At 34.1% G+C, this 144,179-nt stretch overlaps 5 protein-coding genes and 4 pseudogenes across 6 annotated transcripts; 4 read left to right on the forward strand and 5 right to left on the reverse strand.

Annotated features, from left to right (window-relative positions):
- The first annotated feature begins 25,809 nt into the window (after positions 1-25,809).
- Positions 25,810-36,462, forward strand: LOC120196450 (protein-tyrosine-phosphatase IBR5-like). Its single transcript, XM_039198254.1, has 5 exons — positions 25,810-26,231; positions 34,291-34,390; positions 34,954-35,011; positions 35,365-35,471; positions 35,979-36,462. The coding sequence occupies exons 1-5, from the start codon at positions 25,995-25,997 to the stop codon at positions 36,263-36,265; spliced, it is 789 nt and encodes a 262-aa protein (XP_039054185.1). The 5' UTR covers positions 25,810-25,994; the 3' UTR covers positions 36,266-36,462.
- A 12,299-nt stretch (positions 36,463-48,761) lies between these two features.
- On the forward strand, positions 48,762-52,009 carry LOC120196851 (annotated as a pseudogene).
- A 1,383-nt stretch (positions 52,010-53,392) lies between these two features.
- LOC120196599 (protein disulfide-isomerase like 2-2-like) lies at positions 53,393-57,195 on the reverse strand. Its single transcript, XM_039198368.1, has 9 exons — positions 56,990-57,195; positions 56,284-56,442; positions 55,914-56,027; positions 55,479-55,636; positions 54,798-54,897; positions 54,298-54,474; positions 54,066-54,211; positions 53,843-53,989; positions 53,393-53,747 (listed from the first exon to the last, which is right to left on the reverse strand). Exons 1-9 carry the CDS (start codon positions 57,116-57,118, stop codon positions 53,573-53,575), a joined length of 1,305 nt encoding a protein of 434 aa, XP_039054299.1. The 5' UTR covers positions 57,119-57,195; the 3' UTR covers positions 53,393-53,572.
- A 935-nt stretch (positions 57,196-58,130) lies between these two features.
- Positions 58,131-58,912, reverse strand: LOC120196852 (triacylglycerol lipase 2-like; the record flags this gene model as incomplete). Its single annotated transcript, XM_039198554.1, has 3 exons — positions 58,131-58,492; positions 58,576-58,751; positions 58,845-58,912. Coding segments are annotated over 3 exons (564 nt in total), but the record flags the coding sequence as incomplete, so codon positions are not given.
- Positions 58,913-60,906: 1,994 nt separating this feature from the next.
- On the forward strand, positions 60,907-98,536 carry LOC120196735 (E3 ubiquitin-protein ligase COP1-like). 2 transcript variants are annotated; one of them, XM_039198467.1, is made up of 14 exons: positions 60,907-61,316; positions 62,019-62,096; positions 62,886-63,044; positions 63,324-63,677; positions 64,307-64,464; positions 64,600-64,665; positions 72,931-73,009; positions 73,412-73,567; positions 73,703-73,801; positions 75,254-75,358; positions 75,744-75,923; positions 76,355-76,465; positions 76,618-76,792; positions 98,517-98,536. In XM_039198467.1, exons 1-13 carry the CDS (start codon positions 60,999-61,001, stop codon positions 76,789-76,791), a joined length of 2,037 nt encoding a protein of 678 aa, XP_039054398.1. In that variant the 5' UTR covers positions 60,907-60,998; the 3' UTR covers position 76,792; positions 98,517-98,536. The 2 variants fall into 2 exon arrangements, with proteins under 2 accessions (XP_039054398.1, XP_039054399.1); XM_039198468.1 differs by having other exon boundaries at positions 60,909-61,316; positions 62,889-63,044.
- LOC120196853 (1-aminocyclopropane-1-carboxylate oxidase-like) lies at positions 78,115-79,237 on the reverse strand. Its single transcript, XM_039198555.1, has 4 exons — positions 79,147-79,237; positions 78,870-78,989; positions 78,467-78,717; positions 78,115-78,375 (listed from the first exon to the last, which is right to left on the reverse strand). Exons 1-4 carry the CDS (start codon positions 79,235-79,237, stop codon positions 78,115-78,117), a joined length of 723 nt encoding a protein of 240 aa, XP_039054486.1.
- Positions 98,537-100,502: 1,966 nt separating the features above from the next.
- LOC120196854 lies at positions 100,503-102,781 on the reverse strand (annotated as a pseudogene).
- A 2,455-nt stretch (positions 102,782-105,236) lies between these two features.
- LOC120196855 lies at positions 105,237-109,388 on the reverse strand (annotated as a pseudogene).
- Positions 109,389-132,794: 23,406 nt separating this feature from the next.
- On the forward strand, positions 132,795-135,973 carry LOC120196718 (annotated as a pseudogene).
- The last annotated feature ends 8,206 nt before the right edge of the window (positions 135,974-144,179 follow it).

Below are 144,179 nucleotides of genomic sequence, written 5' to 3' on the forward strand. Positions count from 1 at the left end.
TGCCATTTCCCCGGCAATGACGCCAAAAACTTGTCTGCTATTTGGAGTACTATAAATGAGTACGGATATATGTGCAAGAATACACGAACAAGTAATAAAGTGATAAGTAGTATCATCTCCACAGGGAATTGGAGGAAATCAAATAGGTTTGTCAAGGCACTTTACTTTGTCACCTAAGTAAAGTTAGTGATGGTATATACAAATGAGAATGCTATGGCAATATGAAATGACTGGTGTGGAAATGGATGATGGCAGTGAGTACCAATTGATTATGTTGCGACAAATTAAATTGTGATACATGCAAACAAATGGAAATGTCAGGCAAAATGAAATGCAATTACTAGATTTAATATATATATATATAGGACTTTAGCTTTCTCACACGACAAGCAGCTATGGGAATGAGTGGTAGGAGTCACTAAGAAAATCTAAGTCTATTTATCTGAATGGTATTTCATATATACCTAACCTGCTCAACAGAGTCTACAAAGGTGCCCTATGCTATCTCTAGTAAGGGACTCGACAGATTAAAGATGCCCTGGCAAAACCGATTGGCGTAAATTGTAACACCCCCAACCCATACCACACCCGGATATGAGTCAGAGATACTACATTGACTTTAAAACACAACTCTTAATAAATAATAGTAAATATTTGATCTTATATTAAGAAAATACCATAATATACATACTGTAATATAGTTTACCAAATATTCAGAGCATACACACTTACCCTTTATTACATGCCAACTGCCATTTACATAACAAAATGACCTACTGATTAAGTTGCTTCTGATCTGATGGTTGCAGGAGTAATACTGTCAAGCTGCTTCACCTATCTCGTCTATTTCCTCGGATCCTACGTGTGAAACACTCACACACTAAGTCATCGACTTAGTGAGGCAATAATAATAACAAGGCAATGTAATGTAATGAAAATGTCAGGATCATATGAGATGAGATGCAAACATGTACTTAATCAATGTAGTATACTTCATCAATATCCATACCTGTAAGCGTATGACTGTAACATTCATGAATCTGTATTAATAAGTTTATTGGCCCATGATAGCATATTGAGAACCTAAGGTATTTGAGTACTGTGAGGTTGTGCACTATGCTGTCACCACAGCTCGTATAAATGCACCGAAGTGCCCTGTAGAATTGCACCGAGTGCCTGTAGAATTGCACCGTAGCCATATAATGATGTCCATAAGGACCACATAGAATTCCTTAAGAATCATATACATATACTATGGATCAAGTATGTGTCTTTCAAGACTTCACACAGGTTCCAAAGGATATACATATGTCCTAAAGAACCGAGTATACCCTCTACCCTTGGCATGCCAACTATACCTATAGTTCTCATCTACATAACATGGGCTTATACATTTCCCGTAGTTCATATCACGTAGTCATATTATTTCCATACCTTTATCACATAGTCATATCATTTACATACCTTTATCACATAGCTCATATAACTTTTTCTGCATATTCATGTCATGCAATACATATCATATGAATTCATGTCATGTATACATTTAATATAATTCATGTCATGTATCATAATATGGAATTGATCATATGTCAAAATATGGAATCTAGACTTATCACAGTCTAGAACTGAATATAATACTATATTCATGCTATGCATATGCACTCACCTATACTTCTTTGTTTTTTCCTCGATCGATCCTACTTGTAGATTGTTCCCGAACTCGAGTAGGCTCGTATCTACATAAACATAATTTTTAAGATGATCATCAGATGTCTATGTCTGAATTAAGCTTTAATAGCTTACTAATTTAAGAAATTTATAGCTTAGTCTTTCTTTCTTTTCTTTCTTTTTTTTTCATGGGGGAATCGGTTCCCCCCCCTGGGGGTATCGATTCCCCTCAAGCAATCTGGAATTTCATATACGATGAGGGGGTATCGGTTCCCCCCTGGGGGTATCGATTCCCCTCTAGCATTCTGGAAATTCATTTCGTTGAGGGGGTATCGGTTCCCCTCGAATGGGTACCGATTCCCCTAACCCAGAAATTCTATTTTGAGCCCGGAAATCATCTCATTTCAACTCAAACATGCATATTCAATCCCTTTATACTCTTAGCTCTCATACACTTACTTAAACTAATTATTATCCATTAAATACCTCTAAAACCTAGAAATATAATTCTCCATGTAGAATTTAAGAATCCAACCCAAATTCCAATATGTTTCTAATTTGAATTCTACACCTCATACTTCTTAGTTAGCTTCTTGACAAGTCAAAAATCTTATTCAAACTTCAAAAACTCATTCCTATCAAATTTCATCTAAAAATTCATTTTCCAAATCATTCTCTAAAACACTTATCTTGTTGTTTTAATGTCAATAAGCTTTCCTTTAGCTTATATAACATCTAAACTTTCATTCCAATCTTAAAAATCAAAGAAACTACCAAGGTTCAGATTCTTACCTTTACTTGCAAGCTTCACGTTGAGAGAAGGAAGAGAAGAAAAGGAAGAAGGAAGAAAATGGGAGGGTTCTGGAAACCTAATGTCACACGTGGGTTCTCATATAACCCCATAAAATTTTTATTTTAATTAAAATTTCCTTACAAATGACCATTGGTCCTTACCTACATCTCATATTTACTAACCATACTTTTTAAACTATATAATTATTCTACTTTAATCACCAAATGTTGAAACTTTGCAAATTAATCACTCACCCGACATGGAGGATGTTACAAATCTCCCCCTTAAGAAATTCGTCCTCGAATTTTCATTGCACGAACAAATGAGGGTATTGATGTCGCATATCTTCTTCACGCTCCCTGTTGCTTCTTTTACTTTGTGATTTCTCCATAACTTTGACCAAAGAATAATCTTGTTCCTCAATTGCTTAACTTCATGTGCTAAAATTTGAATCGGTTCTTCCTCATAAGTCAAGTCAGGACGAACCTCAATCTCTTCTGGTGTCACGATATGAAGGGTCAGATCTATATCTTCGAAGCATTGAAACGTGAAAAACTCATGTATCTTTTCCATCTCAGGTGGTAAAGTCAGCTGATATGCTACAGGTCCTACTCTCTTTACAATCTCATATGGTCCAATAACCGAGGACTCATTTTCCTTTCCGACCAAATCTCAACACCTTCTTCCATGGAGACACTTTTAAAAACACTTTATCTCCAACTTGAAATTCAATTCTTTCCTTTTAAGATCAGAATAGGACTTTTGCCGATCAGAGGCCACTTTGAGGTTATACTGAATTTCTCAAACTTTCTGTTCTACATCTTGAATTAAATCCGGACCAAGAACACTTCGGTCTTTGAGTTCATACCAATTTAATGGAGTACGACATTTCTTTCCATATAATGCTTCATAGGGGGCCATCTTTATACTAGACTGATACTATTGTTGTAAGCGAACTCTGCCAGCGGTAAATACTTTTCCCATGATCCTTTAAATTCCATTACGCATGCTCTCAGCATACTTCCAATATCTGAATAGTTTCTCTGATTGCCCATCAGTCTGAGGATGAAAAGCCGTACTAAAGTTTAAACGAGTCCCCAACGCTCCATGCAAAGATTTCCAGAATCTAGAAGTGAATCGAGGGTCCCGATCATAGACTATAGAAACAGGTACTCCATGCAATCTAATAACTTCTCTAATATACAGCTCTGCTACTTTTCCATAGAGAAATCTGTTCTAACCGGGAGGAAATACGCTGATTTAGTTAATCGATCAACAATTACCCAGATTGATTCTCTTTTGTTCGGAGTCAAGGGTAACCCCGAAACAAAATCCATCGTAACATTTCCCATTTCCATTGAGGAATGAAAAGCGGTTGTATAATCCTGATGGAACTTGATGCTCGGCTTTGACTTGTTGACATATCAAACACTTAGACACAAATTCGGTGACGCTTCACTTCATCCCTGACCCACCAAAATCGTTCTTCAAATCCATATACATCTGGTTCCACCCGGGTGCATCGTTAACGGACTGCAATGAGCCTCTGTTAATATTTCTTTCTTCAAGTCGTCATTGTCAGGTATTACAATTCTTCCTTTACATATAGATTTCCATCTGACTTAATCTCAAAGTCTTAATCTCTTTGTTCTTTACTTGTTCAATTCTTTTCAAACACATTTCATCTTTACCTTGCAATTCTCCTATTCGTTCCAACCATGCTGGTTTAAGGGTTAATTCTGCACAAAGACCACCGTTTCCCTTAAAGATAATCTTGCATCCATAGCTCGTAAAGCTGCAAACGTCTTTCTACTCAGAGCATCTGCTACCACATTAGCCTTTCCAGGATGATAGTCAATTATCACATCATAATCCTTTAAGAACTCTACCCATCTACGTTGCCTCAAATTCAATTCTTTTTGAGTCATCATGTACTCAGGCTCTTATGATCAGTATATAAGTAACAACGCTCCCCATAAAGATAATGACACCAAATCCGAGAGCGAATACTACAGCAGCCATTTCTAGATCATGAGTGGGGTAATTCCTTTCATGTGGTTTCAACTGTCTCGATGCGTACGCTACCACTTTTCCTTCTTGCATTAGTACACACCCCAACCCGTTATGGGATGCGTCACTGTATACTACAAAATTCTTGCCAGATTCCGGTTGAACCAATATCGGAGTTTCCGTCAGAATTCTCTTTAAAGCTTCGAAGCTTTCTTTATTCAGAAGTCCAAACAAATGGTACATTCTTTCTCATTAGCTTTTTGTTAGAGGCAGCACAATCATCGAAAATTCTTAACGAATCTTCGATAGTAACCGGAAAATCCCAGAAAACTCCGAACTTCAGACACATTCTTAGGAACTTCCCAATCTATTATAGCTTTAACCTTTTGAGGGTCTACTCTAATCCCAACTGCCGAGATCACATGCCCCAAGAAAATTACTTCCTTTAACCAGAACTCACATTTGGACAATTTGGCATACAACTTCTTATCTCTTAAAATTTGCAAGACGATCCTCAGATGTGTGCTATGCTCTTCATGGGATTTCGAGTACACCAGTATGTCATCAATAAAGACAACAACAAACTGGTCCAGATAGGGCTGAAAAATCCTGTTCATGAGATCCATGAAAGCAGCAGGTGCATTCGTTACTCCGAATGGCATTACGATGAATTCATAATGACCATATCTCGTTCTGAAAGCTGTCTTCGGAATATCTTTCTCCTGGATCTTCAATTGATGATAACCCGAACGTAGATCAATCTTCGAAAATACCGAAGCTCCTTTTAGTTGATCAAACAAGTCATCAATGCGCGAAGGGGATACTTGTTCTTGATGGTCACCTTATTGAGCTGCCGATAGTCAATGCAAAGACGCATTGATCCATCCTTCTTTTTAACAAATAACACCGGAGCTCCCCAAGGTGATACACTTGGTCGGATAAATCCCTTCTCTAGCAACTCTTGTAATTGATTCTTTAATTCTTGCAATTCTTTCGGAGCCATTCGATAAGGTGCCATTGCAATCGGAGCTGTTCCCGGCATTATTTCAATTTGGAATTCTACCTCTCTATCCTGAGTAATCCTGGCAATTCAGCAGGAAAACATCAGGGAACTCTCGAACTATTGGAATTTCCTCTAACCTTTTCTTTTGAGCTCTTGAATCAATCACATTTGCAAGAAAACCCTGACATCCTTGTAGCAATAATTTCTTGGCAACATCACTGATATTACATTTGCTAAAGGATTAAACCTTTCACTGCTCACACTTATCTCTATTCCTTCTGGACTTTTCAGAGTTACCTTTTTCAATCTGCAACTAACATCTCCATAATACGGAACAACCAATCCATTCCCAGAATCACTTCAAACTCGTCAAAGGGTAATTCCATCAGATTAGCAGGGAATTCAATTCCCTGAACCTTTATGGGACACCCCTTACAGACTTTATTCACACCGGGCACTATGGCCTAACGGAGTTGTTACTATAATCTCATTACTCGTAGCTTCTAAGGGAATCCCCAACTCCTTTACTAACTTACTTGTATATAAAATAATTAGAACCCGGATCAATCAGTACCAATACTAATTTATCATACAGCTGAAAAGTACCTGCTATAATATCAGGGTCATCACGGTCTTCACTTGTCTTTAGGTTGTATACTCGAGCAGTGGATCGAACTTCAGGTTGAGCAGAGAATTCAGACGGGTTCCTTCCTCTGCCTCTTCCTCGTCCTCTTTGTGAGGAAGAACCAGCTCTTCCAGATGGTGCCGGCTCACCAACAATCAATGGACAATCCCGACAAAATGTCCGGCCTCTCCACATCGAAAACAAGTCCCACTGCCATACGACAAGTTCCATAATGGTTTTTCCACAATGCGACACTGTCTCCCTTGACCCGGAGTAGATCTCCCAGCACCAGATTCCACTGACTGCGTCTGTCTAGGTCTGCCTGACTTGCTCCCCTAGCAGACGATGCAACTGATTCTGATCTATTGTGACGAAATCCCGAGTCTCTTCCCCTTTTTGTTGGTGCTGAGCTAGAAGAAGTAGTCATCCTCTTTGATGTCTGAACTCTTGAGTCCCCAAATCGTTCATTCGAAGCCCTTTCAAGAACTTTTGCACGATTGATCACCTCCTGAAACGAGGACAAGTTTAATACTATCAACATTTCTTTAAGCTAGGGCGCAAGCCCTCCACGAACCATTCGTAAGCGTCTTTCTCAGTAGCACAAGCTCAGCTGCAAACCTGCTCAGCTTATTAAACTCACATTCGTACTCATATACAGAGCGGCTCATCTGCTTCAAATTCATAACTCCTGCTTCATTTGTCGGATAAATGATCTCCAATATACTTGTTTTTAAATTCTTCTAAAAACAAAGACCAAGTCAACTGGTCGGTTGACTTCTCATGGTGACGTTCGTCCACCATATCCTCGCCTGACCCCTCAATAAGACACAGCTCATCTAATTTCTCCACTTTAGAACAGTGGAGACCCTCTAACATGATTTTCAAATCTTCAACCAAGATCCGCTGACACTGGACCTTCCTCAGCTTCTCCCTTAAATCGGGAGCTCCTAAACTTCTTAACTCTTTTGCTACATTCATTCTGGAGTTAGTGGAGCAGGAGGTTGAAGACGCGTCAGAATAGCGCCTAACGTTCTGAAGAACGTATCTTGATCTTGCACATGCACTCCTTGAGATGCATGTTCTTCACCTGCCTGGCCAGGGCAGGTGAATTATGCTTTCAGCATGCCTATCTTCTCCCACTTCACTTCGGGAGCTATTATGTCCGGACATCTAATAAGAATAAACATTGTTCTATTAGCAAAACATACTCATACTATACCAGATCAGAAGTTCTCACTATTTGTTGGCATGTATTCTATTTAAAGACTCCATAGACTCTGGTTTATGCCTAGAATCGGCTAAACCATAGCTCTGATACCATTAAATGTAATACCCCCCAACCCATACCCGACCCGGATATGATCAGAGATACTACATTGACTTTAAAACCAAACTCTTATAAATAATAGTAAAATATTTGATCTTATATTAAGAAAATACCATAATATACATACTGTAATATAAGTTTACCAAAATATTCAGAGCATACACAACTTAACCCTTTAATACATGCCAACTGCCATTTACATACAAAAGACCTACTGATTAAGTTGCTTCTGATCTGATGGTTGCAGGAGTAATACTGTCCAAGCTGCTTCACCTATCTCGTCTATTTCCTCGGATCCTACGTGTGAAACACTCACACGCTAAGTCATCGACTTAGTGAGGCAATAATATAACAAGGCAATGTAATGAAAATGTCAGGACATATGAGATTAGATGCAAACATGTACTTAATCAATGTAGTATACTTCATCAATATCCATACCTGTAAGCGTATGACTGTAACATTCATGAATCTGTATTAAAAGTTTATTGGCCCATGATAGCATATTGAGAACCTAAGGTATTTGAGTAATGTGAGGTTGTGCACTATGCTGTCACCACAGCTCGTATAATGCACCGAAGTGCCCCGTAGAATTGCACCGAATGCCCGTAGAATTGCACCGTAGGCCATAAATGATGTCCATAAGGACCACATAGAATTCCTTAAGAATCATATACATATACTATGGATCAAGTATGTGTCTTTCAAGACTTCACACAGGTTCCAAAGGATATACATATGTCCTAAAGAACGAGTATACCCTCTACCCTTGGCATGCCAACTATACCTATAGTTCTCATCTACATAACATGGGCTTATACATTTCCCGTAGTTCATATCACGTAGTCATATTATTTCCATACCTTTATCACATAGTCATATCATTTACATACCTTATCACATAGCTCATATAACTTTTCTGCATATTCATGTCATGCAATCATCATATGAATTCATGTCATGTAATACATTTAATATAAATTCATGTCAGTATCATAATGGGTGATCATATGTCAAAATATGGAATCTAGACTTATCACAAGTCTAGAACTGAATATATACTATATCATGCTATGCATATGCCTCACCTATACTTCTTTGTTTTTCCTCGATCGATCCTACTTGTAGATTGTTCCCGAACTCGAGTAGGCTCGTATCTACATAACATAATTTTTAAGATGATCATCAGATGTCTATGTCTTGAAATTAAGCTTTAATAGCTTACTAATTTAAGAAATTTATAACTTAGTCTTTCTTTCTTTTCTTCTTTTTTTTTCATGGGGGAATCGGTTCCCCCCCTGGGTATCGATTCCCCTCAAGCAATCTGGAATTTCATATACGATGAGGGGGTATCGGTTCCCCCCTGGGGTATCGATTCCCCTCTAGCATTCTGGAATTCATTTCGTTGAGGGGTATCAGTTCCCCTTGATGGGTACCGATTCCCCTAACCCAAAATTCTATTTGAGCCCGGAAATCATCTCATTTCAACTCAACATGCATATTTCAATCCCTTTAATACTCTTAGCTCTCATACACTTACTTAAACTAATTATTATCCATTAAATACCTCTAAAACAGAATAAATTCTCCATGTAGAATTTAAGAATCCAACCCAAATTCCAATATGTTCTAATTTGATTCTAACACTCATACTTCTTAGTTAGCTTCTTGACAAGTCAAAAATCTTATTCAAACTTCAAAAACTCATTCCTATCAAATTTCATCTAAAAATTCATTTTCCAAATCATTCTCTAAAACACTTATCTTGTTGTTTTAATGTCATATAAGCTTTCCTTTAGCTTATATAACATCCAAACTTTCATTTCCAATCTTAAAAATCAAAGAAACTACCAAGGTTCAGATTCTTACCTTTACTTGCAAGCTTCACGTTGAGAGAAGGAAGAGAAGAAAATAAGGAAGTAGGAAGAAGAAATGGGAGGGTTCTGGAAACCTAATGTCACACGTGGGTTCTCATATAACCCCATAAAATTTTTATTTTAATTAAAATTTCCTTACAAATGACCATTTGGTCCTTACCTCCATCTCATATTTACTAACCATACTTTTTAAACTATATAATTATTCTACTTTAGTCACCAAATGTTGAAACTTTGCAAATTAATCACTCACCCGACATGGAGGATGTTACATAAATCCCTGCAGTGATCCTATTGGTCCAGATAACAGGATATGTCTCGGCAATACCTTTTTGTGGCAGCATTAACATCTAACCTACCATTTTTGTACAGCTCTTTTTAGTCGAATGAAATCCTAGCCTTATCTCTAAGGTGGATTAGGCCTAGTTACTATCTAGAACCCCTTGTTTATGTAGTTCCTCCCTAGTTTCTCTCGAAGACTAAAGATATTTTGCCGAGGCATTCTCTCGAACCCTAAGCATCTTCTAAGGAAAGGCTACTCTCGTAGCTCCTACAACCTTAAAGCATTAAGTTTCATAAACAAAACAGATTAAATATAAAACAACCATTCATTAAAATAAAACGTAAACATCCAAGCGAACTCCCACAAATAAGATTAGTTCATGGTGGGGTTTGAAATAAACAAGCACAAAGAAGGTTTCATTCGTTCCGTACAACCCCATAACAAAATATGAAAGTAAAGAACTAAGGGAAGGAGAGAAAGCCTTCGACGTGCATTGCCCAGTGCTTCCCCCGGCCATCAAGAACTACTCCCAGAAGACTGGCTCCTCTCGAACGCTTAGACGCCACTCCCTCAGGCTTGTCAAGGAGAAATGCCACGGCAAGTGAGATTGACGGAGAAAGATGAGACCTTCTCTCTCTAACTTTTTAAGCTCAAATCTAGGTGGAACTAAAGTCTCTAACATTGTGGCTTCATTCTCTATTTATAGGGGAAAATTAATCCTTGAACTAAGAGTTGACTTTCCCAAACTATGGTTAACTTACTTGGGAGTCGGGCAAGACAGGTGATGATAGCCTGGGTAGCTGACATGAGTGACCGGCATAATCCCGTTGCAGGCGCCCAAGGACAGACAGATCTGTAGGGTCAGGCAGCGTCTCAGTAGAATCGGCGGTTGCAGTGTCGGTCCCTCCAGGCAGATCTTCGAGGTGGATTTCTCAGGCAAAGCTCTTGGACATTGGATACAGCTGATTTCAAAAATATCTTCTCGCACTTTAAGCATTATCAAAATATCATTTGAACTTGGCAAATTCATTTTGCTCAGCAATCTCCTTATGTCACGACATTTCTTTCCTCTTTCCTTGCTCTCAATACTGTACATAATCAGACAAGTACCTTTTCATAAAGCAGCGCCGCTGTAAAAATAAAATGCATGGCAAACCGAAATTCACCACATACAACTAAATCTTCTAAATGCATCTATATGTCCTAAATGAGCCTTAAAATTCATAACTTAAGTTAAAAGGTCCCAAAATGTGACCTTTTACGGAGTTATCAGAACCCATTTATGTTTACCATTTTGAGGGTTGCAGATGGTTATTACGATTGGTTCAACAGTAACGAGAAATAATTCCTGCTTTTCGAGGATATACGAGGAGGAGCATTCATCGACGTCGACAGAGACATGCATGTCACAACCTCGTCATCCCCGACTCGTAGATAGAGAGTAGGTGCTCATATTCTTCGTCAGCTGCACCAACGAAACCTTCACAACAACCACCGTCTGCAAGGACGTACACCCCGCAGCCATATCATATGCCGCCACCTCCGTTCACATACTAGATGCCGCCATCGCCACAGAGTTATATGACCCATCCTGGAGGATATTATGGTTCTTTATTTGCAAATCCAACTTAGGGTCATATACTGGTTATTTGCGGGTGCGCCTCACTACCGATGGCCGCCGCACAGGCACCTCCTGTACAGTTTCTCACTTATCGATGTATGTGTTTTCTAAGTTTTCCTGTTTTCTATGAGCGGTGGAATAGTCAGTCATACACCTCCAGGGTCCTTATTCTATGGAGGTGGTACATCGTCATCAGTTCCTCATCAACAAAATGTATCTCCTCCTGACGACGATGACGACGACGACAATGAGAAGTCAGAACCAGTTATACGAAGAAATCCTCCTCGAGACAGACAACCACCGCCCTGTGGAACACATTTGCACCGTTAGACATCGATAGTTTTTTATATTTTATTATTTGTATTTATTGTTTGTTGGACTTTCTTTATTGTAACTTTTTTTACATTTAATACTTAATTTATTTTGTTAATTTTGTTATTACTTAATTCAAGCAAATGGTGGTGATCATGTAGTGTTTTTTAATTTTATTTATAATAATGATAATAATTTATGTATAAAAAATAATTGTCTATTAAAGTTTATTGTATTTAAAATTATATTCAAATAGCAAATTGCTATTAGTTTGATAAAATTTAATAATTGTGTTCGTAATTTTCTTAAGTTTGTCATTATTCTCTTTAATTTTAATCACATATAACACAAACCTCTAATCCCGTTGTACCAATAAAATGTGTCATATCTTTGAATTGTTCTTCTTATCAATATTGATGGATAATTTGCGCTTTGAATGGTTCTTCTTTATCATTTTCTTGTATTATTTTTTAATTAATCAGTGGTTATCAATGCATTAATTAAGTAAAAGTGAATTAAATTACAAGAACTATTATTTGATAAACAACACTACATCAGTTCCTCATCAATGGTTACTTGATGACAAAACAAGTGGACATATTTTTCTAGTGTGTCCTGGTTTTACAATGCCCATCTTCTGTTTTGTCTAGATGCTTCTCGAATATCCATATCACAATGAATTCGAGTAGATTTTGGACGACCACGGTCCCTCAATAAAGTCGAATCTGGTATAATCGAAACCCAATTTTGAACCTCATTAGGGTCTTTGTCATTACCTATGGGGGAACTCAAATTCGTATACCTTAAACACTTTTGATAATAGGTATACGAGATCACAAAACGGTTATAGTCTTCACGGGTATGCGGCCAAGGTGCTATCACATAAGAGCATGGATACTTCAGAGCTTGAAAAAACTCACAGTCGCACCATCTGTCCCGTATATTTACTCTTAATGAGTTAACTTCAATCCCTTGAAAAGGTCGCGGCATCTCTATGACATGAAACAATTCATGAGTTCTAGAGAAGCTTGTTACATATATTCTATTTGATACAACAATTTTTTTTGTAGATCTGTAACTAATCTAGGGTTATAGACATGACCACCTTACATCTATGTTTGAGCTGTCCCCCGAGCTTCGCAAAAGCTCCCCAAACGAAATATGCCATTTTTACCAAAGCCACTACATGAGTGACATGCCCCCTTTAATATCGATTGATTGCCTTAACCAAGTTGATCTTCATATGTCCATATCGATATCCACCATCATATGCATTTGTCCATATTTCTTTATTGATGAGGGTGATGTAATCGTATCCATCCTCGTTCTTCACCCGTAATCTTCAAGCATGGATTCAATGTTTGAGGGTAGTAGTTCGCAACCTGAGCATAAAATGAACTTACTAACTTTGTTTCTTTAAAAAATGAAATGATTGAAAGGAAAAACTATATCAGTTTCACTTACCCATGCGCACAAGTAATTTACGCTCATCATTCTTCTTGAACCGTCCATGGTAGTTCGCAACAATGTGTCGGATACAGTACCTATGTTGGACAAAGGGTGGTTGCCACATTGGACCCAAAGACTCCATTGCTGCTTTAATCCCAGCTCTGTGAACTGAAATGACACATATTTTTCTCTCGTGATAACATGTGAACGTAAGTTTCGGAGGAAAAAAGCCCAAGAATATGTATCTTCTCCTTCAACAAGGGCAAAAGCAACTGGAAAAATGTTGCGATTACCATCTTAGACAACTGCCAATAGTAAAACTTGCTTGTATTTTCCATACAAGAAAGCCCTGTCAATCGGACCACATGATTACAGTATTTCACAGCATTAATGCACTGTGGGTAAGTCCAAAAAACCCGGTAGAATTAGCATCGATCGCGAAGAACTCGATCATTATGGTATGCATGACAAGTTTCTAAGTCCACAATTATCCCAGGATTCAACCTCCACACCACCCTAAACCAACTTGGAAGTTCGTTGTAAGATGTATACCATTCGCCGTAAAGTTTTTTAATCACAATTTGCTTTGTCAACCATGTTTTTTTGTATGAGACAGAATACCCATAATGCGATTGTATAGCTGAAATCAACACAACAATAACTATATGGGAGCTTGCTTTTTCCATGGGCATGATGGCTTGGTATATCACTTCAGAGTCCAAGGATGATCCTGGTTGATCCCTCCAGCACAATATGTGTGAGGACCGTTGTATACCATTAGTTCCCATATATTGTTTTTTCTCTTTCTCTTCGACACGTGAACCATCCAATTGCATCCGTTTTATCATCGGACATAGTAATAGACATACTTTTCTAGCGTAGAGCGGTTGACTCTACACGGAACAGAATTACGGATATTGTAATTTTTTATAGCCGTTATCCCTTCTTCTTTACTTGAAAACTCCATGCCTAAATATAACTCACCATTAATTATTGATGAGTTAAATCCATAGTCACCGAGATTAGACATGTCCGTAAATTCTGGACCATACATTGCACCATTGTCAGCTTCATACATGTGTGGTGGAGGTTCAGTTTGTGCCACATTTGTGGGAACCTCATCTACATCATCATCATCATCGGAGTTGAACTGCAATGATTATGGGTGAATGAATAGTCCAGTCTCAGCATTATCAGCACCTGGATCACGAAGCGGTTCTTCTGGTGGAGATGAGGGTTCCTCCATGCTCTTCACATTTAAGACGAAGAACATACTACTTGCATGCCTTCTCCTTGAACTAGAAGACATCTCGACATTGAGATTGAAAAAGCTCGCAGTAGAATGCCTCCCCCTGGAGCTTGAAGCCATTGTGTCAAATGGAAACTGCACAGATTGTTGCGTCGATGACATCTCCATTGAAGTTCATGAGATGGCACCATGATGCGCATTTCCCATTATGACATTAAAATCATTACACATTACTGTAGTTGGGCTGTCAACTTGATCATCTTGTTCAGCCAGCCCATAATGAGAGCTTAATAACAGACCCCGAATAACACGTACTTCAACAAACTTTGCATACATCTCTGTATCGATGTCTGAATAATGATTTTGAGAATCAAATATCTTTCAACATCATCATTTTTTTATAGTTCGAAGTGTATAAGTTAACGAAAACAATGATGTTGGAAATATGTACTGAAGCGACGACATTCTTCTAGTACTTCCAACATGAACCTTCCTTGAAATCTTCATTATCAACTCCTCAAGATTTATGTTTCTCTTGAAGGATATTTTAACATAATGATTTGATATGGAAACAATGTCGGTTTCATCTTCCCAAATTTCTCAATCAAAATAAACAATAGCTGAACTTCGCGTCATTCTTAGAGTTTGAAAGGGAGATAGTCTTATATCTGAAAAAAATGAAACAATCCTAATTAAATAAAATATATAAATTAAAATATAACGCAATAAATTTTTTACACATAAACATAAAAATTTAAATATATAATTTTATATTATTAACGTATTGGCAAAAATATTTCGATGTATGCTCCCGATTTCCAATTTTACAACCACAAAAATTAATTGAAAATAATTAGTATAATATTTTTTTTTTCAAATAATCATATATAATTATAAAAATATTATATATTAAAAAAATTATCTTACAACGAAAGATCGAACAAACTTTTGAATCAAAGATAAGAGGATTGTCGGGTGATATTTACGGGTTGAAAGGTTTGTTGTGTGATTTTTCTGGTTGAGAGGATTGTTGTGAATGTTTAGGGGTTAAGAGCGTATTTATAGCCGAGAGAAAAGTTTAAAAAAGCCGATAAATACTGATATAATTATACAAGGCGCGACCCATGTATCGTGCCTATCTGGCGCGTGTGTCAGACGATAGTAAGGCGCGACCCATGCACCGCGCCTTACCCTACGTGGTATAAGGCGCGACCTATGTACCGCACCTTACCCTGCGTGGCACCACATCAACGTAAGGCGCGGTGCATGGGTCGTGCCTTACCCCACGTGGCGCCACATCAGCGTAAGGTGCAGTGTCTGGGCCGCGCCTTTCTGCTAAGGGTGTTAGATCGGGAAATATATCTCAAAGGGTGTCTGACACGTAAATATATAACGAAAAGGAGATTTTTTGGGAAAATCACCTACTTTTTGACAAACATTTAAAAATAAAATAAAATAGATAACTCTCGACAATTTACATTATAAAATCAGTGTAAATTTTTAGATAATGTGTTGGAATTTTTTATTGCCTCGAATAATGATCAGATGAAATTATTTTCTAAAATAGAGTATTTGCTACAGTACAATTTAAGACACATAGAATACAGTGCGACTCTAATATAAAATTGAGGAAGACACATGGAGTGCAACTCTAATATAAATTTAGGTAAGACACATGGAGTGTAATGATTCTCCCATTTTTTATTATTTATTTTTTATTTAAGGTTTAGTGTTTAGATAAAATATTAGGAAGGCTAAAATTGGGAAGATTAAAATTGGGGGAGACGCACTGTAATTACTACATGCATTTTTTATTTAAGGTTTAGTGTTTAGATAAAAAAATTAGGAAAACTAAAATAGGGGGAGAAGAACTGTAATTGTTATATGTAGAGGGAGAGTCGTATAGTGATCCGATGAGGAGGAGTCGTATGGTGTTCCATATGACTTTGGGGAGATGTGGGGAGTCCAATGCAACTCCGTTGTATGCCGTAATATTCATCATATTCGAACAAATAATTTTTTAGATATACTATTTTAACAATTTTTAGATAGAGAAAATAACCTTAGTGACCGAAAATTCCTTATAATATACGATTTTAACCAACTTTTTTACGATTTGCCAAAATGACCAACAAAATCGCAATGCGATCTCTAAATCGCAACGCGATCTCCATTATCGCAATTCAGTTTTCAGATTCGCAACGCGATTTTGACCATCGCATTGCGATTTTTGAAATCCGCATTGCGATTTTAGATAATCGCAATGAGAATATGTAAATCGTAATGCGAATATGTAAATCGCAACGCGATAACACTTGATCGCAACGCGATTCTGACTATCGCAACGCAATTTGGACTATCGCAACACGATAATACGTGATCGCAACACGATTCTGACTATCGCAACGCGATTCTGACTAACGCATCACTGAATTTCAAATTCGCAACAGGTTTTAGTTTCGCAACACAAATGGGTATATCACTACTACGCAGCAGCATCAACTCATAACCTAAATTCCTAAATCGCAACTCATTCCATCTCCATCTATCACTCTCTCCGGTGACTTCCGTTTCTATATCCAACGACATCCTTCCCTATCCTGCAACAGGTTTTAGTTTCGCAGCTCGTTTGTTTAGTAAATTAATTTACAATAATGAAATCATCTAATGTTGATCATGTTTGGATATATTTGTGTTTTGGAGGGTAATGGGAGAATGTTCATGGTGTTTTACAATATATGTCTTTACCCATGAATCTTCAACTAAAACTATCATTAAAAAAGTTAACTTATGAAACTCTAATGTTACGTGTTATAAATAAAATGAATTTAGAGCCCTTAAGTGGATTTAGGCTATCTTATCAGAGAAAAGGAAAAGTTTATTTGTTAACCGACAATGAAGATGTTGAACGATTCATTGCTTACATTAGTGTTTCGCAAGATGATGTTACAATGTATGTTGTTAAACCTAGAAGTAGTGAAGTTGGGTCAGTAGCGGGTAGTAATCAACTAAGTTTTTCAACCCCACTTTATGGTGCTCAAAATTTATTGGTTCCACAACAATTTCATCACCAAGCAAATTTTGTTTCACCGCATTTCCAATACCAAACACAATCTCAAAACCCGCAACCTTTCCCTAATCCAAATTCCAATCAACTTTCAACACGAAATTATGGTTTTTGTATTAACCAGTTAGACGATGATGAGCCAACAGAAAAAATTGTGAGTACTAGTCGGTATTCGAAATTTGATCTTCGTCAATACCCGGACTTTGATCTTGGTCAATACTCGGATTTTGATGATGTTTCAGAAGAAGAAACAAACCCTGCGTGTAATGATTTTGATATTGGTCAATACCCGAATTTTGATGATGAAACAGCTGCTGTCGAGGAAGATGTTGTTGATGATAATGAGGAGGAAGTTACGACTGTGAATGAACATGTTGAACATCCATTCTGTAATTCATATAACCCTGAAGAAGAAAAAGAAGAAGAAGAAATCCCCGAAGAAAAGTCCCCGAAGAAAATACCACGGGAGTATAACTGGAATATGCCAGAATTACTTCAGATACCGGAAGAAAAGTTGGTAAAAATAGCAGTTGATTGTTACACAAAAATTATTCGTATCAAGAAAGATGATTGTTTTGATACAAAGGAAGACTTGAAGATAGCTTTGTATACGAAATGTGTGGAAGATGGCTATCAACTAAAAGTTAACAAATCAAGCAAAGATCGTTTCGAAACAAGGTGTATGATTGACAAAAACTGTACGTGGCGTATGATTCCAAAAAGGATAAAGATTGCGAAATGTTTCAAGTTAGGACTTTTATTGATAAACATACATGTTCAAGAACCCAAGTTTTTCCTCACCATAGACAGACAAACAAAAAGGTGTTGGGTGGTTTTCTGGCTGAGTTAATGTTTTTGAATGGCATGGTATATCGGGGACATGAAATTATGACTGACATGAATGCTCAGTTCAAGATTAGTATCTCATATTCTCAAGCTTGGAGAGCCAAATGTTATGCCTTGGAATTGTTGAGGGGGTCGCCAGAAGCATCGTTTGCCCAACTGCCGGCTTATTGACACAATTTAAAGCTGAAAAATCCTGGGTCGGTAACTCATATCAAAACAGATAGAGATGGACCCTTTGAGTTGCTGTTTATCGCCATTGGTGCTGCGGTTAGTAAATCAATATAATTTTGTTGACTCATTTTTGTTAGTTACATGCATTTCACATTTAAATGATTATATTTCTTGTGTATATGATTTTGTAGATTCGTTCGTTTATTACTTGTATGCGCCCAGTTATTATAGTTGACGGAGCACATTTAAAAGGTCGATACCTTGGAGTAAACTTATTAGCAGTAGCCATGGATGCTAATAATGGGATACTGCATAGGTCCTATTAGCAATCTTAGGGATTGCATAGGTCCTATTAGCAATCTGACATCATATCCGATAGGGCAAACTCAATTGACAATGTTGTTAGAAGGTGTTTCCCAGATGCTTTTCATGGACTTTGTGGTGTTCATTTATATAGAAATCTAAAATCAAGGTTTGTTGGTATAAGAAATCACAAATGGACATACTGGAATGCTGTAAAAGCTTATCGGGAAGTGGATTTTAATATGCATATAAATTGATTAAGACGTGTTTTGCCTTAGTGTGCTCAAACACTAGAAGATGTCGGGTTTGAAAGATGGTCAAGAGTACATCAACTTGTAGCAAGATATGGTTTCATGACATCTAATAGTGCAGAATCAATCAACGCTCTAAGTCGTCATTCCCGGAAATTACCCATTACTATGTTAATGGAGTTTTTTCGAGCCTCTATTCAACAGTGGTACTACAAGAAAAGAAACCATGCAGATATTATTTCTTTAAATTCGTAATTTATCATATAATTTACTAAGTATTATTTATTTAAATTTACAGGAACATTGGAACATCGTGTTACACCATGGACTGAAAAAAAGATAACGAAACGTGTTGTGAAGTCAACGTCATGGAGAGTTGAACCATGTTCAAACACTTTGTTTGAAGTACTGGATAATAACTTAAATGGGCTTGTCGATCTAAATGCAAAGACGTGTAATTGTATGAAATGGAAAACATCTGGTTATCCTTGTGGCCATGTTATAAAAGTTGCTCTTCATCTAAACCAAGATGATTCAAGCGCATATGCTATGGATTGCTACACTACAGAAGTATATCGACAGACTTATGCCGAGATTATCTACCCTATTCCACATCCTTCTGAGTGGGACATACCAGATAACTTACAAACAGTTTTGCCACCAGCCATGGACAGAAGGCTACCTGGCCGACCAAAAATTCACGACCGTATACCGTCTAAGGGTGAAGAGAAGAAGAGATCGACATGTAGTCGGTGCAAGGAAAGTGTCATACAAGGTTGGCATGTGGATCACCAGTGCCATCACAATCATCTTTTCCTCTACCAAAATATAGATCATCATCAAAATCCAAAGCTCATATGGTGTCAAGCAAAAGGCAATCAAAATCGCAATCAAAATCAAAATCCCAATCACAACCGGCTTCACCTTTTAGGACTATTAACTTAGGTGATTTTTAAATGCAAACGTTGTATTATGTGTATTTTATGTGTAAACTTTTAACATTTTCAGTTAGGCCCATGTATATTAGTAACTTGAGTTTGAACATTGCTATGATTTGTTCAGTTGTTATCACTTATTACACATTCATTTAACTATCGCAACGCGAATATGACTATCGCAACATGAATTTGAATATCGCAACGGGATAATCGCAATGCGAAAATGACTATCGTAACGCGAATTTGACTATCGCAACGGGATAATCGCAATGCGAAAATGAACATTGCAACGCGAAAATGACTATCGCAACGCGAATTTGACTATCGCAATGCGAATTTGACTATCGCAACGCGAAATGACTATCGCAACGCGAATTTGATTATCGCAACGGGAATTTGACTATCGCAACGAGAAAATCGCAAAGTGTATTAGACTATCGCAACACGAATATGATGCAGATTGAAATCAACAAATCAATTTTTATATTTCAATCAATTAAACAAGCACAAATAAGAATTATTTATACATCAATAATCAACTTTTAATCAATTAAACAAGCACAAATAAGAATTATTTACACATCAATTAAATAAATAAGAATTATTTACACATCAATTAAACAAATCAACTCTTATTATATTAATTTTCTCATCAATTAAACAAGTCAGACTTTTAAGAATCAATTACAATAAAAAAAGTGTACCCCAAACAGTTGTTTATGCACATCAATTTCACGCAGCTCACTTCAAGATTAACCTGCAGAAACCAAACATTTGCTCAAACAACACTTTCTACACATCTAAAACCAACAAACAGCAAATTATATTGAATTCTAGGTACTTAACAACACTTGCATTTGACTTACCAATTGTTTATGGACACTTTCATAACGCGGATGCAGGTAGGCAACGTCTCGTATATATCGTTCTAGCCATAAAATACCGAAACCACAAGCCTACTGCACCTCTATCTCTATCGGTGGGAGGTAGAAACTCTGTACTTCCTGTCGTCAAACACTCCAAGCACATGCATACGAGAGGACCACAATCCCCTCTGGCTTCTTGCATTTGTTGTGGCGCGGTCTCGTCTCTGATAACTGTAATATTGAACTTCTTTGGCTTCTTGTTTCCAGAATAAGTCCAATAATTAATCGCATCCAAGAATTTAGCCAAATGAGAGCTCCATCCCTTAATAATATCTCTCAAATAAGACAATGATATGTAATTTATCATGCTGTCATATACTATTATCTTCAGGGATGGAAGCTGAAGCTCAACGAGAAGCCAATGAGTACGTTCCAAAACAGGGATAAACACCTACAATCATAAGTAATAATTCAATTGCGCACTTATTTATAAACACCTTTAAAATATTTAAAAAATAAATACTAACCTTATCGATCTCCCACCATGCAGGATAAAGTTTAGCTTGTCCATTAGCCAACACATATGATTCCTGTCGTTGATTCTTCATGTGAACTACGTGAAAAGACGTCGGTATAATTGTATATAGCATATTTTTTTTTCTTGATTTTCCTTATTATTAGAAGACGTGACACCCATGCATCAATATTTTGTTTACAAAAAAAGACATATATTAGTGAATTACATAAATTTAAAAAACATTAATCAAAATGAATTATAAGAAGAAATATATAAGACTTACCCCCCCATCGAAATAGCCATTGTCTTCAACCCCTAATAACACACCCCACCAAGACCGATCAATCAACAAATGCATATCATCGTTGAGTTTGTATATGTCAGCGTAACACCCCTGGCTCTGCTCATGTAGATAAAAATCAACTGCGGTCTTAGCCCAAAGGGTATTATCCAGAATTGTTTCCGGTAGTTTTTTCCTCTCCACTTCATCTGCCGGAATGGTACTGGCCGGTAACTTATACGAAATCCAACAATCATCCATTATGTCTAGCACAGGAGGGGGTTTCTCAATAATTTGATATAATATGTCGTGTGAATCGGGCTCTAGAATGTTGGGAGGGACCTCTTCAACGATGATAGGGGCCTCTTGAATGGTGGGAGGGGACTCTTGAGGGATGATAGGGGCCTCTTGAATGATAGGAGAGGCCTCTTGAACGATGACAGGTGAGTCGGGCTTCTTCTTACGGAGTCTTAGCAGTATTGGGGTTAACGGAGACTTAATGGCACGTGCACGCCGCCTGATGCGTGAACCCCGTCGTGCAAGAAAAACCCAACGTAAAGCATCCACCTTATCAGGCCGCTAAAAATAAATTAATACATAAAATCAGTAAATAAACAGACATGATATTAAACAGTGAAAACAAAGACAAATATGTTTCAAACTTGCACGGTATTCACCCAAGTCATTATTCTATCATAGTTCACAAAATGCATCAGATAACATTCCGGAAGTAAGCACTTATATAAACATTTAAAAGGACAACATATAGGTTTAGTGCATGTTCAAGGACAACATAAAGGGTAGTAGTTTATTCTTCAAACTTAAATTTGCAACACTGTGAAGTTAGTATTTGTCTTTGTCTTTTGGTTGAAGTAATGCAATTCATTCAAGTTTCAATTTGCAGAAGAAGAATAGTTTCTGAAACTTAAAATCGCAACATGAAACTTAAAATCGCAACACGAAAATGATTATCGCAACGCGAATTTGACTATCGCAACGCGAATTTGACTATCGCAACGTGAAATGACTATCGCAACGAGAAAATCGCAACGCGAAACCAAAATCGCAACGCGAAACTAAATTCACGTTGCGATAGTCATTTTCACATTGCGATTATCCCATTGCGATAGTCAAATTCGCGTTGCGATGCGATAGTCATTTCCGCGTTGCAATAGTCGTTTTCGCATTCCGATTATCCCGTTGCGATAATCAAATTCGCGTTGCGGTAATCATTTTCGTGTTGCGACTATTCTTCTTCTGCAAATTGAAACTTGAATGGATTGCACTACTTCAACCAAAAGACAAAGACAAATACTAACTTCACAGTGTTGCAAATTTAAGTTTGAAGAATAAACTACTACCGAATGAATTTACTAAGCAATCCAAAAGACAAATATGAATTTACTAACTTCAACCAAAAGATAAAACAAAGACAAATACTAAGTTATTTTAGAATTGTTTAGCAGTATTGGCAGCAACCGAATGAATTTACTAAGCAATCCAAGTGAAATGGTTAATCTAAGTGAAATTACGAGTAAATCAAGTTAAATGAAAAATCTTAAACTTACCTCGTTGTGTAGAGTATGAACCTCATTCTACAACGATACTACCATCTCACGTAGAGCCGCTACCTCACCACGTAAAGTAGATACCTCCTCACGCCATTCACCATTGTCATCACGTAAAGTACTGACTTCCTCACGCAAGGCATTGACCTCATCACGTAACTCCCCTAACTCATCCCGTGGAGGTGGAGAACAGGGAGATAAATGTTGTGGCATCTTTGCCGGTCGCCTATCATGAGGTGATGGTGGAGAAGAGGCTCGATGATGTGACAGAATAGGTGATGGCTCTCGTTGTAGAGGTGTATAGTGTGGTCGATCAGGTGATGTCTCTGGGTGAGGTGATGGCTCTCGAAGTGGAGGCTGCTCATCATTCGTGCCATCAAAAAAACGCTTACTAGCTTGCCACCAATGTGTCAGCCTCTGTAATGGAGTGTTGGCCTCCTAACAATATAAAAGCTCAAATAAAGTTAAACGTGTACTAGTAATAACTTGTTTATATATGGTAATATTTGTGTTAACTTACATCATTTATTGTCGTATACCGTAGTAACTCTTCCCAAATCAACAGCCGATGTTTCCTCTTCTAGGAAATATCCCTAGGAATATCATTTGAATGCATATGTCTGCATGTCGGGAAAACCTCAAATATCCAAATCTACAAACAATATAATACACAAACATTAGTAATTGTTAAAATAATTAATTATAATTTTGGAAACATTATATAGAAATTCTTACCTTAAAGGCCCAAATAAAACTTGACAAAGTGTATTTGGAACCATTGCCACGCAAATTTTTGCGGTCATCAAAGGCAGACGACAACTTATTCCAGGTAGCTTTCCATAGATACGAACCCCACAGAAATAGGTTTCATGCATTTAGGTCCTCTACCAATAATATTAGGTCCTTAGGAATAGGTTGTCTGCCCTCTCTACCTAAAAAGCCGGCATGCAAAAGTACTAAAAGGCATACTCGGACAACATCGACGTCATCCATCCGAGTAAAACCATCTTTCTTATTAAATAATCTCGTCAAGTCGTCGATGTGTAAATTCGGCTTCTCCATTGACAGCTCAGGAAAAACCCGGGATAACCATGATGGGCGGGTAATATGACTAGTGTATCGACCTACATCATCGTGTTCGAAGCGTAGACCAGTGATTAAGCAAAACTCCTCCCACCCAAAACACGTATACGCCGGTGGAAAATGAAACCGTATCTCTTCATTACCACGTTCTATACTTTCGGGTAGATCACGTGTCATGGTCTGAAGCCACAAATGGGTTAACATAGCATCTCCACCCGGATGTTGTACTTTCAGCCATGGCCCGAAGCAAGTATCCTCAAACAATTGTCTTTGTACAGGTGAAAGCTTCGACGCAATTGTAGTGACTAGGCTTATTTTATTCCTTAAGGTCAATTGAGCCGAAAAAAAGTTCTACAAAAATAATAAACATACCAAGTTAGATATACCAAAAACTACACTGTGAAGATATACCAAAAACAATAATAAACATAAAGCGTAGTAGTTTATTCTTCAAACTTAATTTTGCAACACTGTGAATTTCGTATTTGTCTTTGTTTTTTGGTTGAAGTAATGCAATTCATTCAAGTTTCAATTTGCATAAGAAGAATAGTTTCTGAAACTTAAAATCGCAACACGAAAATGAAAAATCGCAACACGAAAATGAAAATCGCAACGCGAAAATGATTATCGCAACGCGAATTTGACTATCGCATCGAGATAATCGCAACGCGAAATGGCTATCGCAACGCGAATTTTGTCGTTGCGATTTTCAGTTCGCGTTGCGATTCTCGGTTTCAAATGGTCATTGTCTAAAATTGAAACTTGAATGAATTGCATTACTTCAACCAAAAGACAAAACAAAGATAAATACTAACTTCACATGGTTAAAGATTAAACAGTAGTAGTATTGGCATCAATCTATTATTGAAATTACCAGTAAACTTATCATTAATTTCAATATGAAAAACCTAATAATAATGCAAAAATTTCAAAATAAAAATAATTAAAAAAATTAACCCTCGGTGGTTGATTTTTCATTTCTGATCGTGAATGATTGTGAGGGTGGCTCTGAGAGATGGAGATAGACGGATTTCGCCGAAGATGGGGATAGATTTCGCCGGAAATTGGGACAGATTTCGTCGGAGATGGAGACGGATGTCGCCGTAGAGAGTAAGAGATGGAGATGAGATTGAATTGTGATTTAGGGTTTTAGGTTAAGAGTTGCGATTACGGGTAAATATTCGTGTTTGGAATTTGAAAATAAAATACGCGTTGCGATACTAATGGCGCTTTGAAAATCGTATTGCGATTTTATATTATCGCAACGCGATAGTCAGAATCTCGTTGCGATAGTCAGAATCGCGTTGCGATCACGTATTATCGCGTTGCGATAGTCCGAATCGCGTTGCGATAGTCAGAATCGTTTCGAGATCAAGTGTTATCGCGTTGCGATTTACATATTCGCATTGCGATTTACATATTCACATTACGATTATCTAAAATCGCAACGCGGATTTCGAAAATCGCAATACGATGGTCAAAATCGCGTTGCGAATATGAAAACTGAATTACGATAATGGAGATCGCGTTACGATTTAGAGATCGCATTGCGATTTTGTTGGTCATTTTGACAAATCGTAAAAAAATTAATTAAAATCATATATTATAAGGAATTTTCGGTCACTAAATCCTCTAGATAATGTGTTAGAATTTTTTATTGCAAAAAATCAGCCTTCTAAAATCAGTAACTTAAGACAAAGCATTGAACAAGTATCTTTTTGAATCAACTCTCTCTCGATCAAGCAATATCTCGATGCAACAAGGACTTTCCTGCAACTAAAAAACCCTTTGATTCAAAAACAAAACTCTGGGCCTTTCGATTTCTGCTTCCTCCATCAGTATTTAATAAAAAACCGAAGCTTTTTTTTTTGTTGTTTGTGGAGGATGAGGAAGAGGGAGAGGGAAAATCCATGTGGGGTATGCGGGCACTATCACAAGTACGAGGAAGGGGAAGTTTGTGGGATTTGTGGGCACCGACCTCCCGTTTCTTCCAATAGAACATCGCTTCAACTCGGTGCTTTTCCATCGGTGATCTTGCCTGACTTTCTCTATTTGGGTAGCTACGATAACGCCTCTCGCTCTGAGCTTCTCAAGACTCAAGGGATCACTCGCGTCCTTAATGTCAGTCCCTTTCTTCTTCTTATTCCTCTTCTTTTCTTTTCATTGCTATTTGTGTTTCTTTATAGTATTAATACCAACTTATTATTATTTCTTTTGATGTTAGGCTTATGGATTTGGTGAATACAAATAATTTAGACAAAAGTTTATTTATGATTGTTTACTGATTGGAATAAGATAGAGATGGTTTTTGTGTTTTTTTATGTTAAGGTTTCTATTATGCTTTTTTTACTTTGATGGGAATTATTCTTTTTAATCATTTGGAATGTAGTATTGGGGATTGTGTTAAACTAATTCTTTGTATGGGGAACATCTTGTAACTTTATTGATCTATAAAATCCCTATGTCAGTTTTCCTGTAGAAGTCTTACTGTTATATGGGGGATTAGGGATGTGAAGGAAAGATCGTTGCAACTTTCAGAATTAGAGTGGATTTATACTGAGACTCTAGGTGAAGCCTTGACCTTTTGGCTAAACTCGTGGATGAGTTAAACTGGTTTTTTTCTATCTCGAGTTAGAAACATAGGGAAGTTTAGAATCAAATGTATGATTTTGGCGAAAGGCAAAACCAGAACAGGATGTGCAGGTGCGATTGAGTAAAGTTAGAACTAGAATAATAGTAAGGTTGATGGTCATACAGTCCAAAGAGCAATTGTTTTCTTTTTCAGTCTTGAGTGTTAAAAGGAGAATCTGATGGCGGTATCAGATATTTAAGTGAAGTAAGATTTTTGTGGTGTTTACTTGAGAACTTTTAGATAGGATAATTGTTGTTTCCATTTTCTTGGGTATATAGGAATAGAATGGCGAACAGCTCAAAGATAAAGTGGTGAATGATGTCCAGAATTAAACCTTTCACGGTATTGGATCTAATTTACCATAACTAGAGAGTAGTAGATGCATTGTAGCGCCATTTTACCTCAGTGACGATATTTCCATTTGACAGTAAATTAAGATTCTATAAAAGCCATCATACATTTAGAATTAACCAGCGGTGGCAAAGCAGAGCAGCCAGTAAAAAGCCTGTTTGTTAAATGTACACATTGTAGAATTTTATGGATTCTGTTTTCTTTTTCTAAGGGCACAGAACTGAATTTTATTTGAATGGGTCAAAGATTAAGAGTTATTATTATCAAAGAATGATGGCATATTTATGTTTTGAACCTAATTTAATTGATACTATAGTAGGAATGAGGAGAATCTGGGATTAACTTTGTTGGCTGGAGAGTTATTTTTTTCATGTTGTGGAATCGTACATTTAAACTTAACAAATAGATAGTACTATCATCCAATTGCTATCGGTGATGCAATTGAAAGATGCTTGATGTGGTTGGTTTAAGAAGAAAAACAGCAACAATTGAAAGAAATAAGGCTGAACAAACAATTAGGAAATAAGATGGAACTTTAGAAAATTTAGGGTTTTAAAAAACCTCTAATTTCTTTATAAAAATTCAATAAAATAATAAGAATGAGCTGTACTAAGTAGAGAGAGAATGAGTGCGACTGGTAGAGAGAGGATTAGAGAAAATTTGAAAAAGTTCATTGCTTCCGGTGAGGAATGGACAGTGTTCATTGATAATCTTAGTAAGAGGGTCTCAAGACGCGTGTTATGGGATTTTTTTAGTCCCTATGGTCAGATTTTAAGAATATTCATTCCACGGTTTTTAGAGAAATCAAATTACAAGTTCTCGACGTTTGCTTTTATCCAATTTACTGATGAGGAAAGTAGGAAGAGAGCTATCCAGTATGTGAATGGGAAGTGGTTTGATGGGAGGAAAATATCTGTAGGGGTTGCTAAGTATCAAAAGGTAAATAGGAAGGAGGTTGTTGATGGGAAGAGTTCGTTGATGATCAAGTCAAGAAAGCAGGATTTGGCTCAGAATGGGGTAATGGGACAGTCGATGAAAAGCTTTAGGGATGGTAGATCGTATAAGGAATTAGTGAAGTCTGATGTTAGCAGGAGAAGAGAACAAGAGCCAGAGATTAATGTAGAGGGTAGTAAACGAAAAGCTACTGGTGTGAGAAATGTGTGGGAGATGCATATTTCGACAAACAATTCGGAATGGGTTAAACGATCATTAACAGGTATAATGAAATCATCTTATGAGTACGAGTCGATAAAAAAAGCTTTGGAGTTGGAGGGATTGAGAGTTCAGGTGTCGAGATGGGGATATGCTTGGAGGCTTGCATCATCACTTTTGCCTCGGTTGATGAATTCTCTTATGTTTGGGAGAATAAGATGGAAGAGTTGTCCTTGTGTTTCAATTGGTTAGCTCCGGTATTAAATGAGAATGGAATACCTTTGTCTTTGTGCCAGATAGAATTGTGTGGTTTGCCTCTACTGTGCTGGAATGAGGCTTTCTTGGAGAAACTTATAGGGAAATGGGGAAGGTTCATTTGTTTCAAGGATGAATCAAAGTATAGGTATGATCTCTCGTCTGCAAAGGTTTTGCTCAGGGTGGAGAGTCCATTCGATGTTCCTGAAACAGTTACTATATGCTCTTATGGTAGATCTTTCAAAGTTAAGATTTCCATGGGGTCTGTGTTGATTCAGCCGAAGGAGTTGGGGAAGAAGATGGATGAGAAAATTTCAAATAAGTTTAACAGTGATTACGTCTTATCTGAGGCAGGGGATGATTGTGTTCTTGCTTATAATATAAAATGGATTGGAGATAAATTCATTCTTCAGCCCAATTTCAGTTCAGCTATTCCTAGGAATTCTGAAGAAGATGTTGAGCCTAGGCGAGTAACAATAATTTCAGGGGGGAAAAGGATCTGGTGCAAGGTGAACAGAGTGTGGACTTGGTTGTGGAGCAGTCGGGTGGGCAGAGGAGTATACAGGAGGATCTTGTTTTAGGTCCTTATAGGCAGAATAATTTTCAAAGGGATAGCGTATCAGGTGTCCAAGAGGTTGATTCAAAGAAGAGGAAGGAGGTTATGGAGGATTTCCAGGGCAGTTTTAAGGAGGGTAGTGTTTCTAATTTGAGTGTCAGAGAACGAATCTCGGTTTTAAGAGATAGAACCAGTTCAGGATTAATGGTGGGTGACAGAAATTTAGTTAAGGAGAGCAATTTGGATTCTTCAAGATATTCTATTCAGGACATTTTTCGGGCAAAAAATTCAATGAATTGGAGAAGGTTAAGAATTGCACCATGTCACTCGGGTAGTGTGTGCTTGGAGGTCGAAGTGGAGGTGAGCTTTTATGATAGAGTTTATAGGAGGGTGATTAATAGTATGGTCAGGGAATCCTTGGAGCAGGTCAGGGAGGTCTCTCAGCCTTCTCAAGAGTATGTTCAAGCCAGAGCCGAAGCGGCAGCTACTAGGGAAGTATGTGACATGCTGGGAATTTCTTTTAAAGGGGGGCAACAGATTTTAGAAGAAGAGATTTTCAGGATGGAGATGTTGGGGTCTGGAAAGGGATCCTGACTATAATTTGAGGATTGATTTTGGTGTTGTATGATATTAAATCAAATGTCAAAAATAAAAATTATTACATGGAATATTAGGGGGCTGGGAAAACTGAAAAAATCAGAGCAGTGTCAAGATTGGTTTATAGAGAAAAGCCGGTCATTTTGCTATTACAGGAAACAAAACTGAATGTTTGTCGAAGTGGATTAATGAGAAAGTTTGGGGGTAATCGGCTCGGAGGTAGTTGTGTTATTCCAGCTGATGGTTCTGCAAGTGGTTTGATGTGTTTGTGGAATGAGAATCTTTTTGAGGTCAGGGATCAACATAACCACAGTAGGTTTATGGCACTAACAGGGAAGTTCAAGATGAGCAATTTTGAATGTGTCATTATTAATGTGTATGGTCCATCAGTAGAGGCTGAAAAAGAGGAATTTTTCAGGGATTTTTTGTGTTTTGTGCAAAGTTTGAATATGTCAGTTTGCATGGGGGGATTTCAATGCTTATCTGGCTCCTGAGGAGAAATGTGGGTTTACACAAAATTGGCATTCTATGGATCTGTTTAGGTCTTTTATTTAGTTATATAATTTGATGGATTTACCGTTAGTAGGGGGAGATTCACATGGTGTAATAATCGAGAGTCATCCACTTGGGTAAGGCTTGATAGATTTTTGTTAAGTGGTTCATTTTTAAATCAATTCCCTAATGTGATCCAAAAAATGCTTCCCAAATCCCTATCGGATCACAATCCAGTTCTGCTTGTAGAAGAATGTAATAATTGGGGTCCTAAGCCGTTTAGGTTTTACAACTACTTGCTTGAGGAAGATGGGTTTCTGGGGTGGTGGAAAAATCAGTTTCAAATCAGAGGAAGGTCAATAGTGGTAGGCGTTTGTTTTCTCTTCTTAGAGGAACTAAGCAGGTCATTAGGAATTGGCCAAGGAGTAATCATAGGGGACTCTGACGATATTTCAGAATTAGAAGCAAGAATTAATGGACTGGAGTTGAAAATACAGGGAGGGGGGATTTCTTCTCAAGAAAGGGAACTGCTTGTTTTTTCTCGAGGAATGAGCTATGGAATTTGCATAGGAAGGAGGAGAGGATTTGGCAAAAAAGGTCCAGAGTGAAATGGAGTATTAAGGGGGAGAGAAACACAAGGTTCTTTCATCTGTGTGCACTGAATAGGAATAGAATTAACACCATTTCACCCGGAACAGCTAAGAGGCTTCGTTTTTTATTATTTCAAGGACAATTATAATTCGAAATCAACTCTAGAGGTGGATGTAATGGACTTGAATTTTGCTAAACTGACAGATGATCAAAAAAATATTCTTGAAGTTAAATTCTCAGAACAGGAAGCGTGAAAGGCGGTTTTTCACTCGGATAGTGCCAAAGCACCGGGGCCAGATGGTTACACCATTGGTTTCTTTAAGAAATTCTGGTCAACTTTGAAGCCACATATTATGAAATTTGTTGAAGATTTTTATAACGGAAGGAATTGGGAGCATGGGGTCAACCATGCATTTCTAACGTTGATTCCCAAGATTAGAAATCCTGAAGGTATCGAAGATTATAGACCAATAAGCTTAGTCGGCAGCCTGTATAAAATAATTTCTAAAATCCTATCTAGAAGGCTTGTGTCTGTTATTAAAGATTTAGTTAGTCCATCACAGTTTGCCTTCATTCCTGGAAGACAGCTGCTGGATTGTGCCTTTTTGGCTAATGAAGTTATAGATTTCTGGAGGAAAAAAGGGAGAAAAGGTGTTGTCTTCAAGGTGGATTTTCGAAGAGCTTATGATTCGGTGGAATGGCCGATTTTGTTAAGACTTCTGAGAATTATGGGTTTTGGAGATAGGTGGATTTCATGGATAGATTTGTGCATTTCCTCTGCCTCTATCTTAGTTCTAGTCAATGGTTCTTCGACTAATGAATTCAAGTTGGGGAAAGGGTTGAGACAAGGTTGCAGTTTGTCTCCTCTGTTGTTTAATAATGTTAGGGAACTACTGAATTTAATGTTGATTAAGGCTGCTGATTGTGCTCTGTTTGAAGGGTTCAGTGTTGGTAGGGAGGATAATTTGTTTCATTTGACGCACTTGCAGTTCGCAGATGACTTAATTCTATTATGCAGAGACTCACATACTCAGATTCTGAATATTAGGAGAGTATTGAGGATTTTCAGTTTAATGACAGGCCTCCATCTTAATTTGTCCAAGAGTAAGTTGTTTGGTGTTAATTTGGATGATTATGTTCTAAAGGAATGGGCTTATAGTGCAGGATGTGGTGTGGGGGCTTTTTTATGACATACCTTGGGTTACCGATTGGTACCACCAGAAATTCAGAAGTGTTGTGGGAACCAGTACTGCAAAAGTTCAGCAGCAAATTATCAGGCTGGAAAGCTACTTCATTATCGATGGCAAGGAGATTACTGTTGGTGAAGTCTGTTTTGTCGTCCTTGCCTATTTTTTACCTTTCGATTTTCAAAATTCCTTCAAATATAAATCAGAAGTTGAATTCTTTGATGGCTAAATTCCTTTTGGGGGATGGTCAGATGAAGAAACAGATTCATTGGGTAAATTGAAAAACAATGTGTCAACCGTATGAGGACGGTGGTTTGGGAGTTCTGGACTTGTCTTTGACCAATAGAGTGCTACTTGGGAAGTGGGTTTGGAAGTTTGCGAATGAGAAAGATTCACAGTGGAAGAAGATGATCTGTTGCAAGCACAATATCAATAACTTATCTCTATCAATTAATAAGGCTACTAATCCTCATGATTCATGGATATGGAGAGGAATTCTGAATAATTATGAGAAGAATGATGAAATTGGGAATTGTTTGAGGTCAAATTCAAAGATTCAAGTGGGAAATGGTAGATCAATTGAATTCTGGAATGATGTTTGGGTTAATAATTTTACTTTAAAAGAACAATTCCCTAGGATTTATGCCTTATCGATTAATAAAAGGGGATTAGTTTGGACTTTGGCTGTCATGAAAATAATTGTTGGGTTTGGAATATCCGATTAAGGAGGAATTTATGCGACTGGGAATTGGAGCAATGGATTTCTCTAATGACTTTGATTGATAATATTGTTTTGATTGATTCAGTTGATGATTTTCTATCTTGGTCAGGGAATGGAGATGGTTTGTTCTCAGTGAAGGCCTGCAGATCAGCACTTTCACGTAGTTCTGGTGGGATTTTTCAGTGGAACAAATGGGTTTGGACTGGATTGGCTCCTTCGAAAGTTGAAACATTTTTATGGTAACTTTCTCATCAAAACTTAGCTGTTAGAGTGGAGTTGCAGAAAAGAGGTGTCCTCTTTGAAGATTTATTATGTCCTTTATGCAAAAAGGAGGAAGAAACAATTCATCATTTGTTCATTTTATGTCCTGTTGCCTGGGAGTTATGGAATAGGTTCATCATGATATGGGATGTGTCTACTGTTCTGCCCAAAGATCCTATGTTTTTACTCTGTTCTTGGTCTGTTTTAAAGGATTCTTCTTCTATTTGGAATTTTATCCCGGGTGTTGTTTTGTGATCACTATGGAAGGCTAGGAATTTAGTGGTTTTCGAAAATTGGAGTTTTGAGAGCTCTACTCTGTTCTTCATATGCAGATTCAGGCTGGTCAAATGGTTTTTAGCTAAATTTCCTAAGGCTAATATCCAGGTTGATTTATTAATTGGGGATCCTCGGCTTGCAGACAAACTAACAGTTAAATCTCACAAGAGGAAGAAGGATCAATGCTGGTTTCCACCTCCAGCTGATTTTTATAAGTTCAATGTGGATGGGGAGGTTAGAGGCGATGGCTTGCAGGGTGGTATTGGAGGTTTGCTGAAAGATTCGAATGGCTCTATCTTGATTTCCTTTTCTAAGGCTGTGGGACCAGGTCCTCCTTTGCTTGCTGAGTTGAAAGCTATTAAGGAAGGCATGGATTTGTTTCTTAATTTGGGTTGGGTGTTGAAGGGTAGACTTATTCTGGAGAGTGATTGTAAAACAGCAGTGGATTGAATTTTGAGGCCTTTTGATGCCCCGTCGTTTTGTTGTTCTTTGGTTGGGGAAATAGGGGATTTAATTTCGGCTAAGGACATTTTGGTTAGGCTGGTCCCCAGGGCTTGTAATTGGGAGGCAGATAACTTAGCTAAGGAGGGGATTGGTTGAATGTTCTTTTAGTATTTTTGTGGTTATGTTTAGTCTCTTATTTCGGGTGATGTTGTATTTAGAGTCTTATGTAATTTTGGGTTATTAATATATTGAGGTACTTTTTTCCTCCTTCCGCTAATTGCCTCTTCTTAGGAGGCAACTATGAGGGAAGTTTTTAACGAGACCTCCTATTCTATATAAAAAAAATAAGAATGAGTTGTAGCTTTAATATTTTACAGCTTATTTATACTATAGTTACAAATATAACATAATCCTAGCCCTAGAGTTAAAACATAAAGTAAACTTATAATCCTAGCCATCCAAAATATCTCTAATATTTAATAAAACTGAAATAGGTAAATATTATAATAATATAAGCTCTTTTTATTTCCTATCATGTGGTTTGGTCTGTTCCTCTTTGTTGGATGTTGTGACTGCTAAAGTACATATTGAAGGCTGCCTAGCTTTAAAAATTGTAGATTGCTTGTATGGTATATATCCTTATGTTTTTTATTATCTCTCTGCAGACCGTACCTGCTTGTCAAAATCTCTATAAGAATTCATTTGTCTATCACTGCCTGCAAGATGACAAAAGTTTACAATTTGACGATGCAATACAATTTTTAGGTGAGTTAACCTTTGTCTTGCATTTTGAGTCCGTTGTCAAAAGCTTGACTTTGATACCTCCTCTCTTGTGCACGACTTTGGTATTTCCTCTTTCATGCATAGGATTATTTCTTACCTGTGCAAAGTTCATGATGCTGGTTTGAGCAAACTCAACAACATACACACTCTTTTTCGTGTTCTGAGAAGCATTTATTGAGTATTTTCTCTCTTTTTATGTTACATTATGAGGTGCTTAATTTTCTTGATTCCCATCTCAACTATGAGTGTTCTGCTGTCAAATACATGTGCTTTACTGGGCGCTTTATACACTCACAATTTGGATACATGACCGAGATAATTGAGTTTAGGTCTTGAACACTTTTCTCAACTTGGTCTATTTCTTATGGTTTGCTCCGCTTAAATCGTGAAGCCTTTGCTATCCTAGTGAAAATGGCTGTTGGATAGTTTGCTTAGTTAATTAATGTTTGTCAGTCACATTGCAGTAGCTCAGACACTGCCAATTGACATGTATATTTTATTCTCATTGGCATTTTATGACCTGTGCTTCGTTTCTGTATTTGCAGCGCAATGTGAGAGGGATAAGGCTCGAGTCCTTGTGCATTGCATGTCAGGAAAAAATAGGTTGATTTTTACTGCTGCTTCATTCTTTTTTATCCCAGAAAAATTTTGAATGCTCAAAATAGGATTTTCAATTTTGTAAGAACCTAGTTGAGGGTCAAGAATCTCTCCCTTAAGATACCCTGCAGATAAGCATCTGTCCACCTTGTGATTTTGTACACAGTAGATAAACTGCTTTGCATGTTTATGTATACACTTTTTTATTCTTTTTCTTCTTAATAATGTATTTGAGGAAGTTGGGTATTTTACTCCATGAGATGGGATATACGTGCAATGAGCCAAATGCTTGGGGTGCATGTGTATACCCATTTGAACTTTTGAAACTGTTTGCGAGGATGATTATATTCTTTCTGCAGGTCGCCAGCTATTGTAATAGCGTACTTAATGAAGTCTAAAGGATGGCGGCTTCAGCAAAGTTATCAGTGGGTGAAAGAACGGAGATCATCTGTGGAGTTAAGTCAAGGTATTTACCAGCATTGACTTAATTTACCTAATAAGTCGTTATTTTAGTTAAAATTGAATGCCATTACTCATTAGCTTAATTGAAAAGAATATAGGAGTGCCACTTGATATTATTTGTAAGAGGAGAAACGAATATCATGTGGAAGCGGGAAAAGTATGATGCTGCTGAAACTATCATCGATCGGTTTCTGATTTCTGATTGGTTTTTATTAGATTGCATGGGATAGGTGGATAATGTTTCATAGTTTTTAACTGAAGAATCGACTTTTCCTGCAACCCGAGAGAATTCATGAGTAAACTATGTATGATGTGCTTGGGTAAAGTAATTTCTTTGGCAGGATTGAAATTGTGTTCAAGTATCGTAGACTTGTAGTTGTAACTTGTGATGTTTATATTAGAATAACCTTGTAAATCTTGTTCATTTTTTATATTAGACACATACATGCTGGCGTCGACACGTATAACTGTTATTACCTTGTGATCTTCATATGCTGTCTGTGATTCGCAGCTGTCTACCAGCAATTGCAGGAATATGAGCAAAAGCTCTTTGGATCCGAAAGTATCGATCCTGCATTATTCCCACCTGCTGGAGCCCCATCCTTCAACTTTGGTACCTCAAATGATCCAGTTCCTGTTCCGGCTTTCAGTAATGTTGGTGCTACTTCTATTTTTGCCCGCCCGTCTTTAGAAGTGCCTCCTCATGGGTTCACATTTGGTGCAGTTCAGACCCAGAAAAGTATGTCTGACAGCCTTGGGAACCCTAATGCCAGTGATATTCCGATGGACAGCACTTAAACTCCGAGACCGACTTTTATGAGGTTCGGTATGTCATGTGGCTGTAAATTGCGAGTAATTCTCACGTAGTTTTCTGGTCTGTCGGATCCAATGACCATGGTTCTTTCCAAATTTCATATACAAAGATAATTCTCAATAGAATCAATGTGCATTCACTTTGCTTTTCATAATAAAAAACAGTTTATTCCTGAGCAGTAGATTCAGCTTCCTGTCCAAAGATGGTAATATTCTTCTGATCTTCCCTCGAGATGGCCGGCGAGTTTATACTGAAGATTAACTTGCTTTACATAGATCATACGAGTAATATTTGAATGGTCTAGGTGATTGATTATAAAGTAATACGTACTCTGAATCTTTCTTAACTATTAATTACGTATACACATCTTGTGGACGTAGTTAAAAAAAATAGTTGAGATTAAAGTAATTTATTTCCTTTTTCATATATAAAGCCCGAAGATCTTTCGAACCTTGATTTCATTTAATAATCATATAATGTTTATAGTTGTAGGATATCTACAATACAAAATGTTGAGATTTTTTTTAATCATTAATAACACGTTTATAAATATAATTATTCGAATCAGAATTTCTAAAAGAATAAGATTTCCTTCACTCGATTCATTTTAAATTTATATTTGATTATGAACAACAGCAAAATTAATATAAAAACTAGAGCTGACTGCTAAGAATTCAGAAATGCAACAATGAAACAAACACTAAACTCTTCCAAATCCAAACACAAAAACATAAAAGAAAGAAACTAAAACAACTGATAAAAATCAAAAGATTCTAATAGTCTTAGAAATCACGAGAGATCATAGAGCTTCCCGTGATTTTATTCCAATCAAACTAAATTCATCACTAGATTGTTATCTTGACGTTGTCGACGATTTCGAAAGTGTTGTCAAAATCCTCTTCATCTTCGGGTGTATCTTCGCATCGTTCGCTGCCGTGAGCTTGATCATGGCCATGGTTTTGGCACTCCCCGCCCTTGTTATGGTCGGTATTGCTGGGTTTAATTAACAAAAAACACACAATGATTGTGATGAAGCAGAAGACGATCATTCCCCTCGATATGGCCATCGCTTGTTGCTGGTTGATATTTACAGCTAAAAAAGCAGCGACTAAGGTTGTTTTTAATGCGTTGATTGGGGATTTTGGGTTTAATGGAATATTGTTATCTTCTTTTTTTCGCATTTTTGAGGATTTAAATAGTGATTTTGATTTACTATTTGTGGAGTAATTTGATAGTTTATCGTTGAGCTGATCTTCAGGTGGACCATGTAATTTTCAAGTTTTTCAGCGATTAAGAGTCCGATCCGTACATGCCTGTGCCAGGCCTTATATCCTTCCAGCCCAACAACAATCCCTACTAAAACTCTATACCAAAATATTATTTAAAGTAAACTATATATTTAGTTATCAACGATTTCGTTTTAATCATTCAACAATTTTTTTCAAAGTCATATAAAATATTATGTTTTGATTCTATTTTGGTTACTCAACATTAAAAATTTAACAATAATATTGATGTGTCACAATAGGATAATGTTATGTCATCATTGAAAAAATAAAAAAATTATCATGTCAATAGTTTTTGTTTTTGTTTTTAATGGTGGGTAATCAAAATAGAATAAAAATATAACATTATGTATGATTTTGAAAAATAAATAATTAGATAACTAAAACAAAATCACAAGTAAGTAGATAACTAAATACGTAATTTATCTATTATATTATTGTTCAAGTCAAGCTTTAATATATATATGTATGTATGTATATTGTGATTGATTTAGTCTTTAATATTGATACTTTTATTAATTTAATTTTAAATTTTTAAAGTAAATTTGATTATCAACTTTCTAAAAGTAATTTTTTAAAAATGTTGACGAGGACATCATTAAATTACTTTTTGAAGTAAATTGATATTAGATCTTAATATTTAAGATAAAGTGATGGGCATCATTAAATTACTTTTTAATATATATTTTTATGAAGTTCAATTTGTGGAAAGAAAAGTCAGAAACTAAACTTTGACTTTAAATGGATAGAGGGGATGGATAGGTAGTCATTCCCTAAAAATTTAAAATGATTATATATTTAAAATTTTATGTATTTTTTTATTAAAAATATGTTTTCACATTCTCTAGAATTTTATAAATTCATTCTCTCTTAAAATTTTAGAAATTCGTCCCTTTGAAATAAAATTTTGTATCTTTAAACCTAAAGAATCAAGTTGGAAATAAGTAAAGGAATCAATGGGGTTCAATGTTCCTACCACATAGAAGCAACCATAATTATTATTGTCCTTACATATCATGAGAATTGAGAACGTTTGTAGAGCAGTACTAGAATGAGATCGGATCTTGAATAAGAGAATACAATTATAGTTATGTATAGGCTTTCGTGCCTTGTCATCGTTTCCCTTAATAACATGCCGCTGATATTTTGAGATATTTGTTTGTCTTCTTAATTGTGGTTTAGTGTGTTCACCGTTTAACTAAAATTAGGGAGCGTGAGCAATAACTAATTGATTTAGTAGAATGAAACAATCAATTTCTCACGTAAAGTTAGTTATTCAAATTTTGGTGTTTATAAATAGAGCAAATTAGATTGAGAGAGTTGTTTCCATAATGAGTCTCTGTAAAATTTTATCCGAATTAATCGAACAATAACTCTAATATAGATAGTTAAGCTAAAAAATTTAGAGAACGGCGATTTTTTTTACATTTCCACCTTTATACCAGTGCCAATTCGTTGCATAGAACAGAACACTACATCTGAGACATTGAACTTTTGGTGGCACAAATAGTTTTCAAACATAGCCTGTCTCCACATTCTTCTTAGAGCGTTACTAAATGTTTAATAAAAACTAACCTTCGGTATTAAATTTCTTAATTAACATATCATGTAATGACGGAACAAAGCGAATGTATTCCACCAAAGCTTGAATTTCCCGTAACTCAATTCATGATCACACAATGAACGCCCCAAAAATGAGTCCCATTCACTATGGTCCATCGACCCCTTCATATATATAATATATGCAGACTCCTTTTTCTCATCTCATCTCATTCTTTCTTTCTTCTTCTTTTTCTCTTCATCCAAACAAGAGCTAAAATCAAAGACTTTTCATTTCTTCATCTTCTTCACCCCATCCGAAAATATAAGGTAAGAGTCATGAGTCATGAGTCATAACCCTTAGATCATAAACTCTAAGATGAACTCACCATCTTCTTCAATGGTGACCATGAACTAATTTTGGATTTTGGGAGAGTTTAAACTCCAAGAGCTTCCTCTCACATTTTCTATTCGATTTTCATGTAATTTAATTGTTGTTTAACAACTGACAATCATCCTTTTCATGTTGGAATTGTTGATGACTTTTAATTGGTGGACGGGGGTGCAATGAACCCTCAAAGGAGAAAGGTCAAGGAAAGTTTGATTCTATGGTAAGCAAGAGAGGTTTTTGGGTTACTAGGAGTTGAGATAACACACTATAACCCTTCCTTACTACTTATAGTACATAGCATTTAGCATGAATTGCTTGTATGCGATGAAAAAGCACGTGGGAGCTTGCGTGCTTGATTAGTTGTTATGGACGTTTCAAACATTACATTGGTGTTAAAAATGATGTATGATGACCCCTAATGACTTTCTCAAGTTTTAATAATCAATATAGACCTTAAAAAAGTGTTTGAGGTGAGTTTAGGGATGTTTCCCATGTAAACAATTTATTTCTAGGTTGTAGTATCGACACTGGATGAACAATATCGATACTAGATGAATATAAGCAAAAATTAAGTTTTTTTGAGGGTAGTACCTATTGGAAAAAGAGTGAATTTCATTGATGTATTTAATATTTAAATTAAATTAATGTTCCTTTTGAATATTACAAATCAAAAGATATTTTTAATTTGAATATTAGTAGGATAATTATTCTTTGAATATGTCAAATTAAAAGGTATTTGTTACATATTTAACTTTGAATATTAAAGATATTTATATCATTTTGAATATTTCAAATTAAAATAATATATATTTAAGTTTGTATAGTGAAAGTTGACTTTATCTTTTGAATATTTCAAATTAAAAGATATTATTATCTGTTTAAATTTGAATATTAAAAGATATTTAGTTGAAGTAAATCTCTCTTGAAAATCCCCTATAAATATTGAGTTAACCTATTAGGTTAATCAAATTTAGAACAAGTTGAAAAGTTTTCACATCTCAGAATTCAAAAACTTTTACTTTCTTGAAAATTATTCTCTCCTTAGTTTTCCAGTGATTGTCGAATGCAAAGATAGTTTGTGTTCTCTAATGTTGTGCTATTGTAGCTTATCATCTAGTTTTTGCATCATGAGAGACAAACGACCAACGATTTCGAGCACCAAAGGAATGACTGAAAATTTGTGTTAAAGAAACTGTATAGCGACAGACCTTAATTGTTTCTGATCAAAAGATCAATAAAGAAAAGAGTATTTTATTGTTCTATTTATTTTATTTTATTAATAAGTTTAATCTGGTTTGTTTTATCTTTTCATGTGTGATTATGGTCTCGGATTGTTATACTTTTAACATCCTAAGACATGATAAACTCATTCTTTATCATTAATATGTATAATGATATTTGAATATTATTTATCATTATTTTATTCTCTATATTATTCTTTGGATCAACGATTTTGTCCAACAATCTTAAGACAGATTTAATCTTATTTTTCCAAGATGATATAAATTCTTTTGAGTTTAATCATTGTTGTGTACAAGTGAAGAGCAAAAAATTTGGCAAAATAAACATTGAGCAAAAATCAAGAGGAATTTACGCAAACGATAAGTTTCCTTCAATTCTGAATTATAAATTCTAAAATATTTTTTGTAAAGATTTTGCGTTTAATTTTTTTATGTGAGACATGGTTCTACTAGTTTTTTTGCAGGAATTCAAATAATTTTATTTCAAAATCTTTGAAAGGTCTTTGTGGTTGCCCATTTGTGGGGCACACATTGAATTTTGATAGTTCAAGTTTTTGATTAACAACGATGAAATCAATCATGTAGGTGAAATTTAATATTTCCCTTTAATTTGAGATGATTCAAAACTCTTTCTTCTACTTCTTCAATCTAGAACGATTAAGATATCGTAAAATGAGATAACAAATAAATATTTTTCGAGATTTATCTTGCCGTTTTAACGGGTTTGCAAAAATCTCAGAGTGGACAAATTTGTTAACATAAATTATCGTAAAAGTAACTTTGGTTACTGATTTTTTAAACGTTGTTTTTGTACGATAACAAAATTGAAAATAAACGATAATTAATTTTATGTTTATTAGAATCTTTGATTTCATATTTGAAATCAATTGAGATTTTAATTTTGTCGTCTAACATAATTATTTGATTACTATTTACAATAGAAATCATTTGAAAGTAACAAGTTTGTTACTCATTTAGTTTCTAACTAAATTTTGTTGGTAGAATAAACCAAAAAAAAATTCGGTTCATTGTTGGAATTATTATTAATTCTAATTTCGTTGTTAAACGAAATCATGATTGTTGGTGATCATAAGCCACAATGAGAAACTTTTAAAATTCTATGGAAGAATTTTAAGATGTGATAACATAAGATGTTATTTTATTTGGTAGATTTGACCAAATATTGGATGATCATCTTATTATTATAGAGGAAGTGGTAAACGTTGTTACCATATTTATTGATATTAAAGTTTGGAAATATTATGACTTCTTATATGAGAAATACATCCTGGATATATTATCGGGTACACAATATAAAGTGTATAGTATCCAGAATAAAAGATTTATGGATGAAATTGTACCATAAATACAAAATAGAAGATGCTGACACTAAAAAAAATTTAGTGGTCAAGTTCTTTAAATTCGCATTAATGGCACAGACAAGGGAGAATAAACATTTTATTACCTCCATTGATGATAGCAAAAGTATTGCTATGTGTATTTGCTGAAAGAGAAAAAACGAAGTTATAGAGAATCATATTTTCTATAAATATGAAGTTGAAAACCAACTTAAAAGATCAAGATGGTAAGAAGTGATTGTACACAACATGATATTATCATGAAGTGATATCACCATACTCTCCTAAAATAAGTGAAGTAGCAAAGTGGAAGAATTGAATATTAAAGGAAACGATGAATGCAATGATAGAAAGTTCTGGGTTGCCACATAACATGTGGGGGAAAGGGGAAGTAGTTTTGTCAACTAATTACCTTTTAAATAAGGTTCCCACAAAAGGGAAAAGATAAAACATCATACGAGTTATGAAAAGTTCGAAACCTTGTTTCATACAAACACTTGAAAATGTGGGGCATGTCTTGGGAATGTAATGACTACATTACCAAAACAAATGAAAATAGGTCCTAAACGATGGATTGTATTTTCTTTTAGTATCCTTTTATCTTAGAAAGATAGACTGATGCTAGTTGGATATTAATATTTAAGATATCAATGGCACAAGTGAACATGTTTTATATTGGAGGAGAAGTCGTGTCATGGAAATTCACAAGAAAATAATTATAATCATATCCACAATAGAGTCTGAGTTTGTAGCTCTAGATGAGTTTGAACAATAATCTAAATGGTTTTAAAATTTCTCGGAGGTTATTTCTAATGGCTAAAACTTGAGCGTACAATATGTATATACTGTGACTAGCATAAAATTTCAAGTATAATGGTAAGTCGAGACATATACGTTGTTGATATTATACCATAGACAACTGATCTCAAATAGAGTTATCTCTGTTGATTTTGTAAGATCAAAAGATAACATCGTGGATCCACTAACTAATGAGTTCAAGCGAGATCAAGTTAAGAAAACATCGAAAGGAATGAGACTAAAGCCCATGAAATTTAAAGGCTTTATGTGAAGGAAACCCATACCTAGTTAACTGAGATCCCAAGATTTAGGTTCAAATGGACAACCTAATTTCATAAATCGTGTACGATCACTGTGGGGGTTTATTAATATCAAGTCCGTGGTACAGACTAAGCAAAACTTTTAATGTCCATTGTGTGTTTTGGTGAGCCGAGCAACATAAGTCACCTATATGAGAGTGAAGTGGGGTTGCGTTATGGAGACTATTGGGCATAGTTCTTTCAAACTTTTGCAGAACCAGACGATGTCCATTACTTTAAGGACATACCCATGAGAACTAAATTCTTGTCAAAAAGATAGTTGTGTGAAGTATTTCATCATTTACACAAATGACAGAACAATTCAAGGACATCACAGTCTACTAGTTAGCCAGTAAAGTAAACATACTGTCACAATGGAAGGTTCGAAGGAGGGCACATACCTATCCTATGCAACTATTGATCATAGAGGTTATCACCACACCGACTTAAAATGTTTTTGATTAAATCATCAATTTCATTCACGTGGGGGATTGTTGGAAAAATAGTGAATTTCATTGATGATTTAATATTTTAATTAAATTAATGTTCCTTTTGAATATTACAAATTAAAAGATATTTTTAATTTGAATATTAGTAGGATAATTATTCGTTGAATATGTCAAATTAAAAGGTATTTGTTACTTATTTAACTTTGAATATTAAAGATAATTATATCCTTTTGAATATTTCAAATTAAAATAATATATATTTAAGTTTGAATAGTAAAAGATGACTTTATCTTTTGAGCATTTCAAATTAAAATATATTATTATCTGTTTAAATTTGAATATTAAAAGATCTTTAGTTGGAGTAAATCTCTTGAAAATCCCTATAAATACTGAGTTAACCTGTTAGGTTAATCACAATTTTGGAACAAGTTGAAAAGTTTTCACATCTCAAAATTCAAGAACTTTTACTTTCTTGAAAAATATTTTCTTTACTTAGTTTTCCTGTGATAGTTGAAAGCAAGGATAGTTCGTGATCTCTACTGTTGTGCTATTGTAGCTGATCATTTAGTTGTTGTATCCTAGAAGACAGACGACCAACGATCTCGAGCACCAAATGAGTGGTCGAAAATCTGTCTTAAGGAAACTGTGTAGCGATAGGCCTCACCTGTTTCCGATCCAAATATCAATAAAGAAAAGATTATTTTTTTGTTCTATTTATTTTATTTTTTTAAGAAGTTTGATTTGGTTTGTTTTATCATCTCAGGTGTGATTATGGTCTCAAATTGTTATACTTTTAACAATCTTAAGGTAAACTCGTTGTTTATCATTAATATGTATAATTATCTTTGAATATTATTTATCATTATTTTATTCTCTATATTATTCTGAGAATTAACAATTTTGTCCAACAATACCGATACTGCATGGGGTAATGCCGATACTACTCATTTGAAAAATATAAATGGTAATTTTTGGCCATTTTGAAGCTAAATTTGGTACTGATACTCAAAGGAGTATCAATAATACACATATGGTATCCATACTAGGGGTATTTTGGGGGACTTTCGGGACTATTTTTTGTATCGATTCTCAGGGAGAGTACTGATACCCTAGGGTAGGCATCGATACCCATATAAAGATACTGATACCATCGATAATGATCATTTTGTGGACTTTAAGATATCGAAAAAACTCGAGAGTAAGGAGTTTATAAATGATTGAGATCAAGCATTTAGCTTAAGTGTGATAAATTACTGAAATGCCCTTAGGGGATTAAAATTACTAAATTATCTTTATGGGCTTACGTGAATAAAATAAACTATGCTTGTGAGTTAATGTATTTATGTTGTCCATGATCTATACCAATAGTTATGTAAAAATCGGGAAATCATTTGTATTAGATATGATAATCATGGTTGTATGTATTGTGGTTAGAGACCCAATATACTTATGTTCATGGCCAAACCCTTAGTTGTGAACTAAGGAAAGCGCGTGACTTATACCATTGTGATTGCGGATGTACCTTGGATAGATGATGAGATAACATTGATGACATTGCTAGTATTGCTTAACTGACTATGCTTGTTGGCATACTTATGATATGAATGCATGTAGTATAGTAGAAATATTGTGTGTCATGGAGCTTGCGAGCTCAATGTTTGGAATGTGTTTATGTTCATGTGTTATAGGTTTCGTGGAGTGCGAAACAATGATATCATCAGAGGAATCTCAACGGAGTACTAGAGTATAGTGATGACGGTTTGGGGCATGTAATGGTTATGATTTGTAAAATGGATCAAATTGTATTATTGTACTATTTTATTTATTTATGTATTGAATTTTAAAACTAGGGCCCTATTTTTGTAAATTTTATGTTTCATCGTCTGTATAAAAGTTCTAAAAGTTGAGTATGATTTCAAGAAAAAAAATGATTAGTCACTTCGATAATTCTGTGTGACACTTGAATCCATGTGATTAGGGTGTTACAATTATTTTTCTTTTATGTATACCTCACACAATTGATCTTGAGGGTTGATTTTTGACAATCAATTCACCACGTTGACTTTCGACAACAAATTAAAGCTAGAAATTTTATATGCCCATATCTTAGATGTCATAAGCATAAATAATCATTAATTGTAATCTCCATACACTTTACTTCTCCCGATTTGATGTCAATGATAAAGAGATGATTTCATGTTATATTGACTTGGATAATTAATTCTCTATTTTTTTTTAATGAAAAGTGAGTAATTCTTCATCTGCACTTCATATATTTTTCTAAACGTTGACCAATATTGATAATGTTACTTTTCAAAGCTGGTACATAATAAACAATATATATATATATATATATCTATTTTTTTAAGTAATCATGAATTCACCTTTGAAATTAACTCCTACGTGTGAGTCGCCTCCAAAAGTTACTTGACCTTGAATTATTTTATCTAATTTCACGAACAACATGTTTCAATCACACATTGATTACTGATATAATCATCAAGATATAAATTATTTTTCTTGAATTCTTCATTTCTTTTTTAGGTGAGTAATACATGAGATTTTTTTTAATTTTTATCTTCTTCAATTGTTGCTACATGACTTATTTCTGTCTTCTTAGGAGCTTATATGCACTCCTAATTGAAATGACAATACTTGTTGTAATTATAGCGTTGACTTGTGATTTATTTCCTTGTTGATTTCTACCCTTGCCTCGACCTTTAAATCCTCATCAATAGTCTGATGTCTGATAGTTTTAATTGTTAAATCAGTGTCATATAAAAACCATCGTGTCCATGTATTTCTCATCCACCTTTGTATCTTTTATGATATCTAATACAATTTCCTTTACCACGTGTATAGCTATTACTGGCTTCACATTTGTTGACATTTAATTTGAATTGTATAACTTGTTCCAAATTTTTAATATCTTCATTTTGCTTTATTTTGTACTCATGAGCTTGAAGAAAACCCACAAGTTGGTTAATCAATATTTGAGAAAAAGCTTTTAATTCTTTAATTATAACAATAATGTAGTTAAATTATGTGTTAGTGGTCGTAAAATATTTTCTGATCACTCTGACCTCGTTAAGAATTTCACAATTCTCTTTATTTCATTTACTACAATTTTTATACGGCTAACATAAACATTGATACTTTTAGTGTTTTTTATTTTCAGCATTTCAAATTCGACTGTAAGCGATTGTAAATGTATCTTTCTGGCTTTTTAGTACCTTAAAGAGATTTTTGCAAAACATGTCATGCTTACTTTGCATTTTTCGCATCTGAACGTTTTTAAAAGGTGGATTCTTCTAATCCTTGAAAAATAAAAAATAATTTCATCTTGTCTTTTTTCGAGCTTCCTTTAGTGTCTTTTTCTCTTTGTTGCTTTTATTGTTGTATTTTCAAGCTCGACATAACATTCTTTGACGATATCTCAATAATCTTACGAACTAAGTAATGTTCTAATTTGAAAACTCCAGTTGTCATATTAATTCGTTTTCGTCAATATTTAAATTTGTGATTGAATCATATTGATCATCTTATTGTGACGTGAAAACTAACCGGGCTTAGATACAACTTGTTAGAAGCGAAAGCGGGCACAAGATAACTTTATAATCCACACAATATATTATTATAAACCAATATACAAGTACAAATATTTACAACAATATACTATTTGTTGCTAGTTTATAAACACAACTCACAAAGCTTTTCTAAGCTTACTAAACTCTCGTAACTAGCACATTCTTTTATCTCTCGACTTTGACTCCACTTTCTTATTTATCTTATTTCTTATACAACAACAATACACTACAACTTATATTTATAGGTCTGTTACACCAATTTGATAAAGTTTTTATTTGCTACCAAAATCTTCATGAAATGCCAGCACATACACACATATTTAATATTATTTTTACATCAATCCAAGTCACATTAATTTATCTTTATCACTTCATGCCGTCAAATTTGATTAGATCTTATCTTATCTCATTTTTATTCACCAAGATTTTATGAATATTCTAGTCAAGTTTAAATTCTAACAAATATTTTATTATTGAATTTTTTACCCCCTAGAAAAAAATAATGTTTTTGAAAAGTAAAATTAAATTCAAATAGTTGTAATTTTGTTAACAATTTAAGTTGTGTATATAAAATTTACATTTAATAATATTAATTTAACTTATTAATACATATAAATATATATTAATGTAAAATTTTAACAATTTTAAGAAAATAAAATAAATTTTCAAATATTTTATGAAAATTTCAAGGCTTAATAAAAAAAAATCCAAACTATCATTCCTTTTTCATTTAAGTACCTAAACTTTTGTTTCATAATGTATGTGTCTAACGTTACAAACGTTATTATTTTAAGTGTCTCAACTATTATGACAGTCAAAATCTGACACATCTATTATGATCTAAACACTTAAAATGATAATATTTGTTATACTTGCTTTCATCGGAAAAAGGTTTATACTCCTAAATCAGAAAAAAAAAATTTAGCATTTCTATTTGTAATTAAACCTCTCTTTTTTCAAATTCAAAATTTGAAAGGATCGTGACCTCGTCTGACGCATGTAATTCCGCCTCTGCACCTATAGATGTTAATAGAAGGCTTGTGTGAAATAACGAGCGGAGGGACTAATTTTATAGGCGGTGAGAAAAAATTTAAAGAACTCGACACAAAAGACTAATTCAACCATTTCCCAAACCTACTGCTTAGGTACTTAGGTTACGATATCTAAGTAAAATTAAAAACCCGACTTACATGAATCTTGAATTCTTTATTTTTAAATGGTCTGAGGTTTTTACGAGATAATATCTATTCAGAATATTTTTAAATCATTGACAACGGCAAGCATCTAACAGAGGCAAATTTTGTAACTCATAATCTTAAGGGAAAACAACACTCTCTTTAACTATTAAGACCACTCGATAGATTCTAAATCTCTAATTATATCTCTTATTATACTATTTTTGAAGTCATTTTCAGAATCTGTGTGTATTAGTGTTCAATTTATTGTCGCAAAAATGGGTATGGTATTGCTCAGCCAAATGAATGTAGGTTATGAGAAAATGAAAATGATTGACAAAAACTGCAAAGATAAAAATGGGGAATAAACTGAATGAAAAGGAAAAGGGGAAAAGCGCCTCCATTCTTGTTGGGGGACCGGACCTAGACACTAATACTACACGTCTACACCATCCATCCTGCCTGCTTGCAATTATGTTTCCAAAAACTTGCATGTGTATGCTTAAAAGTTTAATTAGACCGATATCATCTATTAGTTATATATCAATTCACTTAAATATTATTAAATTTTTAAAACAATATTTAAAATATTATTATAGTATTTTTTTATATTTCCATATAACTTTTAAATAAAACTATTCATTTACAGAATGAATTTATGTCTGGTATTTAATATAATTATCACTCGGTTTAGAATGATTTTTTTAAAATAAATCTATTTTTATATAACATATTTTCTTTCACTTACATTATTTTATTGAATCTATGTTTTTAATTTAATTATTTCTTGTATAAATGCAATGCTTGTATTTTTTAAAATTTTAAAATTTATAGTTATATAATTTTTTTGGTTGAGTTTGATTATTGGAATTTCAGTTTAAAAAGTACGCTTATATTTGTATGAGTTTTATTTTACATTTTGACAGTTGTATAACTTTGTGTAATGGATTGGTGTTTGGTTAATTTTTTATACCAAATCCAATTAAAATTTTTATAATTAAACAAATACTTATTTTATACATATATACAATATATATATATAAATAGTTTTTTTATAACCACCGATTTTCGATTTATTAATCAACTAATCCAGATCGAGTATTGCATAGACAATAATGATCCTCCCAACTCAGTTTACTCCGTTCGCAAACTTTAGAATTTGAACCCCTAACCTTGTTTTAAGGGATCTAATATCTCATCCCACTAGACCAACTCGTTGTTGATATATATATATAGTTTATGAGACGTTTGATTCGTGAAATATAAAATTATTTATACTAATAAAATTAATTATAAAATTATTACAATGTGACATTATATTTTCATAAATGTTAGAGTATTCTATTTGATTTATTTTAGAACGTAAGATTTTATGTTTTAATTTACCAAATATAATATTATAAAATAATATTTACTAAATTATGATTATAAATAAAGATGAAAAATGTTACAAAACTATACTGAAAGTAAAATTAACTATCAAAATATAGAAAAAGAAGTTAAGACGACGACAATAATATACGCAAAGATTATTATTTATTTAACAATTCCTATTTAAGAGAGAGGAAGGAGATTTTTTATTATAATAGGTATTGAACAAACTACTTGGAAAAAAAATATATTAACTGAGAGTTTTTAATTATTTGTTCTAAAGATTGTTGACACAATATACACAAAAGTTAAAGTTTTCTAAAATAATAAATAATTAATAATGACAAAAACTATTATAAAAGTAACCAATTAATAGATTAGGTGATATAATCAACAAATTTAGTACAATAAACAAATGTTATTATTTCTCAACTAACAATAATTAAAGAGATGCTTTATATTTTATATATTTGCAAAAATAAATATTTTAGTTTAAAACGTTAATTTTTTAATTGAATTGAAACATTATATTTAAATAATTTTAATGTCCTATTAATTTATAAATGGAACAAATAAATTCTTATAAAAAAAGAGTAAGGGGTTGTTTGTTTACTTCAGAATGATTAAGTGTTGAATGATTCAAATGTTGAATGATTCAGAGGCTCTGAATGGTTTGGCTCTGAATGTGACATGTTGTTTAATAACTAGCTCTGAATGATTCAGAATGTACTTATGTGTTGAATCATTCAACACTGTTTTGCTGAATCAGTCAGCACTGAATCATTCAGAGGAACGAAACAAACACGCTGAATGTTAAACGGTTCAACATTCAACGCTAAATGATTCCATTAAGAGGTAAACAAACAACCCCTAACTTCATCTATATAAATTTTGGAAGTGTGGACCCCTGTACAAGGGATCTTGGATTTGATTCCCATCCCTAGAATATAATAACATGCTTTTTTATTATTTTAACTATCGATAATCAAAATAAAAAAATTTAATGGTAATTTTATTAAAAAATCAATATTAAAATAGAATAATAATAATTTAATTATTCATAGTACAATATAGTTTACTCAGGCTGTTATTTTGCAGTATAATTTAGTTTAGGCAAGACGAATATTTGAAAAACTATCCCTATGGTCGAGACTTTAACGGCGGTTGTCCGACGGGAAGGTTCTCCAATGGCAAAATCACAACCGTTCGGATTCAAACAAACTATTCCCGCCTATCTCGATCCATCGTATAATATATCGGATTTCGCCACTGGGGTTACGTTCGCTTCCACCGCAACCGGCTATGACATTGCCACTTCCAATGTTCTAGTAAGTTCCAACACTTCAATGCTCGTGTCTAATACATGTTCATAATTTGACTATTTGAAAAACTCTGGTTTTTCAGTCAGTGATACCACTATGGAAACAATTGGAGTACTACAAGAACTATCAAAAGCAACTGCAAGCCTATCTAGGAGAACGTAAAGCCAACGACGTAATCAGCCATGCTTTATGCATGACAAGCACGGGAACAAACGATTTCCTCGAGAACTGCTACGCGATCCCGGGCATTTCATCGGAATACACCGTAGAAGAATACGAAAACTTCCTGGTCGGTATCGCTGGAAGTTTCACGGAGAAGTTGCATGAATTTGGGGCACGGAAAATATCGTTAGGAGGGCTGCCTCTCATGGGGTGTATGCCATTGGAGAGAACCGGGAATTTTATGGGAGGAAGCGAGTGTGTGGGTAGCTTCAACTATGTGGCAGCCGCTTTCAATGGCAAATTGAACAGTTTGGTGATTGAACAGAACAAGAAGTTTGATGGGATGCAGATGGTCTTTTCGGATCCCTATGGTAGAAAGCCTGCAGATTATGGTAGGTATTTGGGTGAGAATTTATGAAAATTCAACAAACTTTGACGTGGTCTAAAATATTGAATGAATGGGCAGGGGTCGAGGAAACAGGGGTGGCGTGTTGTGCGACAGGGTTGTTCGAGATGGGATACGCATGCAATCGGAGAAACTCATTTACATGTTCTAATGCGGACAAGTACGTGTTTTGGGATTCTTTTCACCCCAATCAGAAAACCTGCTCTATCATTGCCGATTACATTGTCAAACATCCTTTGGCCACTTTCTTTCCCGTTAACTATATAAACCAACTTTTCTCTGTCATTTCATTTCTTTAAATTTGTATTTGTTAGTCTTGTTAATCATGTCATAATCATCATAATAATAATTATGAAATTTTTTATTCAAATTTATCGAAATAATATTTAAATTTAACATTTTTCTATTATTTTCAAAGTATAATTGAATTATGGAAATTTGATTTTAAAAACAAGACTTGAAGTCACCATCGGAGATTAGATAGAGTCGAACACCTATAAATTGCCTTTTAAAATGAAATTTTGAAAACCCCTTTTAAAGATAATTTTAAGATCTACACTTAACCAAAGATTACTTGTAAAACGAGTTCGGAAGTCGATTACATGTGAAGAAAGACAAGTGCCCTCACAACACCTAAACTTAGTATCTAATTGATTATACATTATCTTGATATTAAAATTTATGATATCCAATATAATTTAAAATATATCCATTTTACAAATATATATATATAGTGCTTATAAAAGAGTTCTTTTGGATGTTACTTTTATGTAAAAATTTTGGAAGAATTTTTTTGTTGGTAAAGATTTTCGTAATTTTATATTTTTTGATTGATCACAATTTTTTGATATAATTATTGTCAGACTCGTGAAATTTGTCAGGATCAAATTTATTATCAGACAATTGTATTTATTTACTCTGCCTGCCTACATATAACAATCATAACCTTAGGCTTCATAATAACACTAAATATCAATATATAAATCTTCATGTAAAATTGAAGAGGAGATTGAACTTCTCATCGCTCTTAACTCATTACTCTCAATAAAAACAATTAATTGTGACTTCATCCAAATAATAATAACATAAATCTTCATGTAAGATTGAAGAGGAGATAGAACTTCTCATCGCTCTCGACTCATCACTCTCAATAAAAACAATTAATTGTGATTCTTCCTCCAAATCATAAAAACAACTTACTATGATTCTCTGCTTAAACCAATAGAAATAGAAACGTACAATAATTATAATCAATAATTTTCTATTAACAATATTTATTAAATGAAAGTCTTCGCATAAAAGATTCGAACCAGAATTCTTTAGAAAGATCACGCTCAAACCTCAAACCACTAGACTAAAAATGAGATATTTATAATGTCAACGAGCTGTAAAAAAGAGTAAAATGGATAAACATAATTTTCTAACCCCAAGGGTTAGTGCCCTTGGTTGTCGACAATCATTCCATTGGAATGGCTCGAATTCAAGGGTGACACATTATACTAGTATAAACAAGAGTTAGTGCCCTTGGTCGCTGACAATCACTCCATTGGAATGGCTGGAATTCGAGGATGCTTGTGTCTAAATATAAAACGATACTAATAATTTTATACTAGTACTAGTAGATCTCTCTAATTTATAAAATCAACCCATTGAAGAAAAAATTGTGTGTGGTATGTGAAGGATGGTTTAAACATGTACTAATAATAGACAAAACTTTAAACATTTACTGATGGCAGATGAAATAAGTTTCCTTATATTTATTTGATCATTTGTAATAAAATGCTTCAATTAGTAAAAACCAATCCCTTCAGATAACTGTTCAATTCATAAAAACCAAATAAACGACAACCCGGCTACTCCAATCATCAAAATCCCTTCATTTTGCCTAAACTAATCCGGATTTTTTTTCACAACTCATCTTTGCTTTCTGTAGATTCTCCCATGAGTTCTTCAAGTGAGAACTCATCCTCTTCGATGATTTCTCCATCTTTACCATCCCATGGTTCTGTCTTTGCAATCTTTGGTTTCCCCTCCAATGGTAAATTTCCCTTCCCTCCGAGCCCTGCCTCCTTCACAAACTCGCTGACATGGACAATTTTTTTTTGCATATTCTAACATTATTTTGGTTCATTCATAAAAGGTGACATTCTACACAAAGTTGGAAAAGAAACACTTACATGATATGCTCGAGTTCAAATGCACTTTTGAGTGGGGCATATGCTCCTTTCTTGATGTTCAAGGCTACAAGAGCTGGATAACCATATCCGCCAACACCGACACGCATTTCAAGATCTGGTTGCTTACCGGCAGCAGCCCATACATAGCTATAGGAGATGAAACTATCATCAGAACGTATATACACAAATCGAGATGAGAGAGAATTAACTTCCATGGACTTGCCTGTAAGGACTTCTTTTAAATTTCTCTGCAACTGAAAATAACATCTCCAGGTACTTGTTCCTTCCTTCGGCCTTGGAGTCTAGAATGTCAGGTAAGAAAGCAACGAAGCATATGGCGGCTGAGCCACATTTTTCCTCCATCGCATCCTATATTGAATAATAGATTGTACTTTTCAGTAAACTACATAGTTCCGAAAAGGCTGAACTATTTTTGAATCATGCGTGTGACTTACTGGGCCAGTCAGCTCTGTCACTTCAACAGGTCCAACAATTGTTTCAAGCTGCTCTAGAGCAAATGATTCAATGGCAGAGGCGGTTCTAGCTCCCTCATAAGGAAGTGGGCTATCTTTGTCAGCCCCAAATACTAAGATGGTGGGGAACCCTTGTACATTGAACCTACTCATGAGAGACTACAAAGCCACACCGCATTATTAAAACAACAATACAAAAAACAATTAGAAAGGTTCCGATAATAACATAAATGATAATAATTATTATCCTTTTTTTCAAACTGAAAGTGTTCCAAAATAGAGAAGCACCTTATTCTGTTTAATAAGATTTCACAGGGTGGTTTCTGGGTATGAAAATATTCTCAGAAGGCAGATGCATTGCAATATCAAATCTAAACACAAAGTAATGGAAAATTCAACTTCAAAAATTTCGTATTCCTAAGTTGTAAATAAGCCGATCAGAATTGCAGCATATCCAAGTAAAAATTTATTGGTATAATTACCTTCTCAGAATCACAGTCAACATGACCAAGCTTCACCTTCCCCTTCAGGTTGTTAGCAGCCTTCTTCCACTCGGGAGCAAGTTTATTACAGTGTCCACACCTTCAAGGAGGTATTAATCACCACAATCAGAAGTTAGGAGCTAGAAACTTACTATGTTAGCAAGCATAGACTATGCGCAAAATTTTATGTAACATAGACTATTGCATTGAGATCGATTTAATCCCATCTATTTTATACGATATCCTTTGCAGTTTGCACAAGGCATATACATCTTCTATATCAAAATTTACAACTTCATAGACACATACGAAACATATTAATTGCTCTGTTGGACTATTGGTCTTCAGTAAATTCAATGTCATATGTTCAAAAGGATATTTGAAAATCACATCAAAAGTAATATCTTCTGATAAGATGGTCGCAGCATCATATTGTTGAATTAATATCTTTCAAAAGCCACACACACACAATTAATAGCTTCACGAAAATATCATGAAACTTAGAAGATTTGATTTCTTCTTATTCATAAAAAGATCATAAATACCCGTAAGCTTAAAGATCATAAATACCCGAAAGCTTAAAGATCATCCATTATCAATTTCATGCATGTGAGTATACAGTGATACTAGTGAAGCACCATTACTTCATGAGTATTAGACTAATAATTAAAGCATGCTTACCAAGGAGCGAAAAACTCCACAATCCAAAGTTCTTTACTCTTGAGCACCAATTCATCAAAGTTGCGGGAATTCAATTCTACTGATGAATTAGGTTCAGATTTCTCACTTGATCCTCCAGATGGTTTCCCATCCAAACGATCTTTCAATAGTGCCTTTACCTGTATAATTCATAAAAATTAACAATAAATCAACTCAAGTCCTATAAAATTAATTCACTTGAATTGCACTTCATAATTTTACAAATGACCTTAAAATTCGGTTAAAAGGGCTTAAACATAATGAAAAAGACCAATTATTTTGTTAAAGAAACCCAAAATTAATTAAAAAGAAAACACAAAAGAAAACCAATTTTACTGGTTCTCGGTTTCCCATTTTCTACCGATTCTAGCCGGTTTACTAGTTTTGTGGTTCAACAATTAACATTCTATAACAAACCTGCTTGAGGGCAAATTCTGCAATAGGCTTGACATCCCTAGCTCCCTGATAATCTACAGGAGGCTTTCCAGGGACAAAAACCTTTATTGTAGGAAATCCTCTAATCCCATATTCCTGTGTAGCAATCAGAAGAAAGTCTTATAAGCACATAAATTAACAGTGAACCAAATAATTTCCAGTCAGATGCAAGATATTATGTGTAAATCACAATCCCATCCAAAATGACAAAACCTAAAAGTTTAGACAAAACAAGGAAATGCAGGCAAACTATTATTGCTAGTTGAACAAACAGTATACCGACAATATAGAACCTAAATTACATCTCAGATTTAAGGAAAAGGAGTGTTTGAAAGATTTGAACTCCCCAAACCTGAGCAAGGGACTTGTGAGCATCAGCATCAAGGGCTGCCACAGTAGCAACACCTTTTAAGACATTGGTTGCTTTCTCCCATATAGGTGTTAAAGCTTGGCAATGTCCACACCAAGGCGCGAAGAACTCAACCAAAACAACTCCGTTTGAATTTAAAACCTGTCACAATTCAAAGATCATCGTGAATAATCTATTCGCCTTGAAAAGATTTGGCTCTCTCCCTTCTATAATTATTAATAAAAAATCGAAAATCAGATTCAAAGAAGAGATGTTTCATAATGCAATGAAACTGCTATGCTACATTTGTATCCCCTATATGGACTTTGATCACAGAGTATTAAATACCGCATATTAAAATCGTTGCTTAAACCCAATCGAAATGGTAAGAAGCAGAAAATTGTTATGTTCAACGAATAGAAACTCTTTAAACCATTCATCTGAACTTGAGAAATGTCCTATTTCTAAATTTAATTATAGAACTAACTCAAAATCAAAACAAAATAAAGGTTTTTTTATAATAAAATATAGTTAAAGTGGCAAAAATTCTAAAGAACTAATTCATTTTTAATCGCATTTAGTTTATTCAATTGTGATCCTACAAAACGATGCACTTGATTTAACAGAAATTTAGATCCTCCTTATTCTTTTCGATTCTTTTATACGGCATTTTCTTTTCCAAATCAACGGCGAATGATGAAAGGTTTACCTTGGACTTGAAGTTAGAAGGAGTGAGCTGAATCACGGGCGACGACGGTCCGTAAAGAGCGTTAGAGATGGTAAAGAATGTGAAGAACAATGATAAAGCTATTAGCAACGAGGATCGTGATCCAAACATTTTCTTTAATTTATTTTCCGTCAGTTACTCGGGAAATCGTGATTTTCCTCTTATCACCCAGATTGAAACTCTCTGTCGAAGAAGAAACCTCTGGACAGACAGTGTATACTAGAAAAATCCCCTTCGTCTTCAGATGAAGCTACGTGTTCTGGCCAATGAGGTTTAACCACGTCAGCTCGCCACGTTGTAAATAATCGGAAGAAAATTTTTATTCGTTGGACGAGGTCAAGAGGATGTGGGACCTTGAAAATTACTCTGCTTCCAACGCCTATTACTGACACGTGAGCCGTTTTCTACGACAATTTTACTCGAATAAATCCTATTTAAATATAATTTATCATTTTAATGTTCATCCCATATTATTTTTTAATCTAATATTTTTTGTATTACGTAAGTAAAAGATATTTTCTCTATGAATGGTTTTTGCAAAAATATTTTTCAAAAATTGTTTTTTTTATCGAAAATATCTCTCGTTTATGTGATAAAAAATGTCATAGTTCTTTAAGTTGAATTGAAATAAAATATAAATAAATATTAAAAATAGGAAAGAACATTATAAAAATTTTATTTAAAAAGAATAAACGTAAATAAAATGTGTCGAAGACATATAATTATTTTAAAAAAAATTAAACGAATTAATTTGGAAAAGATGACATGAAAATTCCATGGGCGTTAGATCATATCCATTGAAATAATTTTGAGAGATGGAATATCATTTCAGATAGTGAATATTTTTTAGGTATCAAATGATTGAAAAATGCAAAGTTCTATGAAAGATTATATTTAAAGTAGTAACTACTTTTTATAAAATTAAACATATTTAATATCAATATTAACATTATAAATGATTTAAATTAGTTTATTAAAAAAGGTTATGGAAAATAAAAATAAAAATTATCATATATATATATATATATATACTAAAATTACTTAAAAGAGTGGTACCAGTATTTCATATGTCAATGAAATTGCACGAGATGAGGAAACTTAAGCTTAAATTTTGTTATTTAGCACAAAATGATAATATATAAAAAATAAAGCTCAAAGTTGAAGGTCAATGGAGGTTGAGGAAGGAAATCATAGGATCATAGACAACTTGGCTAGCATTAACACCAAGAACGAAATCTGCATGTGCATATTCCTCGCTGTATACTTGAAACAGCTCACCCTCCTCATGATCTTTGAGGTCATTTAGCAAAGCCTTCACATCTTCAACATCGGCTAACATATCTTGACCGCCATAGCCGAGGAAAAGAGGAAGCTCTTTCGGGATGTTTCTCATGTCGTGCACCGGTGGACTCGAGTTACCGTACTGCTTCCTTTTCTCATCTTCACTGCCGTAATCATACATCGCTATGGTCCCTGTTCTTATCACTGTTTCAACAACATACCAAATGCCCCCACAGTAATTACAAAGCAGATGGGATGAAAAGATTATGGAAGTTAAAGGCAGTTACTTTGAGATAAGTGGATGATGTTCTTAGTTGCAGTTGGCTGGGGTTCATGTTTAAGTAAGACGCTTGCCTTGGAAGTGTTTACACAGCAATTTGGACCTGTTAAAGCAGTCATTATATCGGAGCAATTCGTGCCTGCTTCATTGCATATCTTTTCCAGAATTGGTCCAAGGATGTCCCTGTTCAACATCAACCAACAAGAATTTCAAGTAGATATATTGACTGCATTGAATTTGATGATGTTTATGTTAATCAAGTTTATTGATTCTCACCAGCCTGGTGGGAATTCAGAGTAACCCAAGCTGTCTAGTTCCTGTTGGTTAAACAAAAGGGAACTGTTAAATTGATGGTGAGATTTATGTACATCCAATATTATTGAAATATCTGTCTTACTTCGACTAGATGCAGCTGAGCAGCAGCTTTTGTTAATATCGACTGAATCCGGTTCAGGTAAGCGATCGGACAAAGCAAAGCAGCCGATCTGAACATGTTTATCAGCTTATCTTGTTGGGAAAAGGAAGCTAAAGCAATCAAAGTTCCCTAAAAAAGTTTTATTTTGTGCTTAGCATATGCCATGATAGATGGTTTTGAACCCAAAAAAACTGCAGTAACTTTTACCAAGGAATGCCCAACATAATGCAACTTCTGCCCAGTTTCACAGTTAACATATTGGACCAAAGCTGAAAGCTCATACTGGACTAATTCATCCCATGACCATTCCCAATAAGCCTGTAAACAAAAATATATGTAATAAATAAAGATGTGAAGATCTAATCATGGATTACGATAAATATAAGAGATCGAACCGAATCGGACTCAGAGATGTATGTCCGCTACTGTTTTACTACAAACTGTCACAGCCCGCGAATTTAGGTCCGAGATATATGTGCAAGTACTCACAAGAAAAGGTTCTTTGTGTCTATTTGAGGCTTGGCACGAACCTTGGAGAATGTTGAAGATTTCGTGAAGGATCAAGGCTGAGTCCGTTTGTGTGGAGCGACGAAGACGTTGCTAGGTCCAGTAAGAGTAAATGTCTTGGCTCGTGGATTCGGAATCGAGACATGTGCATAGATATCCGCAGAAGTGTTGTGCGGAGTATTGGGCTTATCCAGATCAACATACTTGGCCCGATTTTTAGAGAATAAGATTATTCCTTAATTTAAAAAGACATAATTACTTAAATTAAATTGATAATGTAGATAATGTTTAATTTGAATTCGAATTCCTTAGATAAGATAAAATAGAGATCTTAATTTGATCTAAGTCGATGGATCTTGGGGAGTTTTACTATAAATAGAGTCTCTGCACCTCATTTGGAATCATTTCATCTCATTTTCATTTTCACTTAGTCCGTACAGTGTGCACATTGCTCAACCCTTGTAGCTAGTATAGTCTCGTTGGTGATAAATTTCACATATTTTTTAATCCTAGTGGATTTATTCGTCGCTTGGTGAATTTAAGTCTTCATATGGGTGTGGTGAAGGTTGACTTAGACACCAACTCAATCAAGAAAACATCTAAGATCACACAGATTATCTAGTCGAAACTCTAATCTCATAACTGAAGTTGTGATTATCGATATAACTCCCAATCTCTCTGAATTTTTCTTTGTCGAAAACAACGCATACATGATACAACAACAGTAACATCAAGCCTAACTTCCTATTTTCTGGTGATGGAATCAGTGTCCAATTGTTGTTTTACTACGAAACATTAAATTCTTCGATAATTGTAGCTCGCCAATGATGAGTTGATATTACCTGAGTAATTATGACCAGTTCTTGATCAACATCGGTTGAGTATACCTTTGGTTTAAAGATCTCTTTTACTTTGAGTAGTCATTATTCTATCTAAATTTAGGGAGAGTCTATTCTACTTAAAATTTGATTCAATTTTAAGATAAAAGTTTACATTCGACACATAAATATTTATTTTTCATTTTTATTCAATAAAATAGATATTTAATTAAAAAAATAGATAAATAAAAATTATTATAATTATTTTTAAATATATAAAAGATAATTATACTACTATTATTTTTAGTCAATCAAATATTTTTTACACTAAATTTGACCCGATTAAAATTAAATTCTACATAATCAAATTAGATTAAAATTCATCGACTCAGAATCTCATGTCTTTCCTTAAGTGCATGTCCATCATAGATTTAATCCGAGACGATATTTTAAAAATAAATATGTTTTAATGAATTTTTTGTATCTAAAAGTGAAAAAATCTAAGTAATTTTCACATCAATTTTCGGCTGGCGCTATCCAAATTACAAGATAGAAACCAAAAGGTCTAGAAGGTGACCGACGGCGTGGTGTATTTTTACCCTCACAAAAACCGCGCAATGGGCCCCTCTTTTATTCCTCCCAAAACAAATAAAATATTCCAAAAAAGTAACACCAACCAATAAACCAAACATGGAAGAAATCTCAACGGGAACCGACCCTCGTGTCCCGGCGGTTAAGCCGGACAAGGCAACTCCCGTCGAGGAAGCTCCGTCTCTTTTCGAAGCAACCGCCGTCGCCTCCGCTTCCGTTTCCGAAGATGCGGGGGTGGATAAGGATTTGTTGTGCCCGATTTGTATGCAGATAATTAAGGACGCGTTCCTAACGTCTTGCGGTCACAGCTTTTGCTACATGTGTATCATTACTCATCTTCAAAACAAGAGTGATTGTCCTTGTTGCACTCAGTTCCTCACTAATAATCAGCTTTTCCCCAACTTTTTGCTCGATAAGGTTAGTTTTATTTACTCTTTATTTGCTCGAATTTTGGATTTAATTATGGTTTCGAATAGATATTATTGAATATATTTCAGAATCATGGTCCTGTTTTTATGATTTCTTGAAAATAAGGCTTGACTTTGATATGATTTGAATTTTCTATTTACTAGAACGCAAAAAACCTTTTAGATGTCTTCTGTATAGTGACCAAGTCTAGTCTTATGATTCAATTTTAGCATCTGTATGAACTGAAAGCGAATATTAATCGCTTTAGTGATAATTGGCACAGTTATTTTTCCTGTTTCTCTTTTGTCTTACAATCGTTTTCCCTATGCTTTCACAGTGTACTTGGGGAAATCTTGCCGGGTTTAGCATTTTTATACCCAGTAATCAGCACTGAAAACAGTTAAATTCCCCGCGGGGGGTTCAGAATTAATTTCGTGGAGATTCCTACTATCTATTTTCCGGAATCCCATATTTCAGGATATCCCATTTCTTATTTCACAATGCTTCAGATAATGATGAAAGATCAAAACTGAAAAATTCAGAATTTAGATCATCTTTATTGTTTTCTTATGTTGGCTGCATGATTTCAGATGTCGTAGAAATTGTAATTTGACTGTTTGTTTTATGATCATGTAATTATATCTTGAAATTGTCTATTCTACTCCAGAATGCAGCGTATCATTATACGATTTCTCTGTACTTCATTTGTAGCTTTTGAAGAAGACATCAGCTCGTCAAATATCAAAAACTGCATCCCCTGTGGAACAGTTCCGTCACGCATTACAACAGGTTACTTTCTTTTGGAATGGATCTTAATTTTTTCATTTATCTTATATCGAGGAATGCGTGCATTTAGCTTTCAAAATCAAGTTTTGGTCGGTGGGTGTTCTTCTGCAAATGATGTCTCTCTCACTCACACACACACAGACTCAGACAAACAACAGAATACTTCTTCAGAGCTGCCTTTCTTACCTTCCTTTTGGAATGACATGCTCAAAGAAGGCTTGCTAAATTAAGTGCATTAGTTTGTCCATTGACTTGATCTTTCATTACTGTCAATTTAGTGCTTTACTTGCAGTACATTTAAGGTACTTAGGTTGTGTTTGCTAGGCATAGTTATGCAGAGAGTAGGATAAAGGTTATCTTATACCATCTTTTTCCTAATCCATAAATGACCAAAAATGAGATTTGAGATTACTTTTTATCTCAAAGCTGGGAGCAGATCCAGCTTTGTTATCTGTAGATGCATATCTAGCTACTCTATAGACATTATCCTTAGGAACCAAGAATTATTGCTGTTATTTTTCCTATTTTAATGTACAAAATATCCCCTAACGTAGTTTTTAAAGTGTTTGATAATGATAATGTATAATTGGTTTTAAGCTTTCAGCTGTCAGCTTATAAGAGTGTAGTGAATTTTCATGAATAATAGTTTTAATATACTATTTTCACCACCCACTTCCGTCAACTAAGCATCACATTTGATGTCTCTTTAAATGGAACAGAAGAAGATGAGCTCATAATTTCTTGTACTTGAGCATTTTTCCAACTAAATGTGATTCTTTTGTGTTCCTGAAGCAGGGTTATGGGGTCACAATCAAGGAACTGGACAACCTTTTGTCCCTCCTTGCAGAGAAGAAGAGAAAAATGGAACACGAAGAAGCTGAGAGAAATATGCAAATACTGCTGGATTTTTTACACTGCTTACGGAAGCAAAAAGTTGATGAACTGACTGAGGTTTGTTGCATGTATTTTATGCCACTATTTTTTCTGATTACACATTTTTTATCATCCTTCTGTTCAACCCAATTCTTTCTTCAATTTGACTGATCAATTCTGGGTGTGTTGTTTTTTACTGTTCATATATATTTTCATTAATTGTGATATTTCTTCTTCAGTAGCTCTAGCATATTCTTACTTTAATTTAACAGTTCTTTTTTTTACAAATAACTACAATAATTTATAATTATTTTTATCTTATTTTTTTCGCTGAAAAGATACTTTTCTTTTCTGTAGGTTCAAACTGATCTTACTTTTATTAAAGAGGACCTAAATTCAGTGGAGAGGCATAGAATGGATTTGTATCGTGCAAGAGATCGATACTCCGTGAAATTGCGGATGCTTGGGGATGATTCTAGCACAAGAAAGCCGTGGTCTTCATCCACAGACAAAAACAGTAATAGAATTGTCTGTAGTTCTCCAAATATCAGAGGGATGCCTGCAGGGAATCTTCAAAACAAGAAAATGGATGGAAAGACACAGTTGAGTGGTCATGGTAGTCAGAGAAAAGATGCCTTAAGTGGAGCAGACTCACAAGGTTTCAATCAATCTGGTCTCTCTGTTGCAAGAAAAAAGCGAGTTCATGGCCAGGTTTGTGATTTTAGAAGGTTTCAGTAGCAATTTTTTTTTTGTTTGGTATATGTTTTAATCTTTCGTAGTTGTAATTGATGATAATGCAAAATAACATTAAGACTTGAATTCCATTTGGTTTCTGATTTTTTTTTTAAAAAGGCCAAAATCCTATTAATGATCAACATCAACACTCCTGGTTGGCTTGATTATGATACAATCTAGTTGAAATATGTTAAATGTACTTTTCTATTGCTGCATAGAGCTCTGTGAATCACATAAAAGGACTTCTTTGGTATTACATTAATTGTTTGTGATGACATGTTACTATATCTTGGATATTTGCCTTGCCATTTACAGTTAGATGCTCCAGCTAGCCATCTAACAAATTCTATTTGGAGAAAAATTGCTATCAAGTAATTTTAGTGTAAATAGTTCAACCTGCCAATTGGTAGACGTAACTTCAAAATTTCAACATTTCATATGAGAGGTTTCGATCATCTGGAAGTGTTCTAATTGGTTTATTGCACTTTCAGCTTTTGTCTGGAGACGTCATTTATAGTTGGCTCAGCCCAAATCAGTAAAACATTATTGATTCATTATTCTTTTCCGGCCTAAATTCACTGTAGTTTTTTCACACGTTGTTGCAGTTTAATGACCTACAAGAGTGTTACCTGCAAAAGCGACGTCAGTTGGCAAACCAACCGCATATTAAGCAAGAAAGTGATAAAAATGTCATACATAGAGAGGGTTATAATGCAGGTCTTGCAGATTTTCAGTCTGTGCTTAGTACTTTTACTCAATACAGGTATGGTTGCCTCTTTTCAATTATGCAGTGGACATAAGTGGATATAAACACCTTCCATCCCTTTTCTCTCCTTTTTCTTTTCCTTAACGTACTTCAGTTTATCATCAGTTTTTCCTTTTGATTTCTCTGTACCAGTCGACTAAGAGTCATTGCTGAAGTGAGGCTTGGAGATCTCTTTCATTCAGCCAATATAGTATCAAGGTGAGATTCTTGCTTCTGAATGTTGATTTGAAATTGTAGAAAAAGTATTAATCTGTTATGCTACACAGTGCTGGTTAAAATCAAATTGAATATATCATCCGTGGTAGGATATGTTTATGCCTTTGTTCAATGCCAGTAAACATTTTAAATCCAACTGAGTTTTACTAGCTTTGAAGAATTCAGAACTTTATTTTTTATGGAACCGCACACTAACATGTGGACCCACTGATCAATGTTTTGGCTCACCATTTTCCAAACAATTTTTATATGTTTGTTCCTTTCACATGCTATTATGTAATCTAGATGATTTGGGCATTTAAGTAAAACTATATGGTCTAGACTGTTTTAAGTCATCATCAAGATACAACTATGAGGTTGTAAATTCTTCCTTATCTTCTGTGAGCCCATAGCACTCTTTTCTTCTTCAAACAGGTAGGTACTTTTAAGAGAATCATTTATCATCAATAGAGTGGATCTACGTGCTCTTAACTGTGATTTCTGTCTGTGAGGATCAGATTGAAGTACCTTCTACTTCTGAGTTATATTATTAGTCCATGAACTTGATTTATATAATATTAAATGCATAAGATTTTATCCTTTTCCCCAACTATTGTGATTTATTAGGCTGAACAACTAAAAGGTAAAGCTGCATCATTGATATCTTCACTATTATTCCAAGTTCAAATTATGATTTTTATGTGTTAGAATCCTTTTTGTTACATGTTTCTTCTTCAAGCAAATGGAAATAGGATGACGGTTATGTAGTATTATGTTTTGTACATCAGTCCTTTCTAATTGAAAATGATCCTAAGATCCTGAACTTGATATTGGTTATTGATGACTAATGGAAAGAGGGGGCACAAATGGATGTTATTCATGACTCGAGAAAAGTAGCTTCAAAATAAAGGCCGCCTAAGAAAACAGAGGCTGCTATGTGGGATCCTATAGTGGCGAGATTTCGTGCTAAATTGAGTGACTGGATAGCTAAATCGTTGTCGATAGCAGAAAGGGTGGTATTGGTCAAATCGGTGCTTTGCTCTCTACCAGTCTATTTTCTTTCTATGTTCAGAATTCCAGCTGCTGTGCTACTTAAACTTAACTCTATCATGGCTTCATTTCTGTGGGGGGTTCGGTTGACAAGAAAAAAATCCATTGGGTCAACTAGAAGTCGGTTTCTAAACCAAAAAAATTGGGGGGGTCTAGGGGGTCCCTAATCTAGCACTAATGAACAGAGCCTTACTAGGGAAATGGGTATGGAAGTTTACTTCTGAAAAAAAGTCTTGGTGGAAGAGAGTAGTTTGTGCTGTTTACAATATGGATCTGAATTCCATTATTATGGGGAATTCGTGGTCAGCTTGTGTATCGTGGATTTGGAAAGGTGTGGTGAAAAACTTCTTCAACAGTGATGATTTTGGAGATTGTCTTAGAAGGAATATGTGTTTGAAGGCAGGAAATGGGGAAGCTGTGGAGTTTTGGAATGATGTATGGTTGGGTGATGTGCCCTTGAATATTTTGTTTCTAAAGACGGAAAAAACTTGTTCCGAATAAATCGTGTTTATTTCTGCTGAATATGGCTGACTTAAATAGAGTTTACAATGTAACAACTTTACATAAAAAAATGCATAAAATTAGCAACATAATAAAAATGATTATATCTAATTAAAAATGATCCTATCTAATAACTAATAGAATAAAAAACTGATTCTATCTAATTAAAAATGATCCTATCTAATAACTAATAGAATAAAAATTGATTCTATCTAATTAAAACTGATCCTATCTAATATTTAATTTAGATATTCTCGACACCCCCCTCAAGCTGGAGAATAGATATCGATCATTCCCAGCTTGGACAGAAATCCTTCGAACATTGTAGTAAACAGTCCCTTGGTGAGAACATCGGCGAGCTGCTCTGATGATGGAACAAACGAATATGCAGATATCGTCATTTTCCAGCCTCTCCTTGATGAAATGTCGATCTATTTCGACATGTTTGGTCCTGTCATGCTGTACAAGATTCTGAGCAATATTGATTGCCGATTTGTTGTCGCAATACAACTTCATCGGTTTATCTCCTTCAACCTTTAGCTCCTCCAAGATCCTCCTAAGCCATAACAACTCACATACTCCTTGCGCCATGGCTCTGAACTCGGCCTCCGCACTGCTTCTAGAGACAACTGGTTGCTTCTTGCTCCTCCAAGTAACTAAGTTGCCCCAGACAAAGGAGCAATAACCGGTAGTAGATCTTCTGTCTGTAGAACTTCCGCCCCAATCAGCATCAGTGAAGATCTCCACTCTTCGACTTCTATTCTTCGAAAACATGATTCCTTTACCAGGACTCCCTTTCAAGTAATGAAGAATCCGGTAAACAACCTTAGAGTGTTTTTCTGAGAGACAATGCATAAACTGACTAACCAAGCTCGAAGCAAATGCAATATCTGGTCTCGTATGAGCCAAATAAATCAGTTTCCCCACCAGATCTGATACCGATTCTTGTCCACAGACTCAGCACCATCTTCTTTTTCGAGTTTTGATTCGGATCAATAGGAGTCGCCACTGGTTTACATCCGAGTAATCCGGTCTCTTTCAAGATATCGAGGACATATTTCCTTTGCGAGATAATTATACCTTTTGAGGATCTAGCCACCTCCATTCCAAGGAAATATTTGAGTTGTCCTAGATCCTTGACTTCAAACTGGTTGGATAAGAAGTTCTTCAACGACTCCAATTCTACTGTGTCATCTCCTGTCATAACAATGTCATCTACATACACAATTAAAAAGCAATTTTACCATTTTGTGTTTGTAGAACATAGTATGATCAGACTGGGCCTGAGTGTAACCATGTTGTTTCACAGCTCTCGTGAATCTCTCGAACCAGGCTCTCGGAGATTGTTTCAATCCATAATGGATTTCTTTAGCTTGCAGACCCTGCCATCCTTCTTCAATTCATCAAAGCCTGGAGGAACTTCCATAAACACCTCTTCCTCTAGCTCACCGTTTAGGAACGCATTCTTCACATCAAACTGTCTGAGAGTCCAATCCAGATTGGCGGTTAGTGAGAGTAGGACACGTACGGTGTTTAGTTTGGCCACAGGTGCGAAGGTCTCCTCGTAGTCAAGGCCGTATGTCTGAGTGAAGCCTCGTGCTACGAGTCTTGCCTTGTATCTCTCGACCGAGCCATCTGCATGGTATTTGATGGTGAACACCCACTTGCTGCCTATAGATCGTTTCCCCTCAGGTAAAGGAGTTAGATCCCACGCGTCATTCTTCTTCAGGGCCTTTAACTCCTCAAAAACTGCCTCCATCTCGGAACTTCTAGAGCTTCATGTATCGACTTAGGTAGTGCATCATCCATAATCCTGGTGGAAAAAGCTTTGAAATCTGGAGAGAGTTTATTATAAGATAAGAAATTGGATATTGGATGTTTTGTGGTACATGATCTAACACCTTTGCGCAAGGCTATGGGTTCAAAGAATTCTGTAGAAGGCTCTAAATTTGGAGAAGAAATAGGAGAAAGAGAAGTCGTACCTTGGACCATAGTCGAGTCCGATGGTTGGCATACCTTGGGGGCCGGTGGAACATTACTTGATCGAGTCATCCGTCTAGAATAAACACGAAGTTCAGTAGGTGGTTCCAAGTTGGTTTCTACCTGAGTCTCACGAGGTTGTGAATTTATAGGTTGTGAAATCCTAGGATTAGTTATGGAAATATGAATTGGTTCTACTGAGCTATTTACAACCGATTTTGGCAAGGATGTTTGTTCCCAAAAACTCATTTCAGAGTCATTCTCCCCGGAAGAGAGTTTTTGTCAAAAAAAAGGTTGTTTTTCAAAAACGTGACATCCATACTCACATAATACTTCCCAGATTTAGGATCAAAGCATTTATACCCTTTTGTGTTGGTGAAAAACCTAGAATATGCATTTATGTGCTCGGGGATCGAGTTTTCCTCTATTTTGGCCGTGTATATGAACAAAAGCAATGCAACCAAAAATTTAGGTGTTAAATCAGTGAAGATCTATTTTCAGGAAACATATTCTTTAGAGCTTGCAAAGGAGTAATATAATTAAGAACTCTTGTAGGCATTCGATTTATCAAATAAGACGCTGTTAAGAGTGCTTCATTCCAAAAACGATTAGGAACATTCATAGCAAACAGTAAAGCCCTAGTCACCTCTAATAAATGCCTATTTTTTCTTTCAGCAACTCCATTTTGTTGGGGAGTATCAATGCAAGAACTGTGATGAATAATTCCTTTTTGTTTCAAAAAATCACCTAAGATTGCATTAAAATATTCTCGGCCATTATCGGTTCTAAGAACTTGAATATTTGCTTGAAACTGAGTATTGATCAGTGAGTGAAATTTTTTTGAAAACACTTGCTGCCTCGGATTTTTCTTTTAGTAAATAAATCCACGTGACTCTAGTGTGATCATCAATGAATGTGATGAACCATCTAGATCCTGAGGCTGTTTTTACTCGTGAAGGGCCCAAATATCACTATGCACAAGAGAAAAAGGTTTTGATGGCATATACTTTAAAGAGATAAAAAACAGATCTATGATGTTTTGCCAATTCACAAGCTTCACACTGAAAAGAAAAACCGTCCTTTTTTTTTGAAAAGATTTGGAAACAAATATTTCAAGTAATTAAAACTAGGATGGCCTAACCTATAATGCCACAACATTATTTCATTCTCACAAGACAAGGTAGTAAAGCATCTCGGTTTCTGAACTTGTTTATCTGAAGGATTGTCCGTGACCAAGTGATAGAGTCCATCAACCTCCTTAGCATTGCCAATCATCTTCCCCGAACAAGGGTCCTGAAATTCAAATCCAGCAAATGTTATTGTAGCAATACATTTGCAATCATGAATAATACAATTAACAGAGATGAGATTGCAAGAGAGCTTTGGGACATGTAGGACATTTAGTAATGTGAGATGGAGAAATAATGATAGAGCCTTTTCCAGCTATAGAGGTTAGGGAGCCATCAGCAATTTTTACCTTCAGATTACCAGATAAAGGAAAATAAGATGAGAATATGGAGGAATTTCCGGTCATGTGATCTGTTGCCCTGAATCTATGATCCAAGGGTTGATTTAGAACCGGCTATGAAAGCTGTAGGATATGTACCTTTCTGGGCTAATGATGAAGAGGCAATATAAGATGATGGGTTAGGAGTGTTGGATATGGAATGAGAACTCATTAGTTGATACAATTGCTCTAGCTGTCTTTGCTGAAGGCAGACAGTTCTGAGGCAGGTTCGGCTCTTCTGAAGCATCTTCAGATGAGGCATGGAATCCCTTTGCATTACGAGAATTTTGATTGGCTGAAAAATTCTCGGCTGGCTTCCGTGTAGCTTCCAACACTTGGCTTTAGTGTGTCCCGGCTTGCAGTGCTCGCAGATTGGCCGATCTGTCGTTCCGACGATCGTTGCGACGTGGTGGCTGACCCGAGAACAAGGCAGAAGACTCGGTGGGATTTGGTGAGTGACCTCCAAGCATGACTGTCCGCCGGCTCTGCTCTCGTCTGACTTCGGAGAAGACTTCTCTTGTGCTTGGTAGTGGTTCACGACCAAGAATGCGCCCTCTGACTTCATCCAATTCCTTGTTAAGGCCGACAAGGAATTCGAAGACGCGTTCTTTTTCCACCATCTTCTGGAATAGAGCCCTGTCCTTAGCATAACTCCATTCGTAGTCGATGAACATCAACCTCTTGCCACAAGGTCTTGAGTTCACTGTAGTATTGAGTGACAGTTTTTTCTCATTGTTTTAGCCTCCATAACCGAGTTTTTAGTTCAAACCATTGTCCTGCATTCCCGAGATCAGAATAGGTCTCGTTCACAGCATTCCAAATGTCATGAGCAGTAGGTAGGAAGAGATAAGTTCTCCTACACTCGGATCATGGAATTTATGAGCCAAGACATAATCATCGAGTTTTCTGCCTCCCATCTTTCAGATTCTTCATCTTCTTCGGCAGGTTTCGTAGTGGTACCTGAGAGATAGCCGAATTTTCCATGGCCACGAAAAACAGTTTCACAGATTGTGACCACTAAGAAATTATTTCCATTCAACTTGTGAGAAGTGATGGATATGTTTTGGAAGGATTCAGTGTTTAGGGTGATTGAAGGTGAGCGAGTAGAATTCATAGAGTCGATACCAGAGGTATCATCGTAGGGTTTGGCCATTTTGGCTCTGACACCATAAAGACGGAAAAAACTTGTTCCGAATAAATCGTGTTTATTTCTGCTGAATATGACTGACTTAAATAGAGTTTACAATGTAACAACTTTATATAAAAAAATGCATAAAATTAGCAACAGAATAAAAATGATTCTATCTAATTAAAAATGATCCTATCTAATAACTAATAGAATAAAAAACTGATTCTATCTAATTAAAAATGATCCTATCTAATAACTAATAGAATAAAAACTGATTCTATCTAATTAAAACTGATCTATCTAATATTAATTAGATATTTCGAGTTTCAGAATTTATGTTTTATCAAATAATAGCGGGTAAAGTGATGGAGTTTATGGTGAATAACTCGGGTTGGGTGTGGGACATCCAAATGAGAAGGAATTTGGCTGATGGGAAATTGAAGTGGCTGCAGTTGATCACTATGTTGAATAATACCTCCCTTTTTCCTGCTGAAGATGATCGTTGGATTTGGTTAGGGAATGGGGAAGGAACTTTCACAGCAAAGTCTTGTATAAACTCTTTCTTTGACCAAGGTCGTTTTGAGCAGAATCATGTGAATTGGGAAAAGAATATTTGGACAGGTTTAGCTCCTCCAAGGGTGGAAATGTTTGTTTGGCAATTAGTGCAGCAAAGAGTACCGATTAAAGAGGAGTTAGCTAAGAGAGGTGTTGCAGAGATTGTTGATCAGCTTTGTGTTTTGTGTGGTCGAGAGGTGGAATCAGTTTCCCATTTATTTCTGCATGCAGGGTTGTGTGGGGTTGGTCTTCCTTGAAAATGTGGAATGTGTCATTGGTGATTCCAAAGTGTACATGGACTTTATAATTTTGTGGGGATGATTTATGACTAACTCTTGATTTGGAAATTCATCCTAGGACAGTGATGTGGTCAGTCTGGAAATGTAGAAATGAGATTATCTTTCAGAAAGGAAAGCTGGATTTGGTCAGATTATCCATCATTGTTAGATTTAGAGTGGCTTCCTGGTTTAGTGCTCGTTTCAAGGATGTGGGCATTCTTTTAGATTCTCTAGTAGGTGATTTGAAACTTGCAGATTCGGCAGGCAGATCAGGAAAGGGTGGCTATCAATCAGCTTGCTGGGTTCCTCCACCGGATGGGTTTCTAAAGTTAAATGTTGATGGAGCGATAGTTTCGGGGTGGGAGAAAGGAGGTATTGGTGGTCTAATTCGGGATAGCAGTGGACTATTGCTACAGTGGTTCTCTGAATCAGTAGGGGGTGGTCCTCCTATCTTGGCAGAGTTGTTGGCAATTAAAAGAGGGATTTGTCTTATGGAGGAGTTGGATTTTGTCCCAAATCAGAGATTTATCGTGGAATCAGACTCATCTAACGCTCTGAAGTGGATCCAGAATCCGGGTTTAAGCCCCCCTTTGCATCTATCCTTGGTGAAGGATATAGTTTCGAGTTTGACTGGAAAAAGTATATATTTAGGCATATTTTGAGGGCGGCAAACTGGGAAGCTGACAAACTAGCTAAAGATGGGATAGGGTGATTTTTGGGTTATATGATCGTGTTGATTAGCAGGAATTGTATTTTCCTGTTTGTTAGGTGGTTTGTTTTAAGTCTTATGTTCTTCAGTTGAAAGTTTAGGAGTTTGTTCAGTTGTTGTAATTTGGCTCTTGTGAATAAAAGTTTCTTGGCATTCTTTTCCTCCTTTGTTCCGTCATGTTACCTTCATAACATGGCAGGGCTTGAAGGAGGTTTTTAATGAGGCCTACTTTCTATAAAAAAAGAAAAAGAAAATAGAGGTTGGTCACCATTGTTAGGGGATTATCCAGGATGTTCAGAATTCATTTCTTCTCTCAGGAATGCCTGAGTTCACTTTCCCTGAAATATAAGATCTAAGGCAAAGCAGTAGGTTTTTCCCCCTCTGGATTAGGAAGCTTAGTTCTCTGACAGTCTTCGTATTTTTCTTGCAAACAAATCAACTCCAGAATCTGTTTAGTGATCAATCTGTGTATATTTGCATATGACGTATAAATGTATATATATCTTCTTTCCTGATTAAGACTGCTGAATATGTCTTGACTGGATAATGGTAATTGCAGCATAGAATTTGATCGTGATGATGAATTGTTTGCTACAGCTGGAGTTTCTCGGCGCATTAAGGTTTTTGATCTCTCTATGGTAAGATCCTGAATTTCTGAAACCTTCAATTGATTAGGGAAATGTACTATGGCATAGTATTCTCCACCACAATTCTTTTAGAGGAACTAGAAAAAAATAAATGTTGGTGTTTTATAGCCATATCTGTGGTTGGCTTTCCTGTACATTTGACAATCATTTATGTTCTGGGTTAGTCTTGCCCCAATGTGGTTGCTTTTTCTAGTATTGTTTTGTGAAAACCTTGAGGAAGCTGGCATTTTGTTTGATAATTTTGCTGATATTATTTCAATGGATCTGCATATTGTCAAAGAAAGTTCACAGTTAATGATTTGCTACTTCAACTTTCAATCTCTAGCTATGCCAACTCTTACTATGTTTTTATCAGAGAGAGAGACTCTTGTTGACTATGCAGTTGTTTTCCAGGTCCTAAATGAACCAGCAGATGTACACTGTCCTGTTGAGGAGATGTCTACACGTTCTAAACTAAGTTGCTTGAGTTGGAACAAGCATTGGAAGAATCAGATAGCTAGTAGTGATTACGAGGGGATAGTAACAGTGTGGGATGTGAAAACTCGTCAGGTAATGAAGAATTGTTATGGTTACTCATTTGCTTGACAATATAGTTAAATTCTTGGAGTTTCTTGTTATAATTTTCATTTTAAACAAGATTTACCAACCTTATCATTTTAATTCATAATGTTTAATCTCTTTCAGAGTCTGATGGAATATGAAGAACATGAAAAACGAGCATGGAGTGTTGATTTCTCACGGACAGATCCCTCGATGCTTGTATCTGGTAGTGATGATTGCAAGGTATGCCGACATATTCCATACTATATCAAGTGTTACTGGTTTGCTTAATCAATTTATAGTATCTTATCATTGCATCTTGGAAGGAGAGAGTGAGAAGACAATTATGCATTTGGTTGGGGGAAAGCTCTAAAATTATTTATTATGTGTTAACCTGTCTTAATCTTATTATGTCAAGACTCAAGACAAGGATATAAGAGATGAATTCGTTGACATGTACAAGATTCGGTTAATTTTGTCAAGGTTCTTGACATGGATACTGGATATGTATTTCACAAGTTACACGACATGGTATGGTTAAGATATTTAACAAATCAAGCTTGTACACGGCTCAACATAGTTAATCTATTTAAATCTGATAAACCTACTTAAACATGATGTTTTGAACCTTTTTAAATAATAGTAATAAGTTGAAGATATTCGATATTGATGTCTATTAATAAAACTTAAATGGGTTATTAGTTATGTTGAGTTATGTGGGTTAACCTGTTAATATGATCAAGTTAATGTGCCTAAATGGGCCAGGCAGGAAACCCGCATAAGACAGAAGTTTTCATGTCATAAAGTGGTTGGGACAAACATATGATTATACAAAAGCCAAACCCACGTCACTACCAAGTTTTATTTGTGTTTGTTAGTTAGTCATTTTCAAATTTGCCAGGTCCATCTCCATATTTGAGAACTATTTTCTGTGTGTACTGTACTTCATATTTTGTAATGGGTCCTTTATGATGTATGCTAGACCTAAGAACTGGATGGTCGTGTTTTCGACTTTTATATGTATGAAGTGTTTGGTGTAATTTTCCTTTACCTTCTAGTGTATATATATGGTGAAGAAATTTTGAGTAATAAAGACCGAATATGTTTAGTCGAGTCATTTCTGTTTATGTTAGGGGGTTTCTCTTGTTGTATCTTATGTATTTCTTGTGATGAATAAAATCTTAAGGCACTCTTTTCCTCCTTCTGCTGATTAAGGAGCTTCCCTACAAGCTCCATTAATCAAGAAGGGGGTTTTTAACGAGGCCTGCAATTCTTATCAAAAAAAATTTTGTGTTGTAGCATCCTAAAGAAGCTACTTAAGCAATATGTAGGCTTAGCCGTCTTTTTGCTATTATTTGATCTTTGAGGTTTACAGCTCCTTTTCTTTCCATTTGGCTTATATAAATGCCAGATGAAATGAGCATCAATGTTAAAGTTTGAAGTGTACTTGTGTGTTTGAAAATAGTACTCTGTTAGGTCTTAGGACAAGTGTTACTGTTAAGTCCTGTAGAAAATATGTGTGGTTGGTTGCTTCTTTCTATGCCTCAATGTGTAGCATTAATCTTAGCTGCATGTTTTAGGTTGGGAGGATAAGCCTGATTCATGCTTTTATTTTCTATAAACTTCCATCATTAGAAAGGGAAAGTTCATCGTAACGACTAACCGTATCATGGATGCATTTTTTTAATCGACCAGGTGAAAGTTTGGTGCACAAAGCAGGAGGCTAGCGTTTATAACATTGACATGAAAGCAAATATATGTTGTGTCAAGTATAACCCTGGATCTAGCAATTACATCGCGGTATGGAATATTTGTTTTAATTTTATAAGGGGTGGAAACATTGTGTTTTGCAGAAAAGAAATTTATTTAAATATGCATTTTTTTCTATTCTCTTTGAAACTGGAATATTTTCCAAAATAATATGACTTTATGTTTGTAAATACGTAGGGCAATTTTTTCATATATATTTTGTTTGATTTCAGTACTTTAACAAAGCTACTTTAAAGTCGCAAAGCCAATTTTGAAGAAATCAAGATTTGAAAATATCTTTATATGCATATCTTCCCTTGGTACTGATTGCGCTTGGTAGTCCTACTATCTGTGTGCTAGCATGCTAAATAGGAATTTCTTATCTTTATGCGGGAAAATGAACTGGAAAACTATGAAACTTTGTGGGGTTATGCAGGTTGGTTCAGCAGATCATCACATCCACTATTATGATTTAAGAAACATCAGTAGTCCACTTCATGTGTTCAGTGGGCACAAGAAAGCTGTCTCATACGTGAAATTCTTGTCTGAAAATGAACTTGCTTCTGCATCTACGGATAGCACACTAAGGTTATGGGATGTGAAGGAGAATTTGCCGGTGAGTAATATGTTTATATTGGTTCATTATTTCATAATTTTGACTGAAGGGCTTAAAGTTCAGAACTTCTGGTCTCTAAATTGATGCATTCAATAATATGGCTTCTTGAAAAGCAGTGAAGCTTAAGCTACTCTATATTCTGAGAAGTCGGTTTAGAAATATATACTATAACATCTTATGGATAATTTGCTTTATATGCTTGCTTCGTCTGAAACTTCCAAATGTCGATCAGGGTCTTCTAAACAAAATAACCGTGTTGAGCTAGATTCATTAACTTATATGCATCTGCGACCTGTTAATCCGTTCCTACATTTTTGTTTCGAGTTTTTGGTTGTTTCATATTGGTTTTTCTTATTTGCTCATTTGTTTGGGGAAAAAATGGGGGATTAGTTTTGGGACATTTTCATTGATATCATCTGGTTTACGTACAGCTTCGTACATTTAAAGGCCACACAAATGAGAAGAATTTTGTAGGCCTCTCGGTAAACAGCGAATATATTGCATGCGGCAGCGAAACAAATGAAGTTTATGTGTACCATAAGGTAAGGAAAACCATCAACCGACGACCTTCATCGGTTTTACTTTTTGATTTGTTAAGGTTGTAAAGGTTTAATATCTTTTGATGATTAAACCTAGCCAACATATGACATGGTTGTTGGGGTTTGAAGAATCTAAGTAAGAAAAATGAATGCAGGAAATATCAAATCCAGTAACATGGCATAGATTTGGTTCACAAGAGATGGATGATACAGATGAAGATGGGGGAGGATCACACTTCATAAGTGCAGTGTGCTGGAAGAGCGATAGCCCGACCATGCTTACTGCTAACAGTCAGGGTACCATCAAAGTCCTTGTCCTCGCGGCTTGACAAATCTATTGCCCCTATTATCCGTTTGCTTCATTTTTCAATTTATATGTATATATGCATAGGTTTTACGAAGAAAATACGATTACAGAATTAACCTCTGTTTTCCTCCCAAATTATTATTTAATCAGATTTAAGGAAAACTAACATTACATATCTTACGTTCGAGTAACCACGTTTAATTGTCAGTAGATTAAATTTTTTTTGAACATATATTATCTTATAATCTCATTAAACTATTAAAAAAGCATTTAATATAAAATTAATAGTGAAATCAAGATTCAGTCTACGACCAACATTATTTTAGCAGCCTCTATTATATATATATCACGGATTCTTTGTTTTACGTTGTCATAAAAAATGTCCCACTTTGATTTAATTAGTTGAAAGCTTATGTGGATCATAACTACGGTCGATATCAGCATCTTAAAAAAGATTTTATGTTTAATGAAATGATGATGATTTCTTTCATCATTCCCATTGATTCTTTTTCAAAAAGTTGGGTGTTGAAATTTGTCTTAATAGTCCACAGAGATTTCGTCAATATGCACCCACAAATAAAATAAGTTTGTTCGTTGGATCATTATTTAATGTTATTGTAAAAAGATAAGGACAAATATAATGATCAAGTAAATAAATTAACTTTAAAATTTTATGCGAAAATTGTTTCGAGAAAAAACATGGATAAATGGGGAATTTTTTTCACTAATATCAAAAATAAAATAATACAAAAATAATTTTCATAAAACAACTTTACATCTAACCCTAATCTCTAATATATATTGATAGGGATAGTATGATTTTACATGATTTTTTTTCCGAGAAAACTATGGACAAAAAAGAAAAATTTTCACTAATTTTAGAAATAGAAGAATAAAAGAGGAGTCTCTCTAAAACAACTTTACATCAAATGTTATTACGTAAGTATCTATTTATAAAGATAATTACTTGATTGAAAAGAACCTATATTTCTTACTCTCAATCAACATAAAATAGAATATACTTTTTATTTTCAATCAAGCAAGGTTTTTTTTTAATTTTTTTAATTAATTTGAGTCATATCGGATTTGAATCAAACTTTAGCCGTTATAAAAAATTATTGATTGAATTTAAATTTAATTAATAATATTGATATTATAATATTTTAATTATTGTTACTGTTACATAATGGATAAAACTAGTACATAAGACATGAGCTTTCTTCTTCTGTTTTTTCCCCCAGAAGTCTTAAACTTTCGATTTATAAGCATCGAATTCTTTATTTGTATTTAACAGTAAGAAGCTGTAAAATAGATAAAGCAGGATCAAACTCCATTGCACATGACATTAAGCTGTTGCAGTGGTTATGGCTTCATGTCTTGAAACCTGGCTCCTTGGCCTGGAATTTCGTTCAGCATACACCTTCATATAATCTTCAAACACAAATTTGGGGTACAATTCTTTCTTCTCTTCTGCTTCATTCTCCACCAGAGCCGGTGCCGGGTAGATAACGGCGTCGCTACAGGGGTTGTAAAACAAAGAGATGAACATGCGAGTCCCCTCGGTTTGTGCCATCACTTGGTGCTCAACACATTTGTATTTCCCATGCTGATCACTGCATATTCAAAAAATACAGTTTTCAAACTATCAAGCATAATGTAGTATGGGGATATACAGAGAAGTCGATCGAGTTGCAGACCTCGAGTTGATCCCCGAGGTTGATTACGATGGAGTGGCGCATCGGGGGAACATCGATCCATTCGCCAGCTTTAAGAATCTGGAGACCGCCAACTATGGGGTCTTGAAAGAGTAAGATGATGCCACCGGCATCGGTATGAGCTCGGAGTCCCTTGAATTTATCTGGTGTTGGGCATGGCGGATAGTTGCTAACTTTGGTGGAAAATGTTGGACCGTTTGTCCCGTTGAATGCCTTTATCAAGTACCCTTTTTCTAATCCAGATTCTCGCAGAACAAGTCCAGGAGTCTTCTGCTAGCTTCTCCAACTCACAGCAAATTCTTTCATCACTTCCCTGCAAATTTTTATAAAAAATGGATTCGATTTCCAGAAAACAGTGAATTACTTTTGTTCCTCCGATATTAACCTGTATCAACGGTGAGATCTGGGATTTCAGCTGTTGGATTGTGGAAGATGGTGCAAGAAAAGCGTGCTCTCCCAATCCACATCAGTGAGGTCGGCTGCTGGATACCAGTTCCTTGAACCTCTGCTCCATGCACGTCTTGTAATGCTCCTTAGTTAACCTTTCCACCGTGTCCAGAAAATCATGGGGAATCCCACGGTTCAGTACCCGGAATCAAACAACAAATTAATAGTAATAAATAATGGAGAATGTTTTGATGAAATAACTACCTGAAAGAAACCCCAGTTTGACAGGCATCGTGATTTTCTCCAGGTTGCGGTTCTCTCATCACCATTTAGCCTCTCCAAGTTGATCACTGGGAAAGTTGCCATCTTTTTTGTTCTCAAAGTCTCGCTCTTTTAGTTTTGATGTTAAAAAGCTCAAGACTTGTTTAATGCAGAATGGAAGAAAGGTGAATGGGTATTTATACATGTTTCACGGCTGCGCTTTTAATGGACTAAGAATCCAATTGAAAATTTATATTAACGCATTATTATTAAAATTAAAAACGAAAAGTAATGGTAAAGTTAATGGAAATATAATTCTTGAAAATAATTTTATACGTTAATTTTTTCTAGGGTAAAGTACACAAATGGTCCCCGACTATAGCATGTTATTTTGTTGAGTCCTCTGATTATTAAAAGTTACAAAATGGTCACCTGACTATTTATTATGTTCCAAATTAGTCCTTTTCCATTAAAAAAAATAACGGTCTTCTGGGCTGGGCGTTAACATGTTGATTGAGATATGATAGTCGTTTGAGATTATGATATCATATTTTATCATATCTCTCAAAGGTGAACGTCTATCTTAGAATGTCGTTAAATTTTAACAAAAAGACGAGTTTGGAACATAATGAATAGCCAGGTGACTATTTTGTAACTTTTAATAGTCGAGGACTCAACAAAGCAACACCCTATAGTAAGGATCATTTTGTAACCTTTAATAGTCAGATGACTTATAAAATAATATGCTATAGCCAAGGGACCATTTGTGTACTTTACTTTTTTATTGGATATATAGAAGTAAAATCTTTTTTTTTGAATATTGCAATTTGTATTTGCCTTAGTTTTCTTTCTTTCGTTAGTCAATTTAGTGTTTTTTTCCTTTCATTTTTGTGATCGGTGATGGTACTAGTCTTGGTGTGATTGTCGATCTTCGGTATTTATTGTTTTTCTTTCTTTATATTGTTGAGTTAATTGATCGGATGAATCGGCCAAGAGGGGGTGAATGAAATTGAAAATATTTTAAAATTTTGGTGGAAGTTTTGACAGAAAATTGAAAATATTTGCACAACGATTTAGAGTGGTTCGACTTTCTCAACCAAATCTACGTCACTACCTTATACACTAAGGATTTTCCACAATTCACTAATTTGTCTTTATTTGAGGACAAAGAGTAACCTTACAACTCCTCAAGAATTATACCCCAAATCTTGAGAACAATCTCGCTCAAAGAGAAAATTACAAACTTTGCAAACTTACATAAAAATCTCACAAGGTACGATGTTTGCACAGTTCTAGAACAAAGTAAGAACACTCAAAGATTAATACAATTGAGCACAAAGTGTGTTCTTGAAAGCAAAATGATTACTGAAAGGATTTTGGCTTGAATTGCTCAAACTTGAGTTTAAGGCTTTCTCTTTGTTTCTCTATCTTCTTTTATCATCAATGGCTCCAAGAACTTGTTTAAATACCTCAATTAATTCTAGACGTTGGGGATCTTTGGTGAAGTCAAAAGAGTTGTTGTGGTGTGAAATCCACTTCAAAAAGTTGTTGGGAGCGATGGGTATCGACACACTCATAAGGGTATCGACATACCTGTATAAAATTCAAATATTTCGACCGTTGCAAGACCAAGGGTATCGGTACCTCTAAAGGGGTTCAATACTTCAAAAAGGTTGATACCTTTCATGGTATCGATACACTTCATATGTTATTTCTGGATAAAATCAATATTTGACCGTTAAGACGATACCTCTATAAAGGGGTATTTACCCTATGGGATATCCATACATCTTTTGCATTCGATGTTTGAGGGGTATCGATACTCGTAAAATAGGTATCGGTACCTCCCTATTAAAACTCATTTTTAACTCGATTATGGTTCGAAATACTTTGTAAAAATTGTTCCAAAAATATTTTAAGTATAAATCACAATTTTTCATTAAGTAAGGAGTAAAAAATGATCTTTGAAAGCTTGGAGTAATATTTTTTATATTCGAATAATTGAATTGAATATAAAATCTTAAAATTCATTGACACTTCTGTTATCGATATCAAAATTTTTCTCAACAATCTCCCCTTTTGATATAAAAAAACACTTTAGAAATTTTAAGATTTTTGTCTTTTGAAAATTACTTTGAAAATTACTCCCCCACTCCCCCTTACTATAACATTTCTCCACTTTTTGTTAAATAAAAAAGACATTATAAAACGTTTAAACAAGTTTTTAAAGAAGATAGTCAATTGATTTATAAATATTTGTATAGCTGCTAAGATCAAAGTCAAGAAAAATATTAGCCATTAGTCCATAATCAATATTCATAAATAATATGTAATGGTAATTGGTCATAAATGATCTAATATGTAAATGATGCATAATTTAACATAAAAATTCAATTTAAGTTCAAATACCAAATATCATTCATAATCAAACAAAACATCCAAAATATCCAAAACATTCAAGTTTAAATATCCAAATCAATCAAAATGTTTAACAATTCTAAGTTAATATTTCAACCTACGAAAACTAGCAAGAGTGTTCAATCATCCGTAGGAGGATCGAGATCAAATCGATGTCCTCTAAGGTAAGCAACATCGCGGGTTAGTGCGTCGAGTCTTTCATTCATAACATTGAATCTATTATCCATTGCTTCGCGGTTAGCTCGAATTTCCCTTTGATTCTCCAATTGTTGAGTTCCCATAGCAGTCAAGTGGGACTACAAGGATGTGAACCTTAAGTCCAATGTCTCCATAAAGGATTAAAAGTATAGAGGCATTGTACTTTCTTGCCTGGCTGGCTCATCTTCGGGAAGGTTTACGGGATCGTCGACGTCCCGTAGAAGATCGTCAAGCTCTTGAGTAGTAGCCGGAGCAGAGTAGCTTGTAAAGAGCTAGCACCGGGGTTTTCTATGTTGAAGAATCCATTGATCTTTGTCTCCAGTCCATCCCGATTACGTAAAGAGGTGAAGTTGATTTAGGTGGTTAGAGGGATGACTACATTAAGTTCTACCTTAAGTTCAACTTTCATAAACATGTTACTAAGTAGACATCCGTAGACTAATGTTTCTACAAGTTTAGAAGGAATATTTTTTACGGTTTCTACAAGTTCCCCAAAGATAATTTGAGGGAGAATTATTTTCTTATTTTGTTGGATACAATGTATCCACCATAAGTCAAGTGCTCTAAGTGGATTATTTTCCTCCGGATGGTCTAAACCACCAAGAATGATAAGATGAAGAAAATGCTCGTGATAATCCAAAGCACTCGCACTAGACTTGGCTTTATAAGGGGTAGGCACTAAATCTCGCTCATTATCTAACCCTCTATTATCTAGACCAAAAGCATTAGCTATGTATTCTGAGTCTATATTAATGTATTGGCCTAGGAGATAGGACTGAATAATCTCGGTTGCGGTTCGAGACTCGTTTTGTATACAGACTGCATTGGAGTAGAAAATACGAACGAGTTGGTGATAAACAACTAGTTCAACCTTAAAATAATCAAATTCCATGATTTGAGGGTTTAGAGGTTGAATTTCTTATCTATCATAGCTTGGAGAGACGGAATATGCTCTTCCAGAATGTTATAAGACTCGAATGGTTAACAAACCTAGAGTAGAGACCTCTACGGTTTGGTTCATTAAAACAAGAGTTAAGAATGGTCATTTCGGGTTCATTTGGTTTGGGATTTGGAGGTGGAATAGGAGGTGGGTTTGATCGACTAGAAGATGACCTAGCTCGTTTAGACATGGTTTAAAAATCGGAATGGGATACCTGCAATTTAAAAACACATGTATGCAACAATTATCAATCCCAAAACTCAATATGAGTCCTCAATATTCAAGGTTCTCTAACTTAGTATCTAATGGGCATAATTGAAAACTATTTTGAAAACTAAGTTTGAAAGATTATAATGCATATAGTTTTCATGAAAATAACATAATTAAATCAAAAACAACAATTTAAAACAAAAACATTTTTTTTTCGAAAATTTAAAAATTTGAAAAATCTTGTGTTTTTGATGAAATTTCTTGTAGATTCTAGTTTAAAACTCGAATATGTAATGCCCGATCACTAATTTGAACTAGAACTAACTAAAACTAGTTATGTTCAAAATCAATAAAATAGTGATTTTAGTAAAATTACCTTGAAATTTCGAGATTGAATGGATATGTTGTTATTTGCATGATTTTGATGAATGTAGCAGGATTATGAGTTGAAGAACTATCGAAATCTGACTTGAAATTGAAGGTTTTGAGCAATATGGAGATTGGGTGTTTTGAGAGAAGAGGAGCGACTAAAAGTGTTTAGGGTTTAAAATAGGCAAAATATTGATTTTTAGGGATTTTATAGCCTAAACCCGACAGGGGGTATCTACCCATCGAGGGGTTTCGATACACATTCAAGGAGGATATCAGTTCTGTTTGAATCAGTATCGATACCTAGCAAGGGGTATCGGTACCTGGGTGACAGGTATCGATACCTGCATAGAAATGTCAAAAATATATTTAAACACTTAACATGCAAATTAATTAGCTCTAGTGGTATTGACAATTAATTTCACGAAAATTAACAATGTTCAATCAAATCTACCCTTAAATTTTTTGAACATATTATTAATTTCACTAAATATTATAAACTCCCCTAACTATTAACATAGAAGGCATTCAAAAATGTTATTTTTATAAGCATTTTTATTTTTCTAATTAAAAGGCTAAAATTATTTTAAACACTAAGTCAAGGTAGGTCGGTTAAACCTAATTCTCTCATAAGTGTCCAAAATCTCTCTTTGTATAAAGGTTTTGTAAAAATATCCGTTAATTGATGCAAAGTATCTACAAATTCTAGAACTACATCTCCCTTTGTGACATGATCTCTAATGAAATGATGTCTAATTTCAATGTGTTTAGTTATAGAGTATTGGATGGGATTTTTAGTGAGACAAATAGCACTAGTATTGTCACACTTGATAGGAATGGTACCAACTTCAATTCCATAGTCTAAAAGTTGTTGTTTCATCCATAAAATTGTGCGCAACAACTACCGACTGAAATATATTCCGCTTCAGTGGTAGATAATGCAACACTATTTTGTTTCTTTGAAAACCAATAAATTAGCATATTTCCTAGGTGCTTTTCCTATCTATTTTGCATTCTCCATAATCCGCATCATAGAAGGCATGCAAGCTAAAGCTAGAGTCTTTAGGATACTAAGTCCTATACTAGGAGTGTCCTTAAGGTATCTAAAAGTTCTTAATGGCTTATAGACGTTATTCCTTAGGGCATGATTGAAATCTAGCACATAAGCAAACACTAAACATGATGCCCAGTCTACTTGCGGTTAGATAAAGTAAAGAACCAATCATTGACCTATATAATTAACATCTATACATTTACCTCCTTCATCTTTGTCAAGCTTTGTATAAGAACTCATAGGAGTGGCTTAGGGTTTCACATTCTCCAATCCAAACTTTTGAGCATATCTTGAATTTACTTTGCTTGATTGATGAAGATTCATCTTTCTTTGCTTGATTTGGAGCCACAAGAAAAATGAAAGCTCCCCCATCATGCTCATCTCAAATTCACTTTGCATTAGCTTAGAAAATTCTTGACAAAGAGCATCATTAGTAGAAACAAATATTATATCATCAACATAAATTTGAACTACTAATATATCTTTACCTTTTCGCTTTAAAACAATGTAGTGTCAACCTTTCCTTTTGAAAAACCTTTTTCAATTAAAAATTTTGACAAATTTCATACCAAGCTCTAGGAGCTTATTTTAAACCATATAGTGTTTTTGTCAATTTAAAAACATGATTTGGAAGTTTTGAATCTTCAAATTCAGGAGGTTGTTCCACATACATTTCTTCTTTTATAAAACCATTTAAAAATACACTTTTAACATCCATTTGATATAATTTAAATTCATTGAAACATGCAAATTCCAATAACATTCTAATTGCTTCCATCCTAGCTCCGGGCATATGTTTCATCATAATCAATTCCTTTTTCTTGAGTATACCTTGAGCAACAAGTCTAGCCTTGTTTCTCACTATATTACCACTCTTATCTAGTTGTTCCTAAACACCCATTTAGTACCTATAGTAGATTTATCACTAGACCTTTCAACTAATGTACATACTTTACTTCTCAAATTGATTTAATCTTCTTGTATAGCCATATCCAATTTTCATTGGTTAATGCTTCTTTAACATTTTTAGGCTCTATGCATGAGATAAATGCAACAAAATTACAAATGTCCCTAAGTAAGATCGAGTAGTTACCCCTTCGGATGAATCACCTAAATCTCACCATCCTTGAGATAGTTGTACTCTCTTGGGTATGTGATTTCCCTTTCTTCAATGATTAGATTCTTGAAGGCATCTTGAGTTTCCTCATCCTTCACTTCTTCCTTGATGATGGTTCTCCAACGTCATTTGCATTTATAATACCTATGTCATCATCAACACAAGAATCCTTCCTCGAAAGGGGATTATCATCGAAAACAACATGGATAGACTCTTCTACCACTAAAGTTCTTTTATTAAATACTCGATAAGCTTTAGAATTTAAGGAATACCCAGAAAAATTCCTTCATCACTTTTAGCATCAAATTTGCCAAGATTATCTTTATCATTGTTTAAAACAAAAACTTTACATCCAAAAGGATGAAAATAGATAATGTTGGGTTTTTTATTTTTGAAAATTTCATATGGAGTTTATTTAAAGTATGCCTAATCATTACCCAATTAATAATAACAAGCGTATTTGTGGCTTCTGCCAAAAAATATTTTGGCAAATTGTTTTCACAAAGCATGGTTCTAATCATTTCTTCTAAAGTTTGATTTTTCCTTTCAACAACTCCATTTTGTTGAGGGGTTTTAGGTGCTGAAAAATTATGGCTAATCCCATTTGAATTACAAAATTCTGTAAATCCAAGATCACTCCTAACACTTGAAATGGAGTAACCTTTTTCATTTTGATTACTTTGAAAACATGATGAAATTTTCTAATGCTTCATCTTTAGTACTTAAAAATAGAACCCAAGTATATCTAGAATAGTCATCTACCAATACAAAGGTATATTGTTTTCCATCCAAGCTAGTAGTTTAATTGGCCCAAAAGATCTATATGGATCAATTGTAATACTCTACTAGTTGATATCATTAATGGATTTAAGGAAACTTTCTTTTGTTTTCCTTTTGAACATACATCACATATTTTATCAAGATTAAATTTAAGCTTTGGCAAACCTCTTACTAAATTACATTGATTTAATCTTTGTAAAACACTCATGCTAGTATGCCCTAGTCTCCTATGCCTAACCAACTATCATGTTCATCATTGACAACTAGGCATAAAGTCATATTAATAGAATCTAAATATCATATAAATGTTTCATATTCTATGACCAAGAAGCATAATTCAATTAGATGCAATGTCAATAACTTTACAACCGTTTGTTTCAAACAGATATTGCATCATTTATCTCATAATTGACTAATACTTAATATTATGCTTTAACTCATTCACATATAAAACATTTTCTACTTGTATGGAAGATGCATTACCTATAGTAACTATATCTTCTTGTAACCTTTGAGTTGTCGCCAAAGGTTACCACTCCTCCATTTTTTTCCTTTATGCTCAATAAATCGGCTCTTGTCTTCGGTCATATGTCTTGAGTATCCACTATCAAGGTACCATGTATTTGAGCTTGCATTTCGTGCCTTGAAGCAATGTTTATTTTCCTACAAACATAGATTGATTTTTGATTTTTGGTACCCAAATTCTTTGGGTCCATATTCATTAGTCCCTAATATAGTTGTATTGAGTCCCCTAGGGTATCCATTTGTTTAGGATATATTTATCTTTAGTAGTATTGAGTCCTTTAGGAACCCATATACTCCTAACGATTTTACCATTTAAGGTTCTTTGGGGACCTCCATGATTGTAAGATTTAAAATTCTTTCTAATATAGTTGGATTTTAAACTTTCTCCTTTTTCAAAACGTTTTGATCCAATTTTATTGAAAGAAGCTTTAAGATCATCAATTTTCTTTTGATGATTATCGTTGACTCTTGAAAGTAAATTATGCAAATCATAATTTTTCTTTTCAAAATATTCTATTTTGATTTTCAATTCTTTTATTTTACTTTCAAGATCATTGTTGGTCTTGGATATGAGATCTTTTTCATTTTTTCAATTTTGAAATATTTTCTTGTATTTTGAAAATAATCTCTCATAATCTGAGGCCAACCCATTATTCCTCTAATAACTCATCAAATGAATATTCTTCTAAATTAGATAGTTAGAGGTTACCTGAGAATCCTCCCCAGTGGACATTAAGCACAAGTTTACTACTTCTTGTTCCTCTTCATCGGATGTATCATCGTCACTCCAAGTAGCTACATGTGTGCTTCTTCTTTGAAAGACCCTTCTTCTTTAATTGTGGGCAAACATATTTAACATGCCCATGTGTTTGCATTCATAGCAAATAATGTGGTCTTTCTCCTTTGACTTTTTTGAAGCCTTCATTTCGTTGAATTTCTTCCTCTATTTGGCTTCATTAATTTTCTGAGTCTTCTGGAAAGGAAAGCCATTTCTTCATCCTCGTTATCGTCAGAATCACTCTCATCTTTGGTGGATTTGAGAGCAACACCAATGTTCTCTTCTTCTCCATCTCCTTCTTTGTGACGTCCTTCTTCTCATGCTTTACCTCATCTTGAATCATCATTTCATGAGTAGGAGAGAACCAATGAGCTCATCGAGAGTTAAAGACTTTAGGTCTTTAGCTTCGAATTGCAGTCTTCTTTGATTGCCAAGTACTTGGCATATAATAATTACTTCCTCACAAGTTTCTCATTAGATATTATTTCTCCGAATCCTTGAGACCGTTGACAATTACGGAAAATCTATTTGTCATAGCTGTGATGTTTTCATCCTAAAATTTTTATAGTTATGATTAAGAATTGATTTTTGTTTCTTTTACCTCGTCGGTTCCTTCATGTGTGAAGTTTGTCCCATATCTCCTTGACGGTTGAACAAGATGATATTCTCCCGTATTCATCTGGTCCAAGGAACAAAAAGAATATGGATTCTTTTGAGTTGAGCTGAAATAATCTCGTCTCTTCTTCACTCCACATGTATGGATCAGTGGATGGTTCGGAGTATCCTCTCATAATGATTTTCCAAGCTCCCATGCCACATGCTTGAATAAACTTCATCTTATTCTTCCAATAGGCGTAGTTAGCGCCATTGAAGATAGAGGCTTGTTGGCGGGCTGAGAATCAAGAGCAAAGTCGAAGTTTGATGCAGAGGCCATTGATGAATTGAATATCGATTGAACTCTTCCCGGATCTTCTCAAGAGGTGGTAAAATCTTCAAATGAGTGTAGTTCTGATACTAATTGTTGAGTTAATCGATCGAATGAATCGACCAAGAGGGGTGAATTGGCAATTAAAATTTTGGTGGAAGCTTTGACAGAAAATTGAAAATATTTGCAGCGATTTAGAGTGGTTCGACTTTCTCAACAAAGTCTATGTCCACTACCTTAGCTCCATACTTTTTCCAAAAATTCACTAATTTGTCTTTCTTTGAGGACAAAGAGTAACCTTATAACTCCCTCAAGAATTATACCCCAAATTCTTGAGAACACCCTCTCTCAAAGAGAAATTATAAACTTTGCAAACTTACAGAAAAACCTCACAAGGTAAGTTTAGTTCAATTCTAGAACAAAGTAAAACACCCAAAGATGAATACAATTGAGCACAAAGTGTGTTCTTGAAAGTAAAATGAATATTGAAAGGATTTGGTTTGAATTGCTCAAACTTGATGTTTAAGGCTTTCTTTTGTTTCTTTATCTTTTCTTTATCATCAATCTCTCCAAAAACTTGTTTAAATACACCTCAAATCAATTCTAGACGTTGGAGATCTTTGGTGAAGTCAAAAGAGCATTGTGGTGTGAAATCCACTTCAAAACATTGTTGGGAGCGTATGGGTATCGATACACCTTCATAGGGGTATCAATACTACCTTATAAATTCAAATATTTCGACCGTTGTAAGACCAAGGGTATCGACACCTAAAAGAGGTGTCGATACCTCTATAAGAGTATTGATACCTGTCATGGTATCGGTACCCATTTTGCATTCTATTATTTCTTGGAGTCAAAATCAAATGAGGGTATCGATACCTTTTGACTAGGTATCGATACCTCTATATAAAGGGGTATCGATACCCTATGGGGTTCCGTACCTCTTTTTCATTCGATGTTTGAGGGGTATCAATACTCTTAAAAAAGTATCGGTACCTCCCCATTAAAAATTCATTTTTGACTCGATTATGGTTCGAAATACTTTGTAAAAATTGTACCAAAAATATTTTAAACATAAATCACAATTTTCATTAAGTAAGGAGTAAAAATTGATCTTTGAAAGCTTGGAGTAATATTTTTGATATTCGAATAATTGAATCGAATATATAATTTTGAATCGAATATAAAATCTTAAAATTCAATCTTAAAATTCATTAACACTTATATATCGAAACATCAAATATTTCTCAACAGTTATAACATATCTTTGTTTTTGTGTTTTAAATTTTTTAATAACGCTGCCACTATGACACGTTTTTTTAAACCTTTATAACATTTTTATTTTATTTTATGGCTCGTTTTTGATCATTTGATTATTATTTTCGTTTATCTTTTTTCTCAGGTTGGATTTGTCATCGTCACAACTGATCGAGATGGCACTTATTTGTTATCATGTTGCTTTAGGTCCTCGGATTGGATTTGGATACATGATTTGTGTTCGTGAATAGTTTTTTCACGTTGCTCGACTTTGATTTATGGTTTATCGATGGTCTTTCAATAGTTGAATCTTTTTTGATTTGTTTACTATTTATATCTATTTTTTGTTCGAGTTTATTTGATTAGGGTTTTAACCTTTTTCTTATATGGTCATTTTGTGATCTTAAATGACTTTTTCTTGTGTTAATGATTATAGGAAATGACTTTATTTTATGTTTACTTTACGATTATGATCGTAAACCTTCATTATAATTAGGATATTTTCTATTTTTAATAAACTAAAGGTTTCTATTCAAAAATAAAAAAGTAATTGTTTTTGTATTTTTTGAGTTATGAAATTTTTTGCTATTATTAATAGATTTGATTTTATTGGATAAATTGAAAATAAATATTTTATTTTAATATTGAAAAATTATAAATTTGGTAATTAATTGATAATTTTAAAAATTAGAATTTTAAAAATTCCTTTCACATTATTAACTTTATTTAGAGTTGGTAATTGGATTTTGGATCAGTTCAAATCGAATTATTTTGAGTTTAAAATGTATTTGATTTAAGTTCGATTTAAGTCGGATCACATCTGGTTTGGATGATAAGTAAAGTATTGAGTTGAGTCAATATTGTATCAACCAATTTTGTCAGATTAATATCAAATCATTGATTTAACTTTTTACAATATTTGATTGATTGATTTTCGAGCAAGGATGAGCCAGACGATGATCGTGGACAACCGCCCCGAAAATGTTAAATTCTCACACAATTTAAGTATTTTCTTTTTATTTTCTATTAATAATTTATTTCCCCCTAAAATTTTATATTCGCCTCTTAAAATTTTATAAGTTCGCTCCCTAGCATGGATTCATACATTTGTACCTATTTCGGGTTGAATCAATATCAGATTAGTCAGTTTTTTAGTCATGTTAATATTATCGGTCGATTTTTCGATTAAACTAATATCAGTTTGGTTAATTTTCAATTAATATAATTTTTGAATCTTTGGATTAGTTTGAATTGAATTAAATATAAATCCAATTAAATTTAAAAATAAATAATACAAAAGTTATGATAATCAATATCAAAAATTATATTAGTCAATTTTAATTGGCATAAATACCAAAATTAGTCCGCAATTTACTAAAATGATCATTTATACTCTTATTCTTTCTTTGGAGCATTTTGCCCTTCTAAGATTTAATTTTTAGAACAAAAAGACTCATAATGTTTGATCAAATAATCACTTTTATCTTTATTATTTTTCCTGAGACCCTAAATGTAATACCCAATTTAGACAGTGACTAAAATGTAAAATTTGAAAGTTTAGTGACCAAAGTATAAAATTTGAAAATTTTAGGGGCCAAAATGGTAATTTTAAAAGTTGCATTTTGGCCTCGTAAATAACAAGTTTTCTCAAGAATAATTTTTTGTGGGAATCAAAATTTTAATATGAGTTTTTTTATTAAAAGTTATAAAGCAATGAAATTGAGGAAAAATTTGGTAAACCAGATCGAGTAGATTCAGGAAAATCTGAAGGATGATATATGACCTAAAAATTATTTTCACATTTTTAAATGTTGTAAAATAATATAATCTTTAGATTTAAGGATTTAATTCCATGTTTAATTTGGATCGTTGGATTAAAGTGGCAAGATTGTGATTTTTAGAAAAAGAAGGGCAAATCGGTAAACTAAGATTTTATTTGTTTATCTTTGACTTATAGAAGATAATTGAGTTTTCTTGGTTTGGAAGATGATAAGGTTTAGGTGTTTGGTTTAATGGTAATTATGAAGTTTCATTAAGGGTAAATTGATATTTTCCCAATTAAATAAATTTAAAATTCATTAAAGTTAAATTAAAGGTAGATAAGAATGAAATTAATATAAAAATTTCATGCCAAATTGTTCATCATCTTCTTCATTCCCTTGAGCTAGCTTAAGGTAAGGAAAAAAATTTTGTTTTCCATTTTCAATTCATTTCCTTGGATTTCAAGTTATGTCGTGAAATAGGAAAGTGATCTAGTCGAAAAACACTATCTTTGGTACCAATTATGCTTGCTCAATTTTCTTAATTTCAAAGATCCTAAATCTTAGGGTTTATGTTCATGCTAGGGTTCATGAAATTGATATGAATCTTGATGTTTTTTGAGGTTGTAGATTCATTTTAAAGCTTGATTTATGATTAAAACATGTTCAAACTTCCTATAAATGATTCTATGATTTTTGGTCAAGGAATAAATATTAGAACTTTGTGTTCTGATGAGAGTTTATTAATGCTTTGATTTTAGAGAGTTGTAAGGTTGATTGGAAGTTGATTTCATGCTTGAATAGATTAAAATCAAGAAAAATCATGAAAACTTAGTTTTATAAGTCTAAAGCATTCAACCATGGGTTGTTTGAGTGATAAAAATTATGGAAAATTATATAAGGGCTGGAAATGATGTAAGAAGTATCTACAAGCTTTATAAAAATTAGGGACTATTTTGTAATTTTGAAAAGTTAGGGGACTAATTCGGCAATTTTGGAAATGTTGTGAATGATTGTTTAATTGCCTAATAGTTGATGTACTATGCTGTAAATTACTGTTTTGGAATTTAAATGAGTGTTTAGATGTGAAATAACACTATTTGGAAGTTTTAAAAGTTTGGTGACTTAAGTGCAATATTTGCATAGTTGAGGTGCTTAATGTAATTGTTTCTTTGTAAAAACACTTGGTTGGTAATAATTTCAATGATGGAATTATGGTATTAAAAATTTTAAGTGATAAAATGGTGAAGGATCATTTGTGTAAATTGGAAAAGTTGGTATCAATATTAAAAGAAATTATTAAATATTAAGTATTTTGGTTGAAATAAGTTTTAAGTATATATGGATTTGTTTTGGGGATGTGTTTGTTAGTACAATATTAACATATATATCAACATGAATTTGTGATTTTAACAGATTGTGATGAGTTTTCTAATCGAATCAAGTTGGGTATATAGGGGCTTATTCTGGAGCATAGTGAGGCATCTTTTGGGATATAAAAAGTTCAAGGTGAGTGCAATACATATATGACATTGTACATATTTTATACATCATCAGGAAGATTTGCGATAAGTCTACCTTGTTTAATCAGCATGAGATTTTGACATGGATGTTATTTTGGGTATGAACTGCCCTAATGTTTGTTTCATGGTTCTACGTTTTCATGGATGATTTAATTCATGACTAGATGCCCAAGTATTTTATTGAGGTTCGTGGTATTAATGGCATACCATAGAGTTTAGAAGCTACAGAATTATGTAGTACTAGAGTGTCAAATAAAGACACATAGTACAAGTCAGGTGGGCAAAGCCCGACCTCAGCACTATGGTGCTTTATTAGGTGAGCAGCTCGACCTCAGCACTATTGTGCAATATTTGACTACTATATCGGGTTCCTCATGGATTAAGAATTTTTGGGCAATAGTTGTTGATAAAAACAATTTATTTATATTATCGTTTTGTTATGGCATTGGAAAAATGATATTAAATTTCATGCATGATTTGTATTGCATTATTTATTGTTTTAATTGTCTTACTAATATACTTAGCGTGTGATGATTTTCACACGTAGGTAAAAAGCCAGTAGTAGATTAAAAGTTCAGAGCGACATCAAGCAACGGATTATATACATATCAGTAAGACATCCTTTGATGTGATTTTGACTTAGTTAGTGGCATGTACTTATTAATGTCCTAGTTGCTTGTTGAACTATTTGGAACCGGTCTGTAATGGGTAATTAAATTGTTTTACTCTATATCAATATGGATAGCATAAATCAATATTAATATATGTTTTTAAATATTATGTGATAGTTTTATGTGATTTAATATTTTTATATTATCAGTTATCATTTTAAGAAAATAAATTTTTAAATCACTTTAGATTTGGAAAATGTTTTAAGAAATTCATGTGACATCTATAATATGTATGAGTATAATTATATGGGTTTTAGGTGTGACATTTATTGGTATCAAAGCACAGGTTTAGTCGTTTCTGGACATAGAATCTATATTAAGTCAAGATTGTATACATGACACTAGGATGTTAAAGATTACTGATAGTTGTATATATACTATGATGATGCTTATTAGTGAGTAAAGTTACTCTTTACTATATAGTTGATTTTGACTGTGTTCAAATGTCGGAAACTAAAGACAAATGTAAGAAAGTTGATAATGTTGAAAAGAAGGTTGAGATCGAAATCGACATAAAAGAATCCAACATGGCTTCAGTATCACGTACTAGAAGTTGATGTTGTTAGGGATGTTCCTCAATTTTGTGTAAAATGCCCAAGCATTTAACGAAGTTTCTGCATTTGAGGAATCCATTAAAAAGTTTGAACAACTTACAAGAAAAGTTGAATCGGATGAGGATCTAGAGGAGATTTCTGAATCTAGTGATGACTATGAGATTCTTCAGGCAATCTTAAATAATTGAGGAATATTTAAGTTAAACATTAAATTGTTTAAGCATTGTTGATTTGAGTAAGAGGAAATAATAAGCGATAAATAATTTTTCCGCTAAAAGTTTAAAGAAAGCTGAGTTATTAGTGAATCAAATGATTACGAATTTGAATGAGAGTAAATGTTAAGTTTTATGACTTGATAGAGTTACCTTGCAAAGGTCAATTTGTGAAATGGATTGTCTACCCATTCCATGCTGCAATGAATTATTGTTAAGATTGAGATTGATTCTCAAGAACTTGAAAGTTTCAAGTTCGTAGTGAGAGAAAAAGAGTAAATTTGCTTGATAGTGTGATTTTAGCATTAATTGTTTAGTTATTGCTATTTTTCAAGTCTTCTTTGGATGTGGACAATTAGATTTTCATTTGAGATGGAAAATGTTTCAACTGCTATAGAATATTTTCTATGGATTTGGAAAAGTTTACATATTACCTTAAAAATGAATTAAGGAATTCTAAAGTATAGATATTCAATTCGACTTGATAACAAGTGTTATTATGGCGGAAAACCTATGGGTCATGATGCAAGTGTAAGTAGGACAAGTAGTATGTCCGATAAAGATTCAGGAGCTTATGTTCCTGATGAATCTTATGGGATTATCATTAATGAGTTTTAGATCATTTTGAGCGTGAGTTGGTTGTCTCTGCATTAAGGTTGGGTTAATGGTCGTAAGAAGCGATTAATTTAGAAAAGAGTATAAGGCTCAATGGCAAGAATTGCTAGATCAAGGATTCATTAGACCAAGTATTTCACCTTGGGGTGCACCGGTGTTGTTCGTGAAAAATAAAGATGGATCAATGAGTTTGTGCATAAATTATCGTCAGTTAAACAAGGTGACTATCAAGAACAAGTATCCTCTTTCGAGGATTGATGACTTGTTTGATCAGCTTAAAGGAGCAGCAATTTCTCTAAAATTGATCTTCGATTGGGATATCACCAGTTAAAGATAAAGAGGAATATGTTCCAAAGATAGCTTTCAGAACACAGTAGAACACTACGAGTCGTAGTAATGTTGTTTGATTTGACAAATGCTCCGAAATATTCATGGATTTGATGAACTGAGTATTTCAACCTTACTTGGATGAGTTGGTGGTGGTCTTTATTGATGATATTCTGGTATACTCGAAAACAAAGATAGAGAATAATGTTCATCGTCGTATGCACGAGATACTTAAGGAGAAATGTTATATGCCAAACTATCAAAGTGTGAGTTTTGGCTGTCAGAAGTTGCTTTTCTTGGTCATGTTGTCTCAGCAAAGGCATAAGTTGATCCTAAGAAAGTGCAGGCAAGTGGAGTGGAAACCTCCAAAGAATGTTACAGAGGTCCGAAGTTTTTTTGGGACTGACTGGTTTTATCGAAGGTTTGTGAAAAACTTTTCAATGATTGCTTCTCCTTTGACCAAGCTCTTGAGAAATGATGTTTCATTTGATTGGACAGAGAACTTTCAAGAGAGTTTTGAAGTCTAAAGAAGATTTTAACGGGCACCAATACTATACAATCAAAATCTGGCAAAGAGTATGTATAGTGATGCATCTGATAATGGTTTGGGTTGTGTAAATATGCAAGAAGGTAAAGTGGTAGCATATGCTTTCCAACACTAAAAACACATGAGAGAATTATACCGCTTATGATTGAGTTACCAGCGATAGTTTTTGCTCTAAAGATTTAGCGTTATTATTTGTATGGTGAGCGATGCCCCATCTACACGGATCATAAGAGTCTGAAGAACTTGTTAACTCAAAAGAGCTAAACTTGAGACAGAGAAGATGGATAGAACTCTATAGGACTATGATTTGATCATTGATTATCATCTAGGGAAGGCAAATGTTGTGGCAGATGCACTTAGTCGGAAAACTTTTGTATCTTTACGAGCTATAGATGTGCAACTAATGTTGAAAGAAAATGGCGTATTGTTCGCTGAATTAAGATAAAGTCGATGTTTCTAGATCAGATAATAGAGCTACAAAGGAAAGACAGAGATTCTTGGAAAATATTGCATTTGTGGAAAATGTGAGACTAAACTTTGAAGTCAAGTCTGATGGATGTCTGTATTATCGAGGAAGAATATGTATTATGCATGATGATGAGTTGAAGAAAGATATTCTTTATGAGGAACATTATAGTCCGCTGACTATGCATCCAGGTGGGAACAAAATGTATTAGGATGTAAAGAGTCGATTTGGTGGTCGGGTATGAAAAGAGCCATTACTGAGTTTGTTGCTACATGTCTGCCGTGTCAACAAGTAAAGCTGAGCATCAAGTGCCTTCGGGTTTGTTGCAATCGATTTCTATTCCATAGTGGAAGTGGAAAGAGTTACTATGGATTTTGTTACAGGGCTACCTTGACATCAAGTAAGAAGGATTCCATTTGGGTGATAGTTGATCGGTTAACTAAATCGACACATTTCATTCTGGTGCGAATGGACTACGCCTTGGATAAATGAAAAGTTGTATAAGGAGATAGTTCGGCTACATGGAGTGCCAATATCAATCATATCTGACAAGGATCCAACGTTCACATCAAGATTTTGGAATTCTTTGTATAAAGCTTTGGGTACTCGATTGAATTTTAGTATGGTCTTTCATCCATAGACGGATGGTTAGTCAGAGCATACTATTCATATATTAGAAGATATGTTGAGGGCATGTGTTAATGAGTTCAAGGGATCATGGGAAAATTATTTGCCTTTAGCAGAATTGCCTACAACACAGTTATCAATCGAGCATCAAGATGGCTCTATATGAAGCTTTATATAGGAAAATGTTGAACACCATTGAATTGCTTTGAGTTAGAAGATCGAAATCTTGTTTGCCCAGATTTATTGAAAGAGATTGGGGATAAAGTGAAGATAATTCAAGATGATCTCAATATGTCATCTGATAGAAGTCTTATTCAGACTTGAAGCGAAAAGAGATTGAATTACAAGAAGGAGATAAAGTTTTCTTAAAGCATTGCCTTGGAAAAAGGTATTACGTTTTGGACGCAAAGGAAAGCTAAGTCCAAGATTCTTTGGACCTTATGAGATCTTAAATAGAGTTGGATCGTTGGCTTATCAATTAGCATTGCCTTCGGAGTTAGACAAAGTTCACAATGTCTTTCATGTGTCGATTCTTAGAAAGTATCGATCGGATCCTTCACATGTCATTGCATCGGAGGAAATTGAGATCCAACCAGATTTGAATTATGAAGAAGAACCAATACAGATCTTGGCTCGAGAAATCAAAGAACTGCGTAGCAAGATTCCTCTAGTCAAAGTGCTTTGGCCAAATCATAAAGTCGATTACGCTACTTGGGAAAGATATGATTTAAGGATTTAATTTCATGTTTAATTTGGACCGTTGGATTAAAGTGACAAGATTATGATTTTTGGAAAAAGACAAGGGCAAATCGGTAAACTAAGATTTATTTGTTCATATTTGACTTATGGAAGATGATAAGGTTGATGTGTCTTGGTTTGGAAGATTATAAGGTTTAGGTTTCTTGATTTAATGGTAATTATGAAGTTTCATTAAGGGTAAATTGGTATTTTCCCAATTAATGAATTTAAAATTCATTAAAGTTAAATTAAAGGTAGATAAACATGAAATTAATCTAAAAATTTCTGATAACTCCGTAAAAAGGTCATATTTGAGACCTTTTCACTTAAGTTATTGACTGACTAAGAGCCCAATTAGGATAATATAGATGCATTTAGGAGCATATAGTTGCATGTGGTGAAATTCTGTTTGCCGTGATATTTTATTTTGTAATCAGTGTTGTATTATGGGAAGGTGTTTTTTTAATGATGCAGGATTTGGGAGCAAGGATAATCAGAAGGGAATTGTCATGACATGATGAGACTACTGAGCAAAATACGATTATGCGACAACTCGGACGACATTTCTGGGCATAAAAGATAAAAGAAGATTTTTTAGTCGATTAACCCAATCTAATATGAATTCAATCTTATACTCAATATCCAACTTTACTCGATTTACCATAATCCTAAATTAAATTTGAATAAGATCCAATCTAAATTGAACCTAAATCAAATATAATCTAGATTCATATTAACTCGACTTTGTTTAATCCAAACTATCCAAACAACCTCTACATATAAATAAACATGATTTAATACAAACACTTTATTATAATGATAAAAAATACATTTGGTATTAATAAAGTATCCTTGAGGTTTCGAGTTGAGCATTAAAAATGTCAGGGGTACGAGCGTTTTTATGTCACGTTTTCCTTTGCATTTATGCATGATTTTTCTGCCTTTATGGCACATTTCAGTTGTCTTATCCGTTGTTTCGTTTATCATTTTATCAGAGTTGGATTTGACATTGTCACGACTGATCAAAATGGCACTTATTTGTTATCATATTGATATTCTCTGCTTTGGACCCTTGCATTAGATTGATACGTGATTTATGTTCGTGGTTAGTTTTTTCATGTTACTCGACTCTAATTTGTGGTTCGTCAGTGGTCTCTCAATAACTTAATTCCCTTTTATGGTTCGTTTGTTGATACGATCAAATCTATTCGTTTCTACCTTTTTCAGTTTATTTGGTTAGGTTTTAACTTTTCCTTATATGGTCCTTTTGCAATCTTAAGTGATTAGTTTTCCTGTGTTAATGATTATAGGAAAATGTCATTATTATGTTTTAGTTTACGGTTATAATTATAAATCTTTATTGTAATTTAGATTTTTTTTATTTTTAATAAACTAATGGCTTCTATTAAAAAAACTCATAATTTTATACATCACCATTAAAATCATTTTTTAATAAATATAAAGATAAATTACATCAAATACTACTAAATTTACACGGTGTGTCGTTTATACTTTATACCACTTAACTTTTAATTTCTCTAATTATAGAAATAAATTTTGGTTTTGACTTCAATTATACCATTGAGTCGATCCAAACAATGTGATAACATGAACAAAATGACATCATTTTGGTGTGATTGTTGATGCCTAAAATGATTTCATTTTTATCACTAAACTTTTAAACAATTCACTTTTTTGTACTATACTTTTTCGGCCACTGTCAACAACCAATCAATGGTTGTATTTAGAGACAAGATCGGTACCAATATTCATATTTCAAATCTTTTTCTTCTCCTAAAATTGGTTTTCCATGAAACCCACACAAAATCGATGTAATTAAATTAAAAAATTGACCTTTTTAGGGGTTTGAGAGCATTCTTAATTTGAGAAGTTTGGGGTGTTTATTCGAAAATGCTAATAGTGAGAAATATTATTTTAAGAAGAGGAAGAGCATACCTCAAAACTAGTCTCATCGGACGACCATCGTAGGAGATCAAAGTATTGTCACGTCAAACCTTTAAATGAAATTTCATCGATTTTGAGTGGGTTTCGTGGAAAATCAATCTTATGACAAGAAAGAAGAGTGAAATGCAAACTTTTTGATTTTGATATTGCTGTGAAAGATGACTGATGATTGGTTGCCAACGACGGATGAAAAGGCCTTAAATTTAGTGAAAAATTCGATATAATCTTAAAGTTTGATGCCTAAATGACGTCGTTTTGTTCATGTCATCATAATGTCGGAAATATCAATAAATCATTGTATCGTTAAAATTTAATAGTCTAATCACATAATTGAAGTCAAAATCAAAATTTAGTGCTATAATTGAAGAAATTAAAAAATAAGTGATATAAAACATACCTAAAATTCAGTAGAATTTGTTATAGTTTACTCTAAATATAATTAAAATTCTTATGTTTTATAGTAAGTTATACAATTTTAAAATAAAAATTACGGTGTACATAATAATCGTGCGACCTAAAACATGCAACCAACCTAATTATCACATCATGTTACAATATTAAAAATTAATTAAAAAACATTTTCGCAATTAAATTTGATCATATAAACACAAGTAAAAATTCCGAGACTTGATTATTTAATTTTTTTTTCATTTTCAAATTTTAATATTTGCAACCCGTGAATTTGTTTTACAAAGCTATTTACAAATGAGGACATACTTCTATCACTCAACATATATCAACTATATTTTGTTCACTGAACCACAAGTGTTGTTGAAGGAAAATATTTTGTTGGTCTACTGACCTACTAGCTTGGTAGTCGGCCATGGAGAGAAAGGGATGTCAGATTCACCTTCCCCAAACGCTTTCGACGGTATCCCTTGAAATATCGGCGCCGGCATTTCATCAGAACTTTGAGCAAAGAAAGTCGGTGTTGCCTGAAATATTGGTGCCATGGAGAACCCATCAGGGAAACCAGCAACATTATCGTTGGCAGTGGTGGCAATGGATGCTGAGATATCTGTTTCGTCTTCAGAAATGGATTGTATTGGCGTTGAGGTACAATGGGTAAATGATTCGCCATTGAAGGCTCGATTCCGTTGAATAAAGGTTGAGAAGCTTGTGTTGTGGCTTCTATTAACACAAGCTCCCAGTTGTCGTTACCACCATTGTTGGTGTTCCAATTCTGGTTTTGTTTTTCTAGTTTCATAACTTCATTTCCTTGAAACCAGTCACCGAAACAGGCCTTTCCATTGTATACTACGAGTTGATGACTGTCTTCTTTTAACCAGTCATCGAAACACGAATGACCATTGGCTACATCATGTGAAGCTTTCCCGTGCTGTAGTTGTTGTTGTAGTAGCCAGTCATTCATATATGAATCACCTACGGCTCCATGTGGAGAAGCTTGATGATCTTCTTGAAACCAATTGTTGGAAAATGAGACACCACTGGTTCCATTTTGAGAAGCTTGTTGTGTCCAGTTGTCAAAGAAAGATTGATCATCGGCTAAGTTTTGAGAAGCTGGCGCCTCTATTAAAGCAAGCTCCCAACAAACATTTTCACCCTTAGCTGAAAACGATGATGTTTCTAAACTTTGTCGTACTTGGGTACTATTATTATGATTATCATCTAGGGTTGGCCACTGATCGAAGGTATGAAATCTATATTCACATTTTGATCTTGATCAATGGGTAAGGAATGGTTTGAACTAGTTTCAGCAACGTTATGTAAGACTCTTGATCTTGTTCATAAAACTGTTTTCTCGACAATTCTGAGAAATTCTCGATCGAGAAAGTTGCTCTAATTGCTCCAAAATATTGTTCTTGTTGTTTCATCAAATATTCCAACGTGGTTGAACCTGTTGAAATTCTTGGACCAGTTTCAGGTTCTGAAACTGAGAGATCTTTGGCTGCCGACGATATGAGACGAATCAAATGAGGCGATTTCGGAGACGGAGATTTCCCGGTCGACGGGCACGAGGCTTGGTCTTTCACGAACTCCTTCAATGTCTCCAACAGCTCTTCTGATATCCCATGAACACTCGGATAATCCGAGGTTCTTCCAACTGCAAGTCTCTTACAGTTTTCGTAAAAACACGACAGATTTTGGAATTGTTTCCTGGCTTTAACGCAGTACTCGAATGGTACTAACGCATGATTGATGTTGTAAATAGAAGAAACCATCTAACACAAGCCCGAGTCCGTTTGATATGTCCCTGTAAAGATCGAAGCTTTCTCGTACGACGGCGTAAAACGAAACCAGAACCAACCGGTTCGTCTTGGCGGAGCCTGTCGGTTTTGCGGCGATGGCTTTTTCAAGCAACCGTTGCCAATATGAAATCCGGTCGAGCAACATGGGTGGCTTCATATGACGAACGGTTTGTTGGTAAACTCGACGGCTCCTTGGATGGCTAATTTGTTTCTCCATGAACGTGAACCGTCTTTGAAGCTTCCCCGTGAGGAAGCAATCCAAAAGCTCCTCGAGATAAGCGGCGAACGATTTGACGAAGGCGGCGTAATCGCAAGGGCTGGAACTTGATTCGTCTCTGTTCAGGATATTGGCTTTACGGTTCAATGCGTGAAGAACTTCTTTAGGGAAAAAAGGGTCACCGTCCTGGAAAACACGCAGAACGAGCATCAAACACTTGAGGGCAACGACCCAGCTCTTGGTTTTGCCTAACCTTTTGGTGATGGAACGGGCGGCGATCCCGGCGAAAGTCCGGTTGGATGAAACCGTTTTGAGGATTTCATCGACGTGACGTTCGTGGATGGGGGATTGGTTGTGGGTGGTGGCCTTGAGGGCGGCCACTTCGAGGGTGGCGGAATTGGTGTTTACCACCTTGGGCAGGCTGATGCTGGTATGGTCTTTCACTGCACCGATTGCCCTCTTTAACTTGCTAGGCATTGTTTCTTTTTCTGTCTTCAATTTTACCAAGAATATTATCTCATGAGTTGTTTGTTTTCCTGGAAAATTATGATCCTAAAAATGAAAAATAAATTATTTAAATCGGACGGAGGGAGCAGAGGTTTTAACCAAAACCCTTGAGACTCTCCCTGCCTTGTAGACGTGACAAACAAAAAGTTACTTCCATTGATCATTCTTAAATATTACTGTCAATATTTTACTGCCCTAATAACAATAATAACACTCATGATACCTTAATAATAACAAACTCCTTAACCTTTTCTTGTTATTATTTGAATGGGTACATAACTTTGATTTTCACAAATTTATATTTAATTTTTGGGTAAAGTATACAAACAGTCCCTCGACTATAAGATGATGCTTTGTTGAGTCACTCGACTATTAAAAGTTACAAAATAGTCTTTCGACTATAGGGTGTCCCTTTGTTGAGTCCCGACTATTAAAAGTTACAAAATGGTCATCCGACTATTTAGTATGTTCTAAACTCGTCCTTTTTCGTCAAAAATTTGACAATAATCTGAGTTTGATGTTAACTTGTTGACTGAGATATGATATTTTTTTAGATTTCGGGATCAATTTTATCATATTTCAGCTATCAAGTTAACATCCAACTCAAATTGCCGTCAATTTTTTAATGAAAAGAAAGAGCTTGAAACATACTAAATAGTTGAGTGACCATTTTGTAACTTTCAATAGTCGGGGACTCAATAAAGCAACACCCTATAGTCAAAGGACCATTTTGTAACTTTTAATAGTCGAGGGACTCAACAAAACATCACCCTATAGTCGGGGACCATTTTGTAAACTTAACCCTTAATTTTTTTATCTCAAATAATACTTTAAACTAAAAAGATACTTAAATTTAGAAAAAAAAATTGACATATGGTATTGATGTGAGACATAATATTTAATAAAATCATTATTTTAATTGGTCAATAACATATAAATAATCTGATTAATTGTAAAGATATCAAATAAATACAAGTATTAATTTTATTTTTCTTTAAAAAATTATATACTAATTTGAGAAAAAAATATTAAATTATTATATCAATTTATACAATAATCCTATTTTTTATGGACAACTTTTATAATAAATTTATTATTAACAAAGGGTTCTTGTATCTTTTGTTTCTATGCTTTAACTTTGATATACAATTCTGATTTGGATATATGTAATTTGACTATTTGACTTTGATCTACAATTTAATCATTTACCTTTTAATACAAGTTTATCTTAAATTAAATATTTGAATAAGTATCAAATTAAAGTTTAAAAGTATAAATATTAACACTTTAAAAAATTTATTTTATAAATAAAATAAAATTCATTATTTTAAAATTATTCAAAAATAATCATGGGCCAAAATATAAATTAAAGTTTAATTTAAAGGTTAAATTAAAGTTTAAAATCAAATTCAAGGGTTAAAGTGTATATTATTCTTCAGTCAAATTCACAAAAATAATTTAATACCCCTTTGCCCAACTAAACTTGTCACATTTTAACACAATTGCTGATCAAACTTATTTTTTAATTTTGACTTTTTATTGTTTTAAATTTATTTTATAAGATATTAGATTGATTAATATTGTAACGTTAAAAAAAACTATAGGTTCAAGTGCGTTTAAATATAATTGTTTTTTTATCGACAATCTCTAAAGTAAATGATTAAAAGTTCTCGATTGACACTTATTATCTCTTCTAGATTGTGAGTTCGATACTCGAGCAAAATTTCCCTTCCACCATAGGTAGGAATTGTTCAATATATATATAATTGTTCTATCTATAATTGTTTAAAATTCTCATTCCCACTCCTCTTAGGTAGGAATGTTGTTTTATTTGGAGGTCTCGAGTTTGTTTGAATAGTTGCCTCTGTGGACTTGTGTGCTTTGTCAATAGGTTAACAAAGTTCTAAACAAATACTACTTTATAAATCACTCCAAATTATTAAAAGTGAAAAGTTAAATATTTTATCTAAAATATCAATCGTAACAAATTTAATGAGACAAAAATAATATCTTTTTATAAAATTCTAAAATTTTAAACACTAAACTTCAAATATTTAAAATCTAAATATTTAAATCCTAAAAAAAATATTAAAATTATAAAATTATAAATTCTAGATTATAATATCATAAATATTATTAGTATATTAAAATCATAAAATCCTAAATTTAAAATTTAAAACTCTAAACACTAAAACATAAATATTTAAATTCTAAAACTCGAAATTATAGACTTTAAATTTAAACCTTGAACGAATGGGGTAACGATTTAAACTTCATGGGGACAAAACGTACTGAAAAATACTTTAAGAGACAACTCGATACAAATGGTATAGTTTATAATGATAATTCATTCTTTAATATATCATATAGTTTGATAAAAAGATATTTACAAACCACAGTTGAGAACTTTTTTTTAATCACAGTTGAGAACTTACATTAACAAAAAAAGGGTAGATTAATGAAGATGAAGAGAGAAAATGGAAGCTCTGAAACCGAAAAGAATGAAAGAATGAAAGTAGCTCTAACCTATCCGTATCGAAGTGCAAGTTAAAAAGTCACGATAGTGTGGTAAGACTCCATTTACTTTGGACTCCTCACTTCTGACTGCAAAAGCCAAATCCATAATAAGGAAAAGGGACTCCACGAGGATCATGCATATGATTGCTTACCGGATATTGGTTTCCGTCTGTCGATTTATTACGTCCCGGATATGAGACTCGTGATGGGACTCCACGGGGTGGTTGTCTTTGAATAAATCCCAGTATGTGATTATAAATGCTGTACACCATTGCACCAAAAGATCATGCAAGTAAAAGCTTAGTTCAAAAAAGAAAACATCATTTGTGAAGAGGAGCAATGATTGACACAAATCAGGCAAATGCCTGTATACTTGATGCGCCTACATGCAAGTGCATGTGCACGTGCTTGCCTCTTTAGTTAAATCTATAAGACAGGACCATAAAGGTAATTATATTACTATATACATGGGATTAGTTAAATTGTGACACCTTAGGCGATGTCTGTTGCAGGCGTCAAAGAAAGCAGCAAAACCATAATATACTTCTGAGAGCGCGGAATATCTGAAAAGATGGCAGACAAAATATGTAAAAGGAAACATAAAGGAAACACATATTTATCAAGACAATAATATATTTTTAACCTGGGATAAAAGGTCACTCCAAAGTGAACGCCACATGAAACTTCCTGAGCACTGTGCACTGTTGCTTCAGCTTCTGAAGCAACCTCTATCATGCTACTTAAAAACTCCCATGTATCTCCAACCAGATCAATGGTGAAGGCACACATGTTAGCTACAAAACTGGCTAATGCAAGGACCAGGCGTATTGGGGCATACAGCATTTCCCAAACAATCCAAACATGGGATACAGGACGGAATTTGCTGCAGTTGCATGAATATAAGAAGAATGAACATGATTAACATACGAATCAATAGAATTTCAATCATCTGATGACCTACCAATGTACTGAGAACTGAGATAATAAACCATATAGGCATTAGTACAACATCCATGAGATCATCCAGTAAACTGTAGACAAAACCAATCACAATAGATATGATCGAAAATAAGCTTTCTATTACTTCACTAAACATATTCCAAACTGGAAAGAGAAATTCCAGAAGTTCCATAAGTGGTCCTGCCAATGGTAGATTAAGAAAGAGAAAAATGACCGACTTGCACGCAAAACCACCCACAACCAGTGCATGGCCTTCTCAAAGTTTTGTAGAAATAGCATAGTTCCCAAGTACTTGATCCTCGTTACCATCTCCCAGTTCTCAATCCAATCAAGAAGTGGTCCACATAAATGAGAAGCAGCTGCCTTAAGAAGAGGGACATTTTTGTATAGGTCAAAGAATCCTATTAGAACAGTAATGATTGAAATCAAAACATATAGAGCTCTGGCCAGAGGGCACATCCATGGGCGATATATATGGCAAAAGCCAGGATATGATTGAAGAAAAAGGGCCCAAGATGGAAGACCAGCCTCCAACAAACGAAGTAACCTCAGGTCAGGTGTTATTATTTGCTTTAGTTTAAATGGGAGGTCCTTATCATCAAACCTGAACAAAATAAGAACGTCCCTATACTCGGTAGCTTCGACTTCTGTTTCATCGGAGTCGTCTAATGAATTGTCAGCTTCACTTGGGTTTCCTGACAATAGACGTCAACTCCAGTAATAATTGCCTTAGTGCCTTTCCTTCTATTATAGAGCCCAATAGGAGCAGAGGCATGTGGCTCAAAGTTTCCGAGTCCACAGTTTCAGAGCGAATCTCGAGATTGTCACAATGATAATGGGGGAAACTATCATCAACGCTGAAACCATCATCGTTGTCATCATCAAAAGTGATCAGCATTGGAAAATCTTCTTCGATCATAGAAGACCTCTCCTGAAAATAAACCAAATTAATTACTGTACCAGCCCAGTAAATTTGTCATTGAAGTATGCTATGGTGAACAACAAAATCGACATGCACTGGACTGAAGTTTAGAATTCAAAATTTATTTGAAGTGAAAATATCCTATCAGTTATCAGAGAAAAAGAAATAGGGAAATATCCAGCAATGAATATAGATCATGGTAAATACTGAGGTTGATATACAGACAACTAAATAAAGACATCCAGTAATTTATTTGACCATTTTCCAAACAAATTTTGTACCTATCACAGTGAACATGAGTAATCGTAACTTCACAGGGAAAAAGTACTAGTTACATCAGACAAAGTCGTAAAGGATGCTTCATATGAGCAGATCAATGTTGATTGTGCTGTTTCCAGCATGTAAGAGACTTGAGGGCACAACACCAATTGCAAGAGGAGTAAAACAAATTAGCACCTACTGTATTAGACAATTATAGGAATAGGATAGCATAGAACATATTAATAAACCATACATATACATATTCAGATGAAAATCGACTTACAGGTTATAATCTCAAAGCAGTGTTTCAACAATGAAGCAGAAAACTTACAGGTTACGGTCATTTCGAAAAACAAATTTATCAGGTTAAGCCAGAATACTGAAGATTACTATTTAATCACTTAAGAGATGAGTATTTGCAGGTTTGACTGAATTAGCTGTCAAATGAAAGAGCACAACATTGGAAACACATGAACACAAGGATGACTTGTTCCTAGTGTCCACACCCGTTTCTAGCACGCTGTTATAGGAAAACAAGTTACCACCAACAAAGGAAAACTAGAGCCACATGCTTATGTGCCTGCCAAGTTTCAGAGTCTGCAGGCTCTATAAAGCTTTTCAGAAAGAATGAAGCCTTGGCAAGCCTTGAAGCGACAAATACCGGCCGAGGCCAATGTTTAGAAAAATCAGCTGGAGTGAAAATTAAAATTCTAGTAGTCACAATTTCAATTCATCATAGAATTTTACTATAGCATAGTAATAGACAAGTTTGTAGACAGTTCTTGATACGGTTAATACCTTAAATAAAGGATTCAAATACAGGTAACCCCTAGAAAACATATTTAAGAAGAGATGCTAAAACCATATATAACGATACTAAAGGGTAACCAGTAGCAATGCTTGATTTAAAACATGGTTTGGTTTCTCACCAAACTCTTGTACATTGCAACCAAGCTATCCTTCTCCAAAATTAGAATCATAAATCATGTGTACAGGGATTCTAAGGAAGTTACTCTAGGTTGGGCATAACAAAGGAACCGCAAGGTACGGTCCCCAAAAACTCATAACCGCTAGTAAATATTCCAAGAAGAACGAAAGTGAGAATTGAATGAAGAAAGAACATAAGTTCTGTTCGAATTGCTTTTATAGATTGAGAATTTCAAAAGTAAAGTTTAACTAGGTATCTTTTCCCTAACATTTATCTGCTAAAAAACTTATCTTAGAAGATAAAACCTAATCATAAAGTACGAGTAAATTACAATTAGAATTTAAGATAAACAAAAACTCCTTTCTAATAGCTTTTTAATCACGACAGCTTTCCGCAACTAGTAGTCTGAACTGTTAATATATGTTGATTTGAAAGGGAACAAACTGCAGAGTAAATGAGAGAAGGCTGATGAGGATGTCTAACAGTAAACAACTCTCCTTTACCTTGCGAGGGAATAAAGACTTGTGAGCTAATATTACTGAATTTCACTTAATACGCCTTCCATGGCTGTCTCCACTAAAACTTTAGGAAGAGATCATTCACTGTAGACTAAAAGATAGATTTGACCCTCATCGATTATAATGCACCTAGTGAGACATTAAATAACCAAATATACCCTACTCTTAACAAAACTACGAGGTTCTAGCAAACATGCATCTCCAGTTTTCATTTCTAAGTTTGTAACAGTTTCTTGGATCCTAAAAGGTATAAATGCAATGAAAAGGTAATCGTGATCAAGTCTAGAATCATAAAGATAACTATTATCCTAGTGTCTTCAAATATGAAGGCAAAAATATACCAATTGTTGACTCCAGGTGCTCTTTCAAACAATGCTTCTCTGAGCCTGTCCGCAGAACCATGAAGACATGCATCTTGCTGCTTGATCAATGCTGCCAAAATCCCATTTTTGCATGAATTTGCTTCTATGGCCAGAGAGGTATCAGTCTGCAAGTAAGAACAAACATGCTGAATAGCAAATACAAATACCTCAACGGTGAATCACAGAAAAAAAAAGAGAGCAAATACCTGAAGCTCATTGTAGTAGTTAATACCTCGAACATTGGACCATGCGACTTCAAATACAATGAAGCCATACATGTCCTATGCAAGTCACTACTAAGAAGAAAAGAGGTATCAAGTTTCTTCGTTCTAGACAATATTTTAGCATGAATAGAAGACAACCATGCCTCATTTGATCTGGAAGAAGCTTCCCCCTCCTTTGTCTCCCTACGACCTTTGTTATAGCAAAAGGAGATAACCTGGACTGAAAGTAATTATAAAGACTTAGATTCAATTATAATCTTCTTGTCTTTAAAAAATATTTTTTCCCCTTCAAAAGACAGAAAGGTGTTTCCAATAACCTTGGTAACCATCAATTGCCACAAGAGAGCTGGACGTGAACCTATGTCCTCCATAAGCCATGGTTGGTTGTCCACCAAAATGTAGAATTTGTTACTTTCAAGGGCAAGGAAAATGCTAAGATCAGAAAGATAAGACTGCAAATCTCTGCAATCAGACATTCCACAACAGTCATATAGAAGTCAGAATATATATATATAAATACATTGGATTGAAACATATAATTTTGGCCACCCTTTCCATAATTTGCAAATTACACAAATTCACCTCAAAGCTGATAATAACGAAAAGAAAACCCCAATAAATAAACTGAAAATTATTCTTGGACTCTATTTGGAAGATTGCATTTAAAAATCTTTCACAAAAACCAAATAAATCCGTTCTTAGTTCTACTATTTTGTATAAAACAATTCATCAGAAACAAACAGAATTACCAAATAAAAAAATTAATCACATAACAGTAAAAATAATCAGAATTTGGAGAAAAAAATGACAATGTACGAATAATGTTACTCATAAAAAAAATTATAAACGAGTAGGTGAAGCCAAAGTTTTGAACTTAGTGAAATTCAACATAGATCATGCTTAAAATACCCGATTTGGAGACTGGTTATAGGGAAAACGTTGTGCCCATCATCGTGTTTTCCCATCAAAATTGTGATATATGCTCTCTGTTCAGCAAATCACTCACATGGGAGAAAGAAAACAGTTTCTCTCATAAATACCCAAAATAAAGAACATTATTGTTTAAAAATATGAAGAGATTGGAAAGGGAAAGGAATTCCATGGCAATGCAAGAGAAATATTGGAGAGAAACGAGAGATATCAACTTTGTAACAGAACAGAAAAATAAAATAAAAATGGTTTTTTCATGTATTATAATTGTATATTTTTATTGTTATTTTGTTTTTCTAGTGAGCCAAGAAACCTGGGAAATAAGGGAGATATGCGCGGGGATTAATTATGATGTGCTACGGCGGTTTCTATCCTGTCGCTCTTTTTCTTGCAGCATGCATGCATATTAAATAAGATAATAATGTATAACTATAATTTTTTTTTCTTTTGGTTGCCCTCTCGGTTTCAAGGGTTCGTCTTCACTAATCCGGACCGACTCGCGGTAGATGAGTCTCACAACAGAGATTTTTTACATACACAATGACTCAAACTCGAGACATTGTTTAAGCGATATCAAGTTGTTTACCATTTGAACCAATATGTGACATTATTTTATGGTTACTCGTCAGCATTACTATTAATTTTTAATAATATGTAACCAAATTGAAAACAAACATAATGTTAGTGATAATTTAAAAAATAGTTAGATGATCAAAACTGAACTAAAGTAATTGGGTGACTAAATATAGTTTATCCTAAAGATTATTTTAAATTTTGTATATTTTATGGAATACGTATAGTCGTTATAAATTTATTTTTTAAATAAAAGGATATTGTTATATTTATCCTAATTTAAATATATATATTTTATATTTATAATAACAAATATTATGTAATGTATATTTTAATTTATAACATTATGTGTAGATTATCATTTATATTTCTACTTTTTTTACAGCAATACTAAAGACTTAAGTCTTACATTAACTAATCCAAAAACATTTCTTTAAATATTTTTAAAAATATTTTACCGCATTAATTGAAATCAATAATAACTAACTCTTAGAGGCATTGGTTCGCAGAAAAGGTCAATATTAAGATTAATAATTTTTTCGAACTTATAATTATGTTTGGTTCACGAAAAATATTATTATCTTGTAATAACTTATTATTAATAATAGTTTTTTGTCAAAATAATGAAAATGTTATTACCTCCAAATTATTAAGTATTACACAAATTTCCACTGCTTTTGACAAAAGACCCCTAGAATAATGAATATTTTTTCATATGGATCATTCTTAATAATATATACAAGAGTTAATTTAATAAATATTAATAATTTGAGTATTTAAAATTTTTATATTTTTAACATTTAGTATATCAATTATTTATAATTTTATAAGGTGAAAAAAATGATATTATTGTAAAAAAGTTAATTAATCAAAATAATATTTAACTTTGAGTTATTAAAAGTATGATTTTATACATTGAAAACTAATATCTTTGTTCACTGAGACCACAATATTATATTTTCATATTATATTATATTTTATATAAATAACTATGATACTCATGAAAATTATTCAGAAATATAAGTTTGATATATTAATTATATATTAAATGTGTTTTTTTCAAAAATTAAATAGGTTAATGAATAAAATATGTTTATGAATTTTAATTAAAAATTTATAATTTAATAACTTGTAAAAAAATATATATCACAAAGATAATTTAATAAAATATATATTCAAGTACTCTTATATTCTTTCAACTATATATTATAATTTTATATTTCTGTTAAATAAACTAAATAAGGTAAATATAACATTCTTAAAATAATATTATATTATTACTAATCTTATTTTTAAAAATAATCTTACATTCGATCAACTAAACTTCGCATTAATCCAATATTTATATACAAGGCCGGTTATGGGCCTGTGCGGGGCCCAATTTTTATAAGGGTCTCAAAAAAATTTTAAGCCTTTTGTATGTATGTGTATTTAGAATATTTGGCCTAAGAATTTTCAAATCCAAGGCTTATTTTACTGTTATGGTATAGGATCACCAAATTTTAAAATATTAATGAACTTCTTTATATATCTAATATTTTAATTTTAAAAGGTCTATTTTATTGTTATGACACATGACCACCAGAATTTACAAAACGGCCTGTTTATATAATTCCAGCTATTTATGAAACAATGAGATGACCTGATTGATCGGCTGCTCCCACTCCCAGATTATATTTTAGTTTTGACCAGCTGTTTACCGCAACAAATACGTGGAGGTTTGTGTGTGTACACGTGGAGGCTGAATAACTTCCACCGACAGATTTTCGAATTGAGTTCTTAGTACAAACTTTGGATATTTCTTTTCTTGGTAAACTACACGTTCAGTATGTAAATTATTACTTTTATTCTATTTTGATATCTAATTTTTATTTCTTTTCAAAACCATACCTATGTTACTCTTTTTTTTAAGAGGGTCAAATTGGTCAATTTCAAAATTAACGTACTTAAAGGGTGTTTAAACTAAAATATTTAATTCAAATAAATATTACTTTTAAAATTTGGACGAAATATTAACTTTTCAAACGTACAAGAACTAAAATATCATTTTTATAGTACAAGAACTAAAATGAACTTTTAAATATACAATAGGGACTAAAATGAGTTTTTAAATATAGTACATAATCTTTTAATAGATTTAATCTCAAAAAAGAATTAAGTAGGATTATATATTTGCTTAAATTAATTAGTTGGTGGGTGATGATTGTAGTAACCGTCTTTCGGTTGGGTTTCGGAATTGGGCTTCGACTTGAAAAATGTGGATTAGAGTCGTCACCGACCACTTTAAAACGAATTTAGGTGGGTCGGACATCATCTTACATGATCTGCGCTTTTACCAGAAATGTGTCGGGTTCGGGAGTTGGTTACAGTCAAGGAAGGATTAGCACCCTTGAACCACCCTTTCGGTACCAATTAATTTGTCGGTTGTCTTAGTTGCGAAAATTCGAAATTAAAATTAAAATTTAACAAACCCAATTCAAATTACTTACAATTGATTGATTTGAAAGTGTACTCTTAAAAAAGTCAATAAACATGTTAGAAAAAAAGTAATAAAAACTAACAAAATAGAAAAATGATGAAATAGAGAAGATAAAATAAAAAGAATAAAAGAAAGACAAAGAAAAGAATAATAATAAAATAACAATAACAAGTAAATTAACTAAAAATAAAGAAACGAAAAGAAAAATAAATAAATTAAACAAAAGACATAAAATAAATAAATAAAGTCCATAAAAACAAATGAAATAAATAAAATACTAGAAAATAATTGTGAAAATAATATATACATAATAAATAAATAAATAAATGCAAGAGGGGAAAAATATAAAATAAAATTAAATAAATAAAATAGATATAAGATAAACGAAATGATAATATATATATATATAATAAATAAAAACATAAAAAATAGTAAATATATATAAATTAATAAAACAAATAATGAAAATTAACATATATATATATATATATGTAATCTAAAATATATATATATACTAAAGTAAAAAAGAAAATGCATAAAATGTAAAAAAATATTACATAAAAAAAGAAAAAAAAAGAAAACAATTAAATAAAACGAGTAACAAGAGAAATGTGCGTATAAATAAAATTAAATAAATAAAATAATAATAATTAAAACGTAAATGTAAGGGACCAAATTAAAAGTAAAAAAGATACTACCTTTTATTTCCTTTTTGAATCGTTTACAATAGTTTTGCCTTTGTATTTTTCGTGTTTTCCTCTGTATTTTGTATGTCAATCGTTTCCTACAAATGGGGAGGATTACATGTGTTTATATTGAAAAAAAAACTAACTATTTTTAGAATCCTATTAACAATAGAATCCTAATGCAACTAGACTCCTTGCTCGGTTGTTGCACGCTTGTTGGCATGGTTGTTGCTTTAAAAGATATGGTGGTGGAAGAGTCCTCCTAGAAGAGGAACTCTTACTAGTTCTATCTTTTAAGAAAATGAGTGTCTACAGCTGCCCCTCTTTATCCTTTTTCGTGGAACAAAAAATTTGACAAAGATAAAAAGATACAAATTTTCGTTCAGTGGAGTTGAAGAATAACTCCCTGTCGAATTGAGTTGCAGATGGCTCATCCGTCGCGAAGTCGAGTCCATCTTGAAATGATTTGAATCAGAATGTGGCTTCTCGTTGTAGTCCACTTTGGTCTTCTTCTCGGTTTAAAGACCTTGGCTAAAAATTTAACTGGAAAGTAATCTCTTGACTCCACACTGTGGTTGATATGCCCTCGAGCTGAATGAAACCGAACTCGAAAAGTCTTCGTTGACATATAGCTTTTCTCGACTTAAGCTATGCTGACGGGAAAAAGACTTCTTGCTACTAAAGAACGACTAACCCAGATCTTCTTCTCGGCTTGAAAACCTCGATTACAGTCGGGGCAGTAGTGTGATTGAGGTGTCATCGAGCTGAATGGAATCGAACTCGACAATTTTATTGACAGATAGCCCTTCTTGCCTTGAGTTATGTTGTAAATGGTGTGCCTAGGAGCTGAGCGTAGTCAAACTCGAAGGTCTTTAGTTGGCAGATAGCCCTTCTCGACTTAAGATACGCTGCAAATGATGTCCCTTAGAGCTGAGCATAGTCAAACTCGAAGGTCTTTTGGTGACAAATAACCCTTCTAGCCTTGAGTTATGTTGTAAATGGTGTGCCCTCGAAGATGAGTGTAATCGAACTCGAGGGTTTGATTTTTCAAGAGAAATATTTTCAAAGGTTTTTTTTTGTGTTTCAAGAGAAACAATTTCAAAGGTTGAAGTTTCATGGGAAATTGTCTCAAGAGAGTCGAAAACTTCCAAAAGAAATTGTCTCAAGGGAGACGAAATTTGTTTAAGGTAAAACATATTCAAAGATTTTGTTTCAAATGAAACTGTTTTCAAAGTTTATGCTTCAAGAGAAACTGTCTCAATGGAGACAAAATTTTGTTTCAAGGGAACCTATCTCAAGAGAGGCAAAATTCATTTCAAGGGAAATGTTTTCAATGTTTATGTTTCAAGAGAAACTGTCTCAAGGGAGACAAAATTTTGTTTCAAGGGAACATATCTCAAGATATACAAAATTCATTTCAAGGGAAATGTTTTTAATGTTTATGTTTCAAGAGAAACTATCTTAAGAGAGAGAAAACTTAGTTCCAAAAAAAATGTCTCAAGGGAGACGAAATTTGTTTCAAAGGAAACATATTCAAAGATTTTGTTTTAAGAGAAACTATCTCAAGAGAGACAAAATTCATTTCAAGGGAAATGTTTTCAATGTTTATGTTTCAAGAGAAACTGTAACATCCCAAATCAGGGTCAGTGACTAAATTATAAATTTTGAAAGTTTTGTGTTCAATTTAGAAATGAAATTTAAAAGTCTTGGGATTTAAGTAAAGAATTTTAATATTGGATTAAATAGCAAAGATGGATGAACTAAAGGGGCAAAATGGTCTTTTCATGGGAAAGATTTTTATCTTCCTTTTTGAGTATTATAAACGTGGGAAATATGAGAGAGTTCCAGACTTCTCTTCTTCATTCTCTTCTTTTCCACTATGAAGCCATAAGCAAAGGTAAGTTTCTTCATTAGTTGATTATTTGTTCAACTAAAGGTTTGGTTATGATTATTGATTGATAATTAAGCTTAAGGAAAGCTTAAATCATCTTAAAAACAAAGGATGGTGGAATTAGGAGGGATTAAAGATTAAGAGTTTTTGAATGAAATTCTGGAATAGAGTTCTTTACTCAAATTGGAAGATAAATTTGACTTGTCAATGGTTGAATTAAGAGATATGAAGTGATAGAATTGAATTAGAACAAGAAGAAAATTAGTGGATTCTTGAATTCTATGAGAGAATAGATTTTGAAGTTAAAGATGTATTGAATGAGTAGTAATGAGTTTAAGCATGTATATGTAAGTTAAGAATAAGAAAGAGGATGATATATGAAGTGTTTGAGGAAATGAAGTAATTTTCGTGCTGAGAAATGATTTCTGGTTAGGGGAATCGGTACCCATTCAAAGGGGACCGATACCCTCTCAAACGACAGAATTCCAGAATGTCATGAGGGTATCGATACCCCCAGTAGGGAATCGATACCCCCTAACGGAAAATTGTGAATATGAGTTTAATAAGTTCGTTTAAGTTGCTAGTATCCAATTACAAGGTGTAGGTATCTAATGATTGCCTCAAAATGTACATTTATGTAGATTCTGCGCGTAAAGCCATTCTGGAACATTGGCAAAGATCGATCAAGGGAAGATAAGAGATTGGAATTGACTAGTGAGGCCAAGGTGAGTGCATACTAGTGACATGTAGTGTTTAATGGAAATAAGACTTGCGAGTCTATTTCCTAGAGTAATATGCATGAAGTCATAGACATGATTATGTGTTGGTTATAACTATATGTGATTATATGTATTACATTGATTGTATGTATGCATGACTAAAGATAATAATATGCTTTGTATATGCTATATGATTTATGTAAGACTTTATTATGTAATAATGGAAGAATATGGAATAAGTTATATGATAGAGTCATAAGAAATGAATAAACATGAGAGAATAAGATAATCAAGTATAAGTCATATGATATGGTATAAGTGATTATACGAGAAATGTTAGGAGACTCTAAGAGAATATTGAATTCGAGGGCATAAATAAGGATACATAAGTATATAGAGAAGATTGATAAATTAAGGAAACTATGGTTTATGTATTAAAGTGAAGAGCTACAAAGTTTTATTAAAGAGTATGTGGAAGTCATGAGAAATTGAACTAAATAAATATATGGTTTATGTGAGTGAAAAGGGAAAATGATATAAAATAAGTTATGAAATTATAGGAATATAGAAGATAAGTCGAGAGATGTAGGGAAATAGAAATAGATGTTTATTAAGAGTCATAGGAGAACAAATATATGTAATCTGATAATGAAATATAAGACTATGTGATACATGGTTATGAGATAAAATATGTAATAATAGGAAAATATGATGAAAGTGAGTTTATAAGAGTGATATGAACTAGGTAAACATGGTAACAGTATATGCATAATGGAAACATGAGTTGGACAAGTACATAGTGGTATGATTTATTATGAGAATTAGTATAATGGAGATATGAAAAGATTATAATGAATATATGAAATTGAATTAAGTAAAGAGATTAAATTAGTACCTAAATAAAAATACTATTAAATGATATATGTTTAGAAATACAACATAATTTATAATCTAAGGGATACAAAGAAATGGAGCATAAGGTAAATAATAGATATCCGTATTTATATCTATATGATATATGTCATCAGGTAATATGAAAAGACTCTGAAAATTGATATAAGCTATGAGAAAGTGTTCTAGGTGTTTCTATGTGTTATATGAAGCATATATGATCATATGTGAACAAGATATGATATGTATGTTTATATGAATATCTGAGAAATGGTCTAAGCTATATGATATGATATATGTGATTATGTGCACTTTGGGATATGTTATATGATATGGATCTATGTAACTACGTGAGAAGATATAAGCTATGTGAATGTAAATGTGACTCATATGAAAATGTTCTATGAGTAATTGAACATGTGTTATGTGAAATGATAAGTATAAAGAAATGCCATATTATGTGTCTTGAGAGCTAGGGGTATAGTTGGCATGCCAAGAGGTGAGGATCTACGCGGTCTTTCGGGACATATATGTATTCTTTGGAACATGTGTGAAGTTTGGTGAGACACATACTTGATCCTTGGCATATGTATATGATTCTTAAGGAATGATGTGTCCTTCGGACATATATGTATTCTTTGGAACATGTGTGAAGTCAGGTGAGACACATACTTGATCCCTAGTATATGTATATGATTCTTAAGGAATGATATGTAGTCCTTATGGACATTATTATATGGCACTACGGTGTAATTCTACGCGGCACTCTGGTGCAATTCTACGTGGCACTTCGGTGCAATTATACGAGCTGTGGTGATAGCATAGTGCACAACCTCTATAGACTCACATATCTATAGTTCTCACATGTGTACATGGGCTTTGAAAAGAGAACATATTTGATATAATGATATATGTATTTCTCGTGACATGGTAGAAGTGCATATGTCTTGGTGATATGAGAACAATGTATGTGATATATGTATATGATTGTGATATGATGTGTGCATGATATAATATATGTGTGATAGGGGTTATGATATCTTGACATACATGAATATATGTTGATGTATATGTAAAAGAGTTGTATAATTTGATAGCATAAAACAATCATGCATGATTAGTAGGTATGAATTCCATTAGATGTGTTTTCCTTATGCCTCACTAAGTCATCGACTTAGCGTATGAGTGTTTCACACGCAGGTTACAGAAAGTGAATATGGAAGCTGTGAGGAGCAATACAGGTCAGCATCTCCCTTACAATATTTTAGATCAAAAAATAGATGAGTTAATTGATTTTTATTTGAATATAGTTGGCATGTACTAATTGATTGAGTTAAATATGCTCTGATCTATTTTGTTATTGTGGTCAAATTATATAACTAAACTGCTTTTACTCTAAGGAATGTTTTAATTTTCTTTGAATTTTGTCAGAGTCAAAGTTTGAAAAGTCATGTGACACCTCGGACTCGTATCCGGGTAGGGTACGGGTTGTGGGTGATATATTTAATGGTATCAGAGCTAAGGTTTAGCCGATTCTCGGCATAAACCGAAGTCCAAAGTGTCATAAAATGTGTACATGCCAACATAGAGTGAAAAATTTCTGATCTGATAGTGTAAAGAGTATGTTGTCTTGCTAATAGAATAAGAATAGTTTAATACAGTAGAAATCCGATCGTGATAATTTTGAAGTAAGTGAAAGGTGATATTCCTGACTGTGATAGCTATTCATCTGCCCTGGCCAGGCAGGATAAAGAGCGGACACCTCAGGAAATGCCTAGTAAGATCAAAAGTTGATTTCAGAAAGCTGAAATCATATCTGAATAATGATAGAAAGTTTCATTGTTTTGAATCGGAAACACGATATTGAGTAGTTTTGTTATTATGGATAAGATAGAATAGGTGAACAAGTGTCACTATAAGATTGTTAAAAAGATCAAAGGATGTGGTGAGTATTTGTATAAGAATTCAAGAATAGATGCATCAGTGACAAGTGTATAAGATATGGAGATAGAGTTATGAATTTAAGACAAAGGGATAATATGTGTATAAGCAAGAGTGTGGCTATAATAAGGGTTTGCATTCTAGATGAAAAGAGTTAGCGTTGACTAACCAGATTATGTGATGGAAAATGTATGTGAATTATAAGATTTTGAGATATTGTCAGAACAGAAAAACCAAAGATGAGGTGGATATGGATACAGTTGTATATTTGGATTATAACAAATGTGGATTTGATAAGTTAAGTAAACTATTGTTGAGATAATTCCGACTGGAATGAATGTATATGAATGGTTCGATGAAGGTTTATGCTTTAGGTTGGAATAATTGGTGGTGACTAACAGAATTATGTGATGTAAGTGTATCAAAGGTAAAGGATTAGAAGATGATGTCAGGTAATTAATTAAGTAGGGTGTGAATTGAGACACGATTATGTATTTTGATCACGGAAATGTAAGTAATCGAGGAAACAAGAGAATAATATTGTATATGAATAAAGTGTGGGCTGGATAATGAGTAAATTGCACTGATTGGATTTCAACTGAGAAGATGAATATGATTAGTCTGATTAGGGCTTATGCCCTAATTGAAAAAGTTGTGACTGATTAATTGTAATAGTATGGATAATAAAGTTCTAAGATTTGAAGAAAATATAAAGTTAAGTTAATCAAGTATGAGGTGGATTAGGATATGGTTTTGATCATATAAATATGATGTAGGCAAGGAAATAAGTATTGGTATGTTTAAAAGGAGCTTTGAGGAAGAAAATACAGTACAAGATGGTAAAAAAAATGAGATTCTGTATAAGTAAAGTAGATTATCAAATTTATGAAGATGCGATGAAGATCATAATCAGGGATAAGTATAAACGATATGAAAAGAGTATGAGAGCCTGAAGAAAAGATATGATCTATGTTATAAGGAGATTGTGATGTTGGAATGAATGAAATAATAAAGGGATAGGAAAGACAAAGATGGAGGTTAACGATCAGTAAGACAAGAGGTATATGGATATAAGTTAAGTGATATTGAAATAATACAATTTTCAATTATTAGAAGAACGAAAATGGGTGTTATTCTTTGAACAAATACGTAGGGTTATATGAAAAGATTGTGTATAATACTTATAAGAATAAGAAATGAGCAAAAGCTTGATTTATGTGCAAAGCACATAGAGAATGATGGAAAGGATCAATTGATCCATAATAGTGAGGATTAAGATTTGGGGTTGCTATCTATAATGAATAACTATATGGACTTATAAAGATGTGGACGTATATGAAGAATTGAGTATGGGAAAATGGTAGTTTTAGCGGTGGCAGGAAATATTAAGGGAAGCAACATAAAATATTTAGAAGACGTGATATTATAAAGGCATGCAGTGAAAATTCAAGGACGAATTTTCTTTAAAGGAGGGAAGATTTGTAACATCCCAAATCAGGGTCAGTGACTAAATTATAATTTTGAAAGTTTTGTGTTCAATTTAAAAATTGAAATTTAAAAGTCTTGGGATTTAAGTAAAGAATTTTAATATTGGATTAAATAGCAAAGATGGATGAACTAAAGGGGCAAAATGGTCTTTTCATGGGAAAGATTTTTATCTTCCTTTTTGAGTATTATAACGGTGGGAAATGAGAGTTCCAACTTCTCTTCTTCATTCTCTTCTTTTCCACCGTGAAGCCATAAGCAAAGGTAAGTTTCTTCATTAGTGATTATTTGTTCAACTAAGGTTTAGTTATGATTATTGGATGATAATTAAGCTTAAGGAAAGCTAAATCATCATAAAAACAAATGATGTGGAATTATGAGGGATTAAAGATTAAGAGTTTTTGAATGAAATTCTGGAATAGAGTTCTTTACTCAAATTGGAGATAATTTGACTTGTCAATGGTTGAATTAAGAGATATGAGTGATAGAATTGAATTTAGAACAAGAAGAAAATTAGTGTGATTCTTAAATTCTATGTAAGAATTAGATTTTGAAGTTAAGATGTATTGAATGAGTAGTAATGAGTTTAAGCATGTAATAAGTAGAATAAGAAAGAGGATGATATATGAAGTGTTTGAGAGGAAATGAAGTATTTTTGTGCTGAAAATGATTTCTGGGTTAGGGGGAATCGGTACCCATTCAAAGGGATACCGATACCCTCTCAAACGACAGAATTCCATAATGTAATGAGGGTATCGATACCCCCAGTAGGGAATCGATACCCCCTAAAGGAAAATTATGAATATGAGTTTAATAAGTTCGTTTAAGTTGCTAGTATCCAATTACAATGTGTAGGTATCTAATGATTGCCTCAAAATGTACATTTATATAGATTCTGCGCGTAAAGCAATTCCGGAACATTTGGCAAGTAAGATCGATCAAGGGAAAGATAAGAGATTGGAATTGACTAGTGAGTCCAAGGTGAGTGCATACTAGTGACATGTGTTTAATGGAAATAAGACTTGCGATGAGTCTATATCCTAGAGTAATTGCATGAAGTCATAGACATGATTATGTGTTGGTTATAACTATATGTTATATATTATTACATTGATTGTATGTATGCATGACTAAAGATAATGATATGCTTTGTATATGCTATATGATTTATGTAAGACTTTATTATGTAATAATGGAAGAACATGGAATAAGTTATATGATAGAGTCAGAAATGAAATGAACATGAGAGAATAAGATAATCAAGTATAAGTCATATGATATGGTATAAGTGATTATACGAGAAATGTTAGGAGACTCTAAGAGAATAGTATGAATTCGAGGGCATAAATAAGGATACATAAGTTATATAGAGAAGATTGATAATTAAAGGAAACTATGGTTTATGTATTAAAGTGAAGAGCTACAAAGTTTTATTAAAGATATTGTGGAAGTCATGAGAAATTGAACTAAATAAATAGATGGTTTATGTGAGTGAAAAGGGAAAATGATATAAATAAGTTAAATTATAGGAATATAGAATAAGTCGAGAGATGTAGGGAAATAGAAATAGATGTTTATTAAGAGTCATATGAGAACAAATATATGTAATATGATAATGAAATATAAGACTATGTGGATACATGGTTATGAGATAAAATATGTAATAATAGGAAAATATGATGAAAGTGAGTTTTATAAGAAGTGATATGAACTAGGTAAACATGGGTAACAGTATATGCATAATGGAAACATGAGTTGGACAAGTACATAGTGGTATGATTATTATGAGAATTAGTATAATGGAGCTATATGAAAAGATTATAATGAATATATGAAATTGAATTAAGTAAAGAGATTAAATTAGTACCTAAATAAAAATACTATTAAATGATATATGTTTTAGAAATACAACATAATTTATAATCTAAGGGATTACAAAGAAATGGAGCATAAGGTAAATAATATGATATCCGTTATTATATATCTATATGATATATCATCAGGTAATATGAAAGGACTCTTAAAATTGATATAAGCTATGAGAAAGTGTTCTAGGTGTTTCTATGTGTTATATGAAGCATATATGATCATATGTGAACAGATATGATATGTATGTTTATATGAATATCTGATAAATGATCTAAGCTATATATGATATATGTGATTATGTGCACTTTGGGATATATGTTATATGATATGGATCTATGTAACTACGTGAAAAAGTATATAAGCTATGTGACATGTAAATGTGACTCATATGAAAATGTTCTATGAGTAATTGAACCATGTGTTATGTGAAATGATAAGTATAAAATGCCCATGTTATGTGTCTTGAGAGCTAGGGGTATAGTTGGCATGCCAAGAGTTGAGGGTCTACACGGTCTTTCGGGACATATATGTATTCTTTGGAACATGTGTGAAGTCTGGTGAGACACATACTTGATCCTTGGCATATGTATATGATTCTTAAGGAATGATATGTGGTCCTTCGGGACATATATGTATTCTTTGGAACATGTGTGAAGTCAGGTGAGACACATACTTGATCCCTAGTATATGTATATGATTCTTAAAGAATGATATGTAGTCCTTATGGACATTATTATATGGCACTACGGTGCAATTCTACGCGACACTCCTGTACAATTCTACGTGGCACTTTGGTGCAATTATACGAGCTGTGGTGACAGCATAGTGCACAACCTCTATAGACTCACATATCTATAGTTCTCACATGTGTACATGGGCTTTGAAAAGAGAACATAATTTGATATAATGATGTGTATTTCTCGTGACATGGTAGAAGTGCATATATGTCTTGGTGATATGAGAACAATGTATGTGATATATATGATTTTTGATATGATGTGTGCATGATATATATGTGTGATAGGGGTTATGGTATCTGTTACATAATATACATGAATATATGTTGATGTATATGTAAATGAGTTGTATAATTTGATAGCATAAAACAGTCATGCATGATTAGTGGGTATGAATTCCATTAGATGTGTTTTATTTATGCCTCACTAAGTCATCGACTTAGCGTGTGTGTGTTTCACACGCAGGTTACAGAAAGTGAATATGTAAGCTGTGAGGAGCAATACAGGTCAGCATCTCCCTTACAATATTTCAGATCAGAAAATAGATGAGTTAAATGATTTTTGTTATTTTGAATATAGTTGGCATGTACTAATTGATTGAGTTAAATATGCTCTGATCGATTTTGGTTATTGTGGTCAAATTATGTAACTAAACTGCTTTTACTCTAAGGAAATTTTAATTTTTTTTGAATTTTGTCAAGAGTCAAAGTTTGAAAAGTCAATGTGACACCTCGGACTCGTATCCGGGTCGGGTACGGGTTGGGGGTGTTACAGAAACTGTCTCATGGGAGACAAAATTTAGTTCTAAAAGAAAATGTCTCAAGGGAGATGAAATTAGTTTCAAAGAAAACAGATTCAAAGATTTTGTTTCAAGGGAAACTGTCTCAAGAGAGACAAAATTTGTTTCAAGGGAAACTGTCTCAAGGGAGACAAAATTTGTTTCTAGAGAAACTGTCTCAAGAGAGACAAAACTTAGTTCCAAAAGAAATTGTCTCAAGGGAGACGAAATTAGTTTCAAAGAAAACAGATTAAATTATTTTGTTTTAAGGGAAACTGTCTCAAGAGAGACAAAATTTGTTTCAAGGGAAACTGTCTCAAGGGAGACAAAATTTGTTTAAAAAGAAACTGTCTCAAGAGAGTCAAAACTTAGTTCCAAAAGAAATTGTCTCAAGGGAGACGAAATTAGTTTCAAGGAAAACATATTCAATTATTTTGTTTCAAGGGAAACTGTCTCAAAAGAGACAAAATTTGTTTCAAGGGAAACTGTCTCAAGGGAGACAAAATTTATTTCAAGAGAAACTGTCTTAAGAGAGACAAAACTTAGTTCCAAAAGAAATTGTCTCAAGGGAGACGAAATTTGTTTCAAGGGAAACAGATTCAAATATTTTGTTTCAAGGGAAACTATCTCAAGAGAGATAAAATTTGTTGTTTCAAGGGAAACAGATTCAAATATTTTGTTTCAAGGGAAACTATCTCAAGAGAGATAAAATTTGTTGTTTCAAGGGAAACTGTCTCAAGAGAGACAAAACTTGGAAAATGTCTCAAGAGAGACAATGGTGAGCACGATTCCCTTCGTCGTGAAGTTGAAACCATGGATGGCCCCTTCGTTGTGAAGTTGAGCCTTTGAATTAGATATCCTTCGTCGTGAAGTTGAAATCCAAGTAAGTTGTATTGTTCCGAGTCCAATATCCTCCGTCGTGAAGTTTAAATTGGCTATGGAACTGGGAAATTATTTGTTGACAACCAGCCGTCCCTTCGTTGTGAAGTTGAACTTGTGTTGTCTCGAGTCCAATATCCTTTGCAATGAAGTTGAAATTGGCTCTAAAACTGGGAAGCCCCTTCGTCGTGAAGTTGAGCCTTAAAATGGCATGATATCCTCCGTCGTGGAGTTGAAATCGTGGATGTGTGAGTACAATATCCTCCGTCATGGAGTTGAAATCATGGATGGCCCATTCGTTGTGAAGTTGAGCTTTGACTTGGATATCCTTCGTCGTGAAGTTGAAATCCAAGTATTGTATGTTGCGGGTGGACACGATTCCCTTCGCCGTGAAGTTGAAACCGTGGATGACCCCTTTATTGTGAAGTTTGGCTTCGAGCTAGATATCCTTCGTCGTGAAGTTGAAATCTAATCTCGAGCAAATTGTGTCACTTTGAGTCCAATATCCTTCGCTGTGAAGTTGAAATTGACTCTAAATCTGCAAAAATTATGTATGTGGAAAAAATGATGCTCTAAAATGCATGCATAATGAATTAATCCTTGTTTTATTCATCGGACAAAATCTCATTTTTTGTCTGTTGGTTCCTACACATGGAGGAAAGACCTTTGGAAGATCTGATAATTCACATCAGGATATTTAATTCCCAAAGATGCCCCAATATTCGATGTTGAATCTAAAAAATGCCCCAATATTTGATGTTAAATCTCAAAAAATGCCCCAGCATTTGATGTTGAATCTTCAAAGATGCCGTCATTGTTCCTCATTTCTTGCTTCAACATTGATTCTAAGCATGAGCTTTTTGTTTGAGAGCCACATGTCATTTACCAAGATCCACTCTAGAGAGATTGTCTTGTTTTGAAAAAAATGTTTTTCTTTCTCTTTTATTTTTAAAGTTCTGAAAATATCAATTAAAAGAGTTTCAAAAAATGTTTAGTCAGAAGTTTTAAAAATATTGCCCCTTTCACGGTTTTACAATTGAGACGAATCATAAACTATAGTTCATTGGATATCAAAGAATTAATTATATTTTTAATCCTTCAATAAATTATAGCTATTTGACACGTGCCAAGATCAAAGCTATTTTTGGGAAATGGTTAAGTAAGGAAAGGATAAAAAAGTCTCAGGTTATTGTCTTTGGTCGAAGGCTTGGCATTTTTATTTATTTGATGCACAAATGTTTGATGGGGAAGCTTGTATGCTCCTCTACTGAAAGTGTTCTCCGACTCCCAGCTTTCATGGTCACGCTCGAATTGTGCGATGCCTTATCAAGGAATTTGTGTGATCGCCTCAACTGCCCAATTTTTATATTCGAGCCACCTTTTTAGGTTTTCAACTCGAATCCTCCTTTGGTTTCAAGACGTTATTCGTAATTTACGTCTTGAACCCCTTTGTTATTTTTCTCTATTATACATTAATTACATTGTTTTTTGTAAATAAATATTAATCCTGATGGGCGGGATGAAATCTGGAGATAGTCTCTTCTGTTCAGAACTTCATGTATGATTAAAGGGACTTTTAAGGCACGTAATATAGGTAATGGTTCATGGTTATGAAAGAAAATGATAAATAGGCCCAAACAAGTGTTTAAGGGTGATTGAACCAATGATCAATTCATTCTGATGTCTTCAATCATATCTTGCTCAATTTGAATCTGCTCGTATATGTCTCTCTCTTGATGCTCTATGATCTTCAAGTGGAGTGATTCAGAAATGATTGTGCTTGATCAATCTCATTTGATGCTCTATGATCTTCGAGTGAAGTGGTTCAGTGATTCAGAAATTATTGTGCTTGATCAATCTCATAGTTTGAATCGAGAGAATCTTTGCATATACATCTTGTCTTCTTTTTTCTTTAATTTTCCTTTTTTTCCTTTTTTTTCTCTTTGCTTTTTTTCTCTTTTTGTTCTGTTTGAATTTTCACACTTGGCATTTGGTTCACCTTTCGATATCTCATCTGAATCAATGTCTTTACTCATGCGAGCAGATTTTCTCCACCTTGCCCTCTAGTGTGGAGGGTGATCCTTGGTTAAGGTTGAATCAAAAGAAAAATACTATAGGCTCAAAAGGGGACACAAGGGATATATATTTTCTCCTGTTGTGAAGGGGTAAAGAAAGAAAGTCGTTCATCATTTCATACATGGAAGCTTTCACAGAAGATGTATCCTCAGGGGGATAAATTTTTAGGATTAATTTTATTCACATGAAAATAGTGTAATTAATGCATGATAGAATTATTTTGAGTGAATTCTTCTTTTTGCTTCTTGCCCCCAACATGTCTTAATGTTCAGGCTCCCTGCGAGATGCCCCAAGTTGTGTCTTAGAAGAATGCTCATGTTTAAATGAACAACTCAATGCCTTGGGTTTTAATGGTATAAAATGTCAATTTTGAGTCTAAAAAGACAATGATGTGACTTTATTGACTCAAAGAAAGGTATGGGTGTATCAAAAAGATAAAGGCATTGTTAAAAAAATTCAAAGGGAGGTAATGTCAAAATTTAGTCTTTTTGGTAATGACCATGAGTTATTTTGGGTAAAAATCAAGGTATTTTATTTTAGGGTTTGAGACATGATAAGAAAGGTCTAATCTTGTCATATGTCAAAAATCTATAATTCTTGAAGAATTAAAAGAATCTTTAATTCATTTAATATTCGAAGAACTAAAGATTAAAATTTGTTCAATTGCTCTACCTTAGAAAGTAGCATAAATTCAATCGTTTAAAAGATTAAGCAAACATGAAAGATCAAAGACGTGTTCAAACAAAACAATCCTCTAAGTGCAAATGATATATGCAATGCCCCCTTATTCGATTGTTCATGCATTTGAATCCATCAAGTTTTGGATCTCGCGTTTCAGCGCCTTATAGTTCTCAGAGGAATGTTTGGAGCATCCTATGTGGTAACTGCAAACAGCTTCAACATCATAGCCCCTAGGATATGTGGACTCTTTTCTCAGATCATCCTGGCAGGCTTAGTCGTACAACCAGCAGATCGGGCTCATTCGTTATGATTTCAGTTTTTTTCTTTTGATGTTACAATATTGCTTCCATATGGTGTCATGTGGTTAAAACCACTTCATCGAATTCTCCATGAATAAATTACATGTTTATGAAAATGCTTAAAAATGAAATGTAAATGCAAAAATGCATGAAATGTTTGAGGCATTGATCCAAAAACATGTCTGTTATTATAAATAATCTTTATTAGAACAAAAGTGTTTTATCTTTTAAGAGACAATAAACATATTTAAAGGTACATCCGGACTAAATCCTCTAGACCCGGAGCAGGTTGACTATTCATTTGCCTTCATATTTCACCGGTTGAATAAACTGTCGAACCACTCCAGCCTCTCTGGATGAACCGTGAAAATGTTGAGTTGCTTTTGTACTGGTTCCCAAAAGTATCGAATGACTGCATCTCTGGCTTTCATCATTTATTGAATCAGAAACTCCATTGAAATCCTCCATCAAAGGGATTATCCGAAGTTCATTTGCTTGTTTCTTGAATTTGTCGACAATGACTTGTCATCTTGTTCTTGTTGTCTTTGAATGGACTCTCGAGGTTAGTAACATTTTTCTCGTCTTGCCTCTGCCACCTTTGTCAACCTATTTTTGAAAAGTTGACTTTTGATCTATTTGATTGTGGGCACCATGTCTTCTTGATCGAATGTGATACATAGTTTTCTTTCAGATTATCCTCATTTTCTTTCTGAGTATTTTCTGACCATCGGACCCTGCGTTTTTCACCTCTTGTATTACAACCCCTTTGTCAATTAATGCAGACTATTCATGTTTTAACAAACATGTTTTTGGTGGATCAACACCTCTTTTAAATGATGCAAACGATGAAAACAAAATAAAAGAGAAAAAAAAATGAAAAGAGGTTAGTGAGGTAAAAATAATAAAAAACAATCATGAAAATAAAAGTCCTACCCCACATGATATCTACCCCACATGCTTATTATTCCTACCCGGACATGATCTCTATCCCACATGTTAATTTCAAACAAATCCTAATCGCATATTTGTCTAGTTCGCATGTTTTGAACAGAAAGTAAAGCAGTAAATAAAAATAACCTAGGGTTTGAAATGAGGTTTTGGGTGGGTTCTAATTCCCTATATTCTCCCGGTTTAGGTTCTACAGAAGGTACCCAAGTTCTCCTTGCTGGTGCCTCCTTGGGCTTGCCAGACCCTTAGTCCTAAGCCCATTACAAGCTTATGTGGACTAGGTTAAACTCGATTGAAAACATTCCCTTATGCTCGCACGGTGAATAAATTCACATGAAGACATAAGGTATATGAATCTCGAATGCTACTTTCTAGGCCCCACACAGTGAATAAATTCACATGAAGGCATCGCTTTCACCCCCACTTAAAAGGGTTCGGAGCTCGGGTATAGAGCCTTAGATGAAAATTTTGAAAATATGAAATCATCAAAAAAAATGTCAATACAACTATTTATTTGAAAAATAATCAAAGGTAAGTAATTGGAATCGAATGAATAAATTAAAATTAAAATTTACCATTTTCGCATAAAAAGATAACCAAAAATTAATTTCCGCCTGACTCACTTACATTTCCCCAGCGGAGTCGCCAAGTTGTCGTAACCGTCTTTCGGTTGGGCCCCGGAATTGGTCTTCGACTTGAAAAATGTGGATTGGAGTCGCCACCGACCGCTTTAAAACGAATTTAGGTGGGTTTGACACCATCATACATGATCTGCGTTTTTTACCAGAAATGTGTCGGGTTCGGGAGTCGGTTACGGTCAAGGAAGGATTAACACCCTTGAACCACCCTTTCGGTACCAATTAATTTGTTGGTTGTCTTAGTTGCGAAAATTCGAAAGTTAAATTAAAATTTAGCAAACCCAATTCAAATTACTTACAATTGATTGATATGAAAGCATATTCTTAAAAAATCAATAAACATGTTAGAAAAAAGGTAATAAAAACTAACAAAATATAAAACTAATGAAATAGAGAAGATAAAATAAAACAAATAAAAGAAAGAAAAAGAAAAGAATAATAAATAACGATAACAAGTAAATTAAATAAAAATAAAGAAGCAAAAGAAAATAAATAAATAAAAAAAGACATAAAATAAATAAATAAAGTCCATAAATAAATGGAATAAATAATACTAGAAATAATGGTGAAAATAATATATAATAGTAAATAAACAAATAAATACAAGAGAGAAAAAATATAAAATTAATTAAATAAATAAATAGATATAAGATAAACGAAATGATAATATATATATATATATATATATATATATAAATAAATAAAAACATAAAAAATAGTAAATATATAAATTAATAAAATATAATGAAATTATATATATATATATTTGTAATCTAAATTATATATATACTAAAGTAAAAAAGAAATGCATAAAATGTAAAAAAATACATGAAAAAAATAAAACAATTAAATAAAATGAGTAACAAGAGAATGTGCGTATAATAAATTAATAAATAAAATAATAATAATTAAAACGTAAATGTAAGAGACCGAACCAAAAGTAAAAAAGATTCTACCTTTTATTTCCTTTTCGAATCGTTTACAATAGCTTTGTCTTTGTATTTTCCGTGCTTTCCTCTGTATTTTGTATGTCAATTATCCTATAAAATGGGGAGGATTACATGTATTTATAGTGAAAAAAACTAAACTATTTTAAAATCTATTAACAATAAAATCCTAATGCAACTAGACTCATTGCTCGATTGTTGCACGTTTATTGGTGTGGTTGTTGCTTTAAAAGATATGGTGGTGAATAGTCCTCCTAGGAAAGGAGCTCTTATTAGTTTTATCTTTTAAAAAAATAGGTGTCTACAATGATTATGATATTAAACTCAAACTCCTTTTTCTGGTTGACAGAAAAGAATATATAATGAAGAATGTTGAGGAATTTATTTGGTTTTATTGCATGTTCATTATGGCTACAAGATTATCATTATTTGTTCAATCATAAACGAATGATACACTCCTCGTCCCACCAAAAACGTGAATATAAAATATTACAATTTTATTATTATTTTCAATTTATAAAAAAACCAATTTAGCTACAAATAATATTTAGGCTAAATTAGGTATTTAGTTACTTAATTATTTGTATGATTTCGTTTTGGTCACTTAAGTATTTCTTTTCTCAAAATCATATCTAGTGTTACATTTAGTTTCATTTTGATAATCTATTGTTGAAAAACTAAAAGAATTGTTGACTTGATATTTTTAATTTTTTTTCAATAATGACGTGACATTACATTATAGCGACACGCCAATATCACTATTAATTTTTACAGACGAATGACCAAAATAAAACTAAAATATAATGTTATCTATAATTCAAAATAATAATTTAAGGACCAAAATAGAACTGTACAAATAAGTAGGTAACTAAATATATAATTTAGCTTAATATTTAACACATCAATAAATATAACTTTCTTCCTCGGTGGTATATGGGCCCGTTCACCAATGCATTCCATAAGTACTTTTTCTTAAAAAGGGTAAATTACAAATCTATTAGTTGAATTTTACTCTCTTTTATTTAACTCAATCTACTTTTAATTTTTTCAATTAATTCACTCAACTTTATATATTTATTCTTTTTGTCACTCCACCATTAATTTTTTAACAGTGTCACATATGGATTAAATAAATATTTTTAATTAAAATATTGATAAAAAAGAAAATAATTAAAAAAATAGGTAAATAAGTTTTAATCCGTCCCCTGGTTAGAAAACTACCGGACCCCATGACCAAAGGTCATCGACCATACCCTAGCAGCCTTCCGACTAGGGTTAGCCATGCCAGTAACCACCACGCTAGAAGTCACCCCATTAGCCTTTCGAAATAGTCAGAAGTGTCGATAGCATTGTCAGAAAAGGCCCCAAACTCCCCACATCTAGTCATAAATCTTTCGATTTCTCTTCTCTTGATCTCTGCCATCCATCGTCGGATGGAGTCCAAATGGAGATATGTTGGTCTTCTCACCCATGCAAATCTCCTCAACGTTGGGATTTGTTATCCCACCATCGGAGCCACAACCATAGAGAACTCGAAGGTAAAGTCCTTTTCTTTTCTCCCTATTTCCTTTCGTTTCTTCTGCTGCTCGTCCCTTTCTTTTCTTATTTTTCTCCTTTTCTCTATGCTATCGTCGTTTCACCTCCTTGTTAGCGTCATAAACGCCGAAGTTAGTTTTAAGATTTGAGATTTAAATTTAAAGTTTATGCATTGGATATTTATTTTTATATTAAATATGATAAAAAAAATTTAATTTTAATTTCAAAATTACTTTTTGAACACAAAAGTTAAGATTTAACTTTTATATTTAAATTTTAAAAATATTTTTCAAACATATTTATTAAAATTTACGTATTAACATTATTTATAATTTCAAAATTACGTTTTGACCCAAAATTTAAAAGGCAATGGTGAACCCTGAATATCTCATAGTCAATACTAATCAAGCCCGCAGAGTCAGGGTTCATAGCCAGAGGACACATTTCAAAGAGTAAAAGAAAGAGAATTCTTTCTCATGTTCCCTTCACTCAACTCCTAGTTGAAGTAAACAAATAAAAAGGTTAGTTTAGGAGGGAATGGAACAATGGAGAAGAAGATGAAGAAGCTAAACAACCATCATCCGCGATTTGTCTGCCATTATACCCTTCTTCTCTTCTCCGCTGCTGTGTCCGCCATTTCCACAACAACAACAGCTGCTTCCGTTTGATTATGCCGATGCATTATCCAAGAGCCTCCTTTACTTTGAATCCCAACGATCCGGTCGTTTACCCTACCAACGTGTCACTTGGCGCGACCATTCTGGCCTCACCGACGGATTGGAACAAGGAGTAACCCTATTCTTAAACTCATTAATTCCCCAGAAACTGTCCTTTTTCTTTTTAAATTCCAAGTTAAAAGTTATATGTTATTGTAGGTGGACTTAGTGGGAGGATATTATGATGCCGGCGATCACGTCAAGTTTGGATTCCCAATCGCTTTCACCGTCACAATGTTTGTCCTGGGGAGTCATCCAATTCCACGACGAAATCGCCATTGCCGGAGAATCGAAGCATGCTCTAGAGGCTATCAAATGGGGGACGGATTACTTCATTAAGGCACACACCAGCCCCAATGTACTATGGGCAGAGGTGGGCGATGGGGACACCGACCATTACTGCTGGCAACGCCCCGAGGACATGACAACCTCGCGCCAAGCCTACAATCGATCAGAACAACCCGGGTCGGATCTGGCCGGAGAGACGGCGGCGGCAATGGCGGCGGCGTCGATTGTGTTCAAGAAAACAAACCCACATTACTCTCACTTACTCTTGCACCACGCCCAAGAGGTACACCTAACACCTTGTTAACCTATAAATGACTATAATTATGAAAGAATACAGTTGGGTTTTGATTGGTTTTACATTTTGTGGGTGGGTTTTATTTAGCTGTTCGAGTTGGGGATAAGTACAGAGGGAAATACGACGGAAGCGTTGCGGTGGTGAAGAGCTACTATGCGTCGGTGAGCGGATATATGGATGAGTTGCTGTGGCAGCTGTGTGGCTTTACAAGGCCACCGACAAGAAGGAATACTTGAATTATGTTGTAGACAATGCTGGTTCTTTTGGTGGGATTGGTTGGGCCATTTCCGAGTTCAGCTGGGATGTTAAGTATGCTGGGGTTCAAATCATGGCTTCTAAGGTAATCTCTCTCTTCACTTCCAATTAAATGCTGTTTTTGCTTATATTCTTAGCATGTTTAATTATGATCAATTCATGATTAAGAAAAAGAAAAATGAATAGTCACCTCTGTTCCTGTTTAGGAATATTTCAAATTTCATGAGGTCAAATAAAGTTCCATGATTAAGGACTAGTTTTTGATAAATTTTAAAATTTGGAACTTTTATTATTTTTAAATCCAAAGAATATTACGAGAGCAAAACAAGTGACTCTAGAAAACATTTTCTTTACCATCTACCTTTTACTTTTTGTCTTTTACTTTCTTATAACCCAAAGATATATTAGAACCCTTTTGTAAGTATTTGTGACATATATAATTAAATTGAATATAAACATAAAATATTCTTTAAATATAATAATTAATTATTTAGATCTCATTCACTTATAAATTAAAAGATAAAATGTATTTAAGTATGCTTAGTCTCACATCATTCTAGATTTATAATAATAATTATCTAAATTAAATTAAAATTTAATCGACATAAAATTATTTTTAAAATATGTAAAAAAACATGTTTATATATATACATGAAGATTATTACATATGATATACTAAAAATATATAAATATGTACAATGATAGTAACTATTACACCGCCCTTAAAAAAGTATATTTATTCTTATGTTCCAAAAATATTTATTTTAAGTAAATTTAATTTTTACTCAATACTTTTTAACTGTCTTAATATGATTTAAAAATATTTATTACGCTAATTCTGAAAGAAATTCTAAATAAGAAAAACTTTAATGTTTGATTGGATTTGCTTTTTCTGTAGATGCAAAGTTGTGATTCTAATATCTCAAAAAAAAAGTGATGATAGCTTAGCTTTTTGGTATAGCCATTCATTTTCATATATATATATATATATATTCGATTTATTAATCGATTCATTTGAATTAATTATTATAAAGAGTTAATATAACAACAATGAATTAAGTAGCAAAGTTCAGTAGATCTCTCTGATAGAGTGATCTGTAATTAAGGAACCTTCTTTAGATTTTAAATACTTTATTTATGCAAGTGCACAAACACACGTGCATTAGATGCCTTTGAATCCTCAGTAATTTCCCATGCTCCAAAATCAGAGAGAGAGAGATGGAAAACTAAACCCCAAAAACAAATAATATTGCATGAAAGAGAAATTTGCAAAACACAAAATACAATGAGTTGTCCAAGCATTTTGAGGTAGGGTCTTGTGGGTGCCAAACCAAGTGAGTGGCTAGAGGCTGTTTCATTTATGAATGTTGGCCATACCTTCACCTTTAACTATCTGAATTTTCCTTGGCAGTTGCTGGAGAAAGATCAACACAAGCAGCACGCTCATATTCTGAAGCAATACCGATCGAAAGCCGAGTACTACCTATGCTCCTGTCTCAACAAAAACAACAACACCAAGGACAACATCGATCGAAGCCCGGGAGGCCTTTTATACATCCGGCAATGGAACAACATGCAATACGTGACGACAGCGGCTTTTCTTCTCACCGTCTACTCCGACTTCCTCCAGGATTCGAAACAAAGTCTCCATTGTCCCGCCGGAACAGTTGATCATGAAGAGATCCTCAGTTTTGCTAAATCTCAAGTTGACTACATACTAGGTTCAAATCCCATGAACATGAGTTATTTAGTCGGTTATGGTTCGAAATACCCCACAAGGGTGCACCACAGGGGTGCCTCAATAGTGTCATACAGGGAGAATAAAGGGTTCATTGGGTGCACCCAAGGTTATGACCATTGGTATAATCGAGCCGAGGCGAACCCTAATGTTTTGGTCGGGGCAGTGGTCGGAGGACCTGACAGCGAAGATAATTTTGGGGATGAAAGAGACAATTACATGCAAACCGAGGCTTGCACCTATAATACGGCTCTCATTAGTTGGGGTTTTTGCTAAATTGTTACACTTAGAGGAAACCCATGAACTAGAGTTGGTTGCCTCTCATTAGAAACAAATATTATTATATATCAAGTGAGAACAAAAAAGGAGAAAATTACTGTTGATGAGAACTCTAAAACTTTTATTTTATTGGGTTTTTGATGAGTCTGAACAAAGGCGTTCAAGTCCCATTTTTATTTTATCTTCAACATATCATGTTTCTATTTTAGTAGTATTCATGAATGAAGACTGATATTCAAACTCAAGTTGAAAGCCAATTCGATTTTGGTAGAAAAAACAATGGTCTTTTTTTTATAACAGTTTTAAAAGTGTTAGTTGTATAAATTTAATTAAATAATGTGATATTAATTTAAAATACAATATCATATTTTTAAGTGATATAATATGCTGATCATTTCAATTATAATTATATTTAAAAACGAAGTTAAAAATATGATATGATATGTTCAATCAATGAAGTATGGGCTAAGTTATAATAGATTAGGTGAACATGTATATCACTTAAAAATACCATCTTCATAGTTTAAACTAAGGCTACATCAACTAAGTTTATTTGGTAGAATTAATCAATGTATTACAAAAATATAAGGACCAAAATGCATCAGGTACTATTAATGTCACCAATACAGTAATCTTCGATGCTTATCTACTTTTCGGTAGCATCAAATTCTAGTAAACCTTGCGTAGTATAAGGTTGCATAACTCTGCCCTTAGGCAAAGGGAAAGGCAAAGGCAAAGGTAATGCAACGAAAAGACCACCACCCAAAAGTTGTTGGGAGGAATAATAAATAGTATTGATCTTTATAGACTCGCACTTATTGTTTCAATGGATGCCAAAACAAAAATGTAAAAACAAGTTTGGAAAAAATACCTCAACTATTCTGTATTAACCATTTCAGTACACTACATTTATATACAATTCAAATACGTCAGTTAACATACTAACTGACTACCAACTAACTGCTAACTAATTAACAAACTTGCTAACTAACTCTCAACTTCCCACACTCCCCCTCAAGTTGGTAGTCCAAAGACATCTTTGACTCCCAACTTGGAAATTAAATACACTGCCGAGCTCCCAAAGCTTTGGTTAGAACATCTGCTAATTGATTTTTGTTGGAACATAATTGTGCTGATCACCCCTTCTTGTATTTTTTTCTTGGATGAAATGGTAGTTTATTTCTATATGCTTTGTCCTCTCATGAAAGACTGGGGTTGCCGCTATTTGCAGTGCCACCTTGCTATCACAGTAAAGTATAGCCGGTTGGAGATCCTTTACACCCAGTTCTAATAACAGACCTCTTAGCCAAACAATTTCAGCTGCCACCATTGCCATGCTTCTGTACTCTGCCTCTGCTATAGTATTTTGCTTTTTGACTTCCAAGAGATTAATGAATCTCCTAGTTTAACACAGAAACCAGTAACTGACCTCCTTGTCATCAAACAAGCTGCCCAGTAAGCATCACAAAAAGCTGTTAACTGACATTGTCCTGCAGAGGACAACAAATTCCTTGACCAGGATTCTTTTAATACTTCACCACTCGAGCAGCTTCCAAGTGTGATCTTTTTTGTTGTTGCATGAACTGACTCAAATGGTGTACCACAAAGGTAATATCTGGTTATGTATGAGTGAGATATCAACCTTCCTATCAATCTCTGGAAAACTTCTTTATCACCATGCAACACTTCATCATCTAAATTTTCTTTACAATTTTCAATCAGACCAGAATCATAACCAGTAGAAGTAAGTTTTACATTCTGTTCCATAGGAGTGCAAACTAGTTTAGCACCTCCTAATCTGTTTCTTCTATTAACTCTAGTGCATACTTCATTTGGTTCAACAAAATTCCTTCACTAGACCTAAGTATCTCAAACCCAAGAAATACTTAAGTTCCCCTAGATCTTTCATCCTGAAACTAGCATGCAAGATTGCTTTCAACTCTTCTATCATGGCACATTATTTCCAGTGATCAACAGATCATCAACATATATAGCATGACCACTATATTTGTTCCTTCTCTCTTTGTAAAAAGTGAGTAATCAAACTTACTTTGGATATATCCAGCAGCAACCCAAGGCTTCAGTCAACCTCATGTTCCACTGCCTAGATGCTTATTTTAGGCCATAAATAGACTTCTACAGCCTGCACACCATGTTCTCCCCTGGCTGCAGAATCCTTGAGGCATCTGCATATAGACCTCCTCAAACAAATTGCCTTGAAGAAATGCATATGTACATCCATTTTAAACAATGACCAACGTTGTAAAGAGGTAGGTGCCAAAACTATTCGTACTGTGACAAGTTTAGCAACGGCGAGAAGGTTTCAACAAAATCCACACCTTCACACTGATTGTACCCCTTCGTAACCAAACGTGCCTTGTAACGCTCAATCTCACCATTGGACTGAAACTTGACCTTATACACCCTTGCATCCAATGGGAACCTTACCCGGTGGCAAAGGAACGACAACCAAGTATTGTTTAACTCTAATTGCTTGAATCTCTTCTTGCATGGCAGTGACCCATAGAGGATCTTTAATGGCATCACTATAAGTAGTAGGTTCAATAATAGAAGTGGAAGAAAGAAAATTGAGTAAAAATGGAAGACGATAATAAGAAATGATTTGAGATGTGATAATTGCTAGACGTGGATGAATGGCAAGAAACATACTCATTTAACCACAATAGAGGCTTGGACACTCTGGAAGACCTCCGAACAACCTGATCAATAGGAACATTAGAAGAACGAGAAGTGACAGATGTATGAGACACTTGATCACCAATACTAGGACTAGATTGAGACTACTGAGAAGATAAATTGGAAGGATTATTATGGGCTGAAGACATATCTGTCACAGATAAGTCAGTGACAAAAAACTCTGAATCAGGTATACAAGTTGAGAAGGAAATAACCTAGACAAAAACTCAGGTGAATGAAAATGAAATAAATCCTCATGAAACCTAGCATCTCTACTAACAAAAAAGGTCTTAGAAACAAGACTGAACATCAAATAACCCTTTTGAGTTTCTGAGTATCCCATAAAAATTGAGGAAATAGCTCTAGGAAAAAAATTTATCACGAGGCTTAGTTTTAGTAGCATAACCCAAGCAACCAAAGACCTTTAAATGTAACAAAGAAGGAGGCTTATGATGAAACATTTCATATGGAGATTTTCAATTAAGAAAAACATAAGGAAGCCTATTAATTAAGTAACAAGTAGCTAAAACACACTCTCCCCAAAACTTAATAGGTACCCTAAACTGAAAACGATGTGTACGAGCTACTTCTAATAAATGTTTATGCTTCCTTTCAACTACCCCATTTTGTTGATGAGTATCAACACAAGAGGACTGATGAACAACACCAAAGGAAAAGAAAAGAAACGAATAGTCTTTGCTGAAAAATTCAGACTCATTATCACTATGAATGATTTTTATAGAAGTTTCAAATTGAGTAAGGACCAAAGAAAAAACTTCTTTAAAGAGACAATGACATCAGACTTTAGTTCAGTAAATAGACTCATGTCGTTCTTGTACAATCATCAACAATTGTCAGAAAAAACCTATAACCACTATGAGTAGAAATTCTATATGGACCCCACAAGTCCATATGAATCAGATGAAAAGGGAGACTAGACCGAGACTGACTTATTGGGAAAGGCAACCGAGCTTGTTTGGCTAAAGGAAAAATCGAACAAGTATGAATTACAGAGGAATCCAATTTACAGTCACCCAACGACATATGATGTAATTTGAGAAAAGAAACATATCCTAAGCGAGAATGCCAAATGGAAGTTTTATTATTAATAGAGGACATACACTGAGTTTTAACATTGAAAGGCACCTTAGAAGTAAAACTAATAAAAGAACCAAAAGAATGAAGAATGTACAAGCCCCCTTGTTTCTTACCAATCCCAGTATCTTGCCACTGAAAAGATCCTGAAAGACACAAAAATCAGGATAAAACTGAACAGCACAACTTAAGTCACTGTCAGTTTGGAAACATAATAATTATGAGTGAAGGAAGGGATATAGTACATTTCGTAAACAATGAGAAGAATCAAACCAATAAGAACCAGTATGTGTATAGGCAGGGTTTTACCATTCGGGAGATGAACAAATTGTGAGGTACATGCAACAGATTACTCAAGCATTCAAACTAGACAACATATGGTCAGTAGCACCAGTGTCAAGAATCCAGGTAATCAAATTACGTTCAGAAGCAGGTAAACCACTATGAATCATACCTGCAAAGTTGGCAGCAACAACATCACTAGAATCATGAACATCCTTGTTGAGGAGCTCCAGCAAGCGTTATACTAGTCCGTTCTAAACATCAGTGCCAACGGAGCAGTCACAGGGGAAGACTCAGAACGAGTATCATTCTATTCAGAGGTAGCCACCATGTAGAAGAAGACTTCTTTGCCTTTGTGAATTTGAACTCAGGAGGGAAGCCATTGAGCGTATACACTGCTGACGTTATGGCCACGAATTTTACAAAAGTCACAGACTCCATTAAATCTACCACGACGAGGATTAGAGGAATTAGAGTACATCGTCGTCGCATCAGAAAGAGGGGAAACACCGGAAGACAGATATCTCTGTGACTCCTCCTGAACACCATCGAATAAGCCCGATTAACCGAAGGGAACGGATCCAGAAGAAGAATTTGGCTCCGAATAGAATATGTCTCATTCAGCCCCATAAAAACTGAAACAATCGCTGTTGAAGAGCATGATTCAAGGCTTGCAAAGAATCAACGCAGTTACAGGAAGATACAGGAACTAATTCTGTATTCATCCCAAAGCAATTTCAGCCACGAATAATAGGTGGAAATGATGAATCACCTTGAGTAAAGAGAGCAATCTCTCGATGTAAGAAGAAGATTGTGACCTATAACCTTGCTGAAGCATTCCTTCATCTTTCCAAACAAGTGTTGTGGAAACGAACACCGATCCGCAGAGAGGTCATCGCTTACCGTGTTCAAAATCCATGAAAGAACGATGTGTTACACCAATCCCACTGCGGTTGCAAGAGTTCAGCGAATCACCCCGAGTACAGTCACCGTTGATGAACCCTAACTTATTCTTGCTAGTAACACAATACGAATTGAGCGGCTCCAGAGATTATAATTCTCAATTCCTGTTAGTTTATGCGAGACCAGCACAGTCCCAGGCGTATCCGATGGATGAAGGTATAGAGGGTGCGTGAAATCAATCGAATCCATGGAAACAAAGAAAGAAGAGAAAGTGAATCAGTGGAAAAAGAGGCAAAAATCAGAAAAGGTCGAGCCAGACGAGACCTTTCCTCTGATACCAGATAAAAACACGTGTAGAAAAAATACCTCAACTATTTTGTATTAACCAGTTCACACTACATTTATATACAATTCCAATACGTCAGTTAACATACTAACTGACTACCAACCTAATGCTAACTAATTAACAAACTTGCTAACTAACTCTCAACTTCCCACACTCCCCTCAAGTTGGTAGTCCAACAACAAGATTCTGAAATCATGTTGTTTTACGTTAGAAATTGTACATGTATATATAAAGAAAAATTGTATGGTGTTTTCAGAAGAAAAATGCATCATTAATCACATGGTTGGGTGTTAGCCATCATCCAACCCCCCGACATGACAATACCTCCTTCATGGGGCAATAGCGAAGAATGGACCAAATTCAGAGCCCAAAAAGGATAAAAACATGTCATTCTCAATTATTTAGATTAGATAAATATGATGTTTTAAATAACATTATGAAAATATATGGTACTATGATAGGAATGCATGGTTTGGTTGGGCGTTTCTAATTTATAAATTAAGCGCATGGAAGCCTGACCCCAACAATTTTCTCCTCTTTCCAGAGTGTTTCAATCATGGTATAGTTGCCTTGAGATGAAATTTCATTAGCTTGGTTAGATATTTTTTATTTGCTTCATGGATTTTACTTTGGATGCCATGTTGAACGTGAAAGTCAAAAAGGGGGAGAGGTTTTCAAAAAAGGAAGGCAGGGGGAGAGGTTTTTTCAACAAGGAATTTCATCCCAAAATAATTTCTTTCTCCCAATACTAGAGAGCTGAAACAAAGGAATTTACTGAGTTTGAGGAGATTTCTGGAAATGATGTTCAGATCTGTCCTGAAGAAGTTCAAGAAGAACCAGACACACCAGAACTGAGACGCTCCTCCAGAATTCCTAAACTAACCCAACGTTATTCGCCTTCTTTGCACTACTTATTGCTGACTGACAATGGTGAACCAAAGTGCTATGATGAAGCAATGCAGGTGGAGGATTCAGTCAAGTGGGAGTCTTCCATGAAAGATGAAATGGACTCGCTTATTTCAAATCAGACGTGAGAATTAGCTGAATTACCACTAGGCAAGAAAGCACTCCATAACAAGTGGATTTACAGGATCAAAGAAGAGCACGATGGGAGCAAACGTTACAAAGCAAGATTGGTTGTCAAAAGTTTTCAGCAAAAAGAAGGTATTGACTACAATGAAATTTTCTCTCCAGTCGTGAAACTGTCTACAATCAGACTGGTGTTGAAAATTGTAGCTGCAGATAATCTACATCTTGAGCAGTTAGATGTAAAGACAACTTTCCTTCATGGTGATTTGCATGAAGAAATCTATATGAGGTAACCAGAAGGCTTCATAGAGACAGACAAGAAAAACCTGGTATGCAAGTTGAAGAAGAGCTTGTATGGTTTAAAACAAGCTCCTAGACAGTGGTACAAGAAGTTTGATAGTTTCATAGTGGTTTTACCATATGCCAAGCAAATCATTGTTGCTACATCAAGAAGTTCAACAACAACTTCATTATTTATTGTTGTACATTGATGGCATGCTCGTTGCAGGCTCAGACATGCAAGAGATTATAACTTGAAGCAAAAATTATCGAAACAGTTTGCAATGAAAGATTTGGGCGCAACAAAGCAGATTCTTGGGATGAGGATCAAGAGAGACACAAATTTGGGGACTTTGATGTTATACAGGCTGAGTACATCAACAAAGTACTCTCCAGGTTCAACATGCAAGATGCTAAACCAATAAGTACACCTTTAGGTATTCATTTTAGACTCTCCAAAGAACAGTCACCAAAGACGGAGGAAGAACGTGCACACATGGTGAAGGTGTCGTATGCCTCAGTAATTGGAAGTTTGATGTATGCCATGGTTTGTACTAGACCGATATTGCACAAGCAGTGGGAGCTATTAGCAGTACATGAATAATCCGGGAAAGGTACACTGGGAAGTAATCAAATGGATCCTCAGATATCTGGGGGTACCACAAACAAAGCACTTGTTTCAATGATAGAGATACGATACTGACAAGCTATGTAGATGCTGACTTAGCCAGAAATGTTGACATCAGAAGGAGCACTACATGGTATGTCTATACTCTAGGAGGTACTGCAGTGAGTTGAATTCTCAACTACAGAACAAGTTTCTCTCTCCACAACTGAAGCAGAATATGTCACTGTTACGGAAGCATCAAGGAAATGGTCTGGCTCCAAAGTTTCTTAGAATAGTTAGGCAAGAAACAAGAAACAATGTCTTGTATTGCGACAGTCAAAGTGCTATCCATCTAGCAAAAAATCCATCTTTTCATTCCAGGACGAAGCACATACAATTGAGATATCATTTTATTCGGTCTCATCTGGAAGATGGGATTTTAAAACTTGAAAAGATTAGTGGAGCTCAAAATACGGTAGACATGTTGACAAAAACGGTGACTACAGACAAACTGAAGTTGTGTTCAGCTTCAGTTGGCATGCTAGAATAACAAGACCAGAAATATTGCTTAATTGATCGAGGTGTGAAAGAAAGATTAAAATCAGTCTTCAAGTGGAGATTGTTGAACGTGAAGTCAAAAATGGGGGAGATGTTTTCAATAAAGGGGGCAGGGGAGAGGTTTTTTTTAACAAAGGGGGCACCGAATTCGGTGCCTAATTTTTTATTGAAATATAATAGGGTTAATTACATTTTAGTCCTTGTACACTTTAGGATATTATAAGATTAGTCTTTAAGCTTCAACTATAAATACCCTAACCCATTTAGCTTCAAAAGCTCCCAAAAATCATTTCTTCTCTCAATACTAGAGAGATTTCTGTGAGTAGTGAGTGTTTGTAAACACCTGTAAATTTTCTCTCTTTAGTAAAAGATATGCAGCAGTCCGGAGACGTAGGCATAATTGCTGAACTCCATTATCAATTTCGAGTATTACTTTTCCGTTTTTATTTTCGCATTCTCACTAATCTGGTTATAAGGAAATTACTCGTTTATTTC

Source organism: Hibiscus syriacus, unplaced genomic scaffold (assembly GCF_006381635.1).
Source record: "Hibiscus syriacus cultivar Baekdansim isolate YM2019G1 unplaced genomic scaffold, ASM638163v2 tig00117034_pilon, whole genome shotgun sequence".
Lineage (NCBI taxonomy): Eukaryota > Viridiplantae > Streptophyta > Magnoliopsida > Malvales > Malvaceae > Hibiscus > Hibiscus syriacus.

Coding starts and splice junctions, on each gene's coding strand:
- LOC120196853 (XM_039198555.1), bottom strand. CDS start 79,237: ATGGCAACTTTCCCAGTGATCAACTTGGAGAGGCTAAATGGTGATGAG. Junction 78,990..79,146: donor ACGATGCCTGTCAAACTGGG/GTTTCTTTCAGG, acceptor TGCATGGAGCAG/AGGTTCAAGGAACTGGTATC. Junction 78,718..78,869: donor AGATCTCACCGTTGATACAG/GTTAATATCGGA, acceptor AATCTGGATTAG/AAAAAGGGTACTTGATAAAG.
- LOC120196599 (XM_039198368.1), bottom strand. CDS start 57,118: ATGTTTGGATCACGATCCTCGTTGCTAATAGCTTTATCATTGTTCTTC. Junction 56,028..56,283: donor CTCACAAGTCCCTTGCTCAG/GTTTGGGGAGTT, acceptor ATTGCTACACAG/GAATATGGGATTAGAGGATT. Junction 54,212..54,297: donor TGACAGAGCTGACTGGCCCA/GTAAGTCACACG, acceptor TATTCAATATAG/GATGCGATGGAGGAAAAATG.
- LOC120196450 (XM_039198254.1), top strand. CDS start 25,995: ATGAGGAAGAGGGAGAGGGAAAATCCATGTGGGGTATGCGGGCACTAT. Junction 34,391..34,953: donor CGATGCAATACAATTTTTAG/GTGAGTTAACCT, acceptor CTGTATTTGCAG/CGCAATGTGAGAGGGATAAG. Junction 35,472..35,978: donor ATCTGTGGAGTTAAGTCAAG/GTATTTACCAGC, acceptor TGTGATTCGCAG/CTGTCTACCAGCAATTGCAG.
- LOC120196735 (XM_039198467.1), top strand. CDS start 60,999: ATGGAAGAAATCTCAACGGGAACCGACCCTCGTGTCCCGGCGGTTAAG. Junction 75,924..76,354: donor ATGTGAAGGAGAATTTGCCG/GTGAGTAATATG, acceptor GTTTACGTACAG/CTTCGTACATTTAAAGGCCA. Junction 76,466..76,617: donor AAGTTTATGTGTACCATAAG/GTAAGGAAAACC, acceptor AAATGAATGCAG/GAAATATCAAATCCAGTAAC.